The 144,179-nt window shown below is 38.2% G+C and overlaps 6 protein-coding genes across 9 annotated transcripts; 4 read left to right on the top strand and 2 right to left on the bottom strand.

Moving 5' to 3' along the window:
• Positions 1–1,307: 1,307 nt before the first annotated feature.
• On the top strand, positions 1,308–4,398 carry LOC306759863 (protein ANKUB1-like; the record flags this gene model as incomplete). The annotated part of the gene is made up of 6 exons (XM_079245610.1): positions 1,308–1,412; positions 1,739–1,882; positions 2,867–3,083; positions 3,302–3,416; positions 3,524–4,260; positions 4,346–4,398. The coding sequence occupies 6 exons, from the start codon at positions 1,308–1,310 to the stop codon at positions 4,396–4,398; spliced, it is 1,371 nt and encodes a 456-aa protein (XP_079101736.1).
• Positions 4,399–8,137: 3,739 nt separating this feature from the next.
• ppp1r2 (protein phosphatase 1, regulatory (inhibitor) subunit 2) lies at positions 8,138–22,201 on the top strand. The gene is made up of 6 exons (XM_079244566.1): positions 8,138–8,490; positions 15,643–15,750; positions 15,977–16,060; positions 17,829–17,938; positions 19,377–19,544; positions 20,433–22,201. The coding sequence occupies exons 1-6, from the start codon at positions 8,360–8,362 to the stop codon at positions 20,450–20,452; spliced, it is 621 nt and encodes a 206-aa protein (XP_079100692.1). The 5' UTR covers positions 8,138–8,359; the 3' UTR covers positions 20,453–22,201.
• A 2,966-nt stretch (positions 22,202–25,167) lies between these two features.
• On the top strand, positions 25,168–73,659 carry LOC306759247 (arf-GAP with coiled-coil, ANK repeat and PH domain-containing protein 2-like). Of its 3 annotated transcripts, XM_079244819.1 has the most exons (24): positions 25,168–25,553; positions 39,061–39,118; positions 42,067–42,186; positions 42,381–42,434; positions 45,437–45,495; positions 46,937–47,120; positions 49,456–49,500; positions 49,583–49,678; positions 53,954–54,028; positions 59,353–59,465; positions 61,761–61,812; positions 62,287–62,387; positions 62,583–62,688; positions 62,955–63,163; positions 64,340–64,409; positions 64,572–64,666; positions 64,882–65,084; positions 65,759–65,860; positions 66,440–66,532; positions 66,890–67,116; positions 67,335–67,444; positions 67,532–67,642; positions 67,834–67,895; positions 71,441–73,659. In XM_079244819.1, exons 1-24 carry the CDS (start codon positions 25,501–25,503, stop codon positions 71,518–71,520), a joined length of 2,478 nt encoding a protein of 825 aa, XP_079100945.1. In that variant the 5' UTR covers positions 25,168–25,500; the 3' UTR covers positions 71,521–73,659. The 3 variants fall into 3 exon arrangements, with proteins under 3 accessions (XP_079100945.1, XP_079100943.1, XP_079100944.1); XM_079244817.1 differs by lacking the exon at positions 65,759–65,860; XM_079244818.1 differs by lacking the exons at positions 65,759–65,860; positions 66,440–66,532.
• A 12,908-nt stretch (positions 73,660–86,567) lies between these two features.
• Positions 86,568–118,817, bottom strand: psmd1 (proteasome 26S subunit, non-ATPase 1). Of its 2 annotated transcripts, none has more exons than XM_079244845.1 (25): positions 118,645–118,817; positions 117,786–117,829; positions 117,104–117,177; positions 116,387–116,556; positions 116,040–116,248; positions 115,537–115,680; positions 114,507–114,733; positions 113,914–113,974; positions 113,674–113,799; positions 113,460–113,548; positions 113,271–113,349; positions 113,011–113,184; positions 112,793–112,904; positions 112,443–112,639; positions 111,939–112,034; positions 111,479–111,543; positions 98,816–98,930; positions 96,289–96,405; positions 95,303–95,405; positions 91,872–92,041; positions 90,429–90,521; positions 89,990–90,076; positions 88,909–89,076; positions 87,946–88,111; positions 86,568–86,750 (listed from the first exon to the last, which is right to left on the bottom strand). In XM_079244845.1, exons 1-24 carry the CDS (start codon positions 118,658–118,660, stop codon positions 87,965–87,967), a joined length of 2,883 nt encoding a protein of 960 aa, XP_079100971.1. In that variant the 5' UTR covers positions 118,661–118,817; the 3' UTR covers positions 86,568–86,750; positions 87,946–87,964. The 2 variants fall into 2 exon arrangements, with proteins under 2 accessions (XP_079100971.1, XP_079100970.1); XM_079244844.1 differs by having other exon boundaries at positions 113,674–113,802.
• Positions 103,856–108,786, top strand: htr2b (5-hydroxytryptamine (serotonin) receptor 2B, G protein-coupled; the record flags this gene model as incomplete). The annotated part of the gene is made up of 3 exons (XM_079244878.1): positions 103,856–104,287; positions 107,218–107,418; positions 107,828–108,786. The coding sequence occupies exons 1-3, from the start codon at positions 104,026–104,028 to the stop codon at positions 108,784–108,786; spliced, it is 1,422 nt and encodes a 473-aa protein (XP_079101004.1). The 5' UTR covers positions 103,856–104,025.
• A 2,903-nt stretch (positions 118,818–121,720) lies between the features above and the next one.
• LOC306759864 (uncharacterized protein) lies at positions 121,721–122,536 on the bottom strand (the record flags this gene model as incomplete). Its single annotated transcript, XM_079245611.1, has 1 exon — positions 121,721–122,536. Exon 1 carries the CDS (start codon positions 122,513–122,515, stop codon positions 121,721–121,723), a length of 795 nt encoding a protein of 264 aa, XP_079101737.1. The 5' UTR covers positions 122,516–122,536.
• Positions 122,537–144,179: the final 21,643 nt, after the last annotated feature.

Consider the following 144,179-nt stretch of genomic DNA (forward strand, 5'->3'; position numbering starts at 1 on the left):
TAAGACACCGAGAGAAGTGCTCACAGTCTGTTACTCAAGCATCTACCTTTATATCCTTGCAGTGCATTATTATTTTATTGTCTTTAAATGATTTCTCAGTGGGATTATGCTTAGAACCTATGTGTGCATGAAATACATAAATAATTCTAGTTCATGGACTCAGAACCTTGAAGAACAGAGTCATGGAGACCAGTTTTGAACACAAATACGCTGTGAGTTATTACAAACTTTAAAAGGTCAAATGCAAATAGTGGCACCCCTGTAAAACCTTGTACAACAATAAAACTATATATAAAAAACTTTTTAAATGGCCAAAACCTTCAAAACAGCATGACCTCAGTCTGTCTTTTTGTTTCTTCAGAAAGGTTGAGTCAAGACATGACGCAAAAATGTCGGGGATGAGGCCATGTTTCCAACGTGATTCACTCATTAAACTGGCTACACTTGTAGCTTTTGTCCAGTGATAGTTTCCTCTGCAAACACAGTTTGTGCTGCAGGGAAACTGGACAGTGTTTTACCATTTAAATGATAAAATTAAGCTTACCTCATGCTGCTATGCCAGAGAAGATCTAACCTACAATACTGTTCATAATGTTTCACTTTGTATCTACAGTCAGCAAAATCCATCAATACTCATTGTACTTGTAACAAAATACTTTGTAATGTTTAATTCAGAAATCTCTTACTTTAAACTTTGTGAATATGAATCTCGTGTAGTCTGGTCTTATTGCTGATAAAAAATAAAAAATAAAAAAAAATAAAAAAAACATTGGCAAGTCAGGTGGTTTTCAAGAGACTAAATAAAGCTAAATTTGTGTCTCAGCATGAGTCACGTGCTAAGTACTATCAGTTATCATGAGGCAGATTTTTTTCTCCACAGATAACATAGATACTGTCAGGGTATAGGTCTTTGTATTATGTTGTTTTCACTCCTCTTTCATTTTACAGCCATTTCAGTGATTGTAGCTCATATATTCTTAATTCATTACTCACATTAATGTTTAAGTTAGCTTGAAGGAGTCTGTGACAACCCCATATACTAAAACAATATTTTATCTTCCTAATTAACAGACTGAACAGATAAGCCAAGGTTAATAAACATTCCCATATCAAAACTAAATATTGTATACATTTCAATTCAGGTCAATCAAATAATCCTTTGTGAACTTGGGTCTTCAAGTGTAGCATGCCCCTTTTAACAACTTCCCCCATCCCAAACACACCCCCACACCTACGCACACACGATTGCTTTGCCTCAAACAAGTCCAGCCTACTTCCTCTCACTAGAACACAACATAGGAGCACAAATGCATTGTCGACAATTGAGGATCTTCATCTGCTATGAAGGGTTCTGTGAGTGTTTTTATGTTTCTCCTGATGAGACTGTGGGCACCTTGAAGCAGATGGTGAAGGTAACAGAAGTAAATTTTGACTTAGACACTCCACTGAATATAGACAAATGCATTTTTATAATAGTTGAAATTATTTGTGTCCACAAGTGGGGCAATGGATGGATGCATTTATTATTCATTTGGGTTAATATTGCTTACAAATGTAAGATGTACAGTCCACAACATTGACTTGAGATGTAAAAGACTTTTATATAACTCTAGTACAAAACTTTATTTTATGTGTCATGAAAGATTAATTCATTCTTTTAATAAAACATGAAACTTTGAAGATACTTGTTTCTTGGTCAGCTTCGTGACATCCTTTTCTGCTCTGGTTTTCTCTGCAGGATTACTTTCTGGTGAAATTATCCAATAACGAGTGGGTCCGACAGTACCTGGAGCTGAACTATGGTGGTGCAGCACTGCAGGATAGCTGGGCACTGTGTGACATAGGCATCACACGTGGAAGTACCATCCAATGCCTGATAAAGGTATTAAAAGCGAGATTTGAAGGAAAACTACAATCATTGATAGAATCAGCAACTGATGTAGATTAAGAAAGAATGTTCATCTTTCCTTTAAGGTTCACCAATTGCTTTACATTTCTGTTTTTAATATACTTTTTTTTTTAAACATATACTGTAGTTTCAGCACTGGGTTGGCAGTTAATTGTGAAGAAAATATAAGTTTTGAAATGTTGTTACTGCAGCTTTTTTAAAACCACTTTGGATATTTTATGATGCTTCTTTTCTTTTTCTGGGATCCCAAAGGTTGTTGAATTTCAAAGAGACAAGAAGTCATGTGTGTCTAAGTTTAAGATCCTTAGCATGCAGCAACCTACAATTCACACCCTAGACAGTTGTGATACTTTGTGAAATGTTAATGAAAACAGCCTGCAGTGATTTACAAAACAATTTCTGAATGATATTACTCAGCATGAAGCTGTGAGGACTGCACACTGCATTCATTACAACAGCATTGAAGACCCTAATTACTAGACTGATCTAGCTTCAGTCTGGACTTCTCAAAAACTGAAAACATTTGGTGCTTTATGAATTGCAAAATATGACAAGAAAGACCCAGGGTAGTTGAGAGCTGCTAAAATTAAACAAGAATTGGACAACATTACTTTCCCAAAAGTTCAGCAAGGGTGCTACATAGCGCTTAACACTCTGCTTGTTTTGGTTTTCTATGTTTGTTTTTGTAATAGCTCAGTTCAAAATTGTAATTTCCCCCCTTACACAGCCAATGAAAACAGAAAAAAAACAAAAACAAATAAGTTCACAAAAACTAGGACTTTTAAAGTTTTAATTATTTTTTTTTTCTTTTACTTTTAAAACATCAGCTGGTGGCACAAGTTTAATGTTCAGGTGATTAAATACTTAGAATTATAAGATGTTACTGGTATAATTCAGTAATTCATCAACTGCTGCTGCATTTTTTTGTCACATTAAGCTATTTTGTTTACTTTTCAGAGTGAAACAAGGCCCATGGTGAATGTTTTCAATACTGTGACAGGACAAACCTTACCAATGGTAGGAAATGAGTCTGTGCTTCATACGTCTGTGGCCAAACTGAAAACCATGGTGTCTGTGCAAAGTAGTCTTCCAGTCAGTGCATTTATTCTCAGCACACCTGCTGGTGTTCAACTCTATGACTGTAACTGGTTGAAGGACTATGACATCAAAATTGGTATGACTGGTTGTATTTCTCAGCTGCGTTTCTATCCTTGTTTCATAGTACTGCGTAGCTCCATAGTAACACTATAATGATTTCTAAAGCACTATACTTACATAATGATCTGCATTTATTAATTAGTCTCACCCTTGGTAAACAAATAAATACCAGTAAAAACAAACAAACAAAAAATAAATAAAAACATATATATATATATATATAAAAAAATGCAGGTGCCGTTCTCCTTTTGGACACGTGGGATGGGTGGGTGGAGTTCCTACGAGGTTGCCTCCAAGGCAACAGACTGACTGTCCAGAGTCATCTGTCAGAGGAAGAAGCAGAAATGAGGTGAGAAACTTATATTTGCTTTTTGTATTGTGACACATAGATTATTTGTACGGTTGGCAACATTTCATCCAGTTTATGTCAGGTCAACTTTCTTTGCTTTTTTTAAGGTTTCAGCTGCAGGTTGCACTGTACATTGCTGCATCTTTAGGCCACCTGGACCTGGCTAGCTGGCTGCTGGAAATGGGGGTTCCTGCTGAGGAATCAGTTGGAGTTCATCCATACCGCCAGTGGTGCCAACAGAGTGCCCACCAGGATGCCAACAAGTGTCCCATTCACATAGCTGCAGAGAACAATCAGCTCCTCATCATCAAACTCTTTGTCACTAAGAACTTTGCTAACTTGGCTAGAAGGGACCCTGCAGGCCGTGACCCTTTGAAAATTGCCATTCAGCATGGTCACAGACAATGTGTATGCTACTTAGCCAACAAGTTATGCTCAGTAGTGCCTCTGTTTGATGGATCTCTGCCCATGCGTGTCTACCTCCAGATAAAATGCTGGGCAAGTTTGGGGAAAAAGAGAGCTGCATCTAGTTGGTACCAATACATTGGTGCAGCATTCAAAGCCCGGATGGGAAATAAAATGCAAGTGGATGGCTTCAACCAGCTAGGGCTCTCTTATAAATTCAAGGAAGATGGGACCAAATCAAAACATGGCATGAAGGCCAAAGCTTTGCCGCCTTTACTTCCCATCAGCAAACTAAATTCAAAATCCTATCTCCCCTCTGAAAAAACAGCACATGCTTTACCCTGCATGCAGCTGGAGAAAGAGTTGCAGAAATGTATGATGACCACAGGAAGTGGTCTGTCGGATAAAATCGAAGGTGGAAACAGCAAACTTTACCAAGGTGAATTTGTTCTCCCAGAACTCCTCAGAGAAAAAAATTCAACCCTGTTTGCTGATACGTCAATGAAATCCTCGCATGTTCTGAGGTCTTCCTACCACTGGGGCCAAACACAGAGAGAGAACGCTTCATACTGCTTAACCATAGCCAGGTTACTGCCCTTTGACCCATACATCTTCACATGTAAACAAACAAATACACACACCCTGATGGGTCTAATCAATAAATTAATCAAAACTTCATTTATAGACCACTTCCACATACCATAAGGTAATCAAAGTGGTGTGTAGGTAAAAAATTCAATTCAATTCAATTCAATTAAACTTTATTTATATAGCGTCAAATCACGGCAATGCCATCTCAAGACGCTTTACAGACAGAGGGGAAAACATAATGAAGGCCAATTCATAATAGCCTATATAAGGAAACCAACAGATTGAGTTGAGTCCAACTCAATCTCCCATCCTGAGCAAGCACACTGGCAACAGTGGGAAGGAAAACACTCCCTTTTAACAGGAAGGAAACCTCCGGCAGAACCTGGCTCAGGACAGGCAGCCATCTGCCTCTGCTGTGTGGGGGGAAGAGGACAGAAAGACAACAGACAACAGGAACTGCTACTCCCGGCCAGGGAGACCTGCTGAGACTGGAGACATACATGTTAATGATGCAACACTGTTATGGGGGGGGGGGGGGGGGGGGTAAAAGAAAGAGATAAAGAGAAAAAGAAAGAAGCTCAGTGTATCAGGAAATGTCCCTCAGCAGTCTAAACCTATAGCAGCATAACTAAGGGATGCTAACCATCCCTAGCTATAGGACTTATCAAAAAGATAAGTCTTCAGCCTAGTCTTAAAGGTGGGGAGGGTGTCTGCTTCCCTAACACTAACTGGGAGCTTATTCCATAAGAGAGGGGTCTGATAACCAAAGGCTCTGCCTCCTGCTCGGCTCTTTGAGACTCTAGGAACCACAAGTAAGCCTGCAGTCTGCGAACGAAGTACTCTGCTTGGTATATAAGGAACAATGAGGTCTTTGATATATAGTGGTGCCTGGTTGTGGAGGGCTTTATATGTAAGGAGAAGGATTTTAAATTATATTCTAGATTCAACAGGCAGCCAATGAAGAGAGGCTAAAACTGGAGAAATATGATCTCTCATGCTGGTTCTGGTCAGGACTCTGGCTGCAGAATTCTGGATCAGCTGAAGGGTTTTCAGGGCATGTTTAGGACAGCCCAGTAATAGAGAGTTACAGTAATCTAGTCTCGAAGTAACAAAAGCGTGAACCAGTTTTTCTGCATCACTCTGAGACAGAATGTCCCTAATTTTGGCTATATTACGTAAATGAAAGAAGGCTGTTTTAGTAACCTGCTTAATATGTGGACCAAAGGACAGGTCAGGGTCAAATATTACTCCAAGGTTTCTCACTGTAGCACTGGAAGCTAAAGTAATGCCATCCAGGTTCATTACAAAACCGGAAAATTTAGCTCTGAGTTTTTCAGATCCAACGAGAATTACTTCAGTCTTATCTGAGTTTAAGAGGAGAAAATTTCTAGACATCCAAGTCTTTATGTCTATGAGACATTTTTGTAGCCTATTGGCCTGATTTGTTTAATCTAGTTTAAAGGATAAGTATAGTTGAGTATCATCTGCATAACAATGAAAGTTTATTCCATGCTGTCTAATAATTTTGCCTAAAGGGAGCATATATAGCGTGAAGAGTATTGGTCCAAGTACAGAACCTTGAGGAACTCCATGACTTACTGTAGTTTGGGAGGAGGACTTGTCATTTACATGAACGAACTGAAGTCTATCAGATAAATATGATTTAAACCAGCTTAACGCTGTACCTGTAATTCCAATCACCTGTTCTAGTCTTTGTAACAGAATGTTATGATCGACTGTATCAAATGCAGCACTAAGATCAAGCAAGATAAGTACGGACACAAGTCCTTTGTCTGAGGCCATAAGAAGGTCATTAGTAACTTTCACCAATGCTGTCTCAGTGCTATGATGAGCTCTAAATCCTGACTGAAACTCCTCGCATAAATTATTTCTGCTCAGGTGGGCATGTAGCTGAGCGGAAACTATTTTCTCCAGAATTTTGGACATAAACGGGAGGTTAGATATAGGTCTATAATTTGCTATCACCTCTGGATCCAGAGATTGCTTTTTAAGTAAAGGCTTGATTACAGCAGTTTTAAATGATTGTGGTACATATCCTGTCACTAAAGACATATTGATAAGATTTAGTAGTGATGTATTAATTAAAGGGAAAATGTCCTTAAAGAGGCTCGTTGGGAGAGGGTCTAAGATACAGGTGGATGGTTTAGATAAAGCTATTATTTTAGTTAATTCAGAGGGTTGGACAGGACAGAAACTATTTAGACACAAGTCAGATCCTGGTTCTAAGGATGCTTCGGAGACCACAACAGGCTCAACATTATAGGTAGAAGGAAGAGTATTGTGAATTTGATCTCTAATAGTGTCAATTTTATTCCTGAAAAAATACATGAAATCATCACAGCTAAGTGAGAAAGGAATACATGGCTCCACAGCGCTCCGGCTCCTAGTAAGCCTAGCTACAGTGCTGAAAAGAAACCGAGGGTTGTTTTTGTTTTCCTCTATCAATGATGAATAATAAGCTGTTCTTGCCGTACGTAAGGCTTTTTTGTATACGATTAAACTTTCTTTCCAGGTTAAGTGAGACTCCTCTAGTCCTGATGAACGCCATCTGTTTTCCAAACGCCTTGATGCCTGTTTTAGAGCTCGAAGCTGGGAATTAAACCAGGGAGCCTTCACAATCTTACCTAATTTAAAAAAAACATAAATAAAAAAAAATTAATAGATATTCATGAAAAACTGAGTCACAGATCACACCATTACTTTTCTTCTCCATCCATGTTATTAGTTGCAGTCATGAATTTAGTTTTTCGCAGACATTTTCAGTATTGTTATGATGTAAGTTAACTGCTTAGCAAAAGTAGTATTTCAGTAAAAAGAGGATTCCAAAAGATATTTTGATGTAACGGAAGTTTGATTTTCTTTTTCCCTTTTTTCTTCTTATTTTCCTTTGCTGGTGCAGTACCTTCACAGAGAAACCTTGGTTGAAGCAGCTGAACATCGCACGAGCACTGGCCAGGAGGCATGCCCACTCATGGAACCATACTCGTGAATCTGGATGCTATGTACATCTGCCACCCATAAGTCCAGCAGTAATGAACCTCACGACTGCCTGAAACACTGTCTGGATGCCAAAGATTTATATCATCTGAAGAATGTATCTTTGACTTAAAGCATTAATGTAATATTGAACCTCTGTCTTCAAGTGGCCAGGCAAATCTCTCACTGTACAAATCTTATATTACAAATGCTTTTTTAAGATTTGATGGTTTATAAAAGCAAGTAAGACACAAGTAAGGACTTACCCTCTAGTTGTAACGCTCAAATGAGTACCTGAAAAGACTAGATGGTAAATCTACTCTATGGAACAGGCAAGAATGATTGTTCATGAACAATACTTAAAATTAAACTGTGTTATTTACAGACAAAATCAAGCGAAGAACATTTTTTTAAAAGCTGTAAAATTTTTCTTTGTGAAGTATGTATTTAAATGTATTTTACGTTTTTTAAAAGGTATTTTACCGTCACATATGCACCATTTTTGTTAAACTAACGCATTCATGCAACGATTTTTTGCTAAAATATCAAAAGAGAAAACACAAATGCCTACGTTCAAAAAACACATTAAATTATTGAGTTACAAATATCCGAGCTCTTGAAGGCAACCAAGGAGTGGATGAAAACTAGTTTGTAAAATCTCGCGATAATTTCATTTCAGCCTACCCACTAGTAGCGCTGTTGTCCCATTTCCTCACTGGTTAGTGAACAACCGGAGAATAGACATGCAAACCCGACGGAGCATGCCTTGCTCTTGGTCTTTACCAGCTTTCTGCAGAGTTTAGGGAGGAGCACTGAGTTATGAAGGAGTGCTTGTTTAAATCAGGCTTGTCTCTGGGATATCAACTGAATAAATCACGGAATCATAAATCGCTTAAGAGGAGTCTCGGTAGTTAAAAGCCAGTCGGGTCTGACCGTCAGCGTGTGCGGGAATGGCAGCTCCCCGACCGATAAAAGGCATCCTGAAAAATAAGAACAGCGGCTCAAGCGTCAAATCGCTGTCCGGCGACCCACTGCCAGAGAACCCCGAACACGACCTGGGACTTTCGGAAGAAGATCATCAGTAAGTTTTCTGCTTATCCATGGAGGACTGGGACCCTGTAAAGCTAGCTAACGATAGCTAAACACTTGTTAGCCTGTCTCTGCTGACATCTCTCTGGCGGGTAGTGAGAGCGCGAGCAGAAGTGTCTGCTGCCTGTAGCAGAACTTTCTGGGTGTTTCTTGCAAATTGCAAATTATCCCTCCTCCCATGATAAGCATAATCTCCAAAATATTTGTGGCTGAAAGCAAACCTTTCACCCCCGGAAAGCATTCATTGGGGTTAGCTTGTTCGTTAGCTAACTGATTGTGATTGCAGCGGTTGTTAATGAGTGGTGGTGCTGACCAGAGGTATCAAACCATCGATAACGTTTCATGTTCACGAAGATAAAACAATATGAATATATTTTAAAAAAAAAAAAAAAATGTAAAATTGTGGATGCCACTTATAGAAACAACGACGAGCCTAAGCTATTGCAGTTTGAATAAACTTGTCACCAGTACAATATGTTGTATTACAACCCATAAACAGTTCCTGGATACATGAAGTATTTCACAATGTCATAAATGAAATTTCAAAGATGCGATCTCAATTTAGATTATATTTGCATGTGGTTAGCCCCATTTGATAATAATAATACTAAATGATTGCTACAAGTTACGTTAGTGATAATTCTTTAGACTCTTGTTTGTTTGTTAATTAAAATAAAAGGCACAAAGAATAACCGTCCTATACATATATATTGTAAATGAACAGATTTTAAACACAAACTCTCAAAATGTGTGACGTTCAGCATCTCTGTTTTTACAGGTCCATTTAAAGATATTAGTGGGCAGTTAAAGCAGGTCCTAAAATTTCTTCCGTTTTTCTTTGCACTTTCTCACTAAAAAAAGACTACTGTATGTTTTAACAAATTGGAATTTGTCACATAATCTTACACCCTATTGGTTGCTGAATTTTTGTTTATTTGAACCTCTGCTCCATAAAAACATCCCATCTACCCTTTTGGCCAGCCTCTAAGACTTTGCCAAAGGGAATGGCATGATTTTTGGACTACCTTCCTCTTGATGTTGGCCAGGATGACAGCTCATATAACCACTCCCCGTAGTCGATGCAGGACTAAAATATCAAGTGTGTTCAATGTCATGGTGTGATATACAGATTAGGTCAAAAAGAGCACTGCAGGCCAAGTACACTGGGGTGGGGGGACTGTCTCTCAGTTTAGGGAACACAAGTCTACTTGTGTCCTATAGTGTCCATAATTCATGCAAATCGTGCCTAGAAGTGCTAAATCAGCTGTTTTCTTGTCTCATCCCAATTCCTTAAGGTTGAGGTGACAGGAGCTGGTTGTTTGTATGGCTCTTTGGCCTTGTCTTGTTCTTTGCATTTACATCCCTCAGTGTGACACTTGCTGTTGCAGCTTGATTTAACGCCCCAAATCTCCACAAAGCCATTTTTGTGCTCTGTTCTCCTGCTGCCAGCTATCTGACCCTGGAAAAGAATTAATTTATTCAAGACAAACCTTTCAATATCTAAAATGGCCCCATGTGCCTTTGATGCCGAGCATATATTTCACTGAATCTCCCACGTAAATGATGAATTAGTCTATTTATAAGAAAATTTGCTGGCATGATTTATAAAATTATAAAAAGTTTAATTTGTATCAGTTTAACTGAGACTGTCACCTGTGAGTGGAATTAAAATCTGTAGCTGACTGCGTGTGCGTACATGAAGAAACAGTATGGTGCATTTTGAGTTTGAAGCATTGTCAAGTTTTCAGCTTGAAAAACTGTTGCCTAAATATTACAATTGAAAGTGTGTTTCCAATAAATGGCTTTAAAATTAGTCACACTGGTTAAGTCTATAATTAAACATGCGATGCTTTGAGAGCTTGTCTGCAGACGTCTTGCCACCCACCTATCAAATGCTGCTAAGTTTTGGGTGCTGAATATTCTGCCTATTGGGTTCAGCGGGTAAACCATTTAAAGCATTTAATCCCTTAAAAATGTTATGCAAATTAGAAATAATTGTTATTGTACAAATATTTTGATTTTCATTTGCAGTATCAATTAAATGAGTTTAAAAACATCTTTCTATGTCTCTGAGCAGACACTTCAGAGAACATCACCAGTTTTGTTGTTGTTGTAGTTTTATATCATCCATATATCCCCTTGTTGATACCAGTCATTATGAGCAATCCTCTGAGCTCCTGCATAAGAATTAGGCCACTTGACGGATGGTGGTAATTTGAGAATTCCTCTCTCAACTTGAATTTTTTTTTTTATGTATGATTACAAAAATAGTCTGTTTCAGTGAAAAGGAAATAGAGGAATAGTACATAGGGAGGATCCTGTGTACTGCCAAGTATCAAATCCTCAAAGGGACACAAGGACTGACCGAGATATGTCATGCTGTCATCTTCAGCTTTGCGTTTAAAGTGCAGATAACCATCAGAAGGGGATCATGAAATGCATGAACAGACTATTAACTTAAACATGGATGTATTCATTTTTAAAGATTTATATTTGCTTTTAGTAAAACTTATTATAGAAGGATGCCATAAATCTTCGAGAAAGTAGTCAGTAAACAACACTCATTTCTCATTTCTTTTAATGTTAAATGTTAAAAAATCAAGGGGAAATTAAGATAATCTCTGCAGTCATCTAATGATGGAAAAATCTGGACATTTTCCTTCATGTTAAGGTGTGAACTTCTTAAATCTTCATGTTAAGTATTGATTTAAGATTTCTTCTTGGAATCTAAAGCCTGAAAGATGCTAAAACTGTATTGCCAGAGCCTCTTTGGTTTTGATTAGACGGCGTGCATACAAAAAATTGCACTTTTGAAACCTTTACTTATTCACAACAGCGCAAAATGTGTTATTTCCACAGTTTAATGCTGCAGTGCACAGATTGACTCTTACAGCACTCCAAACATGCTTCCTTTTCCGTCAGCCTCTGTTAGATGGAAAGTATCAAATTGCCCTCGAAGGTTGCTGTAGTGTACGCTGAGGATATCCAGAACTAGTCTTACTAATACACAAGCTGACTGCCTCTGTGTTTAGACAGTTCAGCTTCCCACCATGTATTTTTATTTAGGAATCTAACAATATACTGTGCTTCATTGAAGCTCCCCAATACGCTCAATGTGCTCCTATCTCCTTTGGGGTGAGACGGTCATGACCTGTAAGTAAAAGACTGCTGCAAATACAGAAACAGACATTTTTAACCTGACATAGTGCAGGATCTAAACATGTTCCATGTTAACTTAGGAAATTTGCCTTGCATAAAACCCCACATGTTCCATTTATTTACACTCCTTACAGCTCCAGCTAGTTTCTCTCAGCACTGTAAGGCGAAGTATGGCGTTGGCCACTTTCCTCGACCCACTTGACACCATCACTGTTTGTTACCCCTTCAATCAGCCACTTTTTATTTAGTTAACAGTGATGCATGAGCCCCACACCTTGTCATTCATAATTCATGGATGCATGAAACTCAACCTTTCCCTTACTGTCTTTGGGCGTCTCATCCTCACCCGACTGGCTTGTGGTGGACAGTTTGAGTGACAGGCACTGAATCTGACTTTATATAATCTAGACAAACAAACATGGTTTTAACCAACCAGACATTTTACCCTCCCCTATTCAGGTTAGATGAGGTCAACTGCAGGCAGAAATTAGTAGAAAGCTTCTATACTTATGAAAACTAGATCAGGTTGGAATTGGCAGGTGTTGATTGAAATTATTCTTGAAAGACGAGGAATGACAAAGTCAAAGAGTAATGCAGTGGTTTTCTCTGCTGTTTATTTCTTATATTCAGGATGCAGTAAATGGATACTTTTACTGAAGCAACACCTATGAAGGCGACCTTCTTTAACTTGAAATAAAACCTTTTTTACCTTGCATGTAAAATTAAATGTTTAATTGAGAAGCGCAGCCGTCCTCTTATCTGTAAAACAGCTGAAGGTACAACCAATGTCTTAAAGAGTTCAAATGTTGTCATAATTCAGTCTGTATTCTTGGCTCTTTATTGGAGTACTTATTCTCTGATGTACTTTTTTCTTAAAGCCTGGACACATGACAAGGGCTTAAGAGATAGTTTTGGCTCTAAATCTGGCCTGCCATCTCCCAAACTTTGTGTAATTTCTGGGTGTACTTTCCGATGACAGCCCTGAGCGAGCAGTGATTCATCTTTGTTAAAATTCTTTTGAAAATACAAAATAGAAAAAACAAAAGAAGCAGTGATGAAATGTTAAAAAGAATTTGAATACAGAGCCAGTTTTATTTTTTTAAAAAATCCTATAAAGGGAGTCATGAAAATGTCACGATTGCATATTTTTTTAAATGAATTAATGCAACATAATGAGGTCCGTAGATGCAGCAGGATTTGGCTGCTTTGTCATCTGTAGCTTTAGTCTACTTGGATCACCCATAACAAAACACTGCACAAACTTTGTTGACATGAGATTTACAGATTTCCAAAGAAATCTGTAAAGATTATTTCTGTCGGACTCAACCCAAAGTCAAGCTGTGAGACTGAAGGCATGCACGTAAAATTGACAAGCCCGTCGCCATGACGGATGCTGGCACTGGTTTTCTTTTTTAGCTGGATGCAGTGTGTGGAAGCAGCATATTTTGCGCATCACCATGGACACCTTCCTCCAACGTGAAACCAATGCCCACTGGTGGGTCCGGTCTCTTGTGTAGCACTACAAGCTGGACCTTTCCTCACTGTCCTCTGACTATGCTACCTGATAGCTCAGCTCAGCTCTCACTGATGACTCACTCTATTTAATGAGTTTTCCTGAAGCGTAATGTTGCCAGCTGTTGACCACCCTGGAGAGGTAGTCATCATCACGTAAGAGGTAGAGCTCTATATTTAGTGTGGACTAGTGGTTGATGCTCCTTCTTTTGTTTGTTTGTTTTTTTTTTTTTTTCATGTTGCAGGGGCAGGTGTTTCATCATCGTGTTGCAGTTATGGTGATGAACTGAGTGAATTAAGGGACAACAGCTGTTTGGTAGGAAAGAGCTTCCAGATCATATTGTGCAGTTATGTAATAATAAAAAAAAAATTTAAAAAAAGATACACACATGCCGACAAATGAAGGACTTCCTACTCACTCACTCTTCCAGATGTTAACTCTTAAAGTCTTTCCAATCTTTTGCCTCAGATAGTTTTAGAAAATCTTGCAGTTAATTTATATTCTTTCACTTTTCTAAAGTTGAAAGATGTTGGGCTAATTCCTCCTTGTAGGAAGCTGCAACAGTGTCAAGATTTTAATATTTCTTTGAAAATAGAGAGATTTCCCATTTATTTTGATGCAGTAGAAACTTTTTTTTTTTTTTTTTTTTTAAATTTAAAAGTATGTAAAATCACATGAGCAGTCCTTCTTGGTCTTAAAGGTGGAGTATGTAAGATTTTCAATATTTTCAAAATAAATTAACTAAAAAAATAACTACAATCATAATTAGAAAGTTTTTTTTTTTTTTTAAACATGTAGGTTCCAGTCTGTCCATATTTGATGTGCTATTAAATTACAAGTTTATTTAATGACAAAGACCCTTCTTAAATGTTTGCCTATCAGTAAAAAAAAAAGTGCTTTTTGTCATTTGTCATTAATTAAATTTTTATTTTAATAACGCATCAAATACGGACAGACTGGAGCCTACATGTTCAAAAAACTTTCTAATTATGATTGTAGTTATTTTATTAGTTCATTTATCTTGGAAATATTGAAAATCTTACATACTCTACCTTTAAAGTGGAATTTATGCTAACACAACAAAGACATTTTTCCCCCCCAAACTTCCCTCTGCTTTGTAAACATGTAAATACATGTTATTAGCTCTGCATTTATCTTGGAGTTAACCAACTGGAAAAGCCAAGATGAAAAAAGAAAAAAATAAAGAGCGCCTGCTTTTGTAAATAGTCAGTGGTTATGAGACAGCGACATCATTGTCTAAAACAAAAGATGTTTCAGTGTTCATCCATACATCATCAGTTGTTTGGAGCACAGTTGTAGACACAGAGGTTATGTCTTATAAAGCAAAGCAGCACAAGGACATGACTGAGACTATTTTCACAGACTTTTTTGTGTTGGGGTGACAGCTTAACGCAGGGGTCAACAGAGATGTAGAAGGAAGGCCATCCCCAGCCAGTACCTTCATGATGGGACCAGTGGTTTATCTGTATATTAGGAGCCAGTTTTGAACAGAGTAGAAAAAGTGAAAACTGTGTTAATGCATTAGAAAATAATTGTTAACTGATGAATTTGTTACAGTGATTCTAATTCATCAACATGTCCAGCCCTGTCTGTAAAAGTCTACAGCACGCTACAGTAAAGCTTTTTTAAACTTTTCAAATGTTTTCGTCTTCAGTCTATATTAATGGACATTGATATCTGATTGTAGGCTAGCGGCTGGAGCTGGGAGGGACTGCCAGAAAAGGTCAATAGATTTGTCGTTAGTCACTTAGCGAAATAAATAAATAAAATTAATGTGCCTGAATATTTGGCATGGATAGCAACAGAGTCGCTAAGTTGGCCACACTGCAAGTTACCAGCTTTTTCCTTACTTGCACAGGTTTACATGCAGGCAAAAGTTGGGCGCACTGCTCCAATTTTGCATCCACAAACTTGCACATGCACGTGATACTTCAAGCCCCATCTAAGGATTTGAAAGGTTAAGAAGGATTAGTGTAATTTTACTCAAAGCCCCCTGGCAGAGCATGTTAAGGTGAAACCTTCATTCCCCAGATGTGAACGGAATCATTTTGGGGGATTATAAACAGATGAGCAAGAGGGAAAGGGAACAACAAAAAAAAAAATCAGCTCTTGGAAAAAGCTTTTTGTCTCAGTTTAGCCTGTTTAACATTGACCTTATTCACTCCCAGCTGATCAACCTCTGTACCCGCCCAAAACCCTCCCTCGCATCCGTGACTCGTGCTGGGTTGCATCCTGAGAGTCATCAGAGGTCACATAGTTGCTGATGACATTTCTGGGCTTTTGTCCGTGGCCTTCCTGAAATAATGCAGTCGGAATTAAAACTAGAGCACGCTCAGTCCCAGATTATATCTGGTTTCTCCTCTCTCTGGAGGAATCTGTGGGCCGTGTGGTGGATTGCTAGCTGGCACACAGCAGTCTCACTTTTATGTCTTTTTCTTTTACTCAACGCAGAAAGAAGTCCCAGAAATGGGATGAGATGAACATCCTTGCAACGTACCATCCACCTGATAAAGATTACGGCCTGATGAAGATAGACGAACCGAGCACGCCTTACAACAGGTGAAAAGCTTCACATGAACGGTTTATGATAGCGAACATATTGATCCAGAAATAAAACAGTCGTCCTACTTCGACCTTCTGAGACAGACACCTCAGTGTGTCTTAAGTACTTGCAGACAACTTTCTTTTTACTTGTCATGGCCTTATTTTCTGTCCTTCTTTCACTCCCTGCTCTCATTCCTCTCCTCGATATAACCTCTGTCGTCATGTCTGTCCTCTGCTTCAGGATGGTTGGAGAGGATGATGATGAGGGGGCGCTGAGTGATTCGGAAGGCCAAAGCGGACTTGCAGCTGATGACCTGGCATCAAAGTAAGGATCAGAATATGCACGTGTGTTGATACACACATACACAAACCAATGCACTGGTGGAAAGAGGGGGAAGCGATGCAATCAAAGCATGGTCAGCTGGGTTAGGCACAGGCACTGCTGCTCAACTTCTGGTTTTGCATGAATTATTTTAAAAGGAAGATGTGTAAGTTAACCTGGAAATGACGGAAGCCTTTTGTGCTCCCGGATGTAACCCTGATTACCTGATGACACACGCAGATAAACGTGTCCTTCAGTGGGAATGTTGTAAATCAACAACTTCTAAGGGTGTGTTTACAGCTGCTGATGTCCTTCAGGCACTCATTGGCTACTTTACAGTACTTTTACAAATAAAGCCTTATGGTTACTGTTCTGCAGCTTTAATAAAACCACTGTGTATGTGCACATTATGAGTTTCAGTTTGCTGACCCCATCATCTATATATTCTGCACATAACACAAATACTATTTCCAGCCATCTGTGTGATCAGATTTCAGGCCATTGACTCAGACTGTGTGAGGTGATATTTCTTTGTTTACATGGAAATTCATTGTTTTTTAGTTCTGCCACACAAGTATTTTATCTGTAAACAATGGGGTTACGGGTTTTTCCCTTTAGCTTTGTATTCCAAGGAAACACGGGAGAAAATGGCTCTAAATCTGGCCAACCTTTAGGGCAACAAGAGCATTTCTGAAGACGTTTTACATGCTGAAAACATTTTTTTTTAATTTTTTTTTTTTACATTATTTAATGTGTGATCAGTTTGAATGGTCAAATAAAACTGTTTAAAGTTGTTGATGCTCAGCTTTACACTGATTAAACAAATACTAAACGTTTTATTATTTCTTACAATTTGTGTAATAAAATTCTGTCTGTATTAATGTTATCTGCCTCTCTTGAGTTGTTGTCAAGATGATAAAAAGAGTAGCTTGTGAAGTGTTTTTGCTGTTGGCCAGTGTGCTTGCATAACAACATTGATGCTGGGATTGGACAAAACAGTTGAAGTGTGTGTTACACGGAGGAAAGTGATTAGCTTCAGGCTTGCAAGTCAATTAGTCACCTTTGTTTGCATCTGTAGTGAGTGCCTTTCATGGTTTTACTCCGAACCCTCCAGACAGCAACATAGCTCCTTTCCTGCCTTGTTAGTCTGTACTTCTACCATCCACTCTTGCATTGTTTTCCTAAACTCTGTATTTCTTCAATTTACTTCCCTTATTCTTAATTCTGCTTGTTTTTACGTTCGCTGTTCCATCCACATCCATACAGAAGAAACCGTAGTGATGTGTGCAGTCTTCTATCTGGCTGCATCATGCCAGTTGGTTGGAGATCAGTAGTACAATAAATGGGAGCTTCCCCGGGGCACTTCCATGTATTCAGCTCCATCCATTCAGCCATAAACCATTATTCATTTTGTCCAACGCTGTTAAAGCTCTGAGTGTGGGAGCGAGAAGGGATTGAGCTATTATACACACACACACACACACACACACACACACACACACACACACACACACACACACACACACACACACACACACACTGTACAGTCTGCCTACTCTCTCCTCCACCTTACCTAATATGCCTCCATCTGTGCTCATTCTATGTCAGTTTGTATAGTCAGTTTTTTTTTTTTTTTTACGTCTTCCATCTCTCCACAGCAAGTGGAGGAGCATGAGCTCATCTGTCTAGGTGACGATGAACTCATTTCATGTTGTCGTAATGAAAAGGAGACGAGCTGAGATTTCTCACACTGTCGTTATTTCTACTTCAGGCTGGTGGCAGCTGAGGACTTGGAGCCACGCTTCATGAAAGAAGAAGAGGAAGAAGAAGAGGAGGAAAGCAGTGAGGAGGAGGAAGAGGATCTGACTCCAGAGGAACAAGGTAGGCTTTTTAAGCTTGCCTCTTTTATCCATAACTGATTCCTTCATTTATTTGAGTTTCAACCATGATCTTACGTTGTGAGGTGAATCTTGTCCTGAATGAGAAGGATGCGTATCGTATCAACAGAATGAGTTCTTGTTGATGATTCTGTGAAGGTTAGATCACGGTTCACCTGTCTGTTTATACCCACCATGTTCCTGCAAAGTGCCCGCTGCAGCTGTGAGGGTGACACGGTCCCGTGTGCCCCTCCACTCTGTAGTATTGAAAAGCTCAAGTGCTTTTTGTGTTGGTGACCTTTTTTTTTTTTCCTGACTCGCCCTCCAGACAAAGTTACACACACAGAAATATGCACACACTCTGTCATATAGCTGTAGACTAATCCCTGACCTTGCTGCTTTCGGTACACTCTGACATGCTGACGCTCACATGTATAGTTGTCTTTGGTCAGCGGTGTCTGTCAACCTGAAAAGCTCACACACAAAAACACACATATTCAGTCACCAACTATGCTTTTACAACGTAAATTACTTTATCTGCTCACATCTCATGTTTAAATCCAGACTGTTCAGGAGAACAGTTAGAAGATCCCATCTGTATCCTGAGAAAATGAATTTTATAAAGTATTTTTTTTGTTTAAAAACATGTTTAGCTTCCTGTGGGGTCAGTAGTATCTGTTTTGATCTGTGCCTTTACAACCATTTTAACCATTTCAACTCTGAAATCTATTGTTTTACTCAGAAGTTTATAAAACTGCATCTGCTGAAAAGGGTCAAATTTATCAGTCTTTAAATTATCCTCTTTTAAGCAAGGGGTACTACATCTTTAGGTTACTCATAATGGAAGATCTTTTGGATTCGTATTATTGTTTGTTATAATTTAATATTGCTAATAATTATTAAGGCTGGTGTTGTTATTTTAACTGTGTGATGGGCAATATTTCCTCCTTTGTCCTTTGGGTTCAAAGGGTCTGTGTCGTCTTAAAACATGTTGGAAACATAAACGCTTCTTATATAAGCTTCAGTTCAGCTTTTTTTTTTCCCACCTGACCCAGAAGTGTACACATGCATACAAGACACCAACATAGTCCTTTATGAATATTAACAACACTGTAGGAAGCTTGTATTCCAGTGGTTGAGTATTTAAGAAGGAAATGCATGAAACCAAGATGGACGTTCCCTCTTTACCGTTTAAATGAAGTGAGCAAAGTTTACTTTGAGTTGTGAATATTTGTAACAGGTTTTTGCCAAACATTCAGGGCAACATTTGTAACCTCATAATGGGCGAAGCTCTAACTGTGTGTTTTTGAATGCAGCAGTGTCCAGTTCAGTGACATTTGTTATATAGACCACTTTCCTGTTTTAATACTTTTAGCTTAATGCTAACCAATGTAGCAAAAGATGTGTCTTATATTGAAATATTTTTTCTTCTCAATTCATAGCCAGAAAGAAGCATTTTCAGATGATGAGAAAGATGCACTACAATGAGGGCTTGAACATAAAGCTGGCTCGCCAGCTTATTGCCAGTGAGCTGGAAGATGATGAAGATGAAGAGATGAGGGATGACACAGAGGAGACGGAGGAGATCAGTGTTGACCCACCCCAGGAAGGTAAGGAGAGGGACACTGTGTCCCTTCACACTTAAGGATAAATTATTCAAGCAGGTTCTTGTGGAAAATGATTCTGTGTATGAATGTCATTTTGGTTGAAAATGGGAAAAGCAGCAAGTTGTCTGTGAAATGGAAAGAAATATTGAATTTGGCTATTGTCAGTGTGAATATTGTTGCAATTTATGATGCGTGATGGATTGTCAGAGGAAGAAACCACTGTTGTCATTGCAGTCAAAAGCATTGAATAATATAATATAATATGATATAATCATGGTAATGTAGAAGAGCTTTAAATCTGCATATTTTCTTATGACCAGCAGAGAGTGACATTTCTTTTTCTTTTTGCATGGTTTTCATTTAGCTTTTTAGTTTTAACTGATAATAAAACAGGTTATACTTAAATTCAGGGTTAGTTGTGGTTGTCAACCTACAAGAAATTTTGCAAATTGTCTGACCTATTTTGTTGCACAGTTATTTTAAAAACAGAATCAAGATTGCAATGACCAGAAAGAAAGACTTGATTGAAAACTAAATTCAAACGCATGATGGCTATATTTATATATTATTTTAGTTTGTGGATATGATACTTTGCCGTTTAAAAAAAAAAAAAACAAAAAAAAAAACTGATTTTAAATATACTAACCTAATACAGAAAATGTCTCATATTTACTGATTTAGTAAAAATTTATATATAGTAAATATTTAGTAAATAAAAAATTGATTGCCCTTAAAATCAGGACTTCATATTGAGTTTTCGCTCTGAGACATTAAACAGATTTTATTGCCTCAAACTTGACCAGTTTAAATTTTTACTCCTATTTACGTGATTTAACAGAAGCAGAAACAAATATGTTCACAATGTCTGTTCTGTTGTGTCTCTTATTTCAGTTGATTCTTTGGACTCGTAGATGCGGGCTGTCTCCCACATTCAGTCCTGTGTGTCAGCACAAGATCCAGACAGACTGTGCCACTGAGCTCTGTGTTTCAGCGCTGAGCCATACAGCAAACACAACTTCACCACCCATATAACATCTCTCAACAGCCAATCAATTCCTCATCACTTGTCTGTCAACTTTTCCATAGAACTGTGCAATATAATCTCCAAAAACACAGATTGTTGTTTTTTTTTTCCAACTCCAGGAATCAGTACAACATACAAGTAAAGACTGTATCTTGTCCTTCTTCGTCTTTTACCAAGAATTTCTTTCTCCCACCTCTTCTGGACTTGCATTGGATTGAATACTCAATCCTTTCTCTAAAGGGAGGATCGATGTCTTTTTAGAAAAATGAAAGATTGAATAAATAAGAAGTAAATATTTGGAAAACCAGGATTCCCTCCTGGCCCAGTAAGCACTCATTCTTGGAAGAAGCCTGGGGAAACCCCACAGCCTCATTAAATGAATATCTGAGACATGACAACATTTTCCCAGGCTGCAGTTCACAAAGCTTTGTTGTGTTTTTTTCCTTGTGATTGCCACTATGATGCATCCTGTTTCCACCAAAAACAATGTGATAAAAGTTAGTCACAAGGTTACCAGTTCATTTGTTTTCTCTGTTCATATTTTCAGTTTGAAAGCTTTGATAGAAAAAACAAGAATATTTAACTATATATTGGCATGATATTGTAATTTCGGGAACATAAAGTAGCCCGTCAGTCTTAATTACACCATTATTAAAAGATGCCTTACAGCTCCTGTCAAACGACTTGTGCATGCTGCAACACGGTGGTTCTCAGAGTTTGGAGGACAGTGATGAGCAGGGCTTCAAATTTGGCCATAAACACACGCTAACACGTTATAAAACACGTTATTCCAGCCAGAAGAAGCCTCTTCTACTCATCCTTTCCATATCAAACGCGCAATTTAAAATGATTTTCTTTAATGTAGGATGAGAGGATCATGTATTTTTCTCAACCTTTGAACAATGGGAATGACAGAAAAGGTTTGAGAACCACTTCCTGTAGTGTCTCAACATAATTTTAATCTAAAAAAGTTTGTATTTGCTGTCTATCTGGAGTGGCAAAACCTCCCACAGGCGTCTTGATTTTAAATGTAGAAACATGTATATCTCATATAGCCTAAGCCAAGGCATTTTCCAAAATTAAGCCCTTTTAATAAATCTGGCACTGGTTGGTACTTTGGTACTTGAAACTGTTCCTCATCTTTTGCTTTTACATTTACGATTGTTTTATGCAGGACGAGCCGGTCAGTTTTCAGTGTTTTCTGGTCAGAATGGGGTAAATAAGGTTTTAGAAGGTGGAAGGAGGGACAGTATTGAAATGTTGCTGCTGAAGTTAAGCGTATGCTACTGATAAAACGATGTCTGGTAGACAGAAGCTCCTGTGTTAATAAAGTTAAAGCTTTAAGTATCTCATGGAGAAACCAACACTCGCTGTTCTTTTGATAATTTGTCTGCCTCAACGCCCCATCTGAGCTTCACCAGACAGAATTTATAAGCTGTGTGGAGGAATTTGGAGTGATATAGATTTCTCTCCTGCTTTGATTTCCGTGCTAGCCGAACCGCTTTGATTCTTGCACGACACAGCTTGTGAATATCGTGTGAAGATGCATAGATGCTACTGATTTGTGTTAGAGGACGTTGGAGTTGATCCACTGAAGTTTACTGGAGGAGTGTGATGGAAGTTTTTTTTTTTTTTTTTACTAAACTGGGATTTGGATATGCGTCGCGATGGTGACTGACAATTCCTGAAAGTGAAAAAGCATGGAGGAACTTTTGATTTTGTCTCGTGTCATCTCTTTACCTCCCCTCGCACCCTTTTAACTCCCCACTGTGATTGGAAGTGTTGAGCTTTGTGTTGTGGAAATGCAAAAGATCAAAACTACCAGTTTGACTTCTTACATTGTCCCTTTTCCTTGTAGTTGGAAGGAAACTCCTCTAAACTTTTCCCACCACTGCTATCCTCTCTTTGAAACAGAGTTTATAATTTGGTAGAAAAGGTGACTGTTGAAAGTTATCCCATAAATGGGTATTACCTGTCAAATGTGCCTCTAATGTATTTATGTACATGTGTGTAAAATGAACAGGCTCCATGGTCATTTTTTGGTTATTTTCCTGTTTTATTGCCTCATAACCCCCTCCTTCCACACACCCACATCTCATCCCTTTCACTTTTTCTCATCTAAGGGTGAAAGACTGTTAAGCAGTCCCATGACTGCTGTGTCACAAAACGATGGTGTCACATTCATGTTCTTTTTTTAATTTCCTGTTTGCATGTTCTTAATTACCAGATTGTGTGCTCTGTTTGTTTTTGTTTTGTTTTTTTGTCTCCCATTATTAAACAGATATTGTTAGAAATTGGTGTCAGTGGTTTTTTTTTTAAATTCATTTGTAGATGAAAGATGCTCCAATTTCCTCTTATCTTTGATCCAAGTGAAGCTGATCTCAGATCCAAGAGTATCTGATGATTAAATCCCAAACAACATACAAAACTTTCTAGTTGTCAAATAATTTGGTGGTGACAGTAAAGGTGCAAACAGTATGTCTAAATATGGTTGATTACAAGTTTTCATGTAAACATGCCTTATACCTGGTTAATCTAAAACATGTGAGTCCTACTTTGTTACATTAGTTGTTAATAAATTCTCAAGTGCATAAATATCTAGCTAGAGTGGCACTCTGGCATAGTCACATCTATAAATATAGCTTCACTCTGATATCTACCCTACATTATAGTCTTACATTCATTTTACATGTAAACACTACTCGATTTCTGGATTAGTTGATAATGAACCCACAGTGTCTTGGCAGTGTTGTGGTGTTGCATGCTTACATCTTCATTTGTTTTCTTGCGATGAGGAAATTTGTAAAGATGCTCTATTTTTTTTCCTGCTCTGGATCATAATCTCCCAAGTTTTGCCAGATGCAAATTTATTTATACCAATTGGTAACTAATATATATTTTTCGGCAACCACTGCGACCATTTATTATGGGGCTGTATGCATATATGCTAACAATTGACCTGTCTTGAAATCACAAAGACTACTTAAGAAAGTTTCCTGGATCCAGATGGTGATTAGATTATGCCCAAAATTTAAAGAAGTCTAAGTTAGACCAAGACCCATTCTCTGGAAAACAAATGTCATAAGAATCATTAGTTTTTGCGTAAAGTTGCTAATAAACAGATACGCAAGAGCAAAAACGTAACCTAATAAATACACACGCATCTATATTTTGAGTGGCCAGTCCATTGTCATATTGGGTAGAATAAAAACAGAGATTCCTCTCTTGTACCACCAGATGTCACCGTTCACGCAATAGAGCCTCACTGTCCAGTCATTCTAATGGGATCAAGCTTGAGTCAGTGTTCTCAGATTATCCTGCATGTTTGGTTCTGTGTGATGTTCACAACGCGTGAACGCATCATTTAGTGCCTCCTTCGGTCACACAGCAGCTTTACAAATGGATTTGTGTCAGCTTTACGGGACAAAATGTTCATTCTTTAATACATTTGTTCTTTTTACGCCTATTTTGTTTTTATGAAACAGATGCAGACGCTACACGTCAGAAGAGTATTGTGAAAGTAAGAAACGGGGTTGCTGGGTTAAGTCCAATGGATCAGGGAGCGCCTGTCAATTGACACAAAGATCGTGTAGATGAAGACAGACTTTCCACTTTTAAGTTGTTTGGTCACTTTCAGCAAAGAAACTTTAAAAGCAGAAAGAAATATTATAGAGACAACAGGAACCAGAAGAAATAATCACTCACAGTCATTTTACCAAAATGGTAAAGCATGTCCCTTTGCCACCCCTCTTACTGCTTTTAGAGTAATTGAGACTGGCCAGGTAAATTTTTAGTCCATTTTTTTTGTTTTTGTTTCAGGGTCTCTTTTTGGCCTGCTTTAACACCCCTGGTTATGAGTGATTTTAAGTTTGTTTGTGGTTATTTTTGAGAAGTTTAAAGTTGAATGTGTTTTGAGCTTCATTGACAGAGACCCATTTTTTTAATGGTCACTTGCAGTTCAACCAGTCTGTTTTTTTTAAAGCACATCCAATACAAAAAAAACCCCAAAAGCCAAAAACCCAACATTAATCGCTTTCCATACTCAGTAAAAGCAATTATTAAAGGTAAAACAGCTGATTATATATATATATATATATATATATATATATATATATATATATATATATATATATATATATATATATATACACACACACACACACACACACACACACACACACACAAACATCCCACTTTATTTGGCTAACCATTTAAATATTTTTACTCTCTTCAGTCTGGTTTGAGACTGTGATTGTTATTGTTTTTGGCATCTTGGTAAAAAAACAAACAAACCAACAACATTTTAATAATAAAAATATAATAAAAATATAAAGAATTGGACAGCCCCCCCCTCCCAAAAACCTCCTATGCCCCTCGGGTGGTGCAAGTGGGCCCATTTAGTCGCTCTGTTATTATTAAAAACTAAAAGTTCACAACTAACACGAAAAGCACGATGACAAGAGTCTGAAAGCTTTACAAAACATTTGCAAGTTTGGTTGTTTTGTCGAGTCGTAAATTTGAACGAGCAGTTCGCACGCACGGTCCAGTGAGCATTATCTTCACTCATAGACGATCTCTCTGTGTTGGAGCAGTTGAAGAAAAGCTGCTCTCCCGCTGCTTGCTATGACCGAGCTACCGGACCGCACTTTCCGTTTTCAGCACTGACCGCTGCGTCTGAAACAGTTCTGTGGCAATTCTGCGAGGTATTTAGGAAAACCAAACGTCGTTTATGATTGCAGTCCCGCGACTTTTCTATCGTAACTGCTGGCCTCTGAGGCTAGCTGGCTAGCGGAGCGGTGACAGAGTGGAGCCAGCTGGTCGGACAGAGGGACAGTAACGTTAGCAAACAAGCTAATTAGCCAGAAAGACTGAGCCTGGATTACTGGCTTTAATCAAGAAGGAGCACAGGTCTGCGGGTTCACACACTGCGACAAAATGAAGATAACTGTGGATTTTGAGGAATGTCTGAAAGACTCTCCACGATTCAGGTGAGTGATGACATGAAAGCTTTTGCCCTGTTCAGAGGTTATTTTATCTATCGCAGGGGAAAGTATGCAGCTAGCTGTGTGCACGCTGATCAGCAGCAAGCAGCTAGCTGTTTGTTGCCTGCTACTTTTCTATTTTTGTCCCTAAGAGAGCTGGATCCAGCCAGGGAGGCTGCTGGTGGGGCAGGAAAACCAAACACAAACTCACACATCTCAAATGTGGAGAGGAGAACTGCTCCACCGCCTGTTGTCTGTATATAAATAATGTAAAGATAGGAAACTGTATTAAATATGAATACAGGAAATCACAGGCTGTACCAGTAGTCTTTACTGGCATGGCATTGAATGGCTGTATCCTTTTGAATAATTAGTTACTGTGTAATTGAACGATTTTTTGTTAATATAATTTTGTTATGTACAAATTATTTAACAGTTGTAAATCAATACAGTCTAATATTATTCAAAAAATGTTTTATACATATATATAATTTCATATAAACTAGATTTAAGTACCATAGTGGTATATAATTTTCTCTTTAACCAGCTCTCAGCATTTTCAGTGTGGGGCGCATGACTAGTTATATGAGAATATTTGTGTTGTATGAGAATATTTTAAGTATGTATTACTCTAAATGCAGTGTAAGTTGACCAAAACTACTACCTTAGATTGCCAGGTTTATTATGTGCAACTTTCTGGTTTTTTTTTCGGATTTTATAGATGTAACTAAATCTAAAATGTTTAGTTCTTAGATGTCAAAAGCTTCACACAGTACAGCTGAATTTAGTCAACTTAAGCTTAACCAACTGAATAATTATCAAAGTTATTTCTCAATTTTTGTTGTAAGCAATTGACACATTAGCTGAATCTTTCAGCCACAGTTGATGGGTCAGACCCCCTGGAGTCCAAATGAGTTTCCAGCGTTGGTCATATGATGTAATCCTCGACAACGTTGTCGTTTCTGACATCATCACTCACATTTATTGCCTTTCACTTCTTCAAGTTGTGTGAGAGGTGAAAAATGGCATGTTTCCTCAGAGCTCTCTCTCCTCTGTTGCTTTGCATTCTCTGGTGTTTTGAGAAAGCCACCCCCTCCCCTTTTCCTCTGTCAACCCCCACATTCTGCCGCTGCAGCATCCTCTCCCAACAAAATGAGGAACAGATGTTAGAAAGTTGTTTGTAGAAAAATTGAGCTTTTTTTTCTCTCTGAGTATTTCCTTATGCATCATATCCAGGGGCTGAACCCGTCAGTTGTGTTACTTAATAAGCTGTATGTCATTAGATGACCAGTGCAGTTGATGGATCTGACCAAACCTAAACTGGGACAGATGATCGGTCTGTTAAACGTTGTCACAACATTGTCATCTCTGTAGCTTCTTCTTTCTCTTCCTTCTTAACATCATTATATGAATGCCTATTTGACATTTTTGGATAACCAAGGGCTGAGTCACTGCAGACAGTTTGACGCTGGCTCTATCAGAGACTTAAAGTTTTTGGTCAGACCACAGACGGAGGCTGTGGTAAACGTGCATTGTTTTATCGACACTGACCCTTATTACTAGTTATTTTCTCTCCATTTCTGATACACCGCTGTGGATTTTCTGACACCTTTTGAAAGTTAGTCATTTGCAAAAAAAAATTCTTTCATCACTGTTCACAGAAAAATTGGCCATTGCTGGTCTGATCTGAACTGTGGATTAGATCTTGGACATTTCAAAGAGCTACCAGTCAGCTTTACTAATTTATTACAAATATCCCATTTCAAGATGGGATATTTTGGGTGGAACTTCTAGTGAATAAAACTCATCTCATTGAAACCCTCTTTATGACTACAATGTATACAAACAACGTATAATACACTGAAACTGAGAAATTCGATTGCTCATTTGAAAAGCCAGCTTCCCAATGGTATGCAGGGGAATTTGTGCACGCAGCAAGGATGACTTGCAAATCTGTGAAAGCGTCAGCCTGAGGTGACATGTGCACCACATCAAATAAGACACCAGTACAGTAGTTGTTCTTTTTAAGTCTGGTGTATTCAGAGGCTGAGGCATAGTTTTATTTTCCAGTAGTTTCACAATAAAATAGGGGGAAAAATATTTCCTCCCAAAATGATAGCAGAACTTGTATTAGTTGTGCACGAAACCATAAGGTTTATAAAAACCTTTTCAAGTAATTTGTTTTAATTCATTTTGAAAGGGTGATAAAGGTTTTGGAGGTACTTATCTTGCCACCAAGACAAGACAGCAACTCTTGGCTCACATCTCCCACATGTTCTTTGTCTGCCCCTCTTTTGGTGATGCACAGTCATGTTTCTGTTTCTGACTCAGGTAGTTTTGTAATTCTATATCTGACCATATGTTAGACTTGTGCACATGATTCAAGCATGCATGTATAAATATTTTAGTTTGTTTGTGGTATTGAAGTAAATATGTTTATGTGTTAAATAGTCTGTTAAACTAAATGAGAAACGTGAAGACGAGCTTGTTTTTAGGATTTGTTTTGGACACTTATTGTGTTGTGCTGAGATTTATGCCAAAGGACTGGCACAATAAGTTCCTCACTATCTTGTAATATCAACATTTATGACACCAATATCATACAGACAATTAGAGTATTTCAGACACTTTAACATGAATGAAAAGTTGATGCAGACCTTGTTGACGTATCTAAACAAGTACCATATATTGAAGTATTTGTTTGTGTATAGTCAGCCCTGTTGTGACACACAGTAGTGTTATAAGTGTTATATTACATTTATTTTACCAGGTTATAATAGGAAAGTGTATGTTATGATGTATGTGGACCATCCAAACTTAAAATAATATTTAGATGTTATTTCCCACTCAGTCATATGTCTGCATACTTATCTAGTTTCTCGTGAGAAAAACCTAATATCTGTTTAATGATACTGTAGTAATAACCAAAATTGTTTGTTCTAAATATTTTCAATTTTGTGGACAGGTACTGTATGTGATGCTCAACAAACCAATTCACTAAAGCAACCACATCCTCAGTTTATGTTTTTTTTTTTTTTTTTTTTCTTTGCCAGTCGGTTCACAAACATGAGATAACTACGCTGACTGAATGTCAACATTATGAACACTGCACTCTGTGGTTAATAATATGACTCTGATAGTAAGCCACTTCCCACAATGTCCAACTAATACTTTCTGTAAGCTTTGCTCTTTTAGAAAACCATCTGTCAATGTTTCCTGTCTTAAACTCTTAAGCAAGTCTGTAGTTGTCAGGCAGTCACAGCACAGTTTTCTTCTTTGGCTGCCACAGTTTTATTCTCAGTTTTTTTTCAATCCTTGCTCGTTATGTTTGGTCAGAAAGGAAGACAGTATGTGAGAAAAGGAGAGAATGAATAAAAACATGAGATATACACCAGCATGGAGGCGCTCTCACTTGCTCAACATCTGTTTCCATTTTAGTGTTTGCTTTCAACTGTGCGCCAGAGAATATGGAGCCCCCAAATGTAGAGAGGGTTGTTTTTAAGTGGTAATTTGGCACACCCGCATGTTTTTTTTCTTACTCTCATCCTCACTTTAGTTGGGAAACTGTCTTCAGTTATAAACCATGTGATCAGCTTGGAGGAAAGATACACCAGTGCAAAAAAAACAAAAAACAAAGAGGAAAAAAAAAATCTGTATTTTTGGCACTAACCATAGTAGCCTAGTTTTCCACTTGAGAATAGACATAGAACTTGATCTCGAGAGCTTTCCCTGGCTCCTCTTCAACTATGATGGCTGAAAAATCTCTGCTGCTGTGGCTTTACTCACACTAGTTTTTCCATCATGCAGGAGTATTTGCAAAGTCTACAACTTGTGCTAAATTTTTTCAGATTTAATTTGTTTTTGCTGTATTGGGAGCTTAAAAACAATAATAAGGCCTTGGAATAGACATGAGTTCATTACAAAATGCAATGACTCACAAAAGGAAGCATAACCTTAAAAGATTAGAGCAGAATGGACATCTTTTTCAGACCTAGAAGACATAATCTGCCCAGAAGTGAGCTAATTTCTGTAATTGGCAACAACATTGCTCTCGTTTTTCATTCTCCTCTTAACCATTAAAAAGCAATATCAAGTTCCAGATTGGTCTAGCTGATCCCAAGCTTGGCCCAGTGCCGTCATATGAAGTCCCCTGAGTCATTGACAGCAGTTGCAGAGCCAGCAGATCACAGAAAGACGTGTCTTATACAAAACCCAGAGCCTGATAAGAAGCATTCAAACTGAGATACAGCTTGATTAAGTCAACAGGGGACTGCATCTTGAGGATGCTGGGCTTGTTGCTTTTTGATTTAATTAGGCTGTGGTTAATTTCCTCTTAATAGTCATTAATAAAGGCTAAGGCAATGTGAGGAACAGCACTGCACTGTGTGTAGTGCTGCAACCCAGTTATACTTTGTATTTCACTAAGTGTGGTGCAGAATACAATTAGATAAATTGAGTTTCAAATGTATCCTTATTTTGTCTTCAGTGGCAAGATATTTTCTTTGAAGCTGTTGAACAGTGACATTTCAGCAGTTGTTTTGTTAACCTGTGACATTGTTCCGGTTCATCTTCTAGAGAATAAGTTTTGTGACAGCATTTAAAAAAAAAAAGAGGGCTGAACAGTTTTAAAAGTGTAATTCATAGATCTGGCATTATTTTTTTTTTAAAGATTTTTTTTCCCCGCATAATGTCAACAAAACAGATTAGCCTTTCAATCCCATTCACTCCACATTCGTCTCTGTAGATACTGAAAATGCTTTAGTTTCCACCCTCTCCTTAGTGTTTCCTTCCTGCAACATGAAAGTGACATAGAAACACCCGAGGATGTATACCAAATGCAAAATGATCCTTCACTAATGTTCAAGTTTAACTGTTACGACACTGGGGAGAATTCCCCAAAGCTTGTAAGTGTTTATCTTTAAGTAATGACTTCATCTTGTTGATGTTGATATGTGTCAGATGGTGGGGTTTTACCACAACAGGACCCCCCCCCCCACACACACACACGGCATGTTACTGCTACACTTTGTAACAATTACAGGATCTACGTCATGGCACTGAAGCTTACTCCATTCTTCACATTTCCATCCAGAGTAACAGCTTCACAGTGCCTAATTGTTTTTCCTTGTTCACCACTGTTGTTTCAGTCCAGTGGAACAATCCCATTTATGCCCAGCTAGTAGTTTTGTTACGGATATTAGAAAGAACATATAATTTTTTTCTGCTTTTCAGCTTTCTATGACTTCATTACATTTGTTGTGTTGGATTCTAAATTATGTTGCACTTACACTTTGGGAGCAGAGTAATATACTTTGTCTGTAACCAAAGATTAATTTCACTTTTATTTTGGATTTCCATGATTCTCTAGATGGATTTATTGAATTTTGGAAGAATATTATGTGAGATAGTCATGATAAACATCTGCCGGATATTATCTCTGCATTCAAGGTTGTCACCTTATTTTTGTCTGATCACTTAGTGCACTGAATGATAATAAAATATAATTGTTGACCAACTAACTACAACTAATACAGATTGCAAACCAAATAAGGAAATTTCAGTCTGTCCACACTGGAAAATCCTCCAATTAGATGACAGCAAAAATCTGTGAGGACCAGATGGTCTTAGAGAGTCGGCTTATGTCTGAAGTGCTGCACTGTGTGCTGCAGTTCCCTTGAAGACTCCATTGAGCTGACTGTGTGAATCACAAACCTGTTCAGCCACCTCACTTTTGCATGCAAAGCATGCAGGCTGCTGGCTAGCCACCAACAGCCACGCAGATCTCCAGAGGAGGTGCACTTGTTTTTTTGTTTTTTTTCATGTGTGGTCATTGAATCACTGCAGAATAATAAGTTGTCTGTTTTTGTCAAACATTTTAAGGCATCTGGCGCTGTACTAATTCACTGCTCTGGCCATATGTGTTCTTTATGTTGGCTGGTTGTTGACAGTGAGAGTTTTAGTCACCCCCAGCAAAAATAACACTATTTTATGTGGATGTTTACTCAAAAGAGCCACTCTAACTTGAACTTCTCTTTAAAATGATGGATGCTTAAGACTATTGAAGTGTTTTAAGTTTTTTTTAGAAGCCAAAAGATTTCAGAGTTGAAATTCTCTACAAATCTGTGTCATTGATGATGGATTTCTAAGAGAAAGTGCTGGTATATAGATGTATATAAGGCAGAGTTTAAGATTCTGTTGTCTGCACTTATTTAGGCCACTGGACCCTTTTTTTTCCCAGACTGGTGATATTGGTTCTTGGCATGCAGTACTGTGGGTCTCTGTCTGGCAAACGCCATTCAACAGTGTCCTTTTGCGTGCTCTCGATCATCATACAGAGAGCCAAGATCCAAACATTTCCTTGGTGATGCTGAATTGGCCTCTTTCTAACTGATGTGGGTTTTCATGGTGGCTTTTTTATTTTCCTTCTTCATTTTCATTGGCTGTAGCCCTCTTTTATACCACACGTTTGTCTTTATTTAGCTTCACCCTCACACCCAAACACTTAACCCAGGATGTTGTAGTTCCCCAGTTTATATGGTTTAATATAGTTAAGAAGCTAGTAATCATATGTTATAGTTACTTTTATTGTTGTGCTGGAATTTATGTTTTCCAACCTAGCTTAATCATAAAGGGAGATTCCCCCTATTGCTATAAAATTCTTCAAATATGGTGATTTTGATTTATCATGAAATAGATTGTTTGGTAAAATCACACACTGTAAAGCCATGGGAAATAAATATAAACTTTGGAGCATTTGTTCATTTTTAATGCTTTTTTTTGCTGTTAAGTAGCAGAATATAAACATCAGTGTTTCATTATTTAGAAATGCCTACAATATTTATGTGGTTCATTGTGACTTTATAACTGATAAAACAAAACATAAGGTTCAATAAAATATGTCTGAAGTTGGTCCTCGAGGGCCGCTGTCTTACAACCTGCAATATATCCATATATTCTTGTTCCAATACACCTGGCTTATGTTAAATAGATCCAACAGCCAATGAGGTTTTGCACAATGACTGAATCTTTTGAGTCAGGTGTGTTGGAGCATGGATACATTGAAAACCTGCAGGATTGTGGCCCTTGAGGACCGGAGCTGGATGCCCCTGTCCTAAAAGTTGTTTTGTCTTCTTTGTGATAAGATGGTCTCCAGATTACATCTACTCCACTTCGGTTTGTTTGCTCCCCTGCTTTGGTTGCAGTCACTGCTGCTTCTTGTTTCTTCACTGAATGGATTTAGATATCAGATGTTTGCCCCAAAATGATTTTACAGTAAGAGCACTGCACCTGCATCATCCTCCTCACTCTTCTTATCTCCTTTCTGTTATCCACATGCAGGCTATTACAAGGTTAAGCTGCTTGATGCCATAACCTGGTGTTTTGACAACATTATATTATGTTAAGAAAGTGGATGATTTTGATGTAGAAAAACGTGTTCACGTCTTCAACATTTTATGTATTTGCTTATTTGCACGACATTTATCTTAACTCTGACACTTGTCTTTAAAGGGGGTGAATTTAGAGGAGCTTAACACATTCTTTAGATTCTTACATTGTATATGTATATATATATATATATATATATATATATATATATATATATATATATATATATATAATGTTTGTATTTTTACCACCTCGATCAGCTGTTTAATCAAAGCAATCCATTTTACCTGCAACAGGAAAAATGCGAACCTCAAATAGCCAACCAATCCGACGATACTTAACTGGCTGCTGGTAAAAGGTGTTCACACTTGGTATCATAGACTTTGTATAAAGAGATGGACGGAGACTCTGTGACGTCACCCATAGATTTCTGAAGAGCTAAATTGAAGCTCTGTGGGTGGTTCCTACCATCGCCATCTTGGCAGCGCCATCTCACCCGGAAAATACAAATATGGCCAAAGAGGTGGAGCTGAGAGGGGAGCCGTGAGTGTCATGGCGGATGATTGACATCGAGCGAACTCTGAGCTTTCTGTAGCTAAGAGCTAACCGAGCTAACCCCGAGATAACGGGAACTAACCAGCTAACGGAGGTAAGCGGGCTAAAGCTAAGTCACGTTGTTAACCGGCTAAAAGCCGGTTCTACGTTCTTCTGACTTGAAGCCGGTCAAGTAAAAGGATATGCCCCTAAAAATGCCGAACTTTGAGATTAAATTACTTTTAAACGTGCGAATTAGAAAACAATTCACTCCCCCCACAGTTGTCATAAAGGTAAACCTGACCTATAAACCGAAAATGGATTTTTGAACCAGGCTGTAAACATGTTTATTTCTGCCGTGAATTTGGCCTTTTTAACATGGGAGTCTATTTGCTCTGTTTTGGAGCCAGCCCCCAGTGGATGAAGGGGGAACTGCAGTTTTATGCATTTCCGCATAGACTTCACTTTTAACCGCCGGAGGTTGCTGCTTGCTTGGTATTCAGGCAGCTTAATGAAGCCTTAACCACGTGTTCGCCCCCTGGTGGTTGGCAGACTACTGGTAGAGAACCTGAGTAATCAGAGACGCATGCAGCAAAGCTGCGTTTTGAATGTTCAGGTTTGTTTAATTGTGGCCACCAAAATCGTGATCACGTCCAAAATCCGATTAATTGTGCACCCCTAATTTATACTCCTTTTAATGTTTTCAAAACTCAAGATAAAGAGCTTGTCCTTCTTTTTACATGTTCTTTATTGTATGAATGAGGTAGTCTAAACAGAAGAAAAAAAATTATCAGCAGAGTAATAAACTAAGATGATTGACAAACTTTGTTCACTCAAGAATGAAGATGTAAAGTAAGCAGCTAAACTATGTATTATACATGATACATAACCATGTAGATAGATACAGCCATTGCTAATTCATACTTCATGTGAATATCAATCGTTTTACATAAAATATAACAAAAAAACATGAAAGAAGTAGAATAAATTAGACAAAATAGAGCAAAAATTTCAGCATTCCAGCAAACCTTTGATCACAGTTATCTTAAACTACAACATGTTATGAGGACTTGTCTAGTTGCTCTTTGTACATTTGTCCAAAGTGGAGGCCAAGCAAAGCCACCATAGCTATCAAATTCCAGATGATTCATGATCTGTTAACTTACACAAGTTTCCCTGCATTTTCAGACTTCATTTTTTTCTTTTCAGTCTGCTAAAGCCAACAATTTAATTTAGTCCAAGCCAACGGTGCTGATCAATAGTGGGGATGTCAGCTGAAGTTGCAAAACTGACGACTGCTCATGTTTCTCGGAAGTTCCGTCTCTTTACCATCAATACTTGCTTCATCACACTATTTCCTGAGTTTAAAAAAAATCTTTGCGTGTGTATTTAGGAGCTGAACGCCTGTGTCGTTTGTTCTCTTCTGCTTTCTTCTTTTGCTCATTATCCAGCATCAGACTGGACACAGTCCAAGGTTAGATCTGAGAGGCAATGGCCCAAATGATCATATTGCCAGAGCCCCTCCTTTTCTTATCCTCTTCTCAGCACTTTCATTCAGGCTCAAGTTTCAAGATTTGAAAAGAATAAGTTAAATTTTCTAAGGGTAATTTTTCTGTACCGTTATTTCAGGGTGGAGTTTGTTCAGTGCACCCAACCTTTTCCACGACCTTTTGCTTTTCAATTGATTTATGTTTGTTGTATTGGTGCTATATGGATTGCATTCTGCTGCTTACCCCTTAGTACAGATGTCAAGTGCCTATAAATTTAGAGAGTTGGGATTGAAGAGATATTATATAACTTCATAATAACTTCATATATTTCATACAGAAAACATGTGAGGGGAAAAGGGATCAAATCCAGCAGCAGTCGGTCCTGATTCAGGATGACTCATCTCAGAAGTTCATTTTGCCTTTTGCAACGAGCAAAAGCCAAAAGGGGCTTGAAACAAGTTCTTAAGCTTTGACCTGGGTAATGTCTGTGTGAAAGAGATGAGCTCTTTATTGCTTTTGACCCTGTTCTTGCCCTCCTGGTTTACTAAAGTCCTTACTTCATTCTGCTTTGTTTGGATTGCTATCAATATCCCATAGAGAGAAGCAATATGCTCTTCTTTCTTAGACTGGGCCTGTTTAATTAAGAACCACACATACAAAACAAAGCATAATCTGGTATCTCTTCCTTTTTTGGGGGGGGGTCTTCTCAGTGTGATATTGTATACCAGAGTAGCTGCAAAGCTCAGAGAGAACATGAAGTTATTTTTAAACACAAGATAAATAACTTAATCACACATGTTAATAGCATTCATGTATTGTCAGTTTTGGATGAATAATTCTTATACTTCATATAGAAATGTCTGTGTAAAAACCTAGTTCTGAAAGTGAGGTATATCTCTTTAGGTCCTCTGAAGGCTGTTTCTACTTTGTAGATGCACCTTTGTTGCACATTGGCATCATGCAAAAGTGCAGGGGGGGGGCTTCATTGTCAAACTTGCTACTCTAATTAAAAGTGTTGTGGAGTAATCATTCTTTGACAATAAGACACACAGCTAATATGTGAAAAGATCTAGATTCACAGGTTATGCTTAATGGGGGAAAATAGTGTTATATTTATGAGGGTTTAACTGCAGTAACACAACAGCAGTTATGAAAAGAGAAATTAAGTTTGCTTCACCTGAGGACACAGTCTTCCCTTTTTATTGCAGTTATTGACTTAAGAAGCTGCAAAACCACATAAAACACAGTTTTCTCATAAGATTCTCATAAGTTGTTTAATAGCCACTCTTGTTTATGAAAAAACAAGGAGCGTGATGTTGCACTGAATGGCAGTGGGTCCGAGTTGAAATTGTTTTAAAATTAGAAAGTAAAATCTTGAGTTGCATCTTAAAAGACTCGGATTGTTCCAACAGCTGCAATAATTTCAAATGGACCCACTGCTGCAACTCAGGACTGTGCTGTGCTTAATGTAATGAAAAAATTATAAGGTGCATGTATGTAAAAGACATAAGAAAAACTGCAACCACTTGTTTAAAGTACCTTTTCTGACAAAGGAAAATGTACTTTTGAACCATCCCATTTAATTCATCAGCAAAAATAGCTAAGATCTGCCAGTTTTTGTATGAAGTTGACTGTTGCATCAGTCGCTTTGCTCCTAAGTAAGACATGAAATTCTCCCACTCTCAGTGCTGAATTATAGTTTGTATTCTGGCTCATACCGCTTGACCACATGATGTTGATCAGCATTGTCACCTCACAGCAACATGCTTTATGGTTTGAAACTCAGCAGAAACCTGTCATTTTGGGGTTTGCACGTTCAAACCATATGTGTTGCATTAATTAGGAATTGTAAATTGACCCTGCAAGAGAAAATTTGAACCTGCATAAATGTTATGTTTGTCACTATAATGACCCTGTGATGGACAATTTACATGTCAGTGGTGTATCTTATCTCTTGCACAATGGCAGCTGGCATATGTTTCAGCCAAGCGGCAACCTCCGGCGGTTAAAAGTGAAGCCTATGCGGAAGTGCATAAAACTGCAGTTCCCCCTTCATCCGCTAGGGGCTGGCTCCAAAACAGAGCAAATCCCCATAGACTTCAATGTTAAAAGGGCCAACTTCACGGCAGACATAAACATGTTTACAGCCTGGTTCAAACATCAATTTTTGGTTAATAGGTCAGGTTTACCTTCATGACAACTGTGGGGGGAGTGAATTTTTTTTCTAACTCCCCCATTTAAAAGTGATTTAATTTTGAAGTTCGGCATATTTAGGGGAGTGTAGGGCTGCTTGATTATGACAAAAATTATTATCACGATTATTTTGACTGAAATTAAGATCTCGATTATTTAACACAATTATCTAGTATTTTCAAACAACACTGCGCATCGTGGTGTTCTCAACTACTTGTTGCGCATTATAAGCGTCTAACGCACGGTTTTGGGTTGTTTAATCCACTTTTACCGCTTATTTTCGGAACTATTTCATGTTGGCCTTGATGTACGTTTCATGCCAAACAACCACTGTCAGACTACAGCGCGTTGTTCTCATTCACCTGTTAAAAGACAGCTGATTTGAACCAGCTGATTAACGCGTTGCTATGGTAACGCCCCGTAACGGAAGGATATTACAGTGATTTAACTCACCTAACTATGTATACAAAAATAATGCTGCCAGTTCTCACTGACAATGGTATAACCTATGTTGTAGAGAACATCCACAACCTACTGCAGTTATTCTACATTCACTCGCAGCCGGTGCCGACTGAGACTAGCCGCCTGGGAGTGCTTTAGGACGGGAGGGGCTCCTGCTGCTCGTTCGTTACAGTAACTGCAGAGCAAAATGTGCCTTTAAGTCAGTTGCCAAAACACCAAAAAAGTCTCCAATAACTCCAGTAAAAGTTGCTAGATTTGTCGTTTAATCTAGTCGCTTTTAACAAAAAAGTCGCCAGATTTAGCGAGAAAGTCACCAGGTTGGCAATAGTGGCTGAATAAAACCAAAGCGGCTGTGGGAGGAGTTTATAGCACAGCGCTGCAATGCCAGTGACGCTCAATTAGCAACTGAAGACAGAATGAGAGGAAACTGCAAACAGAAAAATAATTGCACTGTTTTATTTTTATGATTGTTGAAAACCCAGATTGTAATTGAGATTAAAATCCGATTAATTGCCCAGCCCTAGGGGAGTGTCTTTTTGATTGACAGGTACCGATCTCCAGCTTCAAGTAAGAAGAACGTAGAACAACCGCTCACAGCCACCCTCTCAGCTCCACCTCTTTGCCCATATTTGTATTTTCTGGGCATGCCTCTGCTAAGATGGCGATGGTAGGAACCACCCACCGAGCTTCAATTCAGCTCTTCAGAAACCTATGGGTGACGTCACGGAGGCTATGGCCATCTCTTATATACAGTCCATGGCTTCCCAGTGCAACACTAGCTAAGACTTAATGGGCTTATTCCACTGTATTAAATTCTTGTCCAGAGACCATTCCTTACAAGGGTGTTGAATCCAAGCTGCTCCTGCTGCCATGGTGATTTGAGTGCACCTCAGCTAAAATCCCTGGTTCAGATGCTTTTATGGAGATGAATCTGAAATGGCTTTGAATAAAGAAATCTATGCATCATATGAGACTACATGTAGCAATAAAGGCAACTTCCTCTTTATTTTTGGTAATATATTAAATACAGTAATGTAATTTATCTTTTTTTTGTTTGTTTTTACAAAAATTAAATGAGCTGCTTACCAACCTTTCTGACAGTGAAGTGAGGCAACAGAAGTGTGTTAAAGTGTGTAGTTGAACATAAATACAAGCAGAGATTGATTCACAGATCCTGTGCAGAGATGAATCATATGAGTGTCATCTTTCCACCGTGGTATTCTGAAGCTTGTTGATCCTGTGGAGAGCCAATCTGTGCCCTGTCACATTTTTAAGGGCAAGATGCCAGGCCCGATTCTAGACTTGCGGCATGACCCAAAATGTTGCTCCCGACTGCCTGCGGTGGTTTATGTGTCTGTGTATGCCTGTGTCCGTTTGCTACAAGTGTCCTCCAACAGTAGTTTTCTGAGGTGCTTGATTTCAAACCTTTTTGTTTTCTCTCTCTATAGAGCCACCATAGAGGAAGTGGAGGGGGATGTGTGCGAGTTGGAATCCAAGCTGGACAAAGTGAGTACCACCCATGAAAAACATTGCTTAATTGTTCATTTGCTCCACTGTGTGAACTGGCAGCTACAAAGGATATTTTGAAAGTGGAAAGATGCAGGCTTGTCCCTGTCCTCATTTGCAGTGTATTCCATTGCAGACTGCAGCTTGACAAAGACTTGTATATAGCCACTCTGTGTGTCTATGCTGTCAACATACATAAAGAAACACCTGAATTACAGTGTTATTATTTGACAAAGCCATCATGTACATAAAGAAAAACTTTGTTTATACATCAAGTTTTATTCATAGTTTAATGATAGGTTGCTAGGAGTGGCTATGCTAACCATATCTGCTTATGCATATAATGATAAACAGAGATTATGAGCCAATATTAAGGGTGATTAATTATCATTATGTTTATGCACAGATGAGTTAAGCTACTGACTTTGACCTGGCTATTCTAAAGGACCACTGTCCTATTTCCAGCATATTTGTAGTGGAGGCTAATTGAGTCATTGACTGAAGCATGTCGGACACCATAACTATATGGACTGTATGAAAAAACTGAAACTGGCTGTATTAATAAACACTTAAACTTTACTCATTTGACAAGGATTAAAATGGGCATTCATGGTGCCACTGGACCTATTTCACTCTCTGAGCTAATTGTTAAGAAGTTATTTGACAAAATATATTGTGTTGTGTGGTCGTCCTATTTCACAGCTTTGATTTTGGTCAGACTGACATATCTGCATGCATTTTAAGTGTGATATTGATTTGACTAATACAACATACCAATTTACAGATATATTTAAATTTACAGGCATGTCCAAGCAGCTCCAGTATATTACTGGATATGCTGGTTGGGGTTTCATAATTAATTCATAATCATTTCTTTGCAGTTGATATTTGATGTTGGCAGAATAATCATCAATAATTGTTACATTTTGACGAAAGAGTTGATTAATTGATAGTGACCCTCTTTGACAGCATTATGTCATTGGATCTCTGTCTTTTGCTGGGGACACAACATATCAGGCAATTTTTTTCTTAAAACTGCCAAAAGGAGTACTGATATCGATTTATTAGCAGCAGTGTTGAAAGAATATAAATTAGACTGATCAATTGTTTAAAGTATCAATAAAGTATTCACAACAATCCTAATTACTGGTATAAAAGTTGAAGTTAAGGAACTATTGTCCATATTAAGATCAGAAAAATGTTATTTTTAAACACTTTGCAGCATACAAGAACTCACAGCTTTTGTTCTTTTTGCTGTCACATTTCATCGTGTCCATGTACTTAGCAGGGTGTCAGCACTTCTCCCAAGAGTGTTTTTGGCTTCCTCTTTAGCTTTTCTGCTAACTTCACGTGTTCATTCTTTAATGCCAATAAAGTCCTGCCTTTTGGAGTTCTGTCTTGTAGTGTTTAAATTATAGCCTTATTTCCAGTGAGATACTTTACTGTTAACCTCACTCTATTTTCAACTTAACTAAAGCATAGAAATACCAAATCAAATTAAGTTGAGTCTCGCTGGATAAAAGCCCCTCCTCCCAACTGATCCCTGCAGAGTTGTATGTTCACAAGCTTAGAGCAAGACCTTGAGCTTGGAAGAACTAACTTCATTGTTCCTGAACTTGCAGTCTTCGAGTCCCACCCTCCTCCTCACCCCACCTCTGTGACTCAGCCCCGGCCACATTTCCCCTCTTGCAGTGGAGAGGAAGGATCTGCCAGAGAGTGGGTGTGCTTGCGTGCTTAGTGTGGCTGTGATAGTGTATATGTCACCCATTTCTTGGGTGGAGTCGTGCCTAAGGAGACCAATGTTCAGCTTTTTTTTTTGGTGTGTTTGTGTTTTGCGGAACTTGCTATTTGCCTGGCCTGTACACAGATATAAATGTTGAATGAAAACGTAACCACTCCTTCTAAAAGTGTGAAAAATAAAGCTGACTTTTTAAATGCCTGTATTCAAAGTGTATTGTGTAATACAATTGGCTAATTGGCTGAGACAGTGTAACAGTAGTTTTGTCTTACTGCTGATTAAATGTTTACATATGCTTAAGTTTCTTTGTAATTAAATTGTCCTTCATCATTATTGATTATGTCTTTTGTATTGTGACTTGAACAAGTGAATCATAAACAAAACATAAAAATATCTTTATGTTGTGTTGAACAATAAACTATAAATGTAGCCTCATATGGCAGAACATAGAAAAAGACAGTGATATTATCTATTTCATGTAACTATTGATCAATGAAGGCAGCTGGGAAGAATTAGCTTTTTTAGTTGAGGTTTTTGTTTTAGGATCTTGTGCTGCAGATCCAGTTTCAGCCTCTGTGTAATCTATGTGGGAGTGGATAGTTGAAGAGCTGCCAGATTTTCTGGGAGATTACATAACCTGGAATTATCTTTGCTTGTCATGTGTCAGAAGGAAAATTATCTGTTAATTATGCAAGGCATTGAGTAAAAACTAAGAGTGGGTTTTTTGCAGTTTTTTAACCCCTACAGGCTGAGGGTTCAATTAGGTTTAATAAATATTTTTGTTTATATTATAACATAATTTTTTAAAATTATTATTCTTTGTATTTTCTGCCATTGAAACTACCGTCATGAAATAAAACCATGTAAAATAATAAACCTTCAGCTCTAATTGGAAATGACTGACTTTACTCCAATGCTTATTAGGATCTTTTAAAAGTTGAAAGTGATTATTTTTCTGGAAAATGTTGGTTAACGTTTAAGTTGCTTCAGGCTTAAAATGTAAACTTAAACAGACATTATCCCAGGCCATAACGGCTTCATTTTCATTTAAAAGTTACCCCAAATGTAAGCTGTTTTTAGCTAGGGATTATTTTAAATAAGAGAAAATGCCCTGAAAATAATCACTTCCAGATTTTGTTTCTGCTCTTTTATTGTCTATTTATGGCCCTGTGCTTCCTAACATTTGACTTTTTTCTCTTTTTTTCACAAGTTGGTGAAGTTATGCATTGGGATGATTGATGCTGGTAAAGCCTACAATGCAGCCAACAAGCAGTTTGTCAATGGGATCCGGGAGCTCGCCCAGCAGTCCACCAAAGATGAGGTCATTGAGGTAAACAAGAAATAATCCAGCTTGATCCACACCACTTAAAGTACAACTGAGTTGTTTCAGCATACTGTAAAACTTGAACAAGGTTTGAATGTTAGTGACATAAATAAACATAGAAAGTAAAGTAGAACAATTGAAAGTCTTAAAAATCTTATCACACATTAGCCTACACAACTGCCTTTTTTCTGTCTTCACAGTCCAGTCTCACAAAGTTTGCAGAGAGCCTGCAGGAGATGATCAACTATCACACGGTATGCTGTCACTGCCATCTGAAACCAGATGCATAGTCATTCTTTTAATGATTTTTTTTCCCCATTTAGATAGCTTGGACATAACAGAATCCAGATGGGCTGATACTCTAAAACAGCTCTTTAGCTGTCAAAATTTATATTTACAGCTGGGAAACACAGCAGCAGACATTGAGACAAAGAAAATGCATCTATAAACGAAAACTTGAGAAAGAGAAGTGGAAACTGTATAAAATTTTCCTAGCTTAATATAAGGGAAGTATGAACCACTTTGTGTTGCTGAGAAAAATATGTGCGGACAACAAAAAAAAGAAGAAAAAGAAGTGGTTTAAGGAAAGCTTTTTGGGTCTGTTGCAAAAATTTCTATTTTCTTTTCTCCTAACTATAATTTAAATGATAAAAAAGCTTTGGTGTTTATTTTTGGGTGGAAAAAAAAAGAAACCAAATGACTTCCTCCACTATAAAATAAATATGAACTTTTATAGTAGTAAGAATGTCCTGCCTCTTAAAATCTAATCTCTCTGTCCCATGATGTACAGCTTTGGAATTTATCTGTTGGAATAGATTCATCATCACTGGTCTAAACGTGGTCATGGTTAAATATTTTAGAATGTGGTGGTCATCTTTCATACAGTTCAGATAAAAAAATATTTCTCAGGCTTCGGGCTAATACTACTGTTCTGTTGGCTTTGGACATTGTGTTGGGTGGTATATAATGTGCTCAACTTTCAACCACAAAATCTTCTGTAATAAAGATGATATTCTTTCCAATGTTATCAAACTCCCCAAGCATCCCAGTTGCACAGATTTGATGATGTGACTGCTTTCTCAGAGTCTCCTTGTAAGACTCCTTACTTGTCATTCTCTGGAGGGCATTAAACTGACATTTAAAAATGGAGGCACTATTTTCTTGTGTTTGTCTTCTCATTAAAACTAACTTAAATGCAGGGAAGAGGCACAGGATGAGCCAGAGGCTCATGCTCTGCAGCGAATGTTCGTCTTTTGACCCCTCTTGTCAGGTCTTATCTCTGGTAAATGCATATCATGTTCAGAGTGAGTTTCTAGCCATCATTATACTGTCATTGGCATTACACGCTGTTCAAATAGACATTTAAAGTCAGGGCCAATTTTTCTCAAAATTGATGCTTTATGAGTGAACAGAAAATTCTGTTTCCTTGGGATTTATATTTTATACAGTTTGTTAAAGTAAATTTAAGTAGTAATTTAGTTGAGTCATTAGTTTAAAACAACAAATACAAAAAATATTAAAGTGGCATCAGTTTTCCCCTTAAAATCCAGTGTAATTGATGTAACTGGATGCAGCTTTGCATGTTGAAAAGTAATGGAAAGCAATTTATTAAAAAGGGCTCAATTTTAGATTGGCATAATTTGGTTTCTGGTTGGAAGAATTATGTTTTGTGTTGACCATCCATCTATCTTTTTCAAATAATCATTTGATGTTTTGTAGGAACATTATATGACTATCTAATATGATGAATGTAAGAAATTATTACATTTCATTTTAATCTCTTCTGTTTTGTTTTTGTAATTTGGTATTGTGTTCTTAGCTTAATATTGCCGTACTTTATTTGACTACTTTATAATAGGCAGGGATGTTTGGTTACATAAAATGATAGCCTCATTTTGCCCATGTCAACCTTTGATCACACTTTTCATCGATACATCGATGTAAAGTGTATTATTTACCACTATTAGGATTTATTCAACCCTATAGTTACAGATTCCACATCCATCAAGACATCCACAAAACCTACAAGATCGTTTCTGCTGGTAATTCTGATACTTTTTAGTACTTGTATCTGCCAGGATGAGTAACTATGGCGACAGCAGAGTTGTTTATATGTGGAACCAGCTTATTAAGGAGAAATAAGGAGAAGCTAAAAAAAAATAGAGAAAAATGAGGAGGAAGTGTAATTTAACTCTCCCCTTTAGTGTTGATGAGGACATAACAGTGTTATTAGTAATAAAGCACGAGTTTCACATGAATATGGCAGCAGTAACTTGTTATGGACTCAACACCTCTCTGGCTTTAAGACAGTGCAGATAGAGTGGTAAAAGTAAAGGATGAGAGGTTGCAATTCTTGTTAACAATTTAATCCAGGAAATGTTACTGACAAGCTAACTTTTACTTCATTTATATAGCACATTTCAAACACAGTTTCGATCTAAGGTTCATTAAATACCCAAAGCAAAATTTAAACCGTTTAACTGGCAATTAAAGCAAGGAGTTCAAACTAATACAAAGAAAACAGAAGTTTCAGATGCAAAATTGCAAGTCTTTAAACCAGTAAAATTAATATGGGACAAAAGGGTCATAATGACTCAACAGTGGAGTCTTTTTCCCACCAAGTTCTCTCGTTAACCTCCCAGAGTGGTCCCCCAGAAACCTCTATGAGCCACAGTGCGGGCCCTCATGCGACTGTTACTAGTCACAGGAGACTGTGACCACATCAGCTGACCGTCTGATAGGTTTTTGCCACTCAGCGATCTTTAAGCACATGATGTCTCAAACACTGCTCAATCTGTTTGTCAGTGGTACCCTCCTCTAGCCACACTGCCCATATTGTCTCGTCTCACAGAGAAATGGTATTGAAGCGCTACTTAACAAGCTTGTGGCTTGTTTAGCTTTTTTTCTGCTTGCTTGCAAGATTATTTTTATAGAAGCTTGCAGGTTAATGAGAGTATGACTCACAAGCAAAAATAAGCAAATGATGTCATTTCTTGTGTTTATGTCTTTATGAGGGGAGTTTACCGAGTCAGCTTGTTTGTATAAATTTGGCTGCTTAATTGCACCCTGAGATGTTAACAAAAATGCTCTAAAACAGAGATGCTGAATGCTGACTGACCAGTTATGGGCTGGCAAGGAAACAACTATGTATTAGTGAGCATTTTTTTTAAATGAAACATTTATTGCCTAATTTGTTTATTTGACTGGACAAAAGTTCCTTTTGAAATGAGCAATCATTTTTCTTCTTTCTTCACAGATTTTATTTGACCAGGCCCAGAGATCAATCAAGACACAGCTGCAAACTTTTGTAAAAGAGTGGGTATTTACTTGATAAAGATGGATAAAACAGAGTGGCTCATTCTCCTGAGGATCGCCCTAATTTAGATATCTTGTAAAATGTATGTTCATGTTATAGTTATGGAATGGAAATATATTAGAAAAAAATACATTTGAAATAGTCAATATAAATTAAAAGATAGATAGATGGATAGATACTTTATTTATCCCGAAGGAAATTGTGAACACATACAATTGGAAATATGAGAAGACATAAAATTGTAGAAATGTCTTTAATATTAAATGTCCCATCTTCATGTTTCAAGCTTCATCTCAGAAATTCAGACTGTTTGCATAATTACAGAAGGCTGTTGAAGCTCTGGTTTATTTCATCAAAAAGATTATCTTTTTTGGCCCCCTGCTCATGAGGGCTGACAGCCACATCAGCAACATTTGTTCTTGTTAGAGAAAGTTTTAATCAAGAGGAATATATTCCTTCACTGTTGCTCAGTCGTGTCCCTGAAGCAAACAGATGTGAAATCGTCTCACATTGCCAAATAACACCACAGAAAAATATGGGACACACTTAGGACTTTAACTGGAACCAGACCGTTGTTTGTTTTAGCACTAAGGGATTTCCAGAGTGCGAAGATTTATACACATACCTCTGACCTTTGCTTTTTCTTGAACCATGCTGGTTTGTTCTCATTGAAGATAGCTTGGCTTCCTTTAATACCTCACCTTTACCCTTACAGGAGTGTTGAATATGAGGGAAATATCATAAATAACTGTCTCACCATTGTTTGTGAAAATCTGTTAACCTTTATCGACACCTCTTATGTTAAGTGCCGGCATGCCTTTCGCATACTGTATGAGGGCGAAATTCAGTGATGCATTTTTTAAACAAAAAGTTTAAACACTCTTATGGTTAGTCACAAAACATTGAGTGTATTATCTTATCTAAGGTTATAAGTATAGGATTATTAATGTAGAGACTGTGACTAAACAAATTGGTATATAAAGCATTCATTTTCTATATATGGCTGCCAACACTGATCTATCAGACATATCCATATCAGTTTGTAAATCACTTGATGTGCATTGATGTGAAATTCAGATAAAATGTAAATATGCAGTGGAGCCATCCAGAAGACTCAGTTTCCACTCTCATAGTTGCTGAGTGAAGTAAGGTTGTCAAAGTTTTTGTGATGATTTCCATCTTTTCCTGATTTGAATGTAGCAGACCTTCTATAATTTTGTAAATATGTGATTATCTTCTGATAAGGTCGATTACCTTCACCCTAAATGTCTGCAGTGGTATCAGCCTCCGAAATTCCTGCATCGGCTGATCTGTATTACAATTATTTTTTGACAATAATAAAAAATGTCCTGAATTTTGCTGATAGATATAATGTCTAAACTTTCTCACCACTGGAAAGGTTAAAAAGGAAAGCATCTCTTCCTCTCGTTTTTTTTACAGTGACCTACGTAAGTTCAAAGAAGCCAAGAAACAATTTGACAAAGTGAGCGAAGAGAAGGAGGCAGCACTAATCAAGAATGCTCAGGCTCCCCGCAACAAGCAGCATGAGGTGGAGGAGGCCACCAACATCCTCACTGCCACGCGCAAGTGCTTCCGACACATCGTCCTTGACTACGTCTTACAGGTACAATGAATCACTGGATTTAAACTGAGTACATTTATAGATGGCAGATTCCAGGGAGAGACCACTTTACCTGTTGTATGACATGATAGAAAAACTGTTTTACAAGCGATGCAGTTTTCAGTGACACTTTCAATACAAGTAAGATTGCTGACACAGCTTTTAACGGAAGCTAAGGAAAGCTCACTGTTGTGTAAATAACATTTGGGCAGATATAGGATGAACTTAACACAAATGTAATACATGTAATCAGGTTAGTATGCTGCTGCAGCAGGGAAATTAAATGGATTTATCCAAAAAATGTTACATTTCTGCCCTCAACAGGATATTTAGATATTAGTAGAAGTATCTGGTCACTGTAGGTTTTTTCATTTGTCATTTTCTTCTTTTGTTATTAGACTTTTTTATTTATTTGACTTTTATCTGCCACAGCAATGTTAATGCACTCGGACCTTTAACTACATGATTTCTTTTAAAGTAGCCTTACTTTTTTTTTAATCTTCTTCCAAATAAACACACTCCTTTCTAGTTAGTTTTCCTTAAAATCAAGGTGGTGAATAAAAACCCCAAAAGCAGGTTTGATTGCAAGTCAGTTAACTGCACACTTCATAATCACCCAAAATTAGGCCTGAGGGAGGAGTTACTAAGTTTTTTTTCCCTTTTTTTTGCAGATGATCTTAAGTAATCTTTAAGATCAATTGCTATAAATTTGTGTCCTGTAAAGTTTCACACTTGCTTTTGGCTGTCAGCACTTTAAAAATAAATGCATCAAACTGCTGCAGCTGTGCTTGCTGCATTCATTCAAGACAGATTTTAGCTGCATTTTCTTCTGCTCTTTTGTTTTTGTGGCATTTTTGCTTAATTACAGAGTGAAGAGAATATACCAGAGAGGTTGTTAACTAGACTCGTATTCATGATATTTTAAGTATGCAGCACATGTCTTCTACCATTCTGTGCCACGTAGAGTTGGATAATAAAACGGCTGTGTTCATGGTTTGTTTGAATGACTGTTGGTGAAATGAAGAACAACATGATGTCGCTGCTGTAAAAAGAGAAATCCATAAACTGTAAAAGCAGTTGGTATAATCACCTGATTTCACTCTGACCAATATATTGTCACACTTAAAGAAAGCAATTCCTGAAATTCAAATAGACTACATATAAAAGCAGAAGCTGTGGACATCAGGGAGAATTTATTGTCCACAGAGCTCAACAAGTAGGAACAGGGTGTGATATACTGTATACATTTTTGCAGAACTTTTTAATGCTTTTTCAATGATCTGTGCTTAACTAAATCCTTCAGTGTACAACACTTTACAATTCTAAAGCGATACCTGTATATAAAGTGCCAATTTCTTTTTTTTTTTTTTTTTTTTTTTTTTTTTTTTTTTTTTAAAACGTGCTCAAAACCTGCATCATTTCCTTCTAGCAAAAACTGAATCACCACAACTTAACAACCAATTACCGACTAATTGCTCGTAACTTTTGCTCGCAGCTGTTTTGTTGACCCTTGCACTGTGTTGACAAAGTTGCTATCGTTTAAGGGTGCCACTCAAGGCACAGCTTCTCACTGCCTGTAATCAAGGAGGGGGCTTGTAAAAGCTTTGATGCATCAGCTGCTGTGGTTTTAAGAAGGAAAATACGCTTCCGTCCCAGGATGGGAGTTAACATCTCTGTACAAATACAAGTGTGGTCAGCACTGCCTTACAAGTTGCAGCTATGACATTATTGCCGACCACAAAAAAAGATTGAAACTTTTGTTCTCTGGTGCATTGATGTATGGTGACCCTGTTTTCATGACCACAAACAAGAAACCCCTGAACCAAGGTTAGGTTAGTTTCTAAGCACAGCATGGGTGAGTGAAATCTAGAAGTTGCCCTGCTTTTTTCCATTTAGCCAAACAGATCTTCACACTTCATCCTAAATGAAGCTGGCAATTATCAGCATCTGTGTTTTAAATCCACCATATTGTGTCCCTCTGCGGCAAAATTAAACTAAAATAACCTTACGCTAGACAGTCAGCACAGTAATTTGACTAGACAAGAAGCAGGGACTGCCTGACACAAACACACACAAATAAGAATATAGGATGCAGCGGGGCAGTTGGGGATACTAGATGAAATTTACTTCAGCTGGATCCATGGCTAAACATGGGATATTGGGCTCCCCCTGGTGCTCATTTAATGAAGCACTATCTGGAGAAATTGGGTTGTATATTATGTTTTCTTCTCTATTTTCAACATTACTTGTTTCATATTCGTCACCTTTGTTTGATTATGTTTTTGTTTTTTTGCAATTTCTCTGCATACGTTCAGATTTGGATTGTTGTTATTTTCAGATAAATGTCCTGCAGTCCAAGAGAAGATCAGAAATCTTGAAATCTGTAAGTTTGCATTTTAGTTGCATTAAACAACCTGCATGCAATGGTTATAGGCTTCTCTAATGATCAGTTTTTTTCTTTGTAGATGCTTTCCTTCATGTACGCCCATCTGACGTTCTTCCACCAAGGTTATGACCTCTTCAGTGAACTGCAGCCTCTAATGAAACAGCTGGGAGGACAGGTAAAGGCTACATTTAAAACACACAAAACCACAAGTCATGTTTGCCAGAGGGTGTTGAACTCTTGCTTCTTGCTTACATTCCTTTTTCTATTCTTATTTTAATACTGCTCATAAAGATGGTAAATGGTAAATGGACTTGTACTTCTATAGCGCTTTTCTAGTCATACAGACCACTCAAAGCACTTTACACTACTTGTCACATTCACCCATTCGCACACACACTCACTCAACACACTCATACCCTGATAGGCACATCGGGGGGCAGTTTGGGGTTAAGTGTCTTGCCCTAGGACACTTCGGCATTTCAGGGGAAGCCTGGAATCGATCCCCCAACTTACCAGTTGAAGGACAACTGCTCTTCCTCCTGAGCTACAGCCGCCAGATACAGACAAGATGGTCATTGGCATCATTTGCACTGTTGTTGTAAGATAAAATTAACACTTAATATAAATAGAAACAAAAGTGATTCCATTTTCAGAGGAGTAGCGGAATAACTGGGATTTTTATCATAACAGAGCAGTCATGAGTGAACCCTGGCGTACGAAAGGACATTATAATGCGATGAGCTGAACAAAATACTTTAAAGTTAGAGATAGTTTCAGGGGATAACTCTTGAATAAAAATTCAGAAGTTTTATTCTGGATATATATATGAGCTGCTGGGAGTCCACTTACATAACAGGAAAGCAGTAGAGCTTTCTCATCATCACTTGATGACAGCTGTAAGTATTGAAGACATTGAAATGCCCGTGTTTCAATGTTTTTTTATTTTTTTATTTTCACCTTACCGCTCTCATGTGAGAAGTTATCCGTCTCATAAGCATTGCTGCAATTTAGTTTCTACATGTACATTCCCTCCAGATGATTCTGGTTTATTTGTGTAAGGCTTTTTTTTTTTGTTGTTAATTTATTTTCAGTGTGTGTATCCTCATGCATCCTCTGATAAACAGAGCCTTCCCTCTGAGCCAAAACACTGCTGAATGTGACTTTTAGATTATTATCACAGTGGAACTGCTGTTCCAGTCGGGAAGAATGAGGAAGAAAGCAGTCAGAGGGCTGGAAAAGGCTTTTCCCACAGGCAAACTCACAGGGTTGATCGTCAGCTGAACAGACTCTGCAAAGAAACTGAAGCATGATGATCCAGGTTGTGGAGTATAAACTGTTGACCACGAGGCTGAAGAAGTGGAACAGGCAATGATCCTCAGTTGTGCGTGGAAGATCAAGGAAGAAAAGAAGAGAGCTGCAGATTGGGATATAGTATGCAGCTTGTAGAAATGTTTTTCTAGAAACTAGAAAAAAGGTTTTTTTTTTTAATAATATATAGATATGAGACGGGGGAAAACATCTCTTATCATCATTCGCATCTGAAATTTTGGGGCAGTGATCATCCAACCTAGATTGGATTGAAGATTAAGGTCTCCTGCTGTCATCGGCTAGAAAATCTGATGCTGATAATATGCAGTGACAGAAAAAAAAGAGAAGAATTGCACAAGGACAGGACCAACTTTGAAAAGCAGATTTTAGGAAGAGATTAAAAAAGGGAATTTAATCTTCTCAAAGCTAAAAGTGACTGAAACAGACTGGGAAAGTATGAACAGAAGCCTGCACCACAGATACAACTGAAGGCAAGAAAAAAACTGGTGAGGAAAAAGGGAGAGAACTGAAAAAGACAGCTTGAAAACCCAAACTCTAAAGAGGGAGGGAAAAAAGAGAGAGGGTTGGTTTCAAGCTGACGAACAACTGGAGTATAACTACTGTGGATTTCAAGCCTGTCAGACTGAATTTGGAGGATAGCAAAAACCAAAAGGAGAGGAGGATCAGAGGGCGAGCTGTGGGAAGCAGCTACTACAGGATTGTGCTGTACATCTTTTCTCCTCCATCATGAAGCTGAAGAAGGTGGAGAAACTGTGCATGGAGGTGTGGAGGAGCTGTCAACAGGTCTGGTAATATCATTTGATGCCTATAACCAATGGGAAGTTTATCAAGGGAAGGAATTCTAAAAGAAATAGTTTCATTTTTGTCTTTTAACTACTAAATTGTTCAATTGAGAGCGAAGCTTCTCGTCAAAAGGGAGGGTGATGCACCACATGGTTGGAGTGTTTAAAACCATGATTCAAGAATATCCTCACCCAACAACTTAAAGGAAATAAAAAATCTACTTGCTTGTGTAAACAAGACGGGTGTTATGTTCTTTAGATTGACACAAATAGCTCCCAATAATTCATGCTCAATATGCTGCTTTTTCATAAACCACAATGGAAGCGGTTGTCTTTCTTCCACTAAGAGCCCTATAACTGAATACATGTGACCTGAACGTGTGCTTCTTAGTTTCTTTTCCATGAATCATTGTAGTTACATGTCAAGAGTGACGTACGTAGGGCACTGTGGTTTGCAAATGACAAGCAGAGTGAATCATCTCACACGATTGTCTCTGCTGACATTGTTAAAGGGGACTGCACAGTAGAATAGATATGACAATAAGTGCAAGATTGAGTCACTATCAGAAAATATGTGAATAGATACACATGCTAACACGCACCTGCTTTTTCCTCATACCAGCAGAGAAAACAGCGGTGATTGCACTGGACTAGTAGTGGTTGTGCAGCAGGGGAAAACATTTCCCATCTGATGTTATCAGCCTGCCGCTCTCTCGTCCACCCATTTCCGCTCCAAACAAAACAAAAGGCCCCTCAAATTCGGTCTTCTTTAAAATATTCAGTTTGCAGGGTTCATGTGTACATTGTGCAAGCAAACCGAGTTTGACTGACTTTTTTGTTTTGTTTTGTTTTGTTAGGAAGGATGTTTTTAAAGCTTTGCACCATAAGAAAAAAGAGAAACTGCATCATTATGGGTGCCCAGAAAGACCATATAAATCTTGCCTAAAAAGTGGTTGTCTCATTGACTGCCTTTAAGGGTTTGTTGAAGATCTTTGATGTACCAAGTTCTTTTTGTGTTTAACATGCATTAACTATCAGACAAGGTTTGCAGGCAAGCAGTAGTTCATTTGCTGTTAAGCTAAACCTGCTCAGCCAGACCTCCACTGAAACATGTGTCTTTATAAGTCCAATCTACAAGTAGCAAAACCAAAAACCAGTTTTCTGTTTGACAGGTCACATATACTTAATTAGTTCATTGTTTTTGAACATTAGCTCTGCTTCCTTTAATTTTTTTGTTGATGATGTTGTTGTTTCCTTGGTAGAGACTTTCCTAAACACTTTTTGGCTTGTGAATGATGATCTCATGTTAGGGGAATCTATTAATGACTCCTTTTTTTTTGTTTGTTTGTTTAAATAAGTCTAGCATAAACTGGATGAGTTTGATGGTTGGAAACTCCATTTCAACCTCAGCTATTTTTACTGCTTGATTTTTTTCATTCACATGCTATTTTAATAAACTGCTTCCCACCTCATACTTTCTCAATCTCCATAATAACCTGTCGTTCCTTTTAGTCTAGTGAATGCGAGGAAAGGAGGAAGAAGTCAACGATTTGATGTTTGCTTTGCTTGTAGCTTGCAGACAAATTGCTTGACATTGGTTAGAGATGTCTGTGTATCCAACCTGCTGACAACACTTTGAACCCTCCTCATCATATACTCGCATGCATCATACAGCTCCTCCCTCAAACACTGACCTCTAATCAGATACTGATACTTTTGTGTTTTAAGGATTGAGACATGCTTATTTAGGTCACGCTGCAGCAACAAATTATCAAGAGACCTAGTAAAGAATGTCACTGCTTTAAGGCATCATCGTGTGACACCCCCACCCCCCCCCCCCAAAAGCATTCGATTTGGGGGAAAAATTTTTTTTTTTTTTTTTTTTGCTTTCCTCTGTGCTCAAAAGGGCCGTTGTTTTCGTCTCTAGATACAGTTGTTATTTTCAGGGATGGAGAGAATCAATCATCTCCCATCCAGTTTCACACATGAGGAAGCCTTCACAGAGGAATCCATCTTGTTTCGTGGAAACCGTGTTTTTTCTTGCGTTGTCCTGCAGAAGAGTTGTTTGTTTCCTGGAATAATTTTTACTTTAACTTTGGAAATGGAAATAAATGAGCTCAGAGCATGCACACCATCACCTTTTAGGTGAAACTGGGAGATAAACTTTCCTGTTTTAAATAAGTGATATTCTTTTATTGTTTTTTTTTTTTTTGCCATTTTCAATAGCAGTATACAAAGTTAAACCAAATTTCAGTTCCTTAACCATAAGCTGGTATTGATTAAACATATGAGCTTTTGGTTTGGTGATGTTGACAAATCAGCTGTTGTGTCTCTTACAGTTGGACCAGCTGGTGGTTGATGCTGCCAAAGAGAAGAGAGACATGGAGCAGAAGCACTCCACCATCCAACAAAAGGTGCTTACACGTTGCATTTTCTCATCTTCCTTCAGTTTAAAATCAAAATGTTCAAAGTGCTGACAAACCAAAATAGCATTCGCACACCCAACCCCCCAGTCATAATGGATGCTGGGTACAAATTTCATGAAACTGACTTTTCTTTGTGCTTCCATCTGGAAAATACACAGCCTGTGCTCTTCTGTTTTCATCTACAAATATTACAGGTTTTTGACATAGGACATAACTGGCATTTACAGTAGTAAAGAGTGACAAGAGTAAGCAATTCATCAACCTTTAAATAATTTCTAACTTCAATTTATTCCACAAATTTGAAGAAGAAAGTCAAGTTTGTTTTTACAAACATTGTCATACTGAAGTATTGCTTTCATTGGTTTAATGTATTTGTCATTTGAGTGAATGGAGGTAGTACTCCAGCCTCAGGTATAAGGTGATCCCTGAGGATGATCGCAGCTACACACCCATGAATTATTGACTGCTAACGGAAACCCATTTCTAAATAAACAAGTTTTAGTTTCAGGGTGTTCTCAAAGTTCAACCTTCAACAGAATGAAATGTCAGTATGTGGCGGCAAATTGCATTCAATTTCAGTTGTCCATGACAACCTCAGCTGTTTTCTCTTTTTGTTTTTTTTAACCAAGCTTTTATTTGCTGGGCTTCTTGAAATTCCTCAGGATGTTAGTAGTCTTAGTTTTCCCGAGTGGTCTTGAGTCTGGTGGCCAAATGTGTGTGAAATATTTGACATCGTTTATATGAATTATTCTGAGACATCTTTTTCAGTCTCCTTGTTGCCCCCCCCCCCCCCCCCCCCAAATCCTATCCTGTGTCCTTTCTTGTTGAGTCAGTCATGGTGTGTGTGTCAACTTCCATCTGTCCTTGAGCACCTATCCTCTGTTTATCTAGATGCTATTTTTGTGTGTTCTCTGTCTGGCTGCTGGTACACACACTTCTAATCAACTGTATGCTCTTCTCTGTGCTTTTGCTCTTTTCTCCAATCTGTCTACTTCCATTCTCTCCAGGCTGCTCTGCAGGTAAGCTGTTTGTCTTTCTTTTTCCTCTCTGTCATTCCTGTGTAATGTGTGCATGGCTGGATGTATACCATACAGCTGGCTCTCCGTCAGATGCGGATCACAAGAATGAATAGGAAACTTGCACAATGGATGATATGGCTACTGTTTACATCTACAATCTACAAAAGTTCAGTTCAAGTACTGATCATTAAATAAACTGATTGTACTAAATTATACTGATCAGGATAAAATGACCATATATTGATTAAGGATAACTGTGATGGCCTGGCGAGCTGTCCGGCATGTACTCTGCCTTTTGCCCAAAGACTGCTGGGATAGGCTCCAGCTTCCCCGCAACCCTTCATCGGATGAAGCGGTTAGGATAATGGATGGATGGATGATTAAGGATAAGTAAAAACATTAAAGTTAGCAATAATGTGCAAAAGTAGATGTTTTTATTACAAGAACAAAAAAATTGATCAAAAAGGTTTAAACCGATCTGATGACAAGTCCACTTTGAAACCTCCACTTGAAACCTGTTGCTACTGGCGATTACACAGACCTGGATATTAAAAGGATGATGTTAGAGATTCTGAATAAGTCATGGATGAAAAAGATACCAGCCGTTGCCTAACCTCTGTAACAGGAATGAATGGTTCCCTCAAAATGACGGTCAGTCCCACAGTCCTGTGCAATGATAATCTTTCTTCACATTCTCTACACAACGTAGAAATCTGTGAAGAGCTGGCATCAGAATCAAATGCGGGGTTTTATAGGTTCGAAGACAGGTTTTCACTTCATTGAGCATCAATCTATAAATAGTGTTCACACAGTATGTGTATTGTTTGGTATCAGTAGTTGAATTTGAATAATGTCATATTTTTAACATAATGGGTTGAGTTAGGATGCCCGTTCCCACCTCCAAGATGTGTTCCAGAAAGTCTGATGATCACAGACCGAATAATGTGTCTGTTGCTCCCTTATAAATAGTTCACTTTTTGGTAACACGTTATTGATATTTGTAACATTGTTCGTCTTTGCATTCACACACAGACAAGCATTTTAGGATCAATGCAGGGTTTTGATGTCTTTTGTAAGCATATGTTGACATCAGAAGAACTGACAGTCAACGACTGATCTTCCTATTGAATGATCCCCACTTTGTGATGAAGAGATTGCTGTTACGTAACAGTCTGTATTTGTAGGAGAAAGTAAACCTTGCTGAGCTGAAAAGGGTCCTAAAAGTTGTGTTTAGTTTGCTATAACACTGCCTGGCTGTATTGTTCAGCAGCATGACAGTGTTACGATGGCTTAAAGAGAGATTTCTGCCTTATCTTTAAAACTTTGGCACCGATTGCCTTTTTTGTGAGAATAAACTGGAGTCATGAAAGGATTAGATGTTTTTTTATTTTTTCTTCTTTTTTTGCATGTTTAAACAAGAGAGAAGAAAAGCTGAGTGCACGTCAATTCAGCTGAAGTCGTTATACATGTTTTATGCTGAAGTTCTACTGCATGGCCCACTTAGTTATTCTGACCCAGCAGTCACTCTAGTGTCTCTCTCACACACACGCGCATCTACACACCAACACACACACCCAGGTGACCCTTGCTCAGAGCATGAGCTTTCTGGAAAAGGAGGAGCCGGAGCTGAGGTGGTGATGAATGTTTTGATAGGCGCAGGAGCGACTGAGGTGGCAGTTTGTGTCTGGGATGAGCCACGCTTCTTGTAGTGACTTCAGTCATTAGGATTAGATGCTACACAGGGAGGCTTCGAGACTTTGACTGTTTGCCGGTCACACAGGAATACCGGCACAAAATTATAAGTTGGTTCACAAGCAAGAAGTTGTGGAAAAAAAATGAAGATTTTCAGCCGCTTTCATTATGTTTGGTATTTGGTGAGTGCATCTATTTAATAAGGACTCAAATTTTCATCATTGCATGTGGGAGTTTCACTGTGACAGTGGCTACTAGTAGTAAAATCGCATGCTTGGTTTTCTCTTTAATTTGAATCTTCTTTTGTATGGACAGTCTGATTTTTAACAATACCATGATGGAGTATATCTTTGCAGCTTCAGGAAATGCAAATTTCTTTTCTTTGTGTGTCGCTCTCTTGCTGTGTGTGATATTTTAGGAGGTGACAGACCTTGACATTTTACCAGACTGCCGCAGCTTTTGTGCCTGGAGGTCGACCTCTGTACGTAGTCAATGCATCGACTTTCATCTGAGTTGTGTGTTGTAATCCTACCAGACCGAGCCTTTCATCTTCTCTCCTTAGTTCATGCTAAGGAACTGCATTGCAGTGTTTGTGTTGATATGATCACCATTGTCTGTTTCCTTCATGTTAAAGTGCAGCACATGCATCTGTGTTGTTGTCTTGATAGTGCAGCATGTAACATACCTTGTTATTGTTGTTGGCATCATCAGTGTTGAACGTGGGTTGCTGGTTTGCTGTCAGATTGGTTTGTTGTTTTGGTGTATTTTGTCACATTTTTGCCTGTTGTTAAATGCTCAGTGTTTAGGCGCTAGGAACAAAACCCTTGAGGCTTTACTTTTTGACTACTACCTGCTTTTATCCATGCATAGGGTTGAAATAATTTCTCAAACCAAAATGATCAGACATTTCTTAACCAAAAGTTGAGAACAAGGAATAGTTTTGCACAGAATGGCAGAAGAGTTGCGCTGTATGCTGATCTTTGGTTGAAGCCATAAAAGAACCATCATATTTTCTATGCATTGCTTGTTTTTGGCTTTTTAATGGCTGTATAGCGGTCTGCACTTATCTTGTAAAGAGTGATTTGTGTCTGTCTGAAATTATACTTTCCATCGCCTTTCTTTTCAGAAACTTGATACAGACACTTTTTGTTGCTGTTGTGCAACTACAATAACCTGAGTTCCAGTCTGTCATTCTGGAAAATTGTGTGTCCAAAATCATTCAACACTCCATAGCACAATAGGAGAAAAGAGGCTGAACTTGCTCAGCTTTTTCTCTGTTTGCATTTATAGATTCTGATCATGACAGACAGTCTGCAAGGACAGACCATAATCAGCCATGAACTAGACTTAAATTACTTCAAAAGTTGGTAATGTAATATTAAATTATTTTAACATCCTACATTGAACACATACTGTGTATTAATAATAGAAAAATAGTAATATATGGTGGATAGGAGAAATGGGGATGCTTACTGTGAATGTTAAAGCAGATGTGTGGAATAAAAAAGCAACTTGATCTATATAGACAACTAAAAGGTTTCTATAAAGTTTAGTTAAAATGCCATTTTATTTGATCAACCATCAGGACGTGTTTCTGAAATTCTTATATTTAGCAAGGTTTCTTTCCAGGAAGTAGACAGGAAGTAGTGATCATTGTGACCACCTGCTGAAATTCTGAGATCATTTCCAGTCAACACAGAGACCAGTTACTCGGTGTGGCAGGGTTTTTGCGGGATATTATTGTTTGTTTGCTGATTTGGCTGCAAACTGAGACTTGGGGGGGGGGGGGGGGGGTTAGCCACTATAGATAGTGGCTGACCTTCCCTTATTTTTGCAGAATATTTATTTTAGTTCCTGAATGAGTTTGACTCAGGAAAGGCTCAGGATGTTTCTGGAAGGACAGTGGAGAAGAGCTCTTGACATATTGAGCGGTAATTGCTGGTGGAGACGCTGACGCACTGTGTAAATTGACTCCACAAGAACACGCGCACTTGCACGCATGTGTATGTGCTTCCACATCAAGGTGCTTAATGTCACTTAAACTGAGGAAGCTGGCAGGACGTTAGGAGAGTTTGGCAGCAGCTGGGTAGTTAAAGCTAGCCCAACAAGGGGGACAGTCACATGACAACATGAGATTGAATTGCAGTAAAGCTGCCGAGTCATTTAGAGAAAAGGATGCATGACAGCTCACTTTAATACTTTAAGGTTGTGCAAATACAAACAAAAAATTAATTACAAAGCCTAAAATAATGATTAATGTATTGCTCCAATCTTAAATGATGATTATATAATGTTGAATGCTTTATTTACCTTTGTTGGGGTTGCTTAATGGCTGAAAAACAAATACTGCTATTTCTGTCTTATGTGCTTATTTGACATCCAAGTCAGTGTGGGCCTTTTTTGTGAAAAGTAACACAGCTTACTGAAGTAGTAGTACATGTTTGAAAGCTTAGAGACTCTCATAACTCTAAAGAAAATCTGAATAACTTAATGGCTCATAAAGATGGTTTTCATCATTCTAACATTTTTCCAATTTGCTTTCTCTTCTTGACATTTTCCTGTCCTCGATGTCTTTCCTCCTTTCCCAACTCTCTTTTTCAGGATTTCTCGAATGACGACACCAAGCTGGAATACAATGTGGATGCAGACAATGGCATTGCAATGGAAGGTTATCTATTTAAGAGGGCCAGTAATGCCTTCAAGACATGGAATAGGTAAAACTCAGTTTATTATTAGCAACTTTATAAATATTTCAAATATAAGCTTTAGTAATGTCTTCTGTGGACTGATTATGGGTTTTAAGAGATCAAATGCTTTCATGAAAATAGAAGAAAAACAGAAAAAAGTCTATATTTAAATACCACAGGAAACACTTTAAAGCATAATCTGATGAGGACATCTTCATTCAAGGCACACAATTATAATATGATTAGATTAAAACAGAAACGATCATTTATTAGTGGATCATTTCAGTTTAAATGTAGAAATAATTTAATTGCCACAGGTTAAAAGAAGTTTAGAAAGCTTGGCTACTATAAGTTACCTCACAGTCTGTTTCTTTTGTATTTCATGTTTTAAGGACTTCAGAAGTTTGAAGGAGTCTCCAGATAATAAAGTTGCACTCAGCATACATTTTAAGCCTGAAAACTACCTATTAAAGAAGCAACAGAATGATGACAGGCGTACAAATGAACTCACATGGGATGTAAAGGTGAAACACCTCACTCTGTTATCAAAGAAGCAGGGTTTACGTCAATTAACCCAACCTTCTTTTAATAACTTTGCTCTGTGTTTCACTATGGGAGATATAGCCCACTCCCGGATTGCATGAACAATCGAAGCACGAGGAATAGTTACTGACAGGTAAAAGTCAGACCTAACTCCCAACTTTCAGTACCGTGTGAGCCAGAGACAGCTGAGCAACATCCAGCCTGGAAAACTGCACAAATGTGTGTGGTGTGGCCCAACTAGCAGCAGCACTGATGTCTTGAGTGTGATCCTGTGTGATAACCTTTGACAAGACACAGGTTTGCCCTTGTGGGAAGCAACCCAGGAAACAGCTGGTAAGACCTCCTGAAGCAAGCTGTTCTGTTCCCATAAACCCTTAGTGTTTGCACCGGGCACAATGTGTTTAGCCTCTGCACCTCCACTGAGGTGAATGGAGGAGGATGGAATGCCTGCAGCTCCACTGAAGAGCACCTGTATCATGGTTCCATAACCTTTGGCTCAAAAGCAGGACTGGGCTGCAGACACACCGTCATGAACCCTGGACTTCACTGTATACAAGAGGGGCGGATAGAAAAGGCATGCAGATCGTGACTCATTTGGTTGTGGTTAGAGCCAAAAGCAGTGCTGTTTTAAATGAGAGAAACTTCAGTCCCACCCCCTCAAAAGGATGCTGAGAGAACGCATCTACAACGAGCGACAAATCCCATAATGGGATGATTGGTTTGGAGCAGTGTTTCTCAATTCTGGTCCTCAGGCTCCCCTGCTCTGCATGTTTTATTGGCAACCCTACTCAAACACACCTGAATGAAATAAAGGGCTCATTAACAGGCTGTAAAGAACTTGATAAGGAAGTTCAATAATCTGACAGGTATTTTGTAGGAGGATCATGTCTAAAACAGGCAGGGTAGGGGGTCCTGGAGGCTGGAATTGAGAAACACTGGTTTGGAGATATGTAGTCTTTGTTTACGGCATGCACCCCTCATAAAGCGACACACCAGGGGGTGCTAACCCGCTGGTTTGTCACCAAATCCAACATGGCAGGCCTAAATTGCTGCCAAATAAACTTTGATAGCGGAAAAGGACGTCCCTTTTTCCAACAAATTCTGTAAAAAAAACAGCAAATCTGCAACAGAACACTGGAGCGGTACATGTTGCCGTTCTTCACACCACTTCTCAAATACCTGCCATTTGCAACCATAGAGAGAGCTTGTAGAGGCGGCTTGTGAGTTCTGGATAGTGTCAATTACTCTTGGTGAGAGACCGGTAGCAAAGTAGGAGTTGTTGAGTTCCTCATTTGTCTACACTCCAACTCTCCACTAGATTTTGTTCACTTTGGCTTGCTAGTTGTTGCCCAGCTGCTCATCGTCCAATGAGCAAACTGATATGTCTTCCAAAGTTTACACTGCAAACTTTAGTTTATGCAGCATTTCCGTAAACCTTAATTACATTTGGTCACATCATTCTTCCTTCAGTTCATTTCCATTTTAAAAAGTGATCGATGTGCCACTGTCCAAATGCGGCTCGTTTTGATGGAGCGAGAGCTGAAATATTTGAAGAATATTTATAGATGAGACTTTGTCTACAATTCTCCTTTCTCTCCAAATGTTCTTCCAAAGAGAAAAGCTTCCCTGAAGTCTCTTTATATGTGTATTTTTAGAATACACACTGAATTTTTCAACTGCACCAGTTACATCTTGCACCACACCAAAAGCATGTAAAGGCTTGTTATTTTAGGAGCATCACTGTGATTGTTCCCTAATAAACTTGTGATCTGCTTTCAGGCGTTGGTTCTCCATCCAAAACAATCAGCTAGTTTACCAGAAGAAATTTAAGGTATGTCAAGTGACTCAGTCCAGGCCAGCCACAGTAAAACTTGTGTTTTTACTTCCAGCACAAATATCCCACAACTCAAGGCCTCATTTAAAGACAGAAGGCATTGTGAATAGTTTTTTTTTCAGCAGAGTGCACCACTGATGTGTCTGACAAAGTGTTTCTATGTGGTTTTTTGTCGTAAAATCCATTCACTGTATTTTGTGAAAGTATTTTTACCTGCTCGTATAATCTGTGTGTATACACATTTTTTGCATTTTAAAAGTATGATTGGATCAGACACTGTGCTTGCAACATGCTAAAGAAAAGTAGGTTAAAAACTGTAAACTGCCTGGAGTTTCTACGGTTGTCCCCAGTTGATTGTGAAGGAATAAAGATTATTGTTGCAAAGAACCGAGCAACATATTTTTCCATGTTTTCTGATTCTTACTTTTGTGTTTATGCTGTCTTAACAAAGTGTCTGTTCTGTGCCCTCAGGATAATCCTACAGTAGTGGTAGAAGATCTGAGGCTATGTACAGTCAAACACTGTGAGGACATAGAGAGACGTTTCTGTTTTGAAGTGGTCTCACCTACCAAGTAAGTTTGGGTCACTAAATCACCCATAGATGTAATGGAAACTGGGATTTGTTCAAAGATAAATGAATGAATAAAAAAATAAATGAAATTGGAGCACTGTCATGCCCACCTTCCACCACATGCTTATAAGTACAAACACACACACACATCCTCTCCGCTGATAGCAGCTGTGTGATGTCTGTGTGCCCCCCTCAGGAGTTGTATGATGCAGGCAGACTCAGAGAAGTTGCGACAGGCTTGGATCAAAGCAGTCCAGAACAGCATTGCCACTGCCTTCCGCGACAAGGGAGACGACAGCGAGGTACAAAACAGAAACATGAATCAGTTTTGCAACGAATATATGAAAAACTGAGTAAAGTTATATTTTGATTGTTTATCAGTCTGCTGTACATCTCGCGTAACCACAGACTTGCTGTAATGTTCAGCGTGTTCTTATTTAGTATCATCCAACCTTTTGCCTCTCCCTCAGGACCTCATTTCATTTGGTTTAATTTTATTAAGATTGCAGTTTTTTTGGGTTTTTTTAAGTAAGCATTTTCCCATCCCTTTTGGTCCCCCTCCTGTCAGAAGCTGGACAGGAAATCATCCACATCAACAGGGAGTCTGGATTCTGGAGGGGAGCCAAAAGAGAGGTCATTGAAAGGAGAAAGTGCCCTACAGAAGGTCCTGGCCATCCCTGGCAATGCCTGCTGCTGTGACTGTGGACAGCCGGACCCCCGCTGGGCCAGCATCAATCTGGGCATCACCCTGTGTATACAGTGCTCCGGCATCCACAGGTGTGTATGTTGTGCTTTTTTTAAAATATATATTTTCATATAAATCTATTTATTAAAAGCCAATAAATACTGAAACTCTTAAGTTATGTGTATTCTAACTTGACTCAGAAATGGTGTCAAAATCCATCCCTAAAGTAACAAAGACCAAAGACCCAAAAATTAAATAAATAAAGCGACTCTTTGCAGAAAAGAGAAAATCAGAGGAACTAATAAGCGTGGTAAAGTTTTATTTTAACAGCATTTTGTGTTTGTACAGTTCACTTGGAGTTCATTTTATCTCATAAGTAAGTTGAAGTAATTAAAATTATGTTTGCTTTTCTTGGTTTTTCTTTTCCGTCATGGCAATGGTGTGACTGGCTTGTACAAAATGTTGGTCTTTGGGGATTTCTGAAATGTAAACTCATTGTTGTGTAAACTTGTCATCTGCTTGGGATCCTGTAATTTTTTTGTTACTTGTCACAGTAAAGCTAATGAAATAAAGAAGGCCTAGTCATTTCCCACTTTAAACATTTAAAACAATAATGACAACAATAATAATCTTTCTTAAATCTATAAAAGTAATTTATTTGTTATGTCATGCATTAATTATAGCATTGATTTAATTGCAGGATTTTAGATCTCTAATTATTTAGATAGCATTATGGGTGATATTTTTAAGTTTTTGATGCTTTCAAACAATTAGGATGTAATATTCTAAGATAAAAATAATATATGAATCTATGTAAATGAAATATATGAATTACAAAAAAGATCAAACAAACGCATAAAAATTATTTGTCATTTGTCCTCAAAGTTAAGTAAAACAACCCAGTTAATTGGAGATGTGTTCAGGGTTTTTAAGTTTTTCAAAAATGCTGCTACAAATCAGGTTCATTAACTATATTACCACCGTTTATCCCCCCTTGCTCAGTCACACTTTAATGGCAGCAGCTGCTGATCTTGAGCGTTTTCACTTCTAGTATTCTACATATATTTCGACAAACATGTATTGATGTTGATGTCAAGGTTTGGTTAAAAAAAACACACACACACACACACACACACACACACACATGAGACGTCTTAACACAAAGAGAAATAGAGAAGAAGAGAAGCCTTCTAGCACTTTTAAGATGAAAGCATAGTTGGTAATATCGGTCTGATTGTGTCCTTTGTTATTTCTTCTTCCATCTACAGGAGTCTGGGAGTGCATTTCTCTAAGGTTCGATCTTTGACTTTAGATACTTGGGAGCCAGAACTACTTAAGGTGAGTGAGTTTGTGTGAACAGTTCATGAACATTTGTAGAAAGACTTTCTCTTCAAAATTTCATTTAAATTAAAACAGTGTATTTTGTTATACCCATATTTGTTAATATCTACTGTGCACAGTGCCACTCCAGGAATGAATTATATTTAATATATTTTACAGTTAATGTGTGAGCTAGGAAACAAAGTGATCAACCAGATTTATGAAGCACGTCGAGAGGAGCTGGGAGCCAGAAAGCCACAGCCAGGAGACCCAAGGTACACAAGCAGCAGGCAGTATATTTAAATGCACAAGTGCAATAACCTTGGCTTTGTTGTGATTAAAGAACCATTTAGTTCTCAGCTTCTCTGCAGCTTCTAGATTAAAGTATTCCACTTGAGGTGTTACAATGAAGTTGATTGTTTTCTGCGACAGGGCCAAGGTTGGCATTAACTTTCATTTAATTCAGAAAAAAAATTCTGATTGTCAACAGACACGAAGTAGAGGCCTACATCAAAGCCAAATATGTGGATCGCCGGTTTGTCCGTCGGCCGTCTGACGAGGAGCTTCGAAACAAAGTGGTTTCTCTGAGCAAACAGGAGAAGAGGCTGAGCAGCAGCTCTGAGCATCTGCCACCAAAACCACCTCCACCAACACCTAAACTTCGCCCGGGTTCCAATGTCTCGGGACAGTCAGGTTAGTACTAATGAAATAAAAAAAAATTAAACAAGACACTTTCAATTGCTCACCGGATGAAAAGACCAAAAGGACAAGAGAAAGGTTTCGAGGGCTGTTATTTAGGATGGACATCAGTTAATCCATCCAGTTGAACTGATTTTGAAAAAAAGAAAAAAAAAAGAAAACAAAAACAAAATAAAAACCAGCTTTCCCAACCAAACTTTAAAATGCTGTTTATTTCATGACCAGATAATCTGGCTTGTAGAAAGCTGAACTTGTATAGATTCAGTTTCTGTGTCTGAAACAACACAGACTCTGTGAGGCTGGAGGTTTAAATAACACTCCATCATGAATGATTGCTGTGATCATCACCTCAGTGGAGAACTGTCCAACCATCGGCATACTGCATGTTCTTTGTGAACAGCATATGTCTGAACCCTCTGCTTTGCTTTGTTTTGTAGTCTGTCTATCCAGTGTTAGCTGAGCTAGTAGACTAATTATCTGTGCTTTTACCCCGCCTACCTCTTTCTCCTTACCTTCAATTTCTTTTTCACTCATTTCATTCCTACCCTGGCTGTTTGGTGCTTCTGGACTAACCCCTGTTCGTGTCGCTGAACCCTAAATCCTTACCTCGACACTTGATATGAATCCTCCGCCCTTCACTTTCCAAACCTCCATCATTTCCTGCCCAGCTGCCGCCAGTGGCGCGGAGGCCCGCCGCGACTCTCTCTTCTGTCCTGATGAGCTTGACTCGCTCTTCTCCTACTTTGACACCTCCTACAAACTAAGGAGCAGTAAGTACTCAAAGCTGGGTGTTTGGCCTGCTCTCCATCTTCCCTGTCCATTTGAATTCACCACTTTGGGGCTGAGAACTAACAACCCTGCATCACTCCTCAGTTCCTCATTCAGACCTTCGTAAAGAGCCAGGTGGTCATGTTAACGTAGCAGAACATACCTTATCATGTGTTCCCTGTGGAAGGGGGCAGTGTTTGTCATTCATGGTTTTGGTCAGTCTCTAGTATGTCCATCTATATCTGTGTTGTCATATTTTTGGTTTTTAGGGATCTGGATCTTAAGACAATGGAGATATCTCTTTCTGTTTTGTTTTGCTTGCTTCTTTTATGCCTGCGGTAAAGGGAAATATTAGGAGTGCTTTCTGTGTGTTTTAATCTGACCAGAGAAGCCTTTTAATGCTTCCCAAAATCTGTCAAAGCTTTTTGGGATTAATAGTCTTGGTAGAACAATGCACACACATCAGTAGGAAGGTGTTCCTTTTATTTCACACCCTCAGTGAAAGACATCTTCACATTTCTTCAGCATGTATTGATTCATGCTGTGTGTGTGTGTGTGTGTTCTTAATGTTTAATTTACAGTGAAAAGTGCAGACAGTGGCATTCAGAACAGTGCTGATGGGAGCAGGGAGATGCTGGCCACCACCCCTTCCAACAACAGCCTAGTAGATGCAGGTAAAAGACACCACTGATGTCACATCCCCACCTTTTGGGGCATCGCAGCATCCTAAACAAATTTGAAATGGACAAAGTGATGCTGGGAGTGATATGAGCAAATTATTATGACACGGTGGGGCCACACACAGCTCCTTATGAAAATACACTTATTGAATTATTATGAGAGTTATTGGTCAGTTTTAGCGCAGCCTTTGGATAGCTAAATAAGTTTATGTCCCGCCTTTCTTGTTGTGTAATGTCTGGTCTTGCAACATCACTTAAAGTCTGTTTCATCCTGGGAAAAGGTTAGATATTAAATTAAATGTGTTTAATGAGAAAAGAAGCCTAACACACTTCTGTCTTCTGATTTTCTAGAAGCTGCTGAGTCTCCACCCTTGCCCACCAACCTTCCTCCACCATTGACCTGTAAGGAGATGGTTTTCTATGAACCCAAGGAGTACAGCCCAGGTTTGCAGCTCTACTGGGCTTCATGTGCCCGCAGCCTGCCAGACATGGCAGAGGCACTAGCTCATGGAGCTGAGGTTAACTGGGTCAACACAGAGGAGGAGAAGAGGACCCCACTTATCATGGCGGTGCAAGGGGTGAGTGTGGCTACAACAAAACCAAATGATTTGATACCATGTTTCTTGGATTAAATAAAATTGTCAGAAGTTAATTTTGCCACTGTTTTTCAAAGAGTCATTAATGCAATGCATGGTGGGACAAATACACATTAGAGTTTAGATTAACTTTTGGTCACATAATCAACCCAAGCAAAAAGTTCTTATAAGACATGTATCATATGAACTGTTCATTTCAGGGCTCCCTGGTCACCTGTGAGTTTCTGCTCCAAAATGCAGCAAATGTGAACCAGCAAGATGCTCAGGGTCGAGGACCCCTGCACCACGCCACCATGCTCGGACATACAGGGTTTGTCTGCTCATCTTCCCTCGTAAAAAACACCAGCGTAACACAGAATATGATGATAAGCTGATGCAACTTTTATTTCTGTCACAGGCAAGTTTGTTTATTCCTGAAAAGAGGAGCAAACCAAAATGCAGCTGACATTGATGAGAAAACCCCCCTGAACATAGCAGTGGAGGCAGCTAATGCAGATATTGTCACATTGTGAGTGTGTCTCTTTTCTCTGTGTTGGATTTAAAGTTCCTTAACTGCATAGACAGTCACCAGATAGTGATGTTTATAGACTTTTTAAAACCCCTTTGTTTAAATCTCTAATAAGTTTTGGAAGCATTTCATTGAATGTGTCTCATAATCGTGGCTCCCCGTAACTTGCAGTGTCTTTGCTAACTTCTCAGGCTGCGACTGGCCAAGATGAATGAGGAGATGCGGGAGGCGGAGGGGCCCTACAGTCAGTCAGGTCAATATAACTCCAACAGCCCCACCGAGATGCAGTACAGGAAGTGTATGCAGGAGTTCATTAGCTTGCAGCTGGATGAATCTGATTAGAGGTGTAAAGCTCAGCTTTCAGAGTTGGTGTCAGTTCACTTCAAGCTCCAGATCTGCTTCCATCATGACATCATAATCTAGAAAAGCCTTTTCTCAGCAGTTTCATTACAAGGTAAACACTTTTTAAAATGGGCTTCAAATGAGGGCTCTGCTTGGAGTGAACTGAGCCCAGCTCTGCCAGTTGGGCTCGTGTCCTGCTCGAACAAACCCAGTTCGCCCACCTCGTTCCTGCCAGTTGCTGCAGTGTGCGGATGGGACAGGTTTAAAGCCATCAACTCTGAGCTATAAAATACTTTTATATTTGTTCCAAAGTGGAACATCCAGCTTTTTCTTTGACTGTTATTCATGTCAAATAATTAATAGCACAAAACTGAAAGAAACTATCAATTTAAACTAATTAGTCTTTATTTTCGTCAAATGTAGATTAAACCACTCTGGTTTCCTCTGATTTAGAGGTGCTCAGTGATCTATAGCAGCTGTAGAGAAATGAACTTTTCTGTCAGAATTATTCCTCGTATCATTTGTTTAATAGTCACCTTATATTTGCAAAAAAAAAAAGATCCGATAACTGCCACCAGTATTCAGTGACACTCGGACCTCAAAGGGGCAGCAGTTTGCACCACAGTAACTGGCAATAATAAAGACTTTTGAATGATCTTCTCTATCCCCTGAGTGGTCTACAGGGGCGTGGTGTCTATAAACTTTCATTCTCAGCTGACATATCAGATGATTTATGCACATTCCTGTTATTCCTGGTTATGCAACTTCTGTACCTTTTTTCTTGTGACTGTATGTTTCAATTGAAGTCTTAACTGTTTTCAAAGCCTCTCACTACTTTGTTGTCCAAACATGATGCATTTTGATGTTTTTACATGCCTAGTCATAAAAAATAGATCAGTTTCTTTTATAAAGATAACTTTTTAGGAAGTGTATTATAGCTGTTCTTGCTGTACATGTTGTAAATGGTGATGCATAGCAGTCTGTGTTTGACAGAAAAAGAGTTTAGATTTACTGTGGCTGCACAGGGATGAGTGCCACGAGGACTTTGTGTTCACATCCTTATATTTGCTTTATGTTTTTGTGGGATTTACTTCTGTTTAAGAGGATATTGTGTTTTTATGTTGTAGTCGGTTGAGTGTGCTCGCTCGTTGCTCATAATCATTGTGAAATCCAAAACTGTTAGACAAAAGGCTTTTCAGTGCCATTGCATCCATCGTCTAGAATCGTTCTGGATTTCTGCTCGGATTTATGCCGATCATATAGAGGCAGTGCATCATTAAGCATTGAGTGCAATAGTCTAGCAAAATATCTATCTGTGTCCTTTTACTTCTAGATTATATTTATCGGAACAGTGTGGGAGCTTTCAACAACAAAATATAAATCTAGATCTTCCCAAAGATTGTGGAATGAGATGAGTGTGCAGCTCATTTGAGTTTATTAACAAATGACTGAAATGTACCCCAGTTTCATCTCTCATCTTTCATTCATGCCGACCCAAATCCACAGCCCCGTGGCTTCAAAGCACTTTGATCAAAAGGCAGTTGGAGGAGGCGCAGCGCCCCCTGCTGAACGATATGCGATGATTAGAATGACGGCCGTGTCTGTGGATGTTTGTTAGCTGGAGTAGGTGCTACTGATTGTGCTGTGAGGTTCTTCATGAAGAGTTTCTCTTTGGTGTTTGTTTTATGTGTCCTGAGCTCAGGAGGGAGTGTGTGTTAGCTGCTGCAGGAAGCTGGACTGTTATTAGCCTGTTGCCTGCTTTTTTATTTTAAAGATTAATTATTCGGTGTTGCTTTTAAGAAGCAAAACATGAGTGACGATTTTGTGTGAGCATGTGTCGCTGATGCACAATGGCTACACATGCGGCAACAGAACTAGGACCAGATGGGGGTTGTCTTTAGCAGAAGCAGTCGTGTGTTTTCAGCCATCGAGCAGGGTTTGTGTCATCTTGTTTTGTGAAAGGATTTGCCATTTTTTCAGCAGTGACTACATCCTCTAGAGCAGGGGTGTCCAGCTCCAGTCCTCAAGGGCCACAATCCTGCAGGTTCTCCATGCATCCCTGCTTCAAAACCCCTCACTCAAACTAATCAGTCAATGTGCAGAACTTCATTGGCTGTGGATCCATTTAATGAAAGCCAGGTGTGCTGGAGCAGGAATACATAAAAAAACCCACAGGATAGTGGTCCTTAAGGACCGACTTTGGACACCCCTGCTCTAGAGCCTCCTCTTCACACCAGCTGATAAATGATGGTACTGACTTGGGATTTTCAGATGTAATGAATGTGGAAAAGAGCTAGCCTCATCAGTATTCCCTCCTTTTTTTTTTTTTTTTTATAAATCAGTTTTCTTGAATTTAAGGGTTTTACCAGAATAAGAGTGTAAAAGAAGTGCAGAACAGTGGTTCTTACTCTATGATTTCTATTGATATTCCACTATTTAGATTTATGTTTTCTTCTAAAACTTTATTTAAAAACCCAAAAAGGATGAATTTACACTTGAGTCCAATTCAGATTGAGAACCGCTGGTCTGTGAAAGATGAGGTTCTTCCTCTTCTGTAAGACCCTCTTCTTTGCTTTCATCATTATTTAAAATTCTTTCTGCTCTGTCTTTTGTTTTTCTTTTTTCACGCTCCTCCCCAGAGTTTGTGCCTTTCTTCTGTTCTCTTTTTTCTTTGGGGTGCTGAGGCCAACGCAACTGTATTTTTGTACATAAACTCCTGCACTTTAAATACATTACAGTTGTTTAAAAAATCGAACCAAATGTCTGTGGGCTTTTTTTTCTTTTGTTAGTGAATTTCCAGTTGATAAGAGTCTCGCGGACTCTCATCTTAAACCTTTCCGTCTGCCTCTTCTGTTCTTCTTCTTCTCTCTCTCTGCGTTGTTCTGTTTCATATTTCGAGCCACGCCAACACTACAGGTACGGCCAACTTTTTTTCTTTTTCCTTCCTATTGACTCTAATGAAAGTGTTTCTGCATGAGCCCCCCAACTCTTTATCCTGCTGCCCTCCTGCTCCTTCACGGTAGATGATAGTACTGTTATACTGACAGAGGCATTAATGTATAGTTTGTTTTTTTTTTACTTAGTGTGTATGCAGGTCCTACAGTACACCTGCGCTGCTGAGGTGCTTCAGTCTGTGTCAACTCTGCCTCACCAGTTAATTTGTGAACAATGTTCTGCTTTTAATAATAATTACTAAGTTGGGTTTTGTTTTACGGCTACAGCAGGGGATGAATATCAACATTGTCAGTGGAATCCCTGTCAGTGTTTTCTCAATTTTTGTGGTGAATTTATGATCAGTTCAGTGACATCTGCTATTTTTCTGATAAATTCTCCAAGTTATGGGTTAAAAGTACCCAGGAAAAAGATAAAATTAGAACAAAATTAGATCACAGGAACTCTTGTTTAATTTTATTGTGTCTTTGTTGTTGCTCATCTCTCTTTACTTTGCCTTTACAGGGGATGAAACATACCAAGACATCTTCCAGGATTTCACCCACATGGCCTCTAATGACCCAGACAAGCTGAACCGCTACTAGCCCACACCCCACCTCCCCCCAAAACGCCGTCCACAACCGTCCGACAGACTCCATCTTCTCAGTATGACACAAAAAGATGACGTTTGTTGTCCCTTCGGCTTCATTTAGAAACAACTTTAAAGCCTTCAGATATGACTGAAGCTCCTTCTGATTAAATTAAAGTCACTTGCAGCTGTTGTTGAAAACTACAAGCACTTGAGTCAAGTGAAGGAGATCTGTGAATGGGAAACCTTTTTTTTTTTTTTTTAATTTTTTTTTTTTTTTTATATAAAAGAAAATCTGCTTCTCTTTCCTTCTACAGTAAGTGAATGGTACCAGGTGGAAAGGATGTGCAAGTCACAAGCCAGGTTAAATACGGCCTGGATGTGAAGCAGCCTTGTTTAATCTTCCTGACAGATGAAGTTTCTTTAAATGCACAAAGTGTGCTGCATCAGAGCTGCAAAGACAATAAACATACGTTTTTATTTAATCTTTTTCTCATGGGGTGCTTTAAACGGGCATCAACATCTTTTTGTTGAAAAGTTTTACATAAGCAAACTCTTTGCAGATGTATACGTAGTTCTGCTTGCACAAACCCCTTTGTGTCCAGTTGTTATGGAAGAAAACCTCTTGTTTTATTACGCCTGTGAATTTTTAAATCCTGATTTGAATCTGTTTTTAATTGCTTGTATTTTTTATGTCCTTCTGAATGATCAGTCTTAAATTTTAGTATCAGATTGTGTTTTTACAAGGCTTAAAATGATTAATTTTTTGATTCAGAAAAACATTCTTCTAAGGGTTTTTAAGTATTTCTGGATCTGAACGGTGTTATCTGGTGTTAGAGATTAGTAATGCAGCTCCAACTAAACCTTAACGCAAGTGGAGGTAAACGATTGGTTTGAATGACTCATGTTAATGCCATAAGATGCAGAAAAACTTGAGCAGTTTTTTTCTTAGAATGCAGAAAAATAATTATCAATAATAAAAACTTTAACGTATCCCAGGGATCACCAACTCCAGCCCTTAGTGGCCTTTGTATTGAAGGTTTTAGATGTTTTCCTGCTGAAACACACCTTATTCAAATGAAATTCATCTACAACAGCTTGATGCAGTTCATAATGCAGCAAGGAAACATGCTAAACATGCAGGGCAGTGGCTGATAAGACTGGAGTTGGCAGTCTCTGCTTTATATCTTTAGCAGCCACTGAATGAGCTCAGGTTTTTTTTCCATGCTGCAGCAGTGCTCTGCAGCTATAGTTATTGAGCTGAGTGGTTGGTTGCTGTACAGGCTGTCACATGCAACTCTTCACTGAACAGCTAATCCCCATTGGTCTATCATTCTCCATGCAGAAGTTAAATCACATCACCTCTTTGGGATTAATGTCATGTTCTGTAGACTGATACAGAAACTTTAATGAGCCTTTTGTTCCCACTTTATTCATGTAAGTTGATTGGCGAACTGAACTCCGCTTTGAGATGATGGATCCTGGGAGGAAAAAAAAACCCAATTAGAATGACAGAAGTTTTGTAGGTAAATACAATAGTTCTCAATTCATACCTGACTATTTCTTTAAAAAGGTCATATTTTACTCTTGTATGCAGAGCTTAAGGTTGTAACTGGAAATGCATTCATCCTGTTTGTTACAACAAGCAACAAATTTCAGTGAGATTAAACCTGAGGAGTTTTTGCTGGAAATGGTTGACTAGTACTAGTAGAGTATCCATACATGTCTGCAAGTTCTGCAAAGAAGCGTGGTGTAAGAGTGAAAGCCCAGCTTTAAAAACCTTTTAGGTAATTTCAATGAAACCTTAACATTTAAAATTGAGTTTTGCAAATTCAGTGAAATGGTATACTTTTCTGTTAGTTCTGTGACTTTCTGTTCGCATTTTCAGTATAAAGGGGAAACCTTTAGCCAATCCAACATGGGATACAATTCTTGTACATTTTGTACAGATGCTTTTGAAGTCTTGTGACAGCAGAATATGAAGTTAGGGTACTTGAATAATTAAATAAGCTTTTGTACATGCTGTTCTTTGTATCCTTTGGTAATTATAGCCAATTTTATATTGCCTTTCTGTAAACCAGTATACATGTACTGTATAATGTACTTGTATTATGTAAAGACTTCAATACATGGAAACGATCCTTTCTTCTTTGAACTTTGTTTTCTTTCTTTGAGTTTTATTCTGCAAAAGCACCTTTGTCAGAGTAAATATGAAGTCTTCATAAGTGGGTATTATTAAGAAGTGCCACAGATTTACTCAAAACATTACATTACATTTTCTTTCTGAGTTCTTGCTGAAGTTCAAACAGAGCATCAGAATGGAGGGGATGGTGAGTATATTAGACACTACTGATCTACTGGGCTGTTCACACAACCATCTGGGAAAAAAAGTCCATTGCAGGGCTGCTGTCTGCATGAAAATATGTTGATGTGAGAGGAGAAATACTAGACATGTTTGTAGCTTATTAAAGGGCAACAGTACTTAAATATCCACTGATTACATCCAAAATAGGCAGATTACAACACTATTAATGCCAAATAGGCTACAGTGGCAGAAGATCACACCAGATGCCACTCCTTCCAGCAAAGCACGAGAAACTGAAGCTGCAATTCACTCAGGGTAACTCAAGTTTGGGAAAACATTCCCAAGATTTAAAGTACCATCGTCTAAGCTGCAACATGCAGATGGTAGGATCATAATTTGGTTTAAACATGAAAGCATGTGTCCATCTCACCTTGTATAAACATTTCAGGCTGCTAGTAGAATAATTTGGCACAATTTCAGTCATTCAGAATTATCAAGTGAGAATTGTTAAAATTTCTAAGCTTACCAGAGTATAGTTGTTGACTATATCCATCCCTTTATGACCACAGTGTGTCCATCTTCTGACGGCTATTTCCAGCAGGATAATGGATCATATCATTAAGCTTAAATCATCTCAAGCTGGTAGCCTGAAAACCACAAAGTCGATGTACACTGGTTTCTACAGTCACCAGATCTGAAGCCGCTAGAGTAAAGAAAATAAGATTCTCATCACTGGTGTGCAGGTGAAAAATTTGTAGTAACTGATGCTATCATGTCAAAAAAAGAGCCAAAATCTCTGAGGATTGTTTGCTTTACAGTTTTGGAACAAATAGTGTTGAATCCATGTCATGAAGAGTTACAGCAGTTCTGAAGTCACACAGGACTTTAACCCAGAACCCAAGAGCTCAAATAAAACCCTGAAGCTGCTCAAAATATGGAAAACTGTCCATCTATTAGTCCATTACTCATTTGGAGCTCTTGTACCTGAGATACTCTCTTTTTCTCTAAACCTTGAAGTTATTTTCTGAATATTCTGAGTTGTGACTTTACTACAAACACCAGTGAAAAATGTGTCCAGCAGAGGGAGAGCTGCTTTCACTTTGATGATGAAGCTCTTGATTCATACAACCAGAAAATACTGTTTGAGTCCTTAAACCAAAGCTTTCTGTTAAAGTTTCTGTTCATTTTTTTCCTCCCCCCCCACACACTTCAGTCATTATAATCAGACTAGTTGACTATAAACGTCTCCTGAGCTATTTGATGGAAAGTACATCTTCCATATTTTTTAAGGACATAACAAAAATAAAATAATTTGGTCTTTACATAACGTCTTCAAATGATCATGAACATGACATAATACACCATTTTATCATAATTCTATAAAATTTTACTCTGAATGCAATGCTTGGATAAAGTACAAGTCTAAACATCTATGTAAAAGTTTGCTGCTCTTAATAGTAATCAACAGTGCTAATGCTATTATATGGAGCAAAAACCTCAACAAAAATAATTGCTGAGAAGAGTTTATAAGCTCTAAAACAATTTGGAGACAATCACTGTACATTGGAAGATTATTTACAAGTGGAAAACATTTCGGACAGTCCTTAAAGTAGTGGATGTCTCAGTAAGTTTAGTCTCCTTTCAGACTGCAGTGCTCAGAGTACATGTTATAACCAAAGAGCTACATATCGCTCTACAGGCTTCAGCATGCTCAATGTTAAATTTCACAGTAGTACTGTTAGCAGGGTTGCCAGGAGAAAGATTTGTCTGGTTCAAGTTTGCACAAATTGGATTTGTTCGAAAGGTGTTATGGTTTTGACAAAGATTCCAAACCGCAGAAAATCTCCACCAGAGTGCCCAAAAAGACTGTAAGTATAGGATGGACCCAAAGTGCAGACATCTAACTGACTAAAATACTTTTTTTTTTTTTTTTTTTACATTTAGAGGGTCGTGGATAAACAACAGTCTGCAAATCTCCTTAAACCAAAGTAACTTTGTAAGGAATACTGGACCAAAATTGCTACACAATGATGTGAAAAACTGAGAATTTCATTCAGAAAAAATTAATTGTGAATTTCACCCTTTCACACATGACTTCTGTATTTTTTCCAAAGTTTTTGTCATATAAATAATACTAGTGTTTCTTCTAATGTATTTTTGCTCACTTCGGGTTGTGTTTTCAGAATATCAGATCATTTATATGTGTGTCCTCCTGATACATACTTTCTGTTTCAGGGCTGTATGAAGTTTTTATGTTATAATCCATGAACCTTTCAGTTTGTTTTTAACTGTGACTGCAGATTAAATATACTTACACAGCTGCATCAATAACTTCAGCCATTATTTGACTTAAGCTGAGATAAAAACGATTGTTACATATAAAGAATCTATTCATACCACCTCAGTCTCCCTTACGTGGTCATCAGTGACGTGGTGAATCCTTTCCTATGCCAATAGTTCATTACCTAACCTTTAATAATTACAGTGTGTTTATTTCTACAGCTGTGTTAAAAGAGGCAGGCCAGCTGTGCTCACCACTTTGAGTTATAGGCATCTGTGTGTGTGTGTACAGTAGGCAAATGTTTGTGTTTAGTCTCTCACAAAGTAATGTTCCAGAAAACAAATAACAATCATAATTCACCTGAGTATTATGCACAGCCTCTGACTTACAGGTGAACTGTTACCAGCTCCACCCTGCTTCAGCTGTCCTGCCTGTGCAGCAGCTCCAGTCTGAGGTTTAAGTGAAGGGCTGACAGCCATAAGGAAAGGAGCAAATGGAAATGTGTAGCTCAGCTGTGACTGCACTGAAACAGACTTTTCTTTATGGACTTTGTTCCCATGGAGGCCGATCTGAGACTTGCATATAATTCTCAGAAAGAAGAAAGACCATCAACAACTTCAGTTATGAACCTTCCACACAAATTCCCACCTGGAAGTCATGCTGGAAACATGTGATCTTTGTTGCAAAACTGTAAGAGTTAAAACTTAGAAAAAGGAAAAAGAAAAAAAAAAACAACTTAGCATGTGTTTATTATTCTTTTTACTTTGTAATCCAATTAAGTTTTTAAAGAATTGAGAAGCAGATGATGAGTGAATGTTTTCCATGATGAAATTGAAAATGAAATGAGTCTCACATGCTGAACATACTGTTCTCCAGATCTAGGTCTCCCCCTGGTTGGAAGTGTTAGGAGGACCTCCAAAGGAAAAGGATTAGAGCAGTAATTCTTAACAATGGGGTCGTGGCCCATGCTTTGGGCCTTGAATGCCACCCGGAGGGCTGCAAAACTCTGTCAGTTTCACACTTGTGGACCATGAGGGCTGAGGGAACACATGACTTATTAACTGAGAACATGAGAGATATTAATGTTATCCATGCAAAGCTCAGTTGCAATGTAGCGTCCCACCACTTGGTGATGGTAATGTGTCTGTTTGTTGTTCAACAAATGCAAATAAGCAGAAGAGGGCACTCGGTTTGCTGAAAGACTGTAGAAAATGTTATGAAGGAGTTTTTAAAACAAAAAAACAGAAGACATTTTTTCTGTAGTAAAATATAATATTTAGTAGATTACTGTTAATAAGCCTGACTTGACATTATCCTGGTAAAAAAAAAAAAGACTAAAGGCCTCCAGGAATAAGACATCTCTTTCATGGTGGCATATGCCTTCAAAATCCAGTAATCATCTCTGCAACAATGATACCTCCACGCTAATGCAAGTAACGCCATGGAAACACCTACATGATCCTAAACATACGCATGCTGATTTTGCTTACAATAGACTTTCTCACTCACAGCAGCCAGTTCTTCTCATCTTCGACAAGTATTACCATAAATGAACTCTTTTCCAGCTGAAAACTGGCTCCTTTTATACCCAATCTTGACACCCTCACCTGTTATCTGCTAATCTATTAATTGGAGAACCTTCCAGAACTGTTATTTGCAGATCATTCCATATTTCTTTGCTAATGTCCCAACTTTCTTTGAGTGTTGCTGGCATTTCATCTTAAATGTGTTTAGACATGTGTTTATTTTTTAATATATCTCTGAATATAAATATAAGTATGAAGTTAGTCAGTGAACACAGAAAATATTCCCCTTTGATCTAACAAGTTATAGGTTTAGAAATTCCCAGCTTTTCTGGAAATGGAGTTTATACATATGATTAGACTTCAAAGATCACCTAATGCGTGGCACCGCTTCCCATCTGGGCTGTGCACCGCTCTCTCTGGATTCTGAGTTGGCTTTCCAAGTCTTTTCCAGGAAGTCTGCGGTGTGATTGCCTGTGGAGAAATGAAGAGCCGCCGCTGGAGACGTTTCCCTCCATAAAAACACCATGTGAACAAACGCTGAGAGGGCCAAGCCCCATTAATGCCGCTCCGACTGAAAGGGCCCAAACAGTTGAGCACATTCATGTTAACAAGTCCCCACATCCAGTGATGACAGAAGACTCATTTTCTTCAAACAAATAGAAAGTCTGGTGCTGTGGGATGAGATCATTTCACTTACTTCCAATCTAAAACAAGTATCTCATTGAGTTCAGCTAGGTGTTTTGATTTGCTTCACATCAGCATGCTGACATATTAATATTATACTCTGTGATCTGCAAATTGGGTCGTAACTTTTAGTTCAGGGCTCCTGTCCAGATGTTTCCTTTGTGCTACTGAGTGATACTCAAGTTAGACGGTGATGTGAGGAGAAGATGGACAGTAAAAACACACACGAAAGTCTGGGAGTTAAAGGAAAAAAGAAGATCATACTTTTGTTTATAAATTAGCTCTCAGTTCAAGGTTTATATATATATATATATATATATATATATATATATATATATATATATATATATATATATATATATATATATATATATATATATATATATATATATATATATTTATGTATATGTATATATATGTGTATATATATGTATATATATATATACATATGTGTATATATATGTATATATATATACATATGTATATATATATATGTATATGTATATATATGTGTATATATATATATATATATATATATATATATATATACATATGTATATATATATATATGTATATGTATATATATGTGTATATATATATGTATATATATATATATACATATGTATATATATATATATATATATATGTATATATATATATATATACATATGTATATATATATATATATGTATATGTATATATATGTGTATATATATGTATATATATATATATATGTATGTATATATATATATATATATATATATATATATGTATATATATATATATATACATATGTATACATATATATATATATATACATATATATATATATATATGTATATATATACATATATATATATACATATATATATATATATATATAATTTATATATATATAAACCTTGAACTGAGAGCTAATTTATAGACAAAAGTATGATTTTCTTTTTTCCTTTAAAAGAAAATCATATTGTTTTTAAGATTAGTGCCATACATTTTACAAACTCATCTTCTGGTTTGTAAAAAGGAAACTTTCAAATGAAGCACAAGCATCTCAAACGTGTACTTAAGTGTGCAAGATCCTGCAAGAAGACAGCTGCATGAAAAAGTAGATTGAAGAACAAAGCATTAGGAGAGCGAGTCCCCTCAAATCTCTCCGTCTGTTCAAGAAAAGCCTCAAACATTTGTTCCACACGGAACAATTGTGGTCTCTAAATCCTCAGCCAAGAGCTCTGATGTTTACGCCGTCTGCACTCACGTCGAACAGCAAGGCTCAGGTTTCATATTTTGGAGCGGCCCTTTGCTGAAAATCCAAACACTCCTGCCTGTATTCTCTAAATGCTGATGATGAATGGACAGACGGCATGAATAGGTGCAGTGTTATGAGCACATGTTTGTACCACAGTATCTTCACAGTGAGGTGTGTTGTACCGTGCACCACCTTCACCAGTCTGCAGATATACGCTTCACTCTCCAGAAATTATGCTTGTTTAGTTTATGTCTCAGCAGTCTGTGTTCCCAGAATGACCCAACCTGGATACCTCTACTATTCTTTCCTAGGCATTTCTTTTCTTTTTCTCCCAAGTGAAGCTTCCCCAGAGGGCAGTCTTCCACGCCACGGTGAGCAGTCAGCCGTCAAGCTTTCCAACAGGTTTCCACGCTTCTGGTGCTCCTCAAACAGGTCTGGCGTCCAGCTGTTCTGACACCCAGATAAACTAAGATTAACAGGAGCACTAGCTGAATGCATCCTCAGTCTGTTGAGTGAGATCCAGAGGTCAGATTAATGACCTTTGTAAACGAACTAGAACTGGCTAAATTCCCCAAACCAGCTGCAAACATGAAGGAAGGTAAATTACACTCAAGTTTTTTCTATAAACAGCTACTGTTGTGACATAGTTAAACAAGTTTTTTCTCTCCTGTCAACAAATCGCATGATAAATTACAACCATTTCATATTGTATGTGTATCAAATTCTGATGCTCTTACTCCACTGAGCAGCAGAACTCCTTTTGTTATCCAGAAACTACAACACATCATCAGTCAGATCCTCAGACAGTGAAGCACTTTTTCTAGGCTGGTGTCTGCAAACCATAATGCTGGATTTTAAAGGAAACATAACAGATACAATTAAAATGTAGACTCTCAATTTGAAATGGAAGCCAATAACAAATATATGCTATTAATACATAAAGAATTACAGTTATAGTTTTTTTCCCCCTTGGTAGTAATCATTTGACTGGCTCAAAAGTTATAATAAAATGATTTCTTTTCCCTTTTATTTAACAACATATTTGTATCTGTCTTAACCTTTATGGGCCTTACTGTATGAGCCCTATCCAGGTATGCTTCTAACAATGATAATAATAATAATGATAACACATTTTATTTTTCAGGACGGTGAAGGTCACCGTACAAAATAAGATAAAAATATATATATATATATAGCAAAGGGAGTAAAAACTCGACTCTGCACAATTTGCATCTGTCAAAGCAATATTTACTGAACAGTGTCATACTTTTTCCAATTAAAGATTTATATCAAAATGTGATGAATTTGCAGTGTCAAAAGTATAAAGAAAGGGTTGAAGTTTAGTTTCATCTCTTTCTACCCCATGTATTTTACCTATGGAGCAAGTTGATTAAACCATCTCTATAAACCTGACTTCACTGTCCAAAGCAGTGTCTCAAAACCTGCATTTAAATTCAAATTACATCAACATGTGAAAAGGCAAACTGCAACTAGAAACCATTATAACCATGAGACAATATTCTAAAAATCTGTGGGAAGTTGAGGCATTTTTCATGCAAAAAACAAATTTTATAATAAATCCTTTCAGTATTTGCGTGAATCACATTAAACAACTCATAGCCATAGGCAGTGAAATAATTCAGGTGTGATGAAGCTATGATTATGTAAAGAGCTTGAAACAGATTCTGCTTTGCAATTGTTTTCCTGTTTCTGGCATTCGTTTAATGTTCTCTTCTATTTGTTTAGAAGATTCCTGCTTTTGTCACCAAAGTTTCTGCAGCACAAAGTTCACATTTCCAGCCAGAACACAGCAGTCAGCAGAACGTCATGCAGCTCAGAACAAAACAAAACAAAAAAAGACTTCAAGAAGGTAATTAATCAATGAACTGCTGTTTAGGACTTAAATGTAGAGCTCAGAATTACCACTTGTCCTGCGCAGCAGCTGCTGCTGACAGTTGCCAGCAACAACGAGGAGCAATATATAACTCTTCATATCTGTTTTGACATCAGTCATCTGTCTTGGGATCAAATGAGCTGAGCGAATGTCAGCGCTGTAAACTGTAGTCACAGGAGCAGGGTGATTTAGTAAAGAGGCTGCCACATGGCAGCGAGACTGAGGACTCGCTGTATGTTCCCAAAGCCGCCCTTCAAGACTCAAAAACAACCTGTGATGGGTCGACATGGGACATGGACTGTTTGTTACATTCACAGCCTCCCTGCTGTATCAGCACACCGTGAAAAATTAAATAAATAAATCTGACAGCGAGTATTGTCAAAGCAAGTATTGTTAAAAAAAAACAAAACAACTGTAATCTGTGAAGCATTGGCATATTTCTTAGCAATTAAATGACCTATAAATATAGTCAAACACTGCAAAAAAAAAAAAAAAAAAAGTCTAAAAATGGCAGAAGATTGTTAATTAGATGGTTTCATAATTCAACATAATGGAAGATTCTTGCATTTCGTCAACATACAATGTAATAAAATGACATGTCATCGATAAAGCCTTTTTCCATTCAACCCAGTTGGGAATTTGATTCTCTGCTTTTGAAATGAAATGAAAAATTAAATGAAATGAAAAATATTTTATTAATCCCCAAAGGGGAATTAATAAAGGGAAATTCAATATTGTAGTATATAATTAATTTGAGGAGGTCTTGTTTAACCCAAGAAATTTTAACCTATTTCTGACTTTCTCCAGGGATACTCGGTATTCAGGTGTCCAGAGGGTAGTTTGGGGTTAAAGCGCCTTGCTCAAGGACCCTCAGTAGTGCCAGTCCGGGGACTTGAACCTGAATCCTCCAGCACTAAATCCACTTCTTTAAAAAAAAAAAAAACATCAAACAATAAACACTATATGAAAATACATACACTTAATTTAGTGATAAAAGTAACAATAAAACACTTTATGATAAATTATCTTTTGTATTTAACCCGTCTCTAGATTTACTAGAGAGCAGTAGGCTGTCATATTTTAGGGAGCTGCGGGGGGTCAAGGCCTTGCTCAGGGTACTCAGCGGATGAGGTGGAGAAATTGTCTGCAGACCTGTGAGGCATTTCATAACTTTATAAAGGATTTGTTTTAGAAATGGGTGTGTTCAGCATTTTCCTCTCGTGTTTTTTTTTAAAATCATCAGTCAAAACTACGGGTGGTGAGGTTACTGTGCGTTGACTAATTGAAAAATTGAATAATTGCTTTGTTTCCTGTGCAGCAACAGGAGGAAATTGTCTGCATGGGGCTTGATGTCCAACAGTGGATTTATTACTCTGACTTCTCTGAGGACAGAGATTAGACAAAGAAAAAAAATAAATAAAGAAAAGAAATGACAAAGTATAATAAAGGGAAAAATGATAAATATGTTACTGGAGGTAATTTGGGAGTTGCAGCTACAGGAACTTGCATCATGATCTCCCACACTACATTGTTTTAGGCCTCTATCTCGTCTCCATCAGAGAGTGAAGCAAAATGTATGTGCTGCCGGCCACTGAGGCCAAAATCCACAACAGCCAGAGTTTGTTAAGGGAGAACATCCAGAGCTCCATCATGGACCACCGGCACATCACTCGCTGGACCCCGAGTCCTGCCAGGAAGTCACTGGCTGACCTGACCGATGAGCTCTCTGGTGGGTCTTCATGTTTGCTTTAACAGTTCTGCTGACCCTCCATCCTTTCATCAACACAGTCACCACTGCAGCATCCACAGACGGTGACTACATGCTCTGTTTGCTCAGTTTCTCGGCTTCCCCAACAGCTGGTTCACAAGTTTGCTGACAGATCTAGCTCCTCTCCACATCCAGTGGGTCCGTTTTTCCCTTGTATGGATGTAGTTCTCAATTAGAGATTTTAGGGATACAAACTTCCCAAAAGACACTGCTTTGTGAGCATGTAGGTGTAGGACCGAGAAATCCAAAGTCTGATTTCTTAAATTCTGAGTAAAACGGGAATCAGAACCACAGCAGGATAGTTTTTATTTCCGCATTTGTGGCCACAAATAGGCCACAGTAATGCTGAACATGGGTGGACTGGAGAGGACGATGCTCATGGCAAGGTGAAGCCTTGGTGTAAGGATAATCTAAAACTGATGGGGAACATTCAAACATTCTTGGATGAGTAACTGATTCATGTCAGCTGTTTGCCTGCAAGGTGGAGAGACTGCGGGATGGGGGGTGAGGTGAGGGGGGTAGGGTCTACTCTATCACAGAGGAAATATGAAAAGTATGAAATCCAGCTTTGAACAGACGCAGATGTTCCACATATCTTCAGCTAACCCCACCTGTGATTTATTGAGATGTACTGGAAGTGAGGACCGAGGCAGACCTCGACTCATGTTAGTTGGATGCAAGGATGGAAGTGGGAGGGGGAGGAGGGGTGTATTTGAGCATGACTAAAGATTCCCTCCTGTATGGACAGACAGTGTTACCGCACCTCCAGGAATGTAGTCCTGTAACAGAAAGCTGTGAACACTATATTTAGGATGTGCTGGATGTGACAGAGGAGGCTCTACATGCGCAGCAACAGTCTTTGGGGTCAAAGTTGGACCTCAGAGGAGTGTTTTCCTCCCTGTGCTCTACATCACAACTTTGATCTCAGACAACAAAGATGAGGGGAAAATAAAAGAGAGAAGAGCTGTGAAGTCAGTAGCCTTTGCAAAACAGCTGGCTGTGACCAACTGTGTGGGAATGCGAAGGGAGGAATTGATTAGACTCCATGTCTAGCCAAAATGTACATGGGCTGGTTGCGTGATTGGAGAGAAGAGGCTGCAAATCATGTCTGCTCAGTTCAGATGTTTTTCCACCAGCCTTATGCACTGAAAGTCAAATGGGTGGCATTCCAACACGTGATGCAGAAAACAACTGCCTGCGTTATTTCCTCAATGACTCCAAAACCACTTTTCCACAGGAAGCTTCATTTACCAAAAACCATCACACTCAGAGTCAGGAGAATGTTTGGAGACGATAAAATCGATCGTATGCTGAAGACCAAAACCCACAATTTAATCAAATAAATTCCTCTGGAGTCACAAGGTGAAGTTTTAACCTATGATCCAGTTTTGGACATATTTATCCCTCAGATGTTTGGTTCGTATGAGGCAGAATATAAGGGACATATTAAGGAACATCAGAAAATAACTCCCTGACTCCCTAAGGAATAAGACAGTTCACTAATCAGCTGTTACATAATAACCACATGGAGACAGCAGGCCTGTGTTCAGAACTGATAAACGTTTCATGGAGCAATTTCAGCCCTGCACTCCTAATAATTCTTCCAAATTGTCTTTATTAAGCCTGAATACTTTTTAATAGTTAATGTGGTGTTAAGGTGGTTTTGCTGGTGCAGTGAGATCTCACACATTATTTTAAGATAGACCACTTTAGGAATTTACTTTTAAGCAGGTATCTTATTTTTTTAAAGGTATATATTTCTACTGTATTTTTTAGTTGTTTTTATTTGTAGCAATAACCTATAATGGCATTTTAAAGTTCACATGATAATCTGACCAGTGAGAGCACATGTACAACATCTGACAGCGTAACAAAGTGCTTTGTACCAGGATGTTAGAAACACATTCTTTGGGCTTTGTGGGTTGTGGGGGTCTTTCTGATTTAGGCAGGCTTCACACAGATGGCATCGGCTTGGTTTGGAGCTAAACTCCCCAGACTCTGAACTACTTTGAGGCAGTTCCACCTGTCCCACTGACATCCTCCTGAGGAAGGAGGCTGCTGCTGCTGCTGAGTGTTGAGTAAAAATGTTCAGACTCAGATTTTACAGCCAGTGGTTTTAGTATTTTGTAGAGCAGAAATAGGTTATGCAAAGTAATACATAAACTCAACACCAGTTATTATTAAAAATATTTATGATCTTAACATTACTGGCAACCTGTCCAGGATGTACCCTGCCTCTTGCATGAATGGTTGGATACATTTAAAATCTTATAGCTTTAATGCAATATACTGTAGATTTTTATAAATTCAAAAGTCCCAAACTACAGAACATTTAGTTTTATGTGTGAAATTATATGTGCACATGTGTCAGAAGTGCTGTTAGTTCATACTTTAGATTTATCCCAAGTGAATGTGTCCTTACCTGGTGGAACCACATCTTTGGTGCAAACACATAATTGTGTGTATATATATATATATATAATATATATATATATATATATATATATATATATATATATGTATTTTTTTTTCCATTTGTTATAGTGAGAATCTGACGTCTTGTAGGATTTACTAATAACCCAAAATGTCCCGTCCGTGTTTGCCAACCTCCTGCAATTCAGAAATCTTAAGTCGTCTACTGATTTAAGACATTTCTTAACAGTGAGGAGTAGCAGAGAACCAGACAACTTTTAGCTTTTATTCTTACCCCTTTGCTTTCTGTCACTTCAAAAGGGAATTATTTACTTTTTAGGTGGCACAATGTCATTGTTAGGTGTTCATAGTTTACTCCTCTCCAAACAGCATCATCCTGTTGGTGAGTATAAGCAGGTCTGCCCTGATTTATTTCCTTACATGTGCCAAACATCCTCTTTCACCCAACGTGGGAAGTTCAGATGAGAAAGAGGCGACAAGGAGACTCGGTCAACCGATGACTTGGATTTAAGGACTTTTATAGACCAATCTGACAATCAGGAGAACTAATGTTCAAGAGGAACTTCTACAGACTGCAGATTTTTTAAAATAAAAACAAGAGCTGAAGGAAATCGTTTTAATAGTTTTACTTTAAAGAAACTACATAAAATAATGATGTCAATGGATAGCAAGTATAAGATCGTTGTCACTGGAAGTTTTATCTCTGCTCAGAGCACACATTTTTGTAGTAGAATATTGACTGCTTGCCTCAAAGGCCACGTTTCTGCCCCGCTGCTGGTTAGCATTTGTTAAGGCAGGCAGAGTGCAGCAGCAGCTGTTACTGAGTGCTGAAAATGTAAATCAGTTCAACTGTACAGAAGCAGAAGAGATTCCCGATGTGAATGCCTGGTGAAATATCCACTCAAATAAACACTCACTCTCCAGCCTCCAATATATATCATTTTTTTATTGAACAGACTGAAAATGATACAATATGAGAATGTAAAACATTCACTATGTGGTAAATGAGCAGAAAAAGAAACATGTAAAAGTATGTGAAGCAGGGAGGTGGATGGATACACAGATGCACAAAAGGGGCCAAGATAAAGGGATCTCATGTCTTCAGATGCCTGAAAAAGAAAAAAAAAAGAAGTAAGGCAGGACGTTTGTTAGCAAAATAATCTAAGCAAATTCCTTCCAAAAGCCCACAGACATCAGGAAACAAAAATTTTGAAATTTCAATAAAAAATTTAAAAGTGAGGAGGAAAAAAAAGCGAAAGTATATCAATAAAAATGTATGTGACGTGCAGAAGAACTGAAAACAATTAAACTGCTCCAACAAGCAACAGCTGACAGAGTCAAGCTGAAGGAAGAACTAAAACCTGAAGTAAGAACTAAAACCTTGGAATTTGCTTTTGCTTCCTATCAATTATCCATGATTACATTTCAGGATTTGGTGTTGTACCAGCAGCCTGGAAAAAAAGTGTCCCAGTCGTGCCTTTTGTATTAGGACGAGATAAAAGTGGCAGAGAAACTGTGTGTCAACATTTGAACAAAAAAAAACAAAAACAAAAACCTACAGATTGTTTAAAAACATTCAAATGATTATTTCAGGACTTTCCCTAAACTTGTAAAACTGAACGATTTTTTTAAAAATTTCCTGCAATTAAAATCTATTATTTAATTACATTTATTGGACAGCAGAAAACACCAGTGCAGCTTACAAGACAGTCAAGTTAGAATATAGCAAATAAGGCTTGACTCCAGCTCTAAGGAGGCACACAGAAACCCCTGAAGCTGCTCGCAAACCAGGCATCAGTCAGACTTGCAACTGGAGACATTTGGAAACCTGATGCTAAACCTCTGACTGCAACCCGCTGGTTCTTGGATGTCTGCAGCATCCAAAGCAAACCCATGAAGTCAGTCTACAGTGATTTCTGCTGCGTTAAATCTGTCAAACAGCACTGTAGGCTCATAAAGAAATGACATAGTGTATTATGTACGGGGGCCCTAATTTGGTTCTCGACACCTCATCAGACTCATCGTTTGCAACAACCAACATGGGAGGCAGATGGTGGCAGTCCAACACAAACAACGAGCAAGCAGGAACCATTTAGCACCCAGTGCTGTTGGCGAGTTCAGTGGGAGTATTCGACCACTGAACTGGTGTTTGGAGACGACTGGGATGTTTACATTCTTTAGGCAGTGATGTGTGAAACCCAGTTAAGCTTTTAGACAGCAGCACAGGCAACACATTGTGTGTAAACATGCAGAGTAACTTCCTACAAAGTTGACGGCTGATAGGAAGGATGTGCGTAAACACACCTTTGCTCTGCGAGCATTTCTACTCATCAATGTACTCAAAAGGCTCTGGGGGCTCAGGCTCCTGCTCTTCCTCCTCTATTTTGGGTCCATGAGCTGAGACAGGCTCCACCAGCTCCTCCTCTTCCTCGCTGGTGTCTTTCAAGATGATGATCCCACCTGTATGCAGCTGTTGACAGACAGAGAGCATTAATACCAGTAGGGAACAAAATTCATTTATACTTTTAACTTCGGGACAGAGATGGAGCCTCGCAGTTACCCCCTCCAGGCCCTGACTGTACGGGTTCTGTGGGATTAACAAATCCTGGTGTATAAATTAAACACCACACAAAGATGTGAAGCTCTATGAGGTGTTTGAAATATGATTTTTTTTCCCACCCGAATGTCCGATAAGAGATTATCAGCTGCTATACAGTGGTTGTGATGGTTGATTTGAAATGTAATTTCTCATTTAAGACTAGTTTCTTCTTTAGGAAATTCTTAAAAATAAAGCAGAAAGACACTCCCACAGGAAACATAATCTCTATAAAATATTCTTTTACAAATGCCTTGACAATGAACAGATTTAGACTTTAGACTGTAAAATCTCCTCACTTCCTAAACTTGCCTCTGAATCAAAAACAAATCCTTAAAAGGAAGGCAGCATTACCAAACTTTAGACAAGTGAAGACAACATTTTGGCACTTGTTTCCATCCCCAGTACAATGTAATACTCTCAGCTTTGCTTGCTGGACACTAAATAAAACAAAACTTCCTCTTTACAGGACAAGGCGAGTGCTCATTGGGTGACAACGTTGTCAACATTTACATCGGGACCCCAGAGCTCTGCTTTATAGGCTTGGAGGGGGAGGCAGGTCCTGGACTTTTAGTACTAGACAAGGGCCACAATCAGCCAAGAAGCTGAATATTGATGTGAGTGATGAGTTTGCAAGGAAGAACTCCCCTCTGGTATTTAATAAGTTTTACCGGTTTGAAAGGCTGGTAGCGGCAGGTCTCTGGCATCGTCAGGACTTTGAGCTGAGCCGGCATCACTCTAGCTGGGTTTTCCAGGAGCTGGAAGTTCGGCTCTGCCTCTTTCTTCTTTTCTTTCTCCTTCTCTTCATCCTTTTTCTCCTTCTCACCTTCCTGGACTTCCTGTGAAGAAAGAATCAGAATTTCCTTCAACAGATCTGCTGCATTTTTTAATACTTTAAAAGAACTCAGTGGATACCTTCCCTTCAACCACAATTTGGATAAAAGAAACCAAATAAAAACCAGAAGTTTGATATGTAAGCCAGCCCTTCATTTCCAGGTACATCTTTCAGCACCAGAGCTGAGGTGCAGCACATTGGGGAGGATCAAAAGTGCTGCATATGTCCAAAAGCAAATCACAGTGGAAGTTATAATGGCTCTGAACTGACAGAGTCTGTCTGCAGATGCTGGGTGTGGGTGACTCCAGGGATCAAGAAAAACAGAAAAGAAATAAAGGTAAGTGTGTGTTTGGTGTGAAAGAGCTTAAGTGACTGGATAACTGGGTTTATGCCTCAAATAACCCAATAACTTTCCATTTAACCGCGACTTTATGTAAGTGCCAGGCAGTGTTGGATGAAGCATGCAATAACATTTTAGCAGCCAACAAAAGGCAAAGAAAAAAGTTTAAGCTAAAAACACCACAAACAGCCGCTGCTTCAGAATCAGCCTAAATCAGCAGACCCAATAACAATGCCCTCCAGATTACTCACGTAATATAAATATCAGTGTGTCTCCCTGCACCCAATAACTAACCCTTGTAAACTACAAACCAAATATAAGGCAATAAGTGAAGGATAAAACCATACTCCCAGTGATTTCATTTGATGAGACCACCCACAAAGGCTGATCATTTTTATCTACGGCACATCTTCTGGTTTCCGGAGATGACACCGCTCTTTCTAAACTATTTATAGTGATCAAAATAAGCAATAAATAAATGAATCAATCTATTAAAAATTAAACAAGTTAAAACACTCAAGAAAACACAATAAGATTAATAAAGATGAAAGGGGGGGGGGGTGTGTTTTCCACTCACCACTTCCATCTTCTCCTCCTCCTTCTCTTTCTTTTCCTTCTCCTTCTTCTTGGCTTTGGCTGTGATGGAGAGAACGGCAGTGGATACCTGCCATACAGACAAAAAGAGCAAAGATGTTTCCACAACGTAAGACAATACTCTAGACATTTACATCTTATACAAACATGGCTTTAAATGTACAAAAGCTAGTCAGCCACTAAATAAACGTCTTGTGTTACGTCCTCTGAGAGCATCTAGGGCTGTGAGATGAAGCATCTGAGAAAAACAGGCCAGAGATGCTAAAATAATAAACATAACGGGCAAGAAAATGATGAGTCTTAGAAGGTGGGTTTAAAATTATTTGCAAATTAATATAGAAGCAGATCAGCTTTCCCGGGCTGATAAATTCAGAAATTGGAAAGTAAAACAAGCTGATGTGTTGTGGCGCCTCAGTTCTCACCTTCTCCTTCTCCTTCTCCTTGGGAACCTCCAAAGCTGGTGGGTAGGCAAAGGTGGAGGGCTTACAGTTAGAGCGATACTGCACCTTAGGCATCTGAAAAGAAAGAAAATGAATAAACCACAATTTAATTAGTTTTAATGGATAGTCAGTAGAAGGTATTCCTGTTAACAGTAACTATGTAGTGACACAAGACGCTTTGGTGATAAGTGAAACACTTTTCCAAATATTTGATGCATTTCAACTAAATTTGGCACAGAAATGAAAAGATAGTTTATGTTTGTATTGGATTATGTGACAGTGTGATGAGACTGATATTTCTGAGCCGTAATTTGTCTTCATTTAACCTGCTGAAAAATGTAGTAAGAAGTGAAGCAAAAACAACTGCGCTTCATTCTTTTTTTTTTTTTTTTTTAGGTCTGTTACTCTGACTGGCTGGCCGCTAATGTATCTTAGATTACTCTCTCCACTACCTTTCTTCTCATGGCTGCAGTCTTATGTAAACATGAAGAAGTGCTCCGTCAACGCCACCAAGACAAACATAAAAGAAGCTCTCCGGCTACGGCAGCATCAGGTGCCTTCTGTTTAGTGTAAGCTTTCAGATTATAACAGCCTGCTGAAACTAAATGATTTAACCGTCTCTAAGAGTATCGCTATACAATGTGTGGCCAACTCCCATCACCTCATAGCTCTGCTGTTTCATTACAGAATAAAAAGCAGAAAAATGTGCAGAAGAGACACTTTTCTGGTATAGGAAGAGCCTGGACAGGAAGATACAACTTTTTGATTCCTGAATGATTTTCTAAAGTTGATCATAAGGTTGTTTTTTGTCAAAATTCCCGCTTGTAAGAGTTCGGGCTCATGGAGGCCTGTGCAGTGTACTTCAAAATCAAATGTTGACCAGATGCAGCAAGTCTGTTTGATCTTACCCCCCCTTACCCCCACATCCACTTACAAACCCACACCCACTTCTTCTACACTCCATTACTGGTGTATTATTTGGAGATTTACACCAAGCAAATTCTCTGGTCCTTTTAAATCCAGGCATGCACAGCTAATAAAACTGCATCAGTGCCCTTGGTGTCAGGTGCTGCCGGTTCGGGTAGCAAAGAAGAGATAAAGCTCATCTAAAGTCAGTCTAACACTACAATATGTCACAATGATCCCTTGGCAACCGTGTGCGAGTGGCAGGGGTCCAGAAGGGGTTCACAGCCCTGTTATGCAGAGGCTGATACGAACAGGTGATACCACAGCAAGAAGCTGCATATTTTCTGCACCAAATGGAAAAAACAGTCTGTTTTGTCTACGGGCAATAAAATATGTAAATAAAGGCTTATATAATCACAGTTGCACCGATCTGCAGAGGAACTGTACATTAATGACAACATTCCTCCTCAAATATTACTCAAACAGTAATCAGAAAGAAAGTATGGATGTTTTAATAACCTTGAGGTCCTTGTTGAGGCCGATTATAGCAGTTGGTGTGAAGGCCAGTGACAGAAAGTGGGAAAGCGGAAACCAGAACCAGAACTGGGTGAAAACTAGCAGGCCAACAACAGACGGCATGTGAGTGTGACCAGTCCTGGACTGCAGAGAGATGGTCACGTTGCGTCCGCCTGGACAACAGAAAACAGAAAGAACCAGTGTTACATCTAGCACAGACAAAAGGTGAATCCTACAAGCATAATCACCACATCTGTAAATCCCTGAGATACAAGTTTAGATGACTGGCCGAGCTGAACATGAACAAATCACAAAAAAATGAAACTTCTGAGGAGAGAAATGCTGATGGTTAAAGCAGCTGTCGTCTTTGAGGATGTACCTTTTTAATGACTGTATTGTTTCCAAATATTTGTTACAGAAACATTAAAATAAGGAAGTGGAAGGCTAAAAAGTCCAGACCAGGATGTTCACCACCCAAAGCCTTTTGGTTTCAACCTGTCTGATCCGTTTCTTTTGTAGCAGGATTTAGAGCTACATGATGACATTTACATGCAGGAATGCTTTGTTTCATGTATCCTGCACTAAGATTTATAAACTTTGTTCCATTTATTCTCATTCATTTTGAACAATACACGGAATTTATAACCAATCTTCGTATTAAATAGTGGGACACCTTTAAAAAAAAAAAAAAAAATACTGGCACAAGGTTAACTAAAACTTTAGTTGTATTTTTAGTCTAATTTTAAGCCAATATATTTAAAGCTATAAACCAGTTTATAATAAATCTGCATTTGACTTTATGTAGAAAGACAAAAACAAAATTCTTCTACCTTTGTTATTAAGATTCAGTTTCCACTTAATTTGGTGCACCAAAGTTCATACAATAATTACACTATCAAGTTTATTTCATAACCATTAAATTTGGGGAACAATATTAAGCGTTGTTTAAGTAAGTTTTGGTGTGATCTATGTAGCAAATGAGTAAAAATGTGAATTTCTCTTAACATAAAAATATGGTAACATAAAAAAATTGAGGATTAAATATAAAAATGATGTTCTATCCAACTGAGAAAGATTTCTGTGAGGTGACTCTTGGTAAACTGGCAACTCATCCAATCACTGGCTGGGCTAAGGAGGTGACTACAAATGTGATTAATTAGGTTTAAATCTATAACAGAACAAACGGAAGACAGGGATGGGAGAAAACAAAGGCAGGAAAAGAAGAAAAGAGGAGGGAATCAGGATGAAGTAAATGGGTTAAAAGAAAATGTCTCTTTCCACAAAAAACGGTTACAGGGGAGTAGCTCTTCCAACTAAAAATGAACTCAGCTTAAACAATGCTACTTAAATGATCTTCTGACATCTTGCACAGCACCCACTTTGATCTGCAGACAAGGGGATGACTTAATCACAAGAGTCTGGTCTTGATGTCTGAACCAGAGCTAAAACCCTGTCAGTCCTGCAGATTGGATGAAAGTCTCTTAAATACTTAAGAGGTTGAGTGCACTTGACGAACAGTACCCACCCCCACCCACTGTTTTTGCCAACTCTTAGTTTGGTGGGCCAATTTTCATTCCAAGGAGCTGTTAAAGGGGGGTTGGTGGGATAGTTGTGATCCCTCAGAGGTGTAGTGTGACTGTATAAACATTAAGCCTGTGTGTTTTAAAAGTAACTAACTGAATCCCAAGAAACAGAGTGAGGAGAATATATTTTTTTTAAACTTTAACATTAGTGAAAACCACTAATTAATGGATGGAGTCAATGAGGCTGAAAATGCAGAGGTGGGAAAGAGAAGACATGGACTCAGAGTGAGAGAGAATGAGCAGGAGACGGACATTTCCTGTGTAATGAGAACCAGTGATCATGAAACTGAGTTTTAATTGCTTCCGCCGGTCAAATTAAATACAATTATCCTGCACCTCCAACACTCCCAACACCCTACAAGAACCAGTATAATTAAAGATTCATTGAGCTTGAGTATGTCTGGATTTCAAATAAAAGTAGTACAAAAGTAGTAGCATGTCTGAATATTTTTGAACAACATGTGGATAAGCACTGAGGGCTAAAGATGGGGTGGGAAACAGAAGGAGAGCTAAGAAAAAAGAAAATAAAAAGACACCAGTGATCAGGGTTTGTCTGATAGGTCTCTTGCAGTCAAATGTACTGATAAAATGCAAAATGTTGGTCTTCTCTGGGATCATATTTTGTGATAAAATACTTTCTGGATTGAGGATTTTTTAAGTGATGGTACGCAGTCTTTCAACTGTTTTGAGATTTCAGCGGTGAGAAATGTTGGGAAAATTGGTGCCAGAGACGCTCAAATAAAAAGTCTGACATGATTGTTGTGCAATTAGCATTTTTCTCATTTAAGAATATGAACTTATTAGTGTTCACTTAGTCTTTTCTGTGATTGATGGTGCTTACATGGACTTCCTTCCTGTGTTTTATCATACACTTTATTTACAGTCTTTATAAATGGATACCTGTATAATGTGAGGATGATTAAAATATTTTTGGTACTCTTGTAGTGAACTGAGAACATTTTTGCTTCAGGTCTAGGTTTCCACTTACAATGACTCTGATTGTCATTTGCTCTCCAAAATGTTTCTGCATTGAAACAATGACCGGAGCATGGAGCAGAAAGTCCTGATTAAAATATCTGATATTTGGATAATTGATCACCAATTCAGGCAAATGCAAGAATATGGCTGTTGTCTTAAAGTATAGTTGGTGGGTTGTCAGTTCTTTACATGCGAAGGAAGTAACATCCCCTCTGTAAGTCCAAACAAAACAACAACAAAATCCTTAAAATCTAAGAACTACAACCATGACCCAGAGAAATGCTTACTAAACACTGCTGGCTTGTTTCTTTGTGTTGGTGCTCCAGCCCCCAGCAAAGGCTTATACAAACTTACGGGTGTACTGTATTGATGTGCTGTGTATGTGTAGCTCTCTGTGATGTACAGCTCTCTAGGACCTCACACATACTGAGACTGCTTGCTTGTGTCCACAAACACATGCACAGACACACAAACACAAAGACTTATCAGGCAAACAGTAATCACTAGCGGGAGGCCAACAGGCCATATGGCAGAGAGCACAGCGAGCTGGGGTAGGACCTCCAGGCGCTAATGCACCTTAGCGTGATCTGTTCCAGAGATGGAGTGCACGGGTGGTCAGAATATGAAGGTTACTCTGTGTTTGCATGAGTATAAAGCAACTCAAATTTGGGCACACACATACACACAACAACCACAAACCCAAATAACATTTAGAACAGTTCACTTGTTTCAGCGTGTAATTTAAGAAATACAGATCCTTTCATATACCCCTGAGGAATGAGGTCACATAGGACATGCAGGACCACATACTTGTTTAATCTCTCACTCACTGACAGGCAGATAAATGTGCAGCAGATTTGTTTGGATACTAACCTGCATCGAGGATTCCCTGGGCCAGGATGGCGCCAAACTTGGCCATAACATCATCGTGCTTGTCATTGATCACTTTTGCATATAGCTGCCTGAACTGGTTCACCTAAAAATGAATATGAAGATTTTATCAGTGAAAAAGCAAACTGAAAAGAAAAATGTTCAAACAAAATAAATATAGTGCCAAGTTGACAAATGCTTGTCAGGTACACTAGTAAACTGGCGCACTATTTGCAGAGCATTTATAATACAGCTACTCTAGCGTTGCTGTCGTAACTTTAGCATATGTCCAGTGACCAGGTGTATTTTGAAGTTTCAGCTTTGACTGACAGTGAATGCGGATTAATGTGACAAATGATTAGATGAGTATTTATCAACCAAGTATGATGATTTACCACTACATGATAAGCCTTACACTGTCTACACATGTGGGAAGAACTGGAAACTACAATGGATCGAGCAAAGCTGTGAATTCAACACTTCTTTGAGAGAGGGATAAAAACTAAATAAACACACACAAAGCTCTTGCACAATCCCACATCCCTTTAAAAGACCGTTTAAGATGAGAAGTCATTGAAAATGTGTCTGGCATTTCCCAACTGTCTATGAAAAAGCACAAGCTTGACTGCATGCAGTTATGCCCAGACTAGTAACTCTGCAAATCTTCCATGACCTTGGCATCTTCTCTTCCATTCATGCCAATCTGATGCTTTTTGCTTTCAGTCCATTTTTTCTCTTTTCTTCTTGAAATTTACTCAGCAAATACTCTGACTTAAGCAGCATTAAGCATCATTTTAAGAGTTGCTGAAGCATGTCCTCACTTTACAGACACCCAGACAGAAAACAGGACAGCACTGTTTTGTATTTTGCACTTTCAGTCTTTGTCTGCTGGTTCACCTTCAGGAAAAGACATTCCTCTGCTTTTTTATGGAGACACTCAAAGTGTTTGCTGCAGGTTGCTGAATTGAAAATCAATTTCATGCACTTGCCTTGGGACAGGTAACTTCAGTCTGCTGGATCATGATAAGAGCAGAGGCAATGAGGGCACCTTGTCTGACATAATTCACTGGGTCATTGGTCATGGGCTCCAACAGATTAATTGCCTCCTATGAAGGGACAAACAGACACAAGAATTCAGTTATGTTGCTTTAAATAACATTTTCTTCTTATAAAGATAATCTGTAATGAAAAAAGATGATATTTTATTTTTCCAAACACTGTCATGAACAGGCTGGAGAATAACCTGTTGCAAAATGAGCTGCAAACATGTAATATTACCAGCACTATTATTTGCTTCTCTTTCAAACATATTAAAGAGAAAGAGAAATTATAAAACAGTTTTTCTGTCATTACTCTTCCCAACAAACAGATCACTGTAACAGTGGCACTTCTGTTTGGTTGAATAGAGAAAAGGAATTATCAACAGAGGCAAACAGACCTCGCAAATTAATGACATTAGTGTCATCCATATCTGGTTGTCCATGACAACATGGTTAACAATGACTCTCCTCCAACGATTATTGGGAAAGAACTGAAAGAGGGAGGACCACCTCTTCTTTTATTTCTGTCTTCTCCTGTTTCCCAGCCAGACCATCCCTGCCCTGTTACTTTTATTTCTTTTGAACAGTAATGGACGTAACCAAGACCAGCAGGCTAGGAGGGAGGCAGCAGCTCTACTGAGGAAAGAGAAACAAACTAGGATGATGACAGTGGGGGTATAATAAACGTCATTTCATTTCTTTGCTAAACTGGCGGAGATAGCCGAGCTCTGGGATGATAAGTCAAAGTTTAAAGCCAGCACTCATCTATCACACCCTGTCCATGAAGAGTTGTAGAAGAGGGGCAAATTGGGGGCAGTTACTGTCAGACCTAATCAGCAGAGCAAGTTGGTTGATTAAGATCATGTTAAAGCATGTGTATTACAGGCTGTTTTCCCAAAGTTTTTGCTCTTGAATAAACAAATTATATCTAATTCAGTTTTTCTTTAAAAAAAAAAAAAAAAAAAAAAAAAAGACAAACACAAACAGCTGGAGATTTGTTTAAATAAATGAAACAAGCCAGAACACATTTTTACCACAGCATAATTTCCAATTTAATACACATTTATAAAACAGTATCATATAACAGAGTAGTGAAACAATGAAAGTTTACTGTGTGTCAGCTCGGTGTTTAACATCACATTTCCACATGAATTCACTGGTGAACGTTTTTTCCAGCCAGTTCAACAAACAAACTGACATGTTTAAGAATTTCACTACAGCAAAAAGTCAGAAAAAAATAGGCTGCAACTATGGTCAAAACAACTTTCCTAACTTGCTTTTTATTTTAGGTATGCAACTAGATACGACACAACAGTCCAATAAACATATACAAAGCTCAAGGTGTAGCAAATGAATGTTCTACCTCCAAATAGGTGACCCAGTTCTCTTGTCACAACATCATTAGTCTTACTGAGGGCCTAATGTCCTCAAGGTCTTATTCTGGAGAAACCAAGCGGCACAGCGCTGGAGCTGATCTTTTTAAAATATTCACTTGGGTGCTCCAAGGCTCAGGGAGAAATGAGCCATAACTGTTGCTGTGACTGTGCCATCTGAGAGTCATCACCCCACATAATTAAACAACTCAGGAATTGGCAGCACCTCAGATTTCTGCCTTCTTTACTCTCCTTTTTGGACATCAATGAACTCAAACACAAGGGCAGAATGATGACTGAATGCCAGCTTGGCTAATTTTATCAGCTAATCTGCAAAGAACTTTTCACATCTGTGATGACGCTCTACAACAATTACAGCAAATGACAAAGGATTAGAAGTAAGCCAAGCCTGGTAATCCTTCTCCATGTTAAAATGAATAAATACAGGGATCAAAGGGTATAAATAAAGCGCAAAGTGTAGCACGAAATCTCAAGCTAGATCATTCAACTTCAGCTTCCGCGGGGTTACAGAAGGTGAATTTGTTCTCCCCTACCTCATAAATCTCACAGATGAGCCATCAATTAGATGTTTAAACGAAAAGCCCTCATTCAGCAAAGATAATCTCTGCATCAGTGACGCACAACTTGTGTCAAGAGGAAAGGAAAGCACACAAAGCCAGTGAGGGGAGGAAAGCCAAAACTGGGTTTCTGGTTAAAAACGATACCAACTAAGCTTCTACTGAAATGAGTCTAAAAAAGCCACTCCTACCAGTTTAACAAGAATACATTACTTGCATATTCACTGAAATTATAAGACAAAAATGCTTTTTACTCAAATTTACAGACCAGCTAAATTGTTTCAATTGTGGCTGTACCTTCACATGTTTGAAATTAAGCCGTAAACATGCCTTTATTAGGTATATTACTAGCCGTTTTACACAGTCACATCAAAGATGGTGAAATTCGTCTGCTTGGCTCTTGAAGGTTATTTTTGAAAGCTGATCTTGAGTTTCATAAACAACATCTCAGCATGAAAAAGAGAGAAAAGCCGGTTATGGTAATGGTTTTAATTTAAAGGTTACTTTAAAGAAAGAGGTTCTTACCTTGTTGCCTGTACCAGCACAGCAGATGCCCAGAGCCATGGCAGCCCCACAGCGCACATGAGGGTTGTAGCTCTCTGATAGAAGAGAAACCACACTGGGACACTGCTCTGGGGTCCTGGAATGACAAAAAGAGAGATGGAGCATTATAAGGAGGCACCCGAGTCCGCTACTTAAAGAAAGGGAATAAATAATAATAATGATGATAATAATAATAATAATAATAATAATAATAATAATAATAATAATAATTGAACACATGGAGCAGTAACAGTAAGCTCTTGTATTAAAAAATTAAAATGAAAGCAAACCATGTCCCATGTTGGAATGTGACATATGATGATGATTTTCTAAAGATCCTTTTTTGTCCACAAGAATAAATTTGAAAAGCCAGGAACTAAATCTGAAGCAGTTTTTAATACCACAAATGCAGTCAACCTTGAACATATACCCTTACCGCTAATTTTCCAGTTCTATTATAATATTCATGTCAAAGGGGAAACATTGGAAATGGTAAATTATGATTCTGTGACAGAATTTGACAAATGGGAATAGAGAGGGAAGAAAAAAAAAACAAATAAAACTGTGGATATTAAATACATTGATTTATACCCCAAAACTATTCAATTCCTTATACATTTTTTTACAATGGTGTTTTATGGAATAGAAATGCCAAAACTAAGCAATTTAAGCCAAATGTCATCTTTCTCCCTCTTTCAGGAATTATCTTTTTCTAAACAAAGAGGAAATAAATGGATATAAATGATAAAAAAGTCCAATTGTTATTTAAAAAAATATTTTCCCAAAATAAATTAACTGAATCAATTTCAGCATTTTTCCCTTTAATATATCTATTTATTTATAACACATCAGTCAAAAAAAAAAACCAAAAAAAACAATTCACAGTCAATAACAGTCTGGCTCTGGAGTGAAGTAGCAAAATGTTTAACTGACAGTCCTGTGCCAAATTACTTCACAGAAAATGTGGGTTTTATTCAGGTACAGCTTAACTTAAAAATAATACAACACCTAGGTATTAAGACTAAATTTCACTAAAGATCCTCTGGTAGGGATTTAAAAAAAAAAAAAAAAAAAAAAAAAGAGTGCTGCTTAATTTTTCTCTACAGAAACATGCTGATTGCCCTTAAGGTCTTACTTGGAGGTGTCACATTGATGGTAGTCTGCAGAGATAGACGCAACATTGTGTGTGTAATAAAAAATATGAGCAAAATAGCATAATTTTGTTTGGCTAAAATGTTAACCTTTGTATCATTGGGTAAAAGTGAAATGTTGGCAATTATTTAGAACAGAAATTTTGTGAGATTATGAAGAGTGAAATAACATAATTTATACAATAAACTTAATCTAAAAGCAAAGCTGGAAAAAAACATCTTGAAGTATATCCATTATATATAAAATGTTCCATCACATAATTGATTTGTGAAAAGGTGATGTTGATAACAGTAACACTGCTTGAACCTGAGAGCAAATTGGTGTTGTGGAGATCACAACATGCCTCTGAATCAAACAGAGGTTTACTCTTTAAATATTAAATAATTAAATGTATTATATACATACATAGATAAACACACATACAAGTGACTGAAATGATAAAAATCTATCATAGAATGACATTTGAGCATTTACAGCTTTGAAAGTCCAGAAGACCTTTATAATACTGGCCATTGATTTCTGTGGGTTGTTTCATCTCACATCAGATCACATACATTCACATGAAGCGAATGTTCCAGCAGCACCCAAGTGTTACTGAACCTTTGGCTGAGTATATGCAACAAGGTTTGATAAATTTATTTAGATATTTTAAAAAGACACCTGTTACAAGTGTCATCTCGTGGAAAACAAAGTTATATCATAAAAAAATAAATGTATAAATAAGAGGGGTTCTTTTTAAAAAAAAATGTTTTTCGTAAAGACCCGTGCATAAATACAGTGGGGCTCCAAAGTTTGGGCACCCCTGGTAAAAATTTATTTTAATGTGCAAATAAGAAGCTTTGAAAAGATGGAAAATCTTGAAAAGGCATCAAAGTACAGTTTAGACATTCTTATAACATGTCAAAAAAGTTACATCCTATTTCCATCATTAAAACCTTCAAAATAACAGAAAACAAAATATGGCGTCTATAAAAGTTTGGGCACCCTGCAGAGTTAGTACCTTGTACGCCCCCAATTTGACAACAGAGACCTGACAGTGTCCTGGATTGTTTACAGTTAGTGTCTGGAAAGACCAGGTGATGTCAATCTCAAAGGTTTTAAATGCTCAGACTCATCTGACCTTGCCTCAACAATCAGCACCATGGGTTCCTCTAAGCAGGTGTCAAGAACACTGAAACTGAAAATAGTTGATGCTCACAAAGCAGGAGAAGGGTGTAAGAAAATAGCAAAGTGTTTTCAGATGCTAATATCCTCTGTTCCGAATGTAATCAAGAAATGGCAGTCATTGGGAACAGTGGAAGTTGCAGTTGCACAGACTGTGTTCATGCTGCACTTCTCAAACAAATCGGACCTTTTAAAAATTGCATTTCACTCTCCACCAATGGAAAGAAAATATGGATCTGCAACAGATCCTAGTGGCCTGGGTTAACCAGATCTCTATCAGAACCTTTACCAAATTCTTCCACGTCTTACTGAGCTACCCCACATGTGTGTTTTGGTTGTGTTTACCTGCAATGATGTGTTTTGTAGTCCACTTCCTGTATTTAGTCCACTTTAAAGGGACTGAGATCTGTGTAAGTGGATGGTGCCTGCTTCTATGAGCCAATCTACAATTTGTTCACGTATTCACAAAAACCCAAATGAAGCAGATCTTCCAAGAAAAAACAACTAGGATTTTAATCAAAAAGGCTGGTGTGAATGTGTCCGAATAGAGGTGCTGCACAAGTAAATATCTCAAGAACCAATTGGCTCACTCATTAACATCTTTATCAATTGTCAGAATCCTGAGAAACAAGGGACGGCCCCCTTAGAAAACACCATGAGGACCCACTCAGAAGTGTACTCCAAGGCAGTATTGTCAGAAAATTTTTGCTCTATTCTTTTATACACTGTTTGGGATTTGAACTGGGTTTGTTTGAATGGTAATGCTTGATAGAAAAGCTCAGCTAAAAGACTTTCTTCATTTTGGTTTCCTGCATGTTAGAATTAGTTCATTCAAGAGTGTGCAAATGTGTTCTGTACAGCACACATCTCATGCCTCCCCCTGTACATGGCCCTATCATAAAGACATAAATAACTCCCGCTTGTTACACATCCCCTGTAATGCCTTGGTAAGCAACACAACCACTGAAAGGTTGTAAATTATGTATAAAGAAACAGAGTTAGTTAAGCAAGTTGTGGAGGAATTTTGCCCCATGCAATATGACAGTAGTAGATCAAGTATGCCCTTCAACTATAAAAGATTAGCTCTCAGCACCTCACTTCTGCCTGTCAAACATTTAACCGGTTACATAATAAAGTACCTGGACAATTTTTTTTGTTTTTATTCATTTAATTTACATTTAACCAGGGATGGGCAAAGAGTAAACAGAGGGGGAAAATAAACTTGACATAATAAAATTTCATGCAGGGGGTGGTGTCTGAAAAACTTAGGATTTCAACATCTTGTAAAGTTTTTAAAAGCAGAGAATGAGCAAGTTTGACATGTTTGGGCAAGAATATTAAAAGAGGGGCACAAAAAAGTGTGAATTAAAACACAAATACTGGGAGGGCTCACTTACTATCTAGATTACAACAGGATTTGCTCTAACACACTCAGCTTAAATATGTGAGCTCGCTGGGTACAAAAGAGAAATGCTATACTGTACAACCACCACACAAAAGGGTTATCCCCAAACGCCTCCTCCTACTCTGCTTATTTCAAAGAGGGGAGAGAACAAGTGACAAATATAAACAGTGGGATGGCTGTGTTGAAGGAAATTACCTCCCTGCACCACTGGCATGAGGCCAGTAAGAAGACATTCATCTGTTTTGTATAGAATCTGACTCACTTGCAAGCTGGAAGGGAGGGAGGGGGTGAAAATGAGACAGCGAATGAGGCAGGAGAGTGTGCGAACTGATCTCAGGCTGTGAACAAGAGGCAGCAAGTAAAAATGGGAGAGAGGCAGAGGGGCCACAACATCTGAAAGTTTTGACTGCTATTGCCATCGGTGATGCAAAGCAAGAGTAGGATTTTTTTCCAGCATGTAGACGCAAAACAGAGTCCAAGTCCTGGATCGCTTCAGTCTAACAGAAATGTGCATTTAGCTGCTATGCAAGGGTGTTCTGTGAAATTCTTAAACAGGAAGCGTCACAGTATCAAGACGAGATTGAAGACGTGGAAGAAGATATGATCTACTTGGAGCACAAACACTGAAATTTACTGGCCATTAAACTGCACAATTTTTCCAAACAGGATCTGAGAGCTAAGACAGAACAGTATGGAAAGGCACAGCAGTTAAGACGTGACACGCAAAGTAGCTCAGCAGATGCTACTTTGGAAAAAAAGGTAAGACACTTTTCAAAGATCACCACAATACTAATTTTCATAGATTTTTATTATATTTCATTCAAACTTCAGTTTCTATAACATGTTCATACTTATGTTCTGTATGTAGAATTTAGCTGTAATTTCAAATTGTATATCCCTCGAACACCACTCAGATAAAAACTGCATCATCAAATACACTGCGAAAGCTTGCAAGCAATCATCATTTCCATATTATAGCAAATAAATTTACCATGAAGAATGAGGGTAATCACAAAGGAAAAAGCCTCTTCATTTATTACTATAAATGTCTCATTACTGTGTCATCATTAGGACAAATTAAAACAAAGTAACAAGGTATTGCTGTTCTTTCAACAGACAGTATTCTCATTTGAAGTGGATGACATCTACGCGGGAAAGAAAGGATTCCTGTGTACATCTAACTGGACAAACCATTCAACGTGGGCTTATTCTAGCATCTGGAATTTATTGCACCGGACAAGTCGTGTGTGTTTTTCTTAAGCCCTTTAAGCAGTGAATCTTTGACTGACTGTGAACTTTTTACTTCGGTTTGTCTATTGCACAAGGGATGACGCATTATATGCAACAACCTTGAGCACCATACCTTGAACCCTTGCCTGTGGGACCCAGCGACAATGCTGACCGAGTGTCGAACACCAGAAAGATCAGAGCCCCTACCCACGCTCAGGCCCGCTGTAATTTCAGCAGCAACATGTCCCAGCCAGTCGTGGCACAACTCAACGATAACAGCTCACAAACAGGCGAGGTGCCTGAGATTCAGCTGAGATGGGCTGCCCTGCTCATTGTCATGGTCATCATCCCCACTATAGGAGGAAACATCCTTGTTATTCTTGCTGTGTCCCTTGAAAGAAAACTGCAAAATGCCACAAACTACTTTCTGATGTCACTTGCTGTGGCAGATCTGCTGGTGGGACTCCTGGTGATGCCAATTGCGCTTGTCACCGTTCTCTACAGTAAGTTTAGTAAGAGGCCTTGGACTGAAATAAATGTTTAATGGCAAAATAATGAATACAACCCAAAGTGAAGAGCAATTTATCTTTGCTTGTTGCCCAATGTTTTCTTGACAAAACAAAATTACACCATAAGAATCAATAATTTACAATGAACAAATTAGCATTTACAGTGTAAAGAAAAATCTCTGGGAATAACCAGCTAAACACATTTTACTACTGTACTGAGTAAAAAAAGCTGCACAGATCTGAATTGCACTTCAATTCCCTTGGTTTTAATACAGCTACAAAATTCAGAGTTAGAATGAAATCTCTGCTCTGCATTAATTCAATTTGAAGATAACAAGCCAGATCATAATTATGCGCCTCACACAGGCACACAATAACAAGGAACAGTGTAACACACATTTGTTTGTATTCTTGCCTCATTCAACACCACAGTTTACCTAAGAACTGAATGTGTCACTGAAAGGTTTGCAAACGTCTGACAAGCCTTAGGTCATGCTTTTCTCTGTCATTTAACTTAGTGTATAAAAGCTATAAAAACTAATCTGCAAAAATCCATGTTGATAAATATTTTTATAATGCTCATATTGGCTTGGGCTGCTGCTAAAGATAATGATAGCTGGCGAGTCTTGGGCATTTAAATTATTTTTTGTTTAACTTCAGTCTTAACTGGGCTTGAAAAAAAGTTGAAATTGAAAAATAGTATGTGGATTACTATGCTTGTTCAATCATATCCAAGAATTTTTAATGACAATCTATACACTTAACAAAAATAAAGACAAAACTTTGAAAGATTATGGAGCAAATTTATGTAAAGTGTGTGGAGCTCGTACAATAGTAATAGGTTAAAATTTGTTGATAAATTTAAAAAAAATAATCTTGGATCAATGTATGCATGCTACCAGGATTATAAAATGATCTATATTTAAATATTTTTAGTACTTAACATTTGTTAACTTTTATTAGCGATTAAAATAACTTGACTGTTACTCTATTTTCAATCTATTTTAATAAAACAAATAAAAGCAAAGTGGCAAGTTGACAGAAGATTTCTTGCAAACAAATGAAAAAGTAGAGTCTGTTGCAGTAAACTGATAGGAAATTAACCTAAACTGGCATTTTCTATATCACTAATTTAACTAAATTTCAAAAACTAAAGGATTCCAACCAAGATACTCTTATCATACGCAATAATGTAATTACTTGTCTATGTAACTGACTTCCCCATAGATTTACTGCTGCTTTGTTCCAAGTTGTTCCTTCTGCATTCAATCAACACTACCTCATCAATCAACATTTATAAAAATTGACTTTTGAAATGTGATTTGATTCAGAATCTTCCACGTTCGCATCTCGATGCAACCAAGATTGGATTACTTCCCCATCCCTACTATTTTGTCAAACCCAGACAGCTGCTATTATCCTCCAATTAGGAGAGATGGAGATCAGAATACTTTAATGAGAAGGAGGTGGTCAGGGAGACATAAATATACATATTGAGTGTCTATGTATGATTGGTGTGAAGTGTAGCAGAGCTGAATACCAATAATGAGGACAGACGAACAGCAGAAAGGGGATCGGTGTCTCATGCCTAGGGTGAAGGACACTGAACACTTGCCGTCACATGTTGCTGACAGGTTACGTTGACATCATTAGCAATGACAAGTCATCTCTACTCTTAACACAAAGACTCCCCTATTCCCAATATAAACATTACAAAATCAAAGTAAAGAGCATCTCTGGAGCAAAGTAAGCTCAAAGTGGCTAGGGCTGGTCTAATTAGGCTGGGTTTAAAAGTATAAACTGAAAGAATATACTTAGAAAACAGTAAGCAATGCCTGCAATGTGTAAAAAAAATCCACTCTGATACTGTAAACTGATACCTAGGAGTATATGTAAATTAATCCAAGTGTCATTATCAATTAAGATTCATAAATCTGTGGCTACATGCTAAACCTGATAATTTGTTCAGATGAATTACAATGGAAAGCCCTGACCACAGCTTTGTGTAACCAGAAACTGCTGGATATGCTTTGCCTTCATGACTATTTATATGAACTAGTACTTGGTGAAACAAGGATAATGTCAAGAGCAAGCTATAAAAAAGACACCAGCAGCAGCTCCATTGCTTTTTAAAGAACTGTGGGTCAGATAAAATGTTCAAGTAAAACAAACTATGCAGCACAAATACAAAAAAAAAACAAACAAAAAAAAAAAAAACATTACGTTTGTATACTAAACAGGTGAAAGTAGCTCCAAAAATCTTCTCAGTTTCTGATTTGAGCTAAATAAAATGAAACGATGCCCTCATCTGCAGCCAGCTGAACTCAGTGAGCTACAATGTTTATTGAATTTGAATAAACATTTCACAAAACAGGTACAAAAGTTCTACTTGGAGAAGAAAGTATTGATTGATGAATAAACCTTCCAGATGAAACCTCATCAAATCTGTGACTCAAAAATTCCTCACTGTGAGGCAACAAAAAGGAGCATTTATAAGCTGAGGAGGGAGCAAATTAAAAGAAAATTATATGGACATTTTCCAGCAACAGTCTTTTGAATGTTAATGTACAAGGAGACAAAAGCCAGAACAATTTCTTGCCAGTTTTATGCCTGGAAGTCAAAATAAACACTACTGTTGAGCATAGTCTCTGCCACAATCTACATAAAGAGCTTTGAGCTCCATAAACAGTCAATGAAGCCTCCTGTTTCCAGTAAAGTCATTCCTCACAGAGATAAACAAACACCAGTCTTTTGCAAGAGAGTTACTTCGAATACCCTGCCATTGTGCTTTATCTTCCATACCTAGTGGCAAACAGGACTAAGCTCTTGGCATGAAAATACTATGAACTACAGAAACACTATCACAGATACACATGCATGGCAAAATTCATTCTCTTAATCAATTTCCATCTCATCCTCTTTAGACTCTGGATGGCCTCTTCCGGAGTTCCTTTGCCCCATTTGGCTTTTCCTGGATGTGCTTTTTTCAACAGCATCCATCATGCACCTATGTGCAATCTCACTGGATCGCTACATTGCCATCAAGAAGCCAATCCAACATAGCCAGTATAAATCCAGAGCCAAAGCAAAGGTCAAGATTGCACTGGTGTGGCTCATATCCATTTGTAAGCATATCTATACAGCTTTTTTTTTTCACCTTATAAGGAGTTTATGTATGAAACACAACAGGCGTCTTTTCTTTAAAAATAAAACCTCTGCTAAAAATAAGGCAAACTTTTTGACTTAACATTCATCGCAGACCTGGTTCATAGACTCAAATATTTGTAGATGTAAAAGGAAATATAATATAAACAGCATACGGGAAGAGATGGGATGGGTGAATGGTGTGATGATACTGTCATGTTTACTAACATTGTCCTATAAGCACAACTTCATCCAATTAGAGAAGTGTGTTTTTACTTTCTATTCATAAAAATACACCCAATATATTCATTAGTTCAGTGACACGTAAATATTTATGTTACCATTATTTTAATAAATTAACGCGCTTCTTCTGGGTTCTCTTTTTTTCAGGCATTGCAATACCAATTCCAATAATGGGGCTTAAGAACTACCATCTCCCCAACAATATCACTTTCAACAATAACCACACATGCCTGCTGAAACCAGACACCTTCCGGGAGTTTATCATATTTGGCTCCTTGACAGCATTCTTCATCCCTTTGACAATCATGATGATCATCTACCTACTTACTGTGCAGGTGCTGCGCAAAAAGGTTTATTTGCTCAGGTCAAAGGTTACTCAACGCTTTTGCTCCCCGACAATCCCTACGGTGTTCCAAAGGGAACAGACGAGGACTGCACCTCAAGTTGAACAAATGAACATGCTTGATATCAGACTTCCCAGCACACAAGAAAAACTAAATGCAGAACCAGTGAACTTGCCTACAGAAGACGAAATTTCTTTTCGCAGAATGTCAACAATGGGGAAGAAGTCAATGCAGACTCTGAGCAATGAGCAGCGTGCCTCAAAGGTGCTGGGCATAGTCTTCCTTCTCTTTGTGGTTATGTGGTGCCCTTTTTTCATAACAAATATCACTTCAGCATTGTGCAAAACTTGTGATGTTAATGTAATTTCCCGCTTGATGGAGATCTTTGTATGGGTGGGTTATGTGTCATCAGGTATTAACCCACTGGTATATACTCTTTTCAACAAAACTTTCAGGGAGGCGTTCACACGTTACATCACCTGCAATTACAAAAACTTTACAAGCCATGGACCAGGACGACCTCCAGGGGCAACAACTACAGACTGGACGCTTACAGGCATTTCATTTAAATCTTCCATGGCAGAGAACTCTAAGATGTTCATGAAGCAGGGTATGAAGAATGGCATTGGAGCTGTGAGCTACCAGAGCCCACTGAGTTGCCGGCAAGCACCTGTACATTCATCTGGTGGTGTTGTGTTAAACACGCTACCTCTAACCGACAATGAAGATTTTAAACAGGAAGAACATGTAAGCTGTGTATAGCTAAATGAATCCAGTTAAATGGAACACTTGACGCGGATCAGATTAATGGTGCAAATTCAATCTCTTTTATGACCAAGGTTTGATACAATAAAATACTCAAAGTGCTAAAGTGGGGCATTCCCCTTTTATTCTGTTGCATTTAGTCAGCACAACAACAAAACAAAGGCCCTGTTTATACTATGATGCTGAGAAAGTAAAATGCTCAAGTTTGGTTGTGTTCTGGCCTCTCATTTACACAGGTAGAGTTTTGGATGGATAAAACCGTAAAGACTTGACAACAGTCTCCAGAGTGAACTTGTCTTGAGACACAAAGCGAGTCCTTATGTCATCTTGCAGACCTTGCTTAATCCATGAAAAGCACAACAATGGCAGATCTACGTCATGTTTGTGTTGCTGCTTCTTTAGTTTATTTGGTCTTTTGAAACAAAACCTGTTTTGGGTCGGGCATTTATGACATCAGCAAAAAGGCACGGGTTGATTGCCCTAGATAACTAGCAGCTGATATGCAATGCTTCTAATTTTGTGTAGTTTTTCCCAGTCCTATGAGGATGAAGCACACACCTGGGTATGTTGATACAAAATTTCACTGCCCAGTACAGGCTTGGTATGGGCATTACATAGTTTTGTTTCCCTACACTGAAATAGCTGTCATTCCACTGTTGTGCGATAAAAAAAGAAAAAAAAAGAAAAAAAGATTTGCCTCTTGTGTGGAAACATGGTGTAAACAGGGCCTAAACCTTCTGCTATGTGCTGTAAATGTTCATTTACACAACATTGTTTCAGAAATAAAGTGACTAAAAGCCTTTAAAACAAGAACTATTAAAGTGTAAGTTCAATCTATGACATATACAAAGGAGTTTTCAGCCGTCTAATCATAATTTTATGATAACCTGTACCAGGTCTACATAAAAATGAATACAGTAGAATGTCCTATATGATAGGGTTATTATTCCACAAAATTCAGGCCATGGGCATGACAACCTGGAAAATCTGAGTCGTGTACATAATATATTCTTCTAATGAGCTTTTTAACTTTAACTATCTAAATACGCTGTAAACCATCTCAGAAAAGATGGTTACACTTTAAGACAATGCTATTCTATCTTTCAAACCTTTCCAACAAACAAAAAAATGGTTATAGCACTCTTGAGGAAAAAGATTGTACACACAAAGTACAGATATTATGAAACTGAATCGTGCTTAATAAAATATTCTGTGTTGCAGACCTGAGATGAGTGTTGTGAATTAAAGCATCACTCATTCTATTCGTGTCTATGTCTACGCCTTTATGTCTTTTTTAATGTTGCAAACAAAACAAGCTTGAACAGTAGCTTTTCTTTGTGGGGTTTGCATGTTCTCATGTATGCAAGGGTTCTATCAAGGTACTCCAGCTTAATTGATCACTCTAAATTCTCCCAAGGAGTGAGTGCGAATGGTTGTTTGTCTCTTTGTGTGGGGTCCTGTGGCGGACTGGCAACCTGTCCAAGATATAGCCTGCCTCTAGCTTGCTCCAGCTTCCCCATGAACCGGAATTGGATGGACTATGTGGTACAGAAAATCAAAGACGAATGATTTGATAAATTATGTATCAGATCTGGACAAAGCTTAAAAAAATTGGTATGAAAAGTTATTTTAGTTTGATTAGGCCAACTCAGTTTTCGTAAACAAGAACTCTACTGATTGGTAATGAAAGTCAGCAATAAAAGACCCAAACGTGGATTTGTGCAACTTACGTGTGTGTGCATGCAAAGGAAGCACAGGGCATTATTCTTTTGCCATTAAGGCTATAAAAGCTGAGGAAAAATTAATTACTCTGGTTCACAAGTCTTTCAAACATATGGTTTAACTAGCTGCCAATTGATCACACAGACAATCCCAGCCTTTTTTGGGCTTAAGCACATACCTCCTGATATTTGTGCACCAGCTAGGTGGTCCATTAAAGAATGCTTGAGTCTCTGGTGGATTAACCAAAGTTGATGTTAGAGGAAAAAAAAACCCAAACATAGCACTGGGTGAGGGATAAATGAGTGAAAATGACATGAATGTTCTTCTTGGAATTTTCCCCTCAATTCATAAAGACCACATCCTTTTTATTTCTCAACAGCACCCTGTTACACCTACTCATGCCTATTGTTCCCGTATATGATAGCTCTTAATTTTCACCAGCAGGTAAGCTCAGTTGTAAAAAGTACCTTTTTTTCTTCTGAGGCTGCTTGCCCTTCTTAAGCAACAGCTTGATATAATAATATTATGCACCTGCTTATCTTGTCCTCATTACATTTATGTAATTCCCTATATTATGGCATCAACCAGTCATCCTTGCGCTGACTGCAGCTGGCTCAGAATACAGCTGCTCAGTTTCCTGCAGGGACAAAATAAATGCTGCTTCTTGTTAACCCAGATCAAAAACATAAAGGACTAAAATGCTTTATTGTGTATATGTGAACTTCAGTCATTCCTTATTTCCAACTCTTTAGTCAATTCAGAGGAGAATTGAGTTTCAGTGCCAGGCCAAGAGGTGAGAAGTAAGATCTCTTCAAAACTATTTTTCCCTTTGTCTATTTGACAAAATGATCACACCACACAAATGTAGTAGTACTTGGTCTCAGCACGTTATTGCTGTCTCTGAAAACCTAGAGTGACTCTTAGAATTAGGGCGTCCACAGCTTATGGAATTAAGTTTGGATCCTACCTGAACAAGATGAAGCCAATGGACTCGACAGCAGCTCTTCTGACATCATCATTTACATCACTCACCTTGATTTAAAAAAAAGCAAAGCAGTTAAATAAAATTAGATAACATTTACTTTAAATAATCTTAATTATTTAGTTCCCTATATTCTCAGCATAAAAGAAATAACTATGAAAGCATTTTGTGAAAATTAGCTTGCATACAGTGCCACCTACAGGACAACAAACAAATCACATCTGCAATATGAAGTGTTAGCCAGTGCAAATATATAAGCTACCCTTTGTTATGTCTTAAACCTTAACTTTATTCACGATTAACAATATTAAAAAATAAACATTCTTTAATAGATCCCCAACAGTCATGAAGTCTTGGATCTTGGCATTTTAATTACGATTAGTTTGATAAACCTGGTCTTTTCATACTGACAGTGATATAAAGAGAAACAATAGAAAACACTCACAGCGACATGTAGAAGACGTCGAATGGCCTTATTGTTTCCAGAGCCACAGTAGGCCATTCCTACAGTGTACATACCAGATCGCCGCAGGATGGGGTCCTATCATAGACAGTGAAGCAAAGCAGAGCAGAGCATTGAGGCTGCGTGTTTGGATACACGCTAAAATCAACATAGGCTGAGTCATTTCCCAAATCTAGCCCTTGAAGTTGGAATCTTGGCACACATTAAAGAGGAAGAGCCTCACGTTACATAAAATAAACACAACAAGCTATTCTAAGAGTCCATTGTGCACTCAACAGATCAAACATCTACACCTTGCAACTGGATGGTTAATGAACAGTGATGATCTTTTAAGATTCACTGAGACATATTTAATGCCCTCACCACTTCCTTCTCACAGGAGATTAATCAACTTACTTTATTTTATTTATATAATGTTATAAAAAATATGCTGCATGAAAAAGGCAAATTTGCCATTGGGTCAATGAAACTTTTTTTAAGCCACACCTTGTCTCTGCAGAGGCTTTCAATGAGGGCATCAGCCTCCTCCATGCGTCCATACATGACAAGGGCAATTCCCACAGCAAGCCCACGCAAGATTTTCTCATGTTGTGTCTCCTGAGCATAGCCCACCATGTCCTCAATTGCCTGAGCAGACTTTGAGCCCAGCATGACCAGACCCAGCGCCAAACCTGCAGCTTCACCTGGGAATTCAAATGAAATCATCAGCATATAATGATAGTAACAGTGATGTCATTTTGTTATAACAATAATTTCTGTAAGCAAAAACAATGACAAATAGAAAGTCCTGCTGAAACTTGGAAAAAAATCTTTGAAAAATCATTCTAGAGGCCTACCAGTGACAGCGTCATCTTGGTAAAGGTTTGACTTCAGTAGATCATAAACATCTTGTCTTGCTGTGCCCAGTGCAGCCAGCCCCAGACCAAGGGCACCACCATGACGAACAATCTGGTAAAAAAAAAAAAAAAAAATACACCATTAGAGATGGTGTTTAACCATTTTTCTCTAAAGACTTTGCCTAGGTATCTGATAGAAAATTTTCAAAGGTGCTCACATCATTGCTGGCGTTTTTTAGTTGACTGAGCAGATAGTCAATAATGTCCCCGCCGTGGTTGGCATGAATTAGTCCCAGGGCATACAGGCCTCCTCCTTCTTGGTAGGCAGAGCCAGGGGAGGTGTCTTTGGGCAGGTAAGTAGCCATTAACTGAAGTGCTTCTTTCTCGTGCCCCTGTAAAACACCCACATTTTACATTCAGATTAAACCATTTGGAATAAAAGGCTTTTGTTCTATTTGTAAGAGAGAAATAAATTTACCTTATGAATAACACCGAGACTTGCTGTAGCTGTGAATTTTGCCCAGTTGGTGGCTCTTGCTAGCCATTCTAAGTTTTCTCTGCCAAAACAGAGAAAAGCTTTGGTCAGAGTCAATTTGATAACGATTGTTTCTAAATTCTTCTGTGTTTTTTAGGGAGTTATCATAAATCACCCCAGTAGCAACATTACCTAAGGAACTGATCGCTCGTGGTTCCTGTGTGCATGAAAGAGTTGGCTATGACCGTGGCTGTGTGACACACCGAGTTTCGGACAGCATCCTGCAGCAGAGAGAAAAAAAATGCTCAGAAATAACATCTGAGTGACATTCAGCAATCAGCTGTCTATCTGACCATATGAATGATTTACTCATTTATGTTCTTCAAAATATCCATGTCACTGCTACCTTTGTGTTTTTGAGAATCATTAGATCTGTGTTGTTATTTCGGATTAGAAACTGCAGGTGTAGTTCAATGGCCATCTCTCCGCTAAGGATCTTAATCATCTTGGCATTCTGGTCTTTGGGATCATCCTTCTAAAAGAAGTCCGAGACGGAACAATTATGACAACTAAATAAAGGCTGCAGAAGACAGAAAAACTAACAGGCAATGCAAAATGCTGCAGTACAAAGGAGCAGATAACATACCGTTTCTGCTGACTTTCCAGCAGGGGAGCTGCCAGCCTTTTCATCAGTCTCCATTGCATCCCTATAATACACATATGCACACAAAAGTGAATCTTAAGGTAAACTATACTCTCAAGTCTCCCATTTATTTTCTAAATTGGGCCAAAAATGGACTTGAAAATGTAAGACTTTGATTAAATATAATATTTAGTATTGAGAATTTATTTCACACATATTTTTTTCAATAAGTCTGATACAGTACATTTTCAAATGAATAAACAGTTTTAAATGTTTATTTAAGAAGAAGGCGTGAGGCCGATTATTTTGACACTATTTGTATCACAATATATTGCTTTTTTTTTTTTTCTTTTTCCGCCTTTCTTTTAGCTCAAAACCGGTGACGGTGAAGACAATTTAAAGATAAGGTTTATACTGCAGTGTTTCAGATGTTTGGAATATTACTTTGCTGGTAACTTACAGCATCATGAAAAGTCAAAAGTTCAATTATATTCACAGAAAAAAATTCTAAAGCCTTAGAAAACATGGGAAAAAAAATCATGAATCCATTAAGCCTAGGCATCAGTTATGTCTGGATTTTCTACACCCCTTCTTACCCATCTTTCTCTGGGGTGGGAACGGTGCCTGTATTTGTAGAACCAGGCACCGCAGGAATTGGTGTTCCAACGGTGCGCAAGTTCTGAATGACAGAAGAGAGGAACTGCTGGCTGGCACTCTCATACAGATCAAAGCAAATCTGGTATGCCATTAGCAGGTTGTCCTCCTTCACCAGCTTCTCCAGAATATCACTCACAGCCTGCGGATCATCTAGAAATATCAGGCACTGCAATGGGAAGGAGAGAAAACCAGGAAAATGTGTTAGGCTAAAATAGTTTAACAACTACGGTCTCCTTTCTGGAACTGACCCCAGGTTGCCTAGGTTTAAACAAAACATAGGATAAATTGGCCTCATACACATTTTAATCAATAGAATAAAGGTTTCTCAAATCAGAAGATGTGTTTTAATTAATCTCCCAATTCTGTAGAATTAATCAGATATAAACAGCCCATGTTTTGCCATTTTTTTGTATGACTTGGTGTAATGGGCTCTGGATGCTAAAAACAGAAAGAAAATTACCCCATATTTGTATTTTAAAAAAAAGAATAAATGTTTCACAAATTATAAACTGAACTTTGTCTTAATGACTCTTCATTCTCTGTAGAATAATTCAGCCCAGATATGAACATCCCAAATTGTGCAGATTTTCAGCAGGACCTGGTCTAATGTGCCCAAGGTTCCCTAAAAGTAGTAGATTCACTCGTTTAATTTTTCACCAAAAGAAAACTTCAACAACTTCAGAGAATGCTTCTCTGAACACTTCTTCATCTATGCTCAATACTGGTGCGGAATAACACAAGGCTGATTAGTTTTTAACCTTACTTAAATGATAGCATGGTCTTTCTGACTCTACATGATAGGTCGCACATTCAGAATTCTTCTTTACCCTAATGTTCAAAGACACGTGTGCACACTTGCTTTACTTGCATGAAAATCTTGTCCTTTTTTCCATAAATATGAGCAAATCAGGGAGAAAAAAAATACTCTTTAGTAGATTATCAAAATTGTTTTCACATTGCAGTGGTTACCTGACACACGTTGATGAAATCAGGCTTCTCCAAGTTCATGTACAGTTTTACCAGCACACGCAGCACTTCATTACGAAACTTCTTATTCTGCATCAGGGACATGCACACTTTCAGGCTGTAGGCAAGGAGGCCACTTACGTCATTCTAAATTTGGGAAAGACAAAAGGAGAAAAACATACCAAGAATGAGAAATACAGGTTCATAAAAAAAAATAACTACAATCAAAAACAGCACTGAAAATCTTAATCTTTTGTATAGGAGTTTTGTAAAAGTTATAAAGTCTGAATGAAGACAATGTCAACAATACAAATTTGAAGATTTATTCAACTAAAGTGATTAACTCAAACTAACTGCAATACGATCTAGGGGCTATTGTACAGTCCCCCCTTTATTTCCCCTCGGGGATGAATAAAGTATCTTGGATTTGATTTGATTGATTCAAGCTTTCGATGAATATTTAAAAATGCATCCACAACTAGGCACATTAGACTGACGATGCTGACCGATTCTAAGATGGTTTTCTCGAATATGTCAAGACGCCTGGTCTCCAGGGCAATGCCTATGGCCTGCTTGTACTTGTGATCGTCCAGGCAACGAAGGAACATCTTATTGACGATGCCCTCAAGGCGAGGGTCAATGCTTTTCTTTTCCTCATCCTCTGGCAGCTCCGCATTCTCTACCCGCAGCTTGGTGTAGTGGTCGATACATTTGGCTGCAACAGGCAAAGAGAATACAACTCTACATAAAAGTCAATACATATTCAATTGCTTTTTGCTGAAAAAAAAGAAGTAATTTATTAAATATTTTTAGAAATTCAATAAAAATAAAAGTATTCAAAGTTATCACTCACCTATGATGGTCTCCACATATTCTGAGTCATCTGTGACACTAAAAAGATCTCCAGCACCAAGAGCATAGTTTAGAGATTCTTCAAAGGCTCCAAGGTGGTAAAACACCTTTGAGGCCACCAGGGCAGCAAATTCTCTGCTGCGAAAAGTCTCATCTTCATACAAGACCTCACTGTGGGAAAACAACACCACGTTACACAGGACTGAAAAGAGATGACTGATCAGTAAAACACTTGTCACGTCTGCAAAACTAAAAAAGACAAGGAGAAAGAAAAAAAATATACAACTTGCCCGCACTAAATAGTGGCCCGTATTGTGATAATTAATCTATGTAATTTATATAATATAGGGAGCAGTTGTTTCAACTATGTGGTGTTGACGAGGCAGTTTGGTCTGATTGAGTTTGGTGAAGTTTGAACACAAACCTAACCAGCTGGGGGACTGTAAGAAAGTTTTTGGAAATTCTCACCCAATTAGACCAGACCCCATACGATTTTAGTGTGGATGTCCCCCCAAATAAATTTCTTCAGAATACATGCAACCCTGGAACCAGCTTGCATGGAGGCCTACTCAAAATGTTTTCTTTTTCCCTTCTCATACAGACAAAGAAAAACATTAAATTTTCAAAACTGAAAACCTAATTTCCATTACTACTCTTTTGTTGCAGTGCTATCTTGACTGTGGTTGTCAAACTCATTAATAATTAGATCAGTACTTACATTTTATCTACAGATCCTGAAATTTCAGCCCAGAAGTCATTCACAATGGCATCTAGCTTATGCAGAGCAAATTCCTGCAAATAAAAAATAAGATGTTAACATTTTTTCCACTTAGACACATTTAAACTTTTAGAAGGTTAACTGTGACCACAGTGCACACTCAGTTTGGCCAAAACTTAGTTTATGTCAGTGTCAAAGATATTAGTGTTAAAATTCAATTTCGGTTACACCATTAGTCAAGTCAGAACATTATTGAAGAAAAGCACAAGAACAAACTAACAAAAGATGATTGCAAAATTGGAATATTATTATCGAAGTCAAAAAGGGAGGAAAGGAAAGGAGGGTGTCGTCTTTTTCTTGTCCGTAATGCACTGGAGGTAAATCATACAACACAAACATTCATACAAAAATGTGTAATGTTTTGTGCAGAGAGAACAATAAGCTAATCTTTAAATCTGAAGCGAAGTAAAGGACAGCCTGTTAGTTGTCAATATTGTTTGCTTATATATTTAAACAATATTTTAGGCATTTGTTTTGGATATTTCATGGATACTTAAATGTGCAATACCGACTCCTTATGTAAGATCTCATGAGCCAATGTTCTACAATTTAGCATACTTTTGCATTTTATGGAAACTGATTTCAACTAAATATACCCTACTACTCTGCAAGCACTTCTTACCTTGAGCTGTGGCTCCTCTTCATCAAGAAGTGAAATAATTCCAGCTAAAGAAAGAGAAAAAATGTCCAAGTTTAGCAAATTATAAATGAACTATTTAAATGTCTGAGCAATTTTACACATGTATCAGATGGCATAGTTTTTTTCTTTTGTGGTAACTTTTCAGTTTATCAAATAAATCTGAAATATACAAAGATAGAAAGGAATGAATTTCACTGAAAGGGAGGATTAAATGAACTGTAATTCCTATAGGATGCAATCCTCTCTTCAACACTCCCTTAGTATAAGACCTATTTTTTCAAGCTGAAAGTAGATGTCAGGTGTTTGTAATGGTAAGCTTACCTGCTTTACACCAACACTGGAGGAACACATTTTAATAAAGCTCTTACTAATGACAGTTGATCCCCGAAATTAAAATGAAGCAGAAATTACATTTCATAGTATTAGATGCAGATCAGCGTTCAAACTGTAATTTAATAATATAAAACTGACAGCATCACATAGGTGCGTTTTTGCATTAATAAGACCTATTTGGTAAATGCTACAACGATGAGAGGAAAGGCTGCAGGTGTTTATTTCAATCAAAGCTAAGTGCAGCTAAGTGAGTGATTAGCAACTAATGTAGTAGCGTTATCATCACACAGTTATTTAAGCCTTCGATATCCAAACGGTTTTTAAATAACTATAACGGTAGTTTAATTAAAGTAAATTCAATATATAAAGACAGTAGATATTGTATCTGCTGTCAGGAGCCGACTGACCACTGCTAAACTCTACAAGCCACCGCTGTGTGACTCAGCTAAATCAATGGCAGCTAGCTAAAACTGCGGCTACCATAATAAAGACACTTTCCATTACTTACCAGCTGATGTTATCATGTTTTGTTTTTAAATCCCTCCCAGGCCTACAGTCCTGACTTTACCGAGGAAATGTGAAGGGTTATATATATATATATTTTTTAAAATGGTATATTTCTAGAAAATGTTCAGTAGCCGAACCAGGCGCTGCCGCTGCTAAGTTCTTTTTGTTCAATACCACAAGAGGACCCGCAAAATGGCTGACCTTTTCTTTGCCTATTTAAAATTTAGACAAACACACATTTTATTATTCACTCTATATTTAACAATTGAACGATTTTTACTGCATCAATTAGTTTAAGGATGGAAATTATTGTCAAATTTATACCAAATCATTGGAACTGTTAAATAGATGGTATATGTACTAAATGTGCCCGAGTAGACGGATCTGATTGGGGCCCTGCGCTTGACGATGACGTCACATCATACGGACGCTGGGTTGACTATTATGATTGGTCCAGGCAATTACGGAAGTAGTTTTACGGGCAGGTGGGCTTGTAGTTTTTTGGGAGTTTTTTTCAAAGTAAAAAATGGGGTTTGTAGTTTGTAGGATGGGCTTGTAGTTCCTAATAGGAAACACGTACGACTTTTACAAAGAAATCCGTCATTACCACGGAAAGGGACTAATCACTCCTCTAAAACTCTGAAGTAGTAATGAAAACTACAACCTTAATCAACAAATGTTTGACTCTGTTAAAAACTTTTTTTTGTGGTAAATCTTTAACATAATTTGTAATACATCTCCTTGTGCTCTTCATTCTTGTTTTCTGCTTTTATTCCCTTCTATTGTAAAGAAAATGTTCTCCTTTTCTGAATGTGGCCCCCATGTTCTGTTCTGCTCAATTTTGTCATTATTCTGTAATTGTTATGTAAACTTTAATAAAGTTGTTAAAAAAAAACAAAAAAAAAACTCGAGCATAAATGCACCATTTGAAAGGAACCAAAAAATTACACAAATGAAACATTAGTGGCAGCGTGACATGATGTTAATGCTAGCGACTCTATTCAGTTTGTTGTTGTTAAGTTTATTCACAATTTAATTTTGCACATAATAAATTAATGTTGTTTTTCCCGCTGTATTAAATGAACAGTGATATCAGGGCAAACACCGCTTGGTGGTGTTTTAAACAAATGTTTGTGATTATTGATAAGTTGCAATGGCAATCAAAATGACGCATCTTCAGAGCTTAAGAGAAGTAGGCTATTTAAGTAATTACCAACTGCCAATTGATTTTCCAGGTTTATGTTTAACAAAGCCACACACTCAGTTCAAATGTGTTTATTGATAAAATTGGACAGAACAGCAACCTACATAAACACCGAAGAAGTAACAAGGGATGTCTATTACAAATAATGCTAATCTCATCAGTTCTCTAGAACAGAGACTGATATTAAATGAAAGAAAATATAATAAAAAGTCACACAGAGTGAAAAACAGCTACACTTCTTATGATTTGTTGTTCCAGTTATCTGCTCAACAGATATAACTTCTCTAAAGCGAACTATTGAAAAAAGGCAAACACAAACCATTTAACCATAGGGTATGAAACAAACATTTTGTAAGCGTTTAACTTAGATTCCTGACATTAAAAAGACACTTTTAGGTGCAGTAATAAAGCTTTGTTTACTTAAGGCCTTTAGCAGCAGCTAATATTGTGCTTCAGTGATATACTCTCCGATAAATTAGCATCAAGTAATGGATATAGAGGGATTTGGGAGGTCTTCAGTTGCACTTCTTTCCAATTACATGCTTCATTATGAATCATACCTTGAGTTAATACATGTTAACAAATATACACAAGTGTTAATGTGTAATAAACTAACATTTCTATCTGACTGGCTCTATCCAATCAATACACTGACACAGACACTGGACACAGGACAGAAAAAATGTTGACTCAGAGATGTGATTAGCGACACCAAATAGCAGTGTAATATGTAGTAAGGCTCTATTACACCTCAAATCCATTTCACAGTGATAACATGAATGTCTACAGTAATAGGCTTTCAGCCAGCCATGTGTCCCAGCAGGAGCAAGCTACTCAAAAAGGTTAATCGTTCACATGAGGTTCAGCAGCCAAGATGCTGGTTTTCAAAGGGATTCCTTCCTCTGCACTTCCAGAGTCACCTGAAATAATTAAAGATTGATTTACAGTCAGACTATGTTTCATTACATAATTAAAAATTGAAAGGAATTTAGATCAAGTTATAAAGAATTTATTTTGTTGTTTGTAAATCTATCTGCATTACCTATTTGTCTTATCTTTATTTCACTTTGTGATTTCTAAAACCTTTTCATCTGACTGGGCTGTCAGTGGGTTAAACTGAATATATGTACATCACTTGATAGTATTCAATTAAAAAAAAAAGTAGTAATACGATACAATGGCTTTTGTATATATCTTATGTCCCAATGCTGTCCCAATGAGTAAAGAAAATAGAAGGAAGTGAAAAAAATACAATATTCAAAAGGAACTCTCCAATGGGAAAAGAAATGCTTATGTGCAGTCCTGTCAGACTGAACTTTACAGGGGGTTGCTGCTACCTTTTTGCTTGCAGTTTGAAGATTTGTAGTCAGTCTGGCCTCCAGCTTCTCGTCTCTGAGGCCTAAACAGACATTGGAATGGCCACAAAGACTGGTCCCCTCTATCCCTGGTATTATCTGAAAGGCAATAATAAGCATTTAACAATTTGGCAGCTTTTCTAAGTCCCTGAATAAACTCATGATGCGCTTCATGAAAGCATCCTTTGTCCCAAGGCCATTGATGCTATGTCTGGGGATGGGAAACACTGTGTGCAATACAATATGTGGTCTTGTGAATGTCACAGATGGCTCCCATGGCATGACTGCACTACAGATCATTACCTGCCATATCTTTCTTTAATGTTCATTACAGAATGACATGGCCGGAACAACTCCACTCCCCTCCCCTTGAAGTATCTCACCATGTGTAAATGAATATTAATCAGAAGCCAACAATCAGCATTATTTCCTTTGTCAACGTGAATCTAGATCCATGCAGAAGAAATGTTCTATGTTCTATGTGCACGTGTGGGCAAACAAAAGCAAATTTCACAAGTTTAACTCTCCAGCTGCACGACCTTTTGCTGATAATGAGAATGAAACCAATTCACTGTTATTACACCTGCTGTTTGAGATGCGTGAACAACTTTGCAGGCATTTCTCTTGATGTTGAGCACAGTGGCCTCCGACTTGGGGATGAAAGAGTCGACCCATATCGTCTCAGGTGAGTGTTTGTGGAACACGGCGCGCATCAGAGTCTCCAGGACTTGCGCACATTGACGCGTCTCGTCGCTGTCCTGCGTGGTGCGTATTAATCCAATCAGAGCTGGTAGGGTGAAGGAGGCACGTTTCGTGCGCGCCTTTACGTCCTTCAGGATCTCTTTCAGGCACATTTGGTTTGAACCTTTGCTGATAAACGTCTGTCTGAAGATGAATACAATGACAGGAGAGTCTATCGCTCGCTTCGTGCTGTAAACATTGGCCCTCCTCGTGGCTGTTCTCTTAACATTGCTTGTTGGCCGGTGCTCCCTCCCCACGTCCTCTTCCGACTTAAAATCACTGCTCGCCGCTGTCAAAGGGATTTCATTGCATTTCCCAGTTTTTGCATTGCAATGATTTTCACACATCGTGTCACTTTGAGGAGAACAACGGAGTTTTACGTCACTGATCGCAGGGTTCTCGTCGTGAAACACGTCTCGCATGAACTCCTGCATTATCCCAACGTCATCCACGTCCACCCCTTTGCTTTTGAAGGCATCACTGACCAGATAAAGCCTTTCTTTGCCCCCGATCTGAGCAACAACCGCTTGAAATTCCCTTTCCACTTCGGGTGGCATCTCCGACTCCGCCATTCTCGCACAACTAAGGCTGTTTTAATTACCGCATGGGATTAAAGCTTTCCTCTCCCGATTATGTGTCAGTGAGGAGAAACTTCCTCACGGTCAACGGGAGCACCAATAGGAGGACTGAGATCGAAGGCTCACCGTGTATTTCTATTGGACGATGCGCTAAGTGGGCGTGGCTAATACACTAATAGTTTATGACAGGTTTCTCTCGGTTGATGAAGTTAATCTTTAATAGATAACCAAACAAAAAGAAAGGTTTTAGTGACATTATTTCTTTCAGGTTATTACACCAGTAACATGTTTTCTCAAAGGAGACAGTTTACAATTATGTTTACATAATTTTCTTATTAAAAAAAAAAAAAAGAAAAAAAGAAAAAAAAGGAAAAATCAAATCAAAGATGTGTCTTCTCTGGTAGATGATGAAATCTCAGGTCACTTTTTTCATTCCCACTATTCTCATGGAAAACAGTCCTGCCTTCTCTCCAGTGTTGTAGATTCTTGACTTCTCAGAAAGAGAGAGAAAAAAAGAAACAGAAATAAGAAACAAAGACATGAAGACATGATAATCATGAGTGATAACTATAGGCAGTATATAAAAATATCCAAACTCATTTCACCTCAAAATTCAAGACTTTCACCCTAAAACCCCCCACATCAAAAGTCTGCTGAGTTCTTTCAGACTCTTAATCCTTAAATCCACTCATGCCAGATTTGTAATTAAAAGGTGCCGCGAGTCTGACATGCCTCCAAAGTCATTTACTGACAGGTATCTTAAATTAACTCTGTTGCTAAATCCGCGTGTAATTGTTGACTAATGAATTAACGATAAACAGTAAAGTCTGTCTAAGTCCAATAGAAAGGTTCCAACCAGTGACCTTTAGACTGGTTGAGTATTGATTAGATGGATGTTGGCATGAGTTGTTTGGTTTTTTCAAAAACATTTCAGCCTGTTGCTTCATCATTTTGTCACAATTTAATTGTAGAAGACATAATAGCCTCCAGAAAATATATATAAAGTGCAATGTGTGCAAATAATTACAAACTAGGGGTCAATAGTTTCCTTTGGCTTCATATTTCAAACAATTGCTTGTGTGTTCTGTCAACACACTGACCTCTTTGTTGAGCAAAAGGAGGTGCTGAGGATCAAGAAGCTCACTTGGACCACTGAGTGAAACGCGAAGACCTAAACGAACTAAAAAAGAAGTCCGTTTTTTAACATCAGAATATATCACAGCTGTTAATCATCGTCATCCTTTATTGCTTTCTCCAACAGTTTCTATAAACTTATGTACCTTCAGAAAGAGCAATGTACTTTCATTGCTCGTTCTAACAGAGAAGCTGGAATTCTGAGAATTTGCTGCCATCATGTGGTTAAGGATTTTATCTAAGCACAGGATCAGCCAGGCATAAAAAATAAATGTTAGCTTAAAATCATGCCACCTGCATTAAAGCACATTACTTTTTCAAATTCTCAACCTCAAATTCTTTACTATTTACCATCAATTCATTACGTCCGCCACCTGTTTTTGATGGCACTTTTTTGTCTGTCTGTAAGCAACTTTATGCAAAACATACTGTATTTTCATGATTTCTTTTCTGAGAATGGGTCTTGGTCTACATTAGATTCTACATTAGAAATTTTGGAAGGGATTCTGATCACCATTTGTACCCAGGATTTTTTTTTTTTTTTAAGGATTTTTTATCATCGTGAGGAGGGGCTTGTTTCAGTATAAATAAGTAACTCTACAATAAATGATCAGTTCCCATCAGATTTTATCTTTTATATCAAAGATAGATCTGGATCCTGGCAAAATTCTGCATAATAACATCCAGAACAGGAAAACATATAATCTCTTTGGAATTTTCACCACTGCAAGACAACAAATTAAGATATGCAAACAACAAAAACATGCAAAAAACACCACAATACAGTAGAGACACTTACTTACCAGTATATACAGGAATCTAATCATGTATATAGATAACATGAATATAATAATAGAGGGTTAAGATCAAAATATGGGTAAAAATGCACTGTTTGGTGGAGGTTTGTGCTCTTCAAGTGCTTTTCTTGTGTAATAATACATTAGTTGAGTTATATACATTTGGAAATATAAAAAGTATATCAAATCCAGCTCACTTTGGGATTGATATGTATTCTTTTTGTTTGTTAATTGCGCTGTGATGAGCATGCGTGTGTGGCGCAGTTTCACAACCTGTGATTTTCTTGTCTGACATCAGATCTCTGAGAGAGGACAGGTGAGAAGAGGTCAGGATCTTTACAGAGTCTACGGTGTTAGCAGAGGCCAATACAAAGCTTCTTCTTATTCTCTGGGCGTTAGTGTCATGTGGAATTTGCAGTGGCGCCAGCATTGCTGTGACACAACAAAAAGAAAGAAGTTATTTGCTTGTAATGTTTCAGTTTTAGCACAGTTTAAATGTTTTGCACTAATATTAACTTTAGACAGGGGAGGAGAAACACTGATTACCTGTGGTGAAGGACTGTTGACCTGATGAGCTGTTAGCAGATTTACTCCACGGCTTAGCTTCCTCTCTGGAACCTGAAACACAGACTATTTTTAAAGAGGTCGAACAACACCTCTGATAACTGCAAACTGGAAATGACCTATTAAAAACATGAAGGATATAAATAATTATACAATAAATGAGAAAAAGAAAAACACCAAAAGGAAGAAAAGCATGAAGATACTGAAAAAAGCTCTTGGTGATGGCAACTTCTGACTGATTTCCAGTAACATTGTACATTATCAAATATTTATGTTACCCAAAGATTATGCATATTCATTATGTATCCATTGTTTTTAGGATGAATGAACAAAATAAAATCACCAAACAAGAAGTACAAAAACTGTGTGTGTACATATATATATATATATATATATATATATATATATATATATATATATATATATATATATATATATATATATATATATATATATATATATATATATATATATATATATATATATATATATTCATTCATTTTCCAATTCAGGGTCCGGGGAAGCTGGAGCCTATCCCAGCTGGCTTTGGGCGACAGGCAGGGTACACCCTGGACAGATTGCCAGTCCATCGCAGGGCCACACACAGAGAGACGAACAACCACACTCACGCTCACACTCACTCCTAGGGGCAATTTAGAGTGACCAATTAACCTATCATGCATGTCTTTGGATGGTGGGAGGAAGCCGGAGTACCCGGAGAGAACCCACGCATACACGGGGAGAACATGCAAACTCCACACAGAAAGGCCACTGACCAAACCAGCCAAGGATCAAACCAGTGACCTTCTTGCTGTGAGGCCACAGTGCTAACCACTGCGCCACCGTGCAGCATATATATATATATATATATATACACATAACTGTATATATACACACATACATACATATATATATATATATATATATATATATATATATATATATATATATATATATATATATATATATATATATATATATATATATATATATATATATATGTATATATATATATATATACATAACTGTATATATATATATATATGTATATATACAGTATATATTCAGTTATGACATAACTGTATATATACATATATATATATATACAGTTTTGGTGGTTTAAAGCACTAAAATTAATAATCTTGTCAACAAATTTAACACAGAAGAAAAGTGTCATTTTTAATTGAACTCAGTGTCTTTTGGAAACAAGCCATCTCACATAATACACGGTATCAGTTTTGCCACCCTGTGTTTTGCTCAAGCTCCCCTCTCTAGTAAAGATGCATCAAATTATTGTTGAAATTGTTGTTGTTGAAGTGGGACTTACCAACAAAAGCAATGATATAAAACAGTAAAAACAGCCATCTCTGCAAAGCTCCAAGACAAAACTCGCTGTAAGCCATAGTGAGCAGAAAATCAAATGGAGAACTGTAAAGTTGGAAAGGTGATTCTGGGTAAGATGACACAGTTTTGAACTGAGCATAATAGACCAGCCTGAGAATAATAGGTGTTATATTTCCGACAGGTTTGGATTGCTTGTTCAGTCACCGAGCTGTTGACAAGTATTGTCCCTGTATAGTGAAAAAAAAAGTAATACATTTTATTAAGTTTTTGTAACAGAAAGTTTTGCATCAAAATTAGGTCAATTCTTGCCCCATTGACAACCGTGGATTAAAACTTTTCTGTATAGAAATAATTCTGCAATCATCCAACACTGTTTTCTTTATGTCCAGGCCCTTCTATGGTGTCATGTTCACCAACATAGTTTTTTAGATTTTGTGTCATGATGTGGATATAATTATATTTTTTAATAAATGCATCTTTCATATAAATTATATTAATCTTACCCTACATAACTGATTATTCTCGTTTAATAAACACTTTCACAGTATCCAGTCATGGGACAAAAGCTTTTACAACAGTTCACTGTAAAGTTACGATGTCGTAAGAGCAAATAAATGCACAACTATATTATCAGGTAATCAAATGGTGAGAAGTTGTGGCATTGCAATGCTTGGCTCTCAAAATAATTAGTGTTTATTATGTGGTGCATTACAGCGCCAGATGGATGGGTGAATTCTGCAGTTTAAAAGGATATGACGTTCTCACAGATACAGGTTCACAGTACAACTAAACCATGACACACACACACAAAAAGGACCCCAAAATAACTGTGAGAGCAACTCACATGATTTTGAACTCAAATAAATGGCTGATTCAGCAACAGTCAAGCCAATCAAACCAGATCAACTGCATTTCACTGAACAAACAAAAAGTCAGATAACCAGAGTAAAGGTCTAGTTGAGCATTACAGAATAGGAATAGAATTTTACTGTGTAATACAGTTGTGGACTACATATGAAATATTAGAATCCAAAATTTAGAAAAGTAGAATCATAAAAACATAGTAATCTGAAATCAGTCAAGTAAAGAACAGGTGGTTCAAAACTGTACTTAAACACAATATATGAGTAAACTTAATCTGTGTGCCATTGCCAATCTTTTGCATTGTGTGTATATTTGAGCATGCCATGAGGTTTAGTTTAATTGCGGTCAGAAACTGATGTCTCTCGAATTTAAGTTTTTTTCTACTAGTGAGTGGGAGAAACTCTTAGTTTAAATTTTGTAGAAATGCAAAATGAAAGCAATTTAACAGCAACTGTTTCTGTTGATTTTTCATAAATTTGAAAAGGATGGGTGTATTATCTGTTGACATGATGATGTCATGTTAGGAAGGGGTTGTGTTTTAAGAAATGAAACACTACTGTTGGCACAGAATAACATTCCTGCTTATTTCTGAAACTTTGTAGGTACATAGATCAGAAACATACAGAAAAGTAAATATATACCTGTCATGCCACAGAAGCCCATAAATTTCTTATGATCCTGGCGAAGTAAATGTATTAAGTTCAGGAAAGGCAGGTTTGATTAGTCCACACAAATGCATGTAATTACAAACTTTCTCCTCTAGGGGGCATTATTGAACGCACTTCTGAAAAATTCTTGTTAACTATGTGACAAAATTCAACCACTGACCAAAGTGGTACTTAGTAAACTACTGTTGATGAAGAATATTCAAAATCTCAGTGACATAATTTGATTTCAGTGCTCAGTTGTATATAATTATAAAAGCAATGTATTGGGAGAATACTGCAAAAGTGTAACGTTTATATCTGGAAGTACAACAGGTATGTGACATCAGGACTAAATATAAGTGTCAGATATAAAATTGGTATTTAAAGCAAAAAAAGGTCAGCAGAGGTTTCTGAAAAGATTTTAAAGGGGGACACAAAAACATTTTATTTTGTTTAAAATGGATGAACCAAAATAGACAATGAATACACAAATTTTTTCTCAGTGTGAATACAAACTTCTCAGCTTGAAAACATTTCAAGAAATAAATAATGTAAAGTCCTAACAACTACATGCTATTTTAAACAATATTTGTCTTGCAGAGATTTCATTTTATATATATAAAAAAAACAAAACAAAACAAAAAAAACAGCTCAAACTACTCTTCAAGGGGGAAATAAAGTCAAAACACACTAGAAGACTTGCAGTGAAGAATTTTTGTTTTTAAAAGCCCTGTATTATAGACATTTATAGCAGCTGATAGGGATGAGACAATCATACCTCAGTACATAAAGATTTAGAAATAAAATCTTTATATCAGGATATTGCATTCAAACTGTGAGGAATCACAATGTCATTTGTGGGATTTGTCCAACTGTATGACTATTAAGCGGTTTCAGATTGTCCTTCAGGTAACAAGACTTTAAAGTCCTGTGAAAGATTTTAATATCTTAACTTGAGCTTTACCCACTAGATGGTACAATTTCTCTACTTACACACCAACATGTATGTATGTATGTATGTATGTATGTATGTATGTATGTATGTATGTATATATATATATATATAAAAAATATCATAAAGTAATTAACATTTACTTTTTTCTAACATCTTTAAGTGTTACGAAATAAACAAAGAAACAAACACATAAATAAAATGAAATCAAATGAAAGGCCTGGTTATTCTGGAAGAACAGATCATGAATATGAGTTTAATGGGCACACACTCAGTGTTTTGGCCAGCTCATCTTGTTTGTGGTGTCCTTACTACAGCATGACACATAACGCTCAGAGAACGTCCTGGGTGGGTGTGAGGACACCGCTGCACCATCTGTTGAGGCTTGTAGACATGCTTTGGCTGATTGAGCTGTTGATTTGTACACGGATAGTCAGACTCAAATTCAAACCACACAGACGTCACTGATTTCCCTTCAAAAGATGTTTCTCAGTTTCGCGGGTTACCTCAGTGACATGTTTGCAAGCTGATGCAATAAATGTTGTGGCTGTTTGGGGAACTCAGGTATGCAAATGGTTGCTAGCAGTGAAGCTGTTAAAAATTCTCCAACAGGATTACCTGTGTCAAGTGGACATGCATTATGTCACCTGTGACACTTTGGCCTCTTGGAAGTGCCAGTCACATCTGAAGCACTCCAGCTAATGTGACGAGTGACAGAGGTACACACACGCACACAAACACACACATGGAGAAGCACAGTCTAGGCTGTGTTGACTGTGGGTCAGTATCCCCATTGACAGTGTGAGTGTTTAAGCATTACCCATCACCCAAAACTAACCCTAAACCAAGCTTTACTCTCAAGTATTATCTTGTACCAATGAGAAGAAAATGAAATCAGATTTTTTGGATTTGGGTTAGAAAACAAGCACAGACAAACACATAACATTTAGCAATAACAACTTGGAAAAAAAAAAAACGATTGGAAAAGTTTGACTCTTAAAAAAACCATACAAGAAACAAATAAAAAACAAACAAACAGTGGAGTACCATTAAACTGACTGCATTAATTTACCACACGAACAACTGTCGGTCTATCTATCTATCTATCTATCTATCTATCTATCTATCTATCTATCTATCTATCTATCTATCTATCTATCTATCTATCTATCTATCTATCTATCTATCTATCTATCTATCTATCTATCTATCTATCTGTCTATCTATCTATCTATCTATCTATCTATCTATCTATAGATGACAACTGCACACAAAGAACATACAAAATATAAATTTCATATATACGAAATACATACGAAATATAAATTTTATTGTCCTGTTTATATACAGTCTCAAAGGTCATTGTGTTAACAGTTAAGCTGTAGTTGCAGAGAACATCAGTTGACTGCTGCAATGTTAAACACACACACACACACACACACACACACACACACACACACACACACACACACAAAGAAGAAAAAGAGAGTGCACAAATGTCTTAAAGGAGTCCTGCTACTTGTCTGTCCAACCCCTCTCCTGTGCTAAGACATTTAAAAAGCCAAACAAACAGTCCACTGTAAGCAACTTTTCCAGCCCAGTGGGTCTGGACACAGACGACTAGTCCATAGAAATACGTGGGGTCGGGGGTTAGGGCACAGATGGTTACACCTTGAATACGTCAGACTAAATCCACAATGCGTGAAAGGTCAGGGGTCACCAGGGACAACAAGATCCACAGACCCAAGTGAAGGATGATGTGAGACAACTTCAGAGTTTGGAAAGGCCTGATTGCAAAGCAGCTAGCTCGTAAGTCAAACACAAAAATTCTGAAAGTGCTTGTCGGAAAAAAAAGAGTTAAAAATGCACAAATAACTGCACATAAGAGCTTTACAAGATTTTATTCATGATTAGTTAACAGCGTCCTCCGTCAAACTTAACGTAATAATGCCAATGTGAATGTCAGACTATTTCCAAAGTGTATTCAGGGCTTAATTTAACCAGACTGGCCTGCAAGATAAGAACACAGACTCTTGAGTGAAAGAAACATTGCTGAATAAACTGAGAAACCTTAAGCAAACTGTCTTTTATTTATCTCTGATTGCTGTTTGGGAACAGAACAAGAAAACTGGGCTATAGTAGTGTTTATTTGACAGTCTGCAATCTTTCTTTAACCAAATGTTAAATTTAATCAACTGCATTCAACAGAGACCATATCTGTGTTGCCACAAGTCTTCTGTCCGCTGTCCCTCTGATTTAGGGGATCAAACTTTAAAAGTTTTTGAAGTTCTACGAACAGACTTTATGTTGTGATGAGCTGACATTGTGCAGTGCAGTTATGAAACATTTCCATGAGAATGCTGGGACAACAGCGTGTTGTCAAGGTAACAGCCTTGTCTGAAACTTTTGCAATCTTAAGTTTTTTAAAGCCTAAAACATCAGAGGGCCTTCAGCTGTTTGGTGGAGTTTTATAATGCAAATCTCTCTGATGAAAAAGCCAGGTTTTGAACTGGAGGCCTTGGCTGCATTAATTGAATGATCTCTTCTGAACTCCGAGCACGGAGCCACAGAAAGAAAAGCAACAAGAGAGAAAGAAGAAAAAAGGCAGTGACCATGGCCAACCAAGCTGTTTGCGGAACAATATTTTGTGGGTCACTTCTTGTTTTCAATGTGGGTGAAATAGTCTCATGAAACACAGGAAAAATAATATACTGAGGAGAGTGTTTGACCGTAGATGCTGCCAAATGCACAAACTTGCAGCTGCTTGGCTTCAAGCCTGCTAACAGCTCACAGAAGTGAAAGGAAATAGGGAAAACATGCAACAACGCTGCTAATTCACCAATTACTACCACTAATTGCTGCCTCCTGAGGAGAGGTTAAGGAGACAAGTCAGTGCCTCCCTGGGTGCTGCTGACTGGCTCGACCAAAATGTCATCCATCCTGAAGCCTAATCGAGTTATCATATCAACAAATCTCCCATCAGAGGCCCCATGGTTGACACTCCCAAAGAGAAGCCCAGAGGGGGACAACTAATTCTATCAGCAGGACACTAGAGGAAGGGAGTCATGAAGGCTACCTGAGTTCCCCAATGGGATGATTCCCAGACTGGACACTCAGGTCCTGCAGCTCCAGACTTGCCCTGGAAGTCAGCATTGAACAAAAGAGACTCAGAATGCACATAATTTAGGCCTGCACACAAAAGTACTGAGGGAATACAATGTGGCATCTTGCAGAGTTTAAAGGGGAAAGTGGCGAGTGCAGCCCCCTGTGGTGCTGTCAGGGTACAGGGGTCAGGTTTTAGGAGCAGCGTTAGCCTCGCCTAGAGAGTGGGTTAATGTACTATTAATCTGGGGTCAGAGATGCTCCTTCACACTCATACATCAATACTGACAGCACTAAACACTGAAGACAATCAACAGCGATCTTCCCTGCCATAAACTTTCTCTTTCCTTCTTAATTTTTTGCAGGAAATGGTTTTGATATTGCTTGCAAACAACAAAAAGTAAAATAATAGTGCAGAAACAAAACCAATACATAGAGGTAAATAGTGAACATTATACAGTACATGTGTTCATAAAAAGAAATGTGAATATGTATGTGCTGTGTAAAAACAGTCAGGAATCACTTTCTCTATGCAGCTTTCCTGAATCCTTTCAATGTTTTAAAAAAAAATGATGAGAGAAAAAGAATTAAATAGTTTGTCAAAAGATCAACTTAATTATGGTTTTACACATATACTTTGTAAAATTACAGAGGTGCTATGACTTCATCACACAGTTCATCACACAGTTGTGAAGACAAAGGTATTTTGCTTCATCTTCATCAACAGTAATTTCACAGCCAGTGTTTAACCAAAGTGTTTGAGGCTCATTCATTCATTCATTCATTCATTCATTCATTCATTCATTCATTCATTCATTTTCTACTCTGCTTAGTCCATTAAAGGGGTGCAGGGAAAGCTAGAGCCTATCCCAGCAATCATCGGATGAAAGACAGGGTGCACCTTGGACAGGTCGCCAGTACATCACAGGGCTGCATTGAAACTTAATTTTAGAAATCTGTGTTGTAGGGAACCATAAAATAAATGGTAAAATCTACTGTTCTATTTTCCTAAATATTGCACAAGAATCAACTTCTTACAAGCTTTGCTTGTAAGAAGTTGAAAGGAAAGTCTGCAAAGTTATCAAAATCTGCTACAGAAATTCCTTAGAACCATAAAATTTGGAATTGCATTAACACAAAACCCAGCCACAAAGATAAAAAAACAAGATGACAAGTAAACTTTTCAAAGGTGAAAATCCATAATCCACATTTTCCATAAAATGTGGATTATAAAAGGTGAAAAACCATAATCCATTTCCATAATCCACGTCCACAATAAAGTTGAAGTTGAAAAGTCAATTTTAGTTGATGGCCAGTGCTGGTTGTCTTAATGTGCTGACAGAACAATGAGACATGAGAGCAAGCATTCCCTGAATCCACTGGGATTTCAAAATATGGAGATACGGGCGATATCTGGCTCAGCAGGCTACCCACGAACACGTACATATGTGTGCACGCACCAACACAATCACCTGTACACACCACCTTTATGAGTCTCACCTGCATCAACAAAGCTGATAGTTGAGATGCAATCAAAAGCTTTTTGTTTTGAATCCATGATAAGATTTTTATCTTGCTTAAGTGATGAGATGTGACCTTGTAAATTACAGAGAGGAGCCTCTGACCTGCCTCGCTTGTTGTTTCCTCTCGGGGACTCATTTATTGAATTAGCTATTCATCGACAAGTGGAGAGTGTCCTGAATTAGTCTCTCTGCTCTGCTACCTCTCAGTCTTAAGGGTCTCCTTAGTACCGTGATGACTGGTTTCCATTGTGAGGGGCTGTGTCTGCGGGCCTGTGAGAGAGGAAGGGGGAGACATGGTAGGGCAGGTATGGAGCAGCCCATTGGGGGGGATAACCTCTGACCCTGTTCTGGAGAGGAACTCGGGTCTATCCAGCAACACAATACTTCCAGCATACAGCCCTCAGTGGCTGCCTGCTGCTACCCACAATGAAGCCCTTTGCCGGGGTCTCTCTGGGCAGAAAGGCCCCCTGGAGCGCCGACTGCCTTCCGGAGGTCTTTCACCACTTTTCCCCCTCTCTATATCTTGCAGTTGCCTAGAAAGAGAGGAAAAACTCAATAACCGAGAAGATACAAGGGAAACAATGGTCTTTAGAGGGCATCTTAACCCGCAACAAACAGTGTCAACATCTGTGGGGAGTGGCTAGATAGATGGAAGCTGTGTCTGCCATGGACAGAAAAGGGCCTTTCCTTGTGGGCAGTCACACTGAAAAGGCTACAGTGTTGTTTTGTTGTGTAGGAGAGGGATTTGGTCCTTGTCTCTTTTCAGCTGCAGTTGAACCACACTGTGGTGTGGGTGAAGCAATTTTGTCTCGCTGTAGAGCCGGGGCAAAAGATGAAGCAAAGCCTCGAGAGCAGAGCCTTTCTTCCCATGGCCCGCGCTTTCGGAGGGGTGAAAAAGATTATTGTCGAACACGTAAAGTAAAAAAAAACGCATTAAAGTCGGCATGAGCGTGGCACGGATTGAGAAAGTGAAAGGTTGATGTTGCAAGGAGGGGATGAATATGGACACACGCAGCGTGTAGCATGTGTGTATGTCTGTGTGAATGAGCAGGGGCCACACACCACCTCAGACGCGTGGGAGTGTATTGGATTCTCATGGGTTGTCTGGGAAAGACACTGTCCCCCTCTCTTCTCTTCTATCTCATTCCCTCTAAAGCGTGTGGTCTCCTCTCATGTGAACACACTGCCAGTATAAAGGCTCTCTTCATCTCTCTTTTTGGGCTCTCTTTTGCATCCTGATGTGAAAAGGGTTCATTCACTGAGGCCCTACAGTCTAACTCCTACTCATCCCAATTTATCAGTTACTGCCAATTGGATCTAACTGGGAGCTTGTGGGAATCCAGGTGCTTATCATTAATACTGCCTCTTTGTGGTCTTTGAGGATATGCTGGAGGAACTATGTGTCATGTTCCTGCACGTCTGCAAGGGCTTTGCCAAACCATGCTTCCCCTCAGTACACAGCATCCAGACACACACGCCCACACATGCAGTTACATATAGACATGCCTGCGGTGAAGCTTCAGCAGTGTTGCTGAGCCAAAACGTCCAGCAGCACATAAATATCTTTGGAGTGTGCAAGTTACACTCTAAAAGTTGCACTGAATGCTGTTACACCAGTCATCCCAGCCTACCTTTTCTCTGTGCTTTTTGCCATCTTGTAATAATATTGGGATGATATCAATTGCTTTTGAGTTCACCAAAAAAAGTACAGTTTTACACCCAAAGGGAAAAGTTCAAAGCATCTGAAAAGCCATCAAAGAATGTGGGCTAATGACAAACAAAGACAGACTGTGGCTCACTGTATCATTTCAGATCTAAATCTTGCAGAAAAACCACATCCTGAAATTTTAACAAATGTATAACCTGGGTTGGACTTCCTGTTACAAGTTTCAGAAGTGTCACAAATAGACACATTTATGCTGGGATCAAAGTGACAGCTGTGTGGATGTCTGAGCAGACTGCGAGCGCTTACGTTTGCTTTGTACACTCAGCATCTTTACTGTTGAAGGACTCGTCAACGTGTAAATACTTGATTAAAAAAAAAAGTTTATGGATGACACAAAATATTTTCATTTCACATGCTCACTCTCATGCAGATGAAATGGTATTAAATTTAGACTGTACTTTCCCCTTCTTCCATAAACGACACATTCCTGTTTGATCCTTATCTCACTTATTTAACCTTGACACAGAGAAGCATTTGACAAGAGAGCAAGCTGCACTGAAGGACAAACAGTAATAGGGATGGTCACCTCATGAGTTAGAGTCTGCATGTAAGGGACCCAACTGTCCAGGTTATGCTCTTATAGTTGGAGATAGTCTAGCCATCCATTATTATGCAGCCATTGGGATTTCACCTGATGCACCGAGTAATACTTTGCTCCTTTTCCTTCATGTATAAAAATATGTCAGTATTGCCTTCATTAACATGTTTAACCTTTTTCCGCAGGTCTTCCTGAGTAAAAGATGCAGTGCATGTTAATCTTTCCTGTCCTCTCCACCCCAACCAGTCGAGGCAGATGGCTACCCTCTCTGAACCAGGTTCTGCTGGAGGTTTTGTCTGCCTGTTAAAAGCTCCCCTTGGCAAAGTAAATTTGCTCAGCAGAATCCAGCATTCAGATAATCATTCTGTCTGCTTAAATGCTGGACAAGACAAAAAGAAAAGGGAGTTTTCCTTCCCACTGTTGAATCATGCATGCTCAAGATGGGTGATTGGTTGATCACAATAAAGATATGATGAAATCAGTTGGTTTCTTTTAGCTAGGCTATTTATGAATTGGCTTGAACTGATGCACCGGTGATGTGCCCTGAGAAAACATTGTTTTGAAGTGGCACTGTACAAATAAAGCTGAATTGAATTGAAGTGAAAAAAATAAACAAGGCCAATATTCTCAGGAGGGTATGCTATGCCATATAATGTTGAATGCTTTCAACACACATTTAGTCAGGATTGAAAAATGCTTTGTTAAATCAGAATTCACAAAAAAAACTGATTGATTGCACATGGGGTAAAAAAAAATTTATTGGTTTCTCAGGCTGCAATGAGTGTGGACACTCAAAAAGAAAAAGGCCTGTAAAAGAAAACACTTTCCAAGTGCGTTGTTATCCTCCTGGGAAACTACAGGTGTTGGAACCAGTGGCTAGTGTATTCAGCTTCCCAGTGAACCAGTCATTAATGTTCATTAGCCCACCTGGAGGGAGAGTGGGGCGCTTGTAATGCAAGGTACACCTTTGTTCTGCAACATTGTGCCAAGAAAAGTCTGGCAATATTAGATATGGTTGACCTGAGGTGAATGTTGGCTTCAGAGAGGGAAAGGAAGCCCCATACTGGGCAATGAAAAGAGAGACTGCACACTCCAAACTGATAATCTCTTGTACTCCTTCCCTCTTGGTGCTCCTTGTTTCCAGCATGCTGCCTCCTTTCCATCCAGTCGTTGGTTAAGTTCCTTAAAGCCAAATTACGCTTATTGCTTGTGGATGTCTCCCCCACCAAGTGTTCCTTCTATCAGAGTTGGAAAAAGTTTGCTCCTAATACACATGTAATCAGTGCTCTTTTGAACTGGATCAACTGTGTTTCATTAAAGTGACTCACTGGGATTTTTTTGTTGTTATTCTCAGACTCAAGAGATTACTAAAAAGGACAATGCATAAACACTGCATGATTGCATGACACAGCAACACTCATCCCCTCCAGTTTGATTATCCATGAATATTTAGAACTTGGAATCCCAGTTGAACAGCACACTGTAAAAACATGCTCCATGCTTATGCTAATGTGAAACACTGTGGTTTGGAGGGTAGAAAAAAAACCCTGACAGCACAGTAAAAGGTCACTCACACAAGAGCACAAATTTGGTGCTTGTGATGAGTGTAAATGGCAGACTGTTAAACTCTATAGCGCTGGGAAGAAAAACTATAAACGGGGCAGTTGTTTCTGGGGGTATTTTATATGCCACAACAAATGGCAATTTGAATGCCTGAGCATGACAACCAGCCCAATCACTGCCTCTTTTTTCTCTTCCACCCCTTCCAGGGCAACAACTAACTGTAAAAAGTGTGATCACACATGCTGAAAATACACACTGCATCAGTTTTAAACCGCAAAGAGCCCTCCTGTTAGGACCAACCTTAATGAGGCAGGAGGTGAATGTGCACTGGTGTGTATATGTGCTCAAGCAGAGGCTAACACCTGGACCAGCTGCTAGCTATAAAGGACTAGGTCTATTAAAGCACTTCGCGGGCAACCTTCTTTCTTCCTTCCCCTCGATCTCGAGTGAAGCTTCCAAAATTGCTTAACAGCATCCTCCATTAATGGGCCCCCAACAGGCCTAAGTGGGGGCATACATTTCAGTGTACACATGCACATTCAAATTGAAGAATGCTCTCACACATCATTCAAAACCACAAACATACATACACCCTCAGGTGAGTCAAATGCATCAAAAACAGATTTTTTTTTTTTTCCAGACATAGTTTCTCACAGTAGAAGCAGGCAGCGGGTGGTGGGGATGTGTGTGTGTGTGTTAGGCAGTGTGAGGAAGTGTAAAGCAGGCTTATCTGGCTCAGCATCAGCACTGGGATGATTTGCTCACAGTCAGCCTTGTGCGGGTGCAGAGAGTGCCTTTGTGCTCCTGGCAAAGGACAGGCGGGATCCTGTCTTAACAGCTACAGGCTCCCAGCAAGTTATTTAATTACTGAGCATAATGTAGAGGAATTTATCTTAATTGTGTTTGTGCAGACATAAACAGATGATTTATTTGTGCATTTTCATTTCTCATTTAATCTTATGTAAATGTATGATTCTTATACTTGTGTCAAATGATTGTTTGTGTAGTGTGCTGAAACTTCTACTTGGTCAAGATATTCTTCCACAAAAAATCTTTGATCTCAATGATTTTTTTTTTCTTATTAAATAATGTTTACAAAAATGAGGTGAGTACAACAGTACAAATTATATTGTTCTTAAAGCCTCTCCGCAAGATACAAAATACAGCAGGTACACCAATGTTTGAGGAATATCTTGCAAAGAAAAGTTTGATCCAGTTTGTTTAGTTTGAGCTAAATGATTCCCCTCTTCTTAGAAAACATGGATACCAAAGGTTTCACAATAGAAAAAGTACATATATTCTTAAACACTGCAAACACTGCATGCAAGACATTCAAAGCTATTTCAAATTTACATCACAAAACAGTCTGGATGAATTCAGAGTATGCAGGAAATAAATAAAAAAAATAATTAAAAAAAAAAAAAGAGAAAAAAAGAAAAACGCTCTAAATACTCTTTTGCTGGTGTGTGACACTTGATCTGAAATGAAATGTGGTAAACCCACGCACCTGGCTCTCCCTGTCAGGGAAAAACAAACAGTGAGAATCATTTGCAAATGTTGTTTGACTCTGATCTACTCAGCAGCTCAGCTGGGTGTACACCATCCACAAGTGCATGTCAGCATGAGCAAGATTTACTGTTATATCCAGGAGTGAAACGTTGATTGACTGAGTATGTGTTAGGACTGAGGATGTGTATATGTGTGTGGCTGCATTTGTGCATGTGTGCTTTTGACAGTGAACATGAGTATGAGGGAGTATGTGTGAGAGTCTGCATCTTTGTGCTGATGATGTGACGTCTGTATGTGCAGTTGGACTGTTTTCTTTTTCAGTGAGCTTATGGATTCCACACTGTGCAAGGGTGTGAGATTGTATATATTTGTGTTGTCTTGGAAGCCAGGCAGCAAGGGTTACCGCAGTGCTTTGGGCTGGAGCAGAGTTAACAGCTCATTAACACCAATTCAATACGGGCCAATTCTCCTTCCCTTGTGGTGTTCTGCAGCAAGACAGAGCCAACTAGCCTCTCACACACAATGTAAATCACTGAAGCCCAACTCATCAGCAAGGTGGGAGGGTGGTTGGGGTATAGGTATGTAGTCTCCATGTCAGAAATACTACCTGTGTGTTTGTGTTTTTAAACTGCAAGTTTATGCACACATGCAAAGGTCTGATAGAAAGTACTAGCTGAGGACAAAAATAACTTTAGATGAGAAATAGTGTATGCCAGGCTTTAGTGCGTGTGATGGTGTGTGTTTGTGTTCTGAACAGGTACAAGAGTTATGTTGAAGTTTTTTATAATCACCCAAAGCAAAGCTGCCATATCCTTTTGACACCATTTATTCATATGTATAACAAAAACATGTAATCACTGAGGCGGTTTCATCGTTTATATATGCAATTTTGTTTCCTCATAAAACTCAAGTGGCAAAAGAAAGTTTATATAAATTTTTGACATAGATTTCTTGGGGTCAGGATTGCCATATGAAGAGAGGAACACAATATCTGACATGTAACATTATCTCGTACATATTAAAACTCATGTTGAAATTGTCAGTTAGATCATATGGTACCACAATATTCACCCAAAACAATGGAGAAGTGATAAAAAGGACCTGAAATGATAACTCTGAGCAATCTCCACTGAGCAGCAATGAAATTATTCACCATATATGACACAGCTGCTGACTCTCAGAAGACATGATCTCAGAGGGTAAGTGCCTAGAGCACAGCTGCTGAAGGTGTAGAGAAGCGCTGAGGGAGTATCTATGTGTATTTGTATGTCAGTAATCTGGCCCTTGATATTTTGACCCTCTCAGCACCTTCATTTGTAACACAGGACAGGTCCATACAGAAAAAGGGCTGAGAACAGAGATCAAAGAGCTAATAGAAAGTATCAGATGCAAAGATACGCAGACTAGAAATCACAAGCAGCCTGAAAGACCACAACCCTTGACCTTACTGGCCCCATACTTTTAAATGTTGAATAAATATCCAGTAATTCTAACACAATTTGTGAACGTAGGCTTATCTGGCATTAATTTAATTTGTCAAATATTACAATCATAACTACGATGGAGTGTGCCAAGATAGTTATCAGCATGCACACACTTTATTCACTCACAATACACACAGGACTTTTTAACTCTGTCATCAGTCCTAAATTTTAGGACATCTTTCGGCTATAATGGCAGCTGATGGCCCTCTTGAGGACAATCATCTGTCACTGCTTCAAAAGCTTCCCATTGAAGAGAGAATAAAGAGGACAGAAACACAATCCTATTATTATGGCACAAATAGCCTAAACGGAAGCATGTGGACTTGGCACTCACAATCCTTTCCTGGCTTCTTTATATTGGGCTTTGGATATCATTTCATTGCAAAATGTATTTGGGCTTTAGCAGAAGGGTTGATGAGGTGCGGGATCGTTACCTCCCTTGGATTTTTCTTTTGAAGGCTCCATTTCCCTGACCTCCAAAATGAAAGTGAAGGAAAGCCATAAACCCTATTTTCCATTACGTCTCTTTAAAGCAATGCCTGGAAGTGAAGGGGGTGGTGGGACAGAAAGAGTAAAGAAAATTGGCTTCTGGACACCGTTTACACCACTCACATGTCAATGCAAATGAGGTGATCTGGCTGTTCAGCATTTCGTTTGCCCCAAACAGAGGACAGCAACAAGGTTCTTTGTATCTCAGATGGTGCAATGAATATACTTGTGCCCATATATCTCTTCTCCTTCTTAATTACAATAAGTTGGTGCCATAATAGGATTGTCAACTACCAAGGAGTGACAGCTTAAAAGAAATGCTTTCCAGTTGAAATGTGCCTTTGAGGGCCGATTTTCCAGAGCTTTCTTGCTTCACTTTAAAGCTCCATCCAGTTCAGTAGTCCTTTCAGTGTAGCTGGGATACAAATCCATGCCACCGCAGCTATCACAGGGCCAAAATGAGCATAAAAAAGCTGCATTACATCTTGCTTCATTTTTAAAGGTTTCCTCTGGCTTCTAATGTGCAGGAGCCCTCTATAGCACAGAGCACACCACTTTGGTCTGCCAATCGTCAGTGTTACTGGGATTCGTCATAGGGAAGTCAAAGAATTGCTTTGCAGACAATGCTAGAGGCTATCATTTCTTCATAGTGCAGGCTCTCGATTTTATTTCAGAAACGTCATTGTCATGCTGCCACTTGCCAGAATGTCAACCCTCTGCCAGCTACCCATCTGCCGTCTGTTGGGGTGATTTCCATTTTCAATTAGCCACTGTGCTCTTAATGTTCCTTTAGTATTACCTCACCTTAATCAACATTTTGACAATTTCAAGGGGTACTGTTTTTTTCCTGTATTTTTCTTTTACTCCAAGCCTGTGTGTCTCTGAAGGCTGTGCCAGCAAGCGATAACCATCCTCAGCCAAGGGCTACTGCTGCACATTCAATCTCTTTGTGGTTGATTTCAAGACATGCAATCCTTCACCATCCCACCCTCTAACTACATCTCCACAAAAGGAACACATTTTGCAAACCTTCACTGCAAATGTGCAAACGCTTCCATGAAAGAAGACGAGCAAAGCAGACCTGCTGATGACTTATACTTAAGTGAGAAAACTGGCAAAGACAGATATAGAAAAGGTGAGGCAAACAGCCATGATTAAGATGGCCTAGTCCTTCCCGGTGCTGGCAACACAAGTCTAAATTGTAAAGGAAATCCCTTTAGATTGTCTTGAAAGAGCATGCATTGTTAAATTACTTTAACAAAATCTGTTCTGATATCGAACAGAAGGAGGCAGCCATTTCACAAGTATCTGTAGGTGTTAAATGCAGTTTAAGAAATTTCCAGATTAAAAAAACATCAAATTAATGAAGGTAAACTACTGTAGACATAATCTAAAGCACGAACACCGAACTTACTCATATGCCATATGTTTTGCATTATGTCTCTCCATATACTGTAGCACCTACACAAACATTAAGATGATTTGAAGGAAAAGTTCACAGCACTTTGTTTCTCTTCTGCTCTCCTCCTTCTTCCTAATCCACAGGTCTGATAACGCAGGGATGCCCAGAGGATGTGCAACTTTCCCCAATGAACTAAATCTGGGAATGGGAGAGGAACTTGTAAAACATAATCACACTTTACGAGGGCCATTTAAGAGGTCTGTTGAAAGAAAGGACAATTCTTTCTTGGACTTTAGTTCAAATATGACAGGGAACAGGAGATTACAGAGCTTGAGCCAGCAAAGATCACAGTCTGAATACTGAGACGACAATAGAAAAAGGATATTTTCTTTGAACAATTTGAGTAAATTCTATACTTTCCTTCATTTTAAACCAAACTAAGCATTGTGGTCTGGTCTATGCTGCAGGGAGAGGAACAGTGGGATTTTTGTCTTTACAGTTGTGTCTGAGTTTCACCAGAAATGTGTAAAACAAATTTGTATAGCTGTGCAATACATCATGGTCGCCAAATTTATGTCTGATTCTTTGAAAATAATAACTTTGTTTTTTTGGCTGTGCATTCACGTGAAATGTCAAGAAATACAGCGCACGCATGTCAAAATATGTAATCAGAACTATTAATATTTTTTTACTTCACAATGACTAAACATTCACAAGAACTATAATCTTAACCTTCAACATCAAACCCCAAGTAATGACCTGACTGACTTGCAATCTCAGTTAAAATAGTACTGAAAGACATGTATGAATTAGAATCAGTGATAGGGTGCTACATACAGACATTAGAAAGCTAAAAGAAGAGGGAGCTGTACTGTACCGTACCATACCATGCAATGGAAAGACTATCTTACAATTTCTCGTAAATCTTTTATTTCTGCTTCATTCTTTCTGCTTCTCACTGGATTTGTGTATTTCTTAATGGGCAGTCTTCAGAGACACTCAACAAGACTGAAAAACAGGATTTGAAATGGACAAAACCTTTCTTTGAACAAATTGCTTTTGGAGACACAGAACTTGTATCAGTCTAGGCTGCACTGTTTGCATTTGAACGGCAAGGAGGCAGAAGACCAAAAATGAAAGGCACCATTTTAAAAAAGAAGACAAGCAAAGAGAAAAGCGTTAGATGCATGTGAGGGAGCAGTAAACAAAGAGACTAGCTTAAAAAGGAAGGGGAAAAAACACATGAATGTGTACGTGTGTTGGTGGTGCTGATGAGGAGCCAAACCCTGCGGACATCACCTCAACCACATCATCATGGGCTGCAGTCTCTCCCTCTCCCAGTACAGCCTCTGGCCCTGCAATAAATACATTATCAATTACAAGCACTGGAGAACAAAAAGGAAGAGGAGGGGAAGAAAACGAGGGGGCCTGGAGAAGTCTAAGTGAATCCCCTAGATGACACCTCTGGCCACTAGGCTTAGATGTGCTGAAGACAAAGCCCCATCATTGTGCCCTGGCACACATGTGTAGTTTAATCACCGGCTGGCTATCTGCAGCCAGCCAGGCATTTAACAGAGTCCAGAGGTGCACTAGCCAACACTTTGATGGAACACCTGCAGTGAAACAGGATATTTACTGGACTGAATGCAACCTGAACTGTGCACAGATTGAGGGTTGCAGAACCCTGTCATGAGGTTGAGGGCATGGCTGATGGACTCCAGACATAGCACAGCTGATGGCTTTGAAGATTACTACAGGTGGCTGTTGTCATGAGCAATTTAATGTTGACGTCAGTGCCACTGGATATAAGGATGATACCAGAAACTTGTGACATAGAGTGCGCCTGTCCTGCATGCCGCTGCCTGTGAGCAGCAACTGTATCTTGGGGAGGTCTGACCTGATTTTGTCTGAGATTTTGTCTGGACTTAAAGTGAGTAAACATGAATCCTGCTCAAAATTTTTTTTTTTTACTCCAAGATCATCGTTTCCTGATTGATCAGTGGGCATTGGGCCATTTATC

Source organism: Telmatherina bonti, assembly GCF_933228915.1.
Source record: "Telmatherina bonti genome assembly, chromosome: 8".
Classification (NCBI taxonomy): Eukaryota; Metazoa; Chordata; class Actinopteri; order Atheriniformes; family Telmatherinidae; genus Telmatherina; species Telmatherina bonti.

Coding starts and splice junctions, on each gene's coding strand:
- ppp1r2 (XM_079244566.1), top strand. CDS start 8,360: ATGGCAGCTCCCCGACCGATAAAAGGCATCCTGAAAAATAAGAACAGC. Junction 15,751..15,976: donor CCGAGCACGCCTTACAACAG/GTGAAAAGCTTC, acceptor CCTCTGCTTCAG/GATGGTTGGAGAGGATGATG. Junction 19,545..20,432: donor TGTTGACCCACCCCAGGAAG/GTAAGGAGAGGG, acceptor CTCTTATTTCAG/TTGATTCTTTGGACTCGTAG.
- LOC306759247 (XM_079244819.1), top strand. CDS start 25,501: ATGAAGATAACTGTGGATTTTGAGGAATGTCTGAAAGACTCTCCACGA. Junction 25,554..39,060: donor AAAGACTCTCCACGATTCAG/GTGAGTGATGAC, acceptor CTCTCTCTATAG/AGCCACCATAGAGGAAGTGG. Junction 49,501..49,582: donor GATCAGAAATCTTGAAATCT/GTAAGTTTGCAT, acceptor TTTTCTTTGTAG/ATGCTTTCCTTCATGTACGC.
- psmd1 (XM_079244844.1), bottom strand. Junction 116,557..117,103: donor TCAGGATCTGTAGATAAAAT/GTAAGTACTGAT, acceptor GTTTTCCCACAG/TGAGGTCTTGTATGAAGATG. Junction 98,931..111,478: donor ATTGGCTTCATCTTGTTCAG/GTAGGATCCAAA, acceptor TTGTCATTCCAG/GACCCCAGAGCAGTGTCCCA.